Consider the following 114,238-nt stretch of genomic DNA (forward strand, 5'->3'; position numbering starts at 1 on the left):
GTGGGCATATCAATGTTTTGAGATAATAGGATATCCACCCAATTGGAAGAGCAATCAGCAAAGCCGTGTGTCACGTGCCCACCTCACAACCAGGCGAGGAAGGCTACCTATGCGCCGAAAACTGCCCAACGAATGCTCGTATGGACGGACACGACCGTGTTGGTTTCAACAATGCCCGTGTTGCCAACACGTCCATGAGCACGCCCGTGCTGGATGAACCGAATTGGGAAGGAGCTAGAAACTTCCCGGAGAACATCACGGCCAAGAACACCAGACCGTGTGCCCAACACACCCAGGAAGGCCAAACCGTGTTACCAACACGGCACGTAGCACAGCCATGTTCTAAACACGGCCTAGAACACGGTCATATTCCCAACACGGCCTAGAACACGGCCATGTTGACGGACAGGGTGAAAACTATAAATAGCTCCTCCATGATTCATTTGAAAAAGAGAGAAGAGGGCTGGAGAGTGAGAGTCCATATACGGGAACAAGGGCAGAAATAAAAGAAGAGTGTGTGGGCACAAGGTGTGCCAAAATGTAGCCATATAGAGGGAAAGAGTGTTGCTCTACATAGAGCAAAGAAAGATGCTCTATGTAGAGATTGTTGTAGGAGTAGTTATGTAGATTAATACATGTTATGAGAAGAGCTTATGATTGTGTAGAGAGAGAGTGTGCTCATTGTAAGTGTAAAGAGCTTTAGTGTGAATTAATCAATACAAGTATACACTTCCACAACTCTTGCGTCTCTTTGTGCTACTTTCGTGAATTTACTTCCGCTAGCGTATTTGCTATCATTCACGGGGTTTGGCAATCAGAGGAAGGTCGACTAGCTATCTTGACTTTCGGGGAAATCAAGCGAGCTAGGCCGCACGTGGGCAAAGTTTTGGAGATAAAATAAAACTCACGTGACAGTTGGTATCAAAGCAAGGTTCGAGACAAAGCCAAGTTCGAGACAGAGCAGGTTGGTATCACGCCACAGTTGGAAGTATAGCGCGGATAAGTTTTTTGGGAGAATTCTAGCACGAGATAATGGCCAAGGTTGGTGAGCAATCTACTTTTACCGCTCCTCCTACTCCAAGGGAAGGAGGAAAGGATAGCGGAAAGGGCCGGAGGGATAAGTCCCGCGACGTGATTGGCGCGATGGAGGAAAGGCTAGTCAGGGTGGAGACTACCATGTCTGATTGGGGAGATAGAATCGAAGACATGGACCTTTGCATCGAGAAGCTAGAGTCCAAGGGGGACGATGTAGAGCTTCGCGGGGAGATGCAAGGTGCCTGCAATGTGGCTCTTAACAAGTTACTTGGCCAATACTTGGAGAAGGTTGATAAGCTCGAGGGAGCTTAACTTGTGCAAGACCGCGTTGGCAAATAGTGGGGGAGCGCAAGTAGTGACGGTTCACAGAGTCGATGCTCCTAAACCAAAGGCCTACGGTGGGGCTAGGAGTGCTAGGGAGATCGACGAACTCTGGTGACAGTTGGAAGGATATTTTGTTACTTTGAGCATAGTGGACGACGCCATCAAGGTAAAGTCCGTATCTCTCTCTACTTAAGTAATATTGTTACCAAGATGGAAGTACGAAGGAAGTGACGAAGGTGGTGGAGATAGAGGGAAAATCTTCCGCCAAGGATAGTAAGGCTTCATGCAGGGATAAGGGCAAGTGGAAGAAGGAAGACAGGCGTAGTTCTTCCCCGAGAAAGCTTGCCTGCTTCATCTACGATGGACCTTATCGTACATATAAGTGTCCAAAGCGTGAGAAGCTTGGAGCATTAGTGATCACCGAAAAGGAGGAGCAAGAAGAAGAACGAAGACTTGCTTCCCTTCGACTCCTGAATGCTATCCAAGACAAAGTGGAGCAAAAGCCTCGTGGACGAATGTACGTGGAGACGAACATCGGAGACAAAAGCATTCAAGCCATGGTAGATACCGGAGCTGATACAGTATACATGGCGAAAGAGGTGGCTGACTCTATAAAGCTGCCTTATGAAAAGGAAAAGGGCTTCATTAAGGGCGTAAACGCGAAGAGGCTACCTATCATTGGCTTGGCGAGAGGGATTAACATCCGAATAGGCCAATGACAAGGTAAGGTCGATATCACCATTGCTCCTATTTGATGATTAACGATTTTATCTTGGTATGGACTTCCTCGACAAGGTGAAGGCTTTCTTGGTTCCTTACGCCAACACCATGTGCATAATGGAGAATGGCCAACCTTGTGTTGCGCCGATAAAGAGGGAGCTAAGCCAAGATATGAGGGTATCGGCCATACAGCTCTCTAAAAAGGGTAAAAAGGAAGGAGCCAACCTTCCTAGCAACCCTCAAGATAGAAGGAGGTCCTCTTGTTGAGGGTGCTATACTTTCAAGCCCTATCCAAGGTATGCTTGATGAGTTTGAAAATGTTATGCCTGAGCTGCCGAAGAAGCTTCCTCCGCGACGAGAGGTGAACCACGAGATCGAGCTGGAATTGGGAGCCAAACCACCCGCCTTTGCATCCTATCGTACGACGCCTCCGAAGTTAGGTGAATTAAGGAGGCAATTCAAGGAGCACATAGGGTTGAAAGCCTTGAGGGGTAACGAGCTCTATGTCAGGGAAAAATGCTCATTTGCCCAACGGGAAATGGTATTCCTAAGGCGTATTGTTGGCGATGGAAAGATGGATGGATCAAGGGTGAAGGCCATCCAAGAATTGGGAGCTGCCGACCAAGGTGACCGAGGTGAGTTCTTTCCTTGGTTTGGTGAACCATTATCGGGAGGTTCATCAAGGGCTATTCTTTCATTGCCACTCCGGGTGTATTAAGGAAGGGTCGAGCTTGGGAGTAGTCTACGAAGTGCCAACAAGCCTATGAGAGGCAAAAAGAAGGCCATTATGGAGGAGCATGTCTTAGCACTTCCGGACCCTACGAAGGCATGCGAGACCCAAACCGATTGGGTAAACCGAGAATATCAGTATTTGAGGCACTACGAGAGTGCCAACCAAGGAGATTGGGCGAAGTTGTTTGATGATGCCCAACTCTCTTACAATTTGCAAAAAAAGTGAGTTTGCAGGCAAGAGTCCACTCGAGAGAGTTATGGGCCGGCAACCCTACACACCAGGTACTCTTGCCTTGATCTGGACAAGCTGCAGTCTACCCGCCTTCAAGCTAAGGGAGGAATGAAAAGAGCAAGCGGTGTTGCTTGAACCTATTTTGGAGAAGGCATTCAAGCAAGTGAAGAAGCGGGCGGACAACAAGAGGAGACCAATGGAGTTCAAGGACGGGGATAAAGTGCTTGTCAAGTTATACTGGCATGGCAAAGACGACGGACTTCATTGGAGACTCCGAAAAAGGTATGATGGACCTTTCCTCATTAATAAAATTAGTGGGAAAGGTAGTGAACAAAGGTAGAGTAGCAAGGTAGATCTTCCACAAAGGCATCAAGATCCATCCCGTTTTTCCTGTGAGCATGTTAAGGAGGATCACGATGACCCAAGCCGAGGAAAGTCTACAAGAGCTCTTTGGAAGGTGCGGGCTCAGTATGACGAAGAGGTGGACTACATCATCTCCCATCGTAAGGCGCCACAATCCAAACAACCTCCCACGACGGAGTTTCTTGAGGAAGGGACTCTCCGAAAGTGAGACAAGTTTGGAGCTGATTCGTGACTTGTGGCAATTCGAGGAGGAAATCAAGAGCTTACGAGGAGAAGGCAACGAGGGCGTTGCCAGATTGAGTGGGGGAGAATGTCACGTGCCCATCTCACAACCAGGCAAGGAAGGCTACCTGTCTGCCGAATGCCCGTATGGACACACACGGCCGGTGTTGGTTTCCCATGAGCACGCCCGTCTTGGATGAACCGAATTGGGAAGGAGCTAGAAACTTCCCGGAGAACACGGCCATGATGGGTAACACGGCCAAGAACACCAGATCGTGTACCCAACACGCCTGTGAAGGCCAAACTGTTACCAACATGGCACGTAGCACGGCCATGTTCTAGAACACGGCCATGTTTCCAACACTGGAACACGGCCAGGGTGAAAATTATAAATAGCTCCTCCATGATTCATTTGAAAAGAGAGAAATTTGAGTGAGAGTCCATATCAGTGAAATAAAAAAGAAGAGTGTGTGTGCCAAAATGTAGCCATATAGAGGGAAGAGTGTTGCTCTACATAGAGCAAAGAAAGATGCTCTATGTAGAGATTGTTGTAGGAGTAGTTATGTAGATTAATACATGTTATGAGAAGAGCTTATGATTGTGTAGAGAGAGAGTGTGCTCATTGTAAGTGTAAAGAGCTTTAGTGTGAATTAATCAATACAAGTATACACTTCCACAACTCTTGCGTCTCTTTGTGCCACTTTCGTGAATTTACTTCCATTGGTTTGGCAATCAAGGGAAGGCTGACTAGCTATCTTGACTTTCGGGGAAATCAAGCGAGCTAGGCCGCACGTGGGCAAAGTTTTGGAGATAAAACAAAACTCACGTGACACGTGGAAGTAGCAATAAAGGTGTTTTTGGGCATAATAAAAGAAATTTTGGTTATCGATAGGGGTCTGGAAACATGGCCGTAGGTGACCATCAAGCACATGGTGAGCGACAACAACAAGTGCAGCAAGTTCTTGGGTTGACAACAGATCAATATTCTAAACGTATGTCCCTTCCTGGTCCAACTACAAGTCAAACCATGGTAATGATCATCAAGTAAATTTCGCAGGTAAATGCACTTCATTTGAGGATCCTTGGATCATAGACAGTGGGGCTTCTGATCATATGGTTGGAAGTGAAAAGAAACTTCATGATGCTGAGCATGTTTCTTTTTATCCTTCAGTTTAAATACCTGATGGTTCTGCCCTCAAAGTAACCCATGTTGGTACTACATATGCCATAAAGAATATTCATTTAAAAAATACAATATGCATTCCTGGTTTTAAATGTAATCTGCTTTCAGTTGCAAAGCCCACAAAGGACTTGAATTGCTTAATAACCTTTTTTTCAAATTCTTTTCTTTCAGGACCTGAATACGGGGACGCTGATTGGAACGGGTAAACTCCAAGATGGTGTCTATCAATTAGAGGAAAATCATGGCATAGCGAGTCAAAGTACATTGCAACTGGATCATGTTTTGTGGCACATGCGTCTAGGTCATCTCTCTTTTAGAAAACTAAAATTAATTCCAAATATTCCAATTCCAAATAATGTTCATGAAGTGTGTGATACTTGTCATAGAGCTAAACAGTCTCGTTTACCTTTTTCAATTAATAGTGAACGAAGCATTAAGTGTTTTGATTTCATTCATGTTGATATTTAGGGTCCCTATTCAGTTTCATCTTTGAGTGGTGCTCGTTTTTTCTTGACAATTGTGGATGATCATTCTAGGTGCACTTGGGTTATCTAATGAAATGCAAATCTGAAACTTATACTTATTTAACTATGTTTTGTCATCTGGTACAAAATCAATATGACTCACGGGTAAAGGTAGTGAGAAGTGACAATAGTAGTGAATTTATTTCAAAGGATATGAAACAGTTCTTTACCACTCATGGCAGTGAACATCAAACTTCCTGTGTCGCTATCCCAGAACAAAATGGGAGAGTAGAGCGTAAACACTGTCATATCCTTGATGTTGCACGATCTTTGCTTTTTCAAGCTCATTTGCCTACAAGTTTTTGAGGAGAATGTGTTTTAACTGCTGTCTATCTTATAAATTTGATGCCAGCTCCAGTAATAGAGAACAAAAGTCCATATGAGGTTCTTTTCCAAAGGAAACCCAGTTATGATCATTTGAGAGTTTTTGGTTCACTTTGTTATGCATACAATCATGAAAGATAAAATAATAAGTTTTCACATAGAGCCTGTAGATGCATATTCCTTAGGTATCCACAAGGAAAAAAAGGTTACAAAGTTTATGATCTAGAGAGAAAGAAATTATTCATATCCAGATATGTCATCTTTCATGAACATATCTTTCTGTTCCAAACCGATAACCAATCTTCATCTCCTTCATCTTCTTTCGATTTTATCAAGCAAAATTACCAGATCCATCTTGACAATGATTCACTCCATGAAACCTCACTGAAACCAAGAGAAAACCATAATCTTAAACCTGAAAATTCAACATCACAAAATGAATCCGCAACACCATGTTTTGCATATGAAAATATCAATAACCAAGAACAGATTTCATCTCATCCTTTCCAAGATAACCTTATTACAAGAACAATGACACCCACAATTAGCAACTCTCCATCACAACGTCCAAACACAGCCAGACGTGTGTCCACAAAACTCTCTAGTTTTGACTATGAACTATTACCATCGTTGGCACCATCTTTGGAGACTCTTCCGTCAGCTAACTCAAGTAAGTCCTATCCTATTTCTCAAAACCTATGTTATTCGAAATTGGCTCACTCCCACAAAGCTTTTTTGGCATCTATTACTTGTTTGGATGAACAAAATTTTTTTCATCAGGCAGTTAAAGATCCAAGATAGAGACAAGCCATGGCTCAAGAAATTAGCGCGTTGGAGGAAAATGAAACATGGAGCTTAGAACATCTACCTCCTGGAAAGCAAGCAATTGATTCGAAATGGGTGTATAAAATCAAGTATAATTCTGATGGAACCATTGAGCGCTTCAAGGCGAGACTCGTTGCTAGAGGTTTTACGCAGATTGAAGGATTAGACTATTATGATACCTTTGCTCCAGTTGCGAAGCTCACTACCCTGCGATGTTTGTTGTCAGTGGCAGCCATACGACATTGGGAAATTCATCAATTAGACGTTAATAACGCTTTCCTACATAGAGATCTTCAAGAGGAAGTGTACATGAAAGTGCCACAAGGTTTTGGTACGTCAAAAGATGATCGTGTTTGTAAATTAAAAAAATCTTTGTATGGGCTTAGACAAGCATCTAGATGTTGGTTTCAAAAGCTTGCGCATTCATTACAGGAACTTGATTTCAAGCAAAGTTCTGCAGATAACTCATTATTTACACTTACACGGGGTAACCAATTTACAGCTTTGTTGGTATATGTAGATGACATAGTCGTTGTTGGAAATGACTCGGCTACGATAGTTCATGTCAAAAATTATCTTGATACAGTCTTTCGAATTAAAGACCTCGGTAATCTCAAGTATTTCTTCGGCATAGAAGTGGCCCGAAGCAAAGAAGGCATAGTGCTTAGCCAGCGTAAGTATACACTTGATCTCCTCGAAGAGACATTGCTCTTAGATGCAAGGCCTGCAAATTTTCCAATGGAATCAAGACACAATTTGGCATTAGGAGTGGGTGATCTAGTTTCAGATGCAAGTCAATATCATTGACTTATTGGTAGGCTCCCTTACTTGACACCCACTAAACCGGATATTACATATCCAGTGCAAGTTTTGAGCCAGTTTATGCAAGATCCTCGTGTCCCTCATTTAAATGCAGCATACAGAGTTCTTAGATACTTGAAGGCAGCCCCTCGACAAGGTATTTTCCTTTCTTCTACTAGCAGACTACACTTGACTGCATATTCAAATTCGGATTGGGCAAATTGTCCCTCTACTAGACGATCTACTAATGGCCATATAGTGTTTTTAGGACATAGTCTAATTTCTTGGAAATCAAAGAAACAAAGTGTGGTGTCCCGTTCCTCAACCGAAGCAGAATATAGGGCGATGGCAAATGCTACTAGTGAATTGTTATGGCTATGTGCTCTGCTTCTTAATCTCAAAGTTAAATTACCAAATGCCATGACTCTCATTTGTGACAATGAAGCAGCCTTACACATAGCAGCAAATCTCATTTTCCACAAACGAACGAAGCACATCGAAATTGATTGTCACTTTATTCGGAATCGATTGCTGAGCAATGAACTCCATACTGCTCATGTTCGTTCAACTGATCAGATTGGTGATCTCTTCACAAAAGCACTCGGCAACAGTCAGTTTCATCATCTGCTTGGCAATTTGGGCATTCGTGATCTACATGCTCCAACTTGAGGAGGAGTGTTGAAGACCCTTACCTGTACAGCTGTATACTTCTAATTCGATCATGTATAATTTAAGAAGTTAGATTTTGTTTCTTATATTGAGGCTCTATTTCTTATATTGAGGTATAATATTTGTCTTCAATTTCATGGTTGATGTGCGTAGAATACACACATCTGAGGATTTTAAGGCAGAATTTATGTATATTTGGATGTGAATTGGTCCCAACACTTACCCTATACGTATGTTTGTGTGCATTAGGTCCAAAAGAGGTCAAAGGATGATAAAGGAAAGAATTGGAGCATAATTGGACGTCAAAGCTGCCGAAACGAGCTAAGTATGCCCATGCGGAAGGTTAACACGGCCGTGTTGGATTCAATACTGGCCGTGTTACCAACACGGCCGTGTTGGATGCGTCAAACATGAAAGAAAAAGAAGCTTTTAGGGAGCACGACCACAGAGAGTAACACGGCCAGGAACACCAGCCCGTGTCCCCAACACGGCCAGGAACATGGCTGTGTTGGCGGCGACAGGGGGTATTAATTAAAAGAACGAAGAGAGGAAAGGGAGGAGGCGGCTAGGGTTAGAACATCAAAGACTCATCTTGTTCTTTGTCTAAAGGTTTTTTGAGTTGAAACTAAGGGAAAATGAGACTTGGATCAAGGTTTCAATCGGATTCCCTTGAAGGATCGAAGATTGGGCGAGGTTCATTGATTGATTTTCAAATCGAGCAAGAGGAACAAGAATCGATTCAATTGGAGCAAAAGGATTTAAATACATTTACTCTCATCTAAGGGTGTAATCGGATTTTCTCTACCTTTGCTTATTGTTGTAATTGAATTCTTGTGTATTTTGAGAATGAACATGATTAGCTAGATTGATTAAATCCATTGGGATTTCTTTACTATGTTGGCTTGATATTATATTGTTGGAATGTTTGGGTTAGTTTTATATTCTTCTTGCTTTCAGTATTAATAAGATAATCATTATTCATGAGACGTTGTGAATTGTGTGTTTAGATTGCTTTGTATGATTGAGAAGTCCATTTGACATTTGGAATTTTGAATAGCAAGAACTGGTTAATAATCGCTTAGAGATAAGGATAATTAACTAGCCGGATTAATAATTAACAAAGCTTAATAGAGGCGGATTAAAGCTTAATGCTAATTTAAGAATCAATCGTTAGGAAGAGATTCCAACTTTAGGTTATTAGATTTAGGAATTCGGTTATCTCTTGAGAGAAACCGAATTCGGTTAAGAATTCGTCTACGGGTAGCATAATTAGATTCAACAATCCTTTATCTTTTGTTTGATTGCCAACTAGTTTAGGTTCCCTTTGGGTTTGCTCTCTTGCCTTAGTTATTTTAGTTATCAATTACTCTTGCATCTCCCTTAGAACTTAGATTGTAGCTATTAGTTAGTTTAGAAAGTATTCATCACTCATTTTAGGTTAATATAACAAAGAACAAATGAGTAACTCTGGGCTTTCACTTTCCCAAGGAATACGAGCCATTAGTGCTAGACTGCATCGATAGGTCCACTGTCTTAGATTGTAGCTAACACAGATAGCACACATCAGTGGTCCACTTTGTATATAAACTATGGCAGCAATCAATAATAAACAAGTCAGAAATTCATCCAAACTGAATTTTCTTGCTATTTGCTATTGTCCATCTCCATCACAACTGAATATAGTAACTATTATATTCAGTAGCCAGAGGAAATCATTTCTTTTATTAAATTCATAACAAATAAATATGAATTCTAATTTATTAACTGATACTTCACCCCAAATGTGACTAGTTTCTAACTAAAAAAAGGATTATTAATTCTTTACCTGTACTATAAAAATATGAGTTGGTTAGTTTGTGGCTATCAAAATGCCATAGACTTCTGGAAAGAAAGAAAAAAAAGACCGCAAGATAAAAAGTTATAATTCCCTGCAAATTGATGGGCTGCAGCTGAAATCGATAAACTTGTGTCTAAACCCAAGGCCCAACGATCGTAAAGAACCTTATTCTATATTCACTCTGGCATCTCCTACCTCGCAGAAATTACTGAACAAGGATGGCACTCAGAAGCATGCTATGAAAGATCACTGCATTTTACTCTGATAGCCTTGTTCTACTTCCAAAACTCTATTCTCTTTTCTTTTTCTCTCATTGCTAATCTAGCCATTGCCCTGTTCGTTAAGAACTTCAATACTTGTACGAATTCTTTTGACAGCTTTGTTACAGTCGACTAGTCCCGGTATTTCTCTCCCTTCAGTCCCAAACTGCCACATTGACATGAAATCAAACCCCACTTACTTAACCACATTTAGTTTCTTGTTCATTACCTCTCAAAGATTTATACTTTTGCGAAAAAGCCTTACCAAGGGATCTTCGCTTTTCTTCATAACCACCAAGCCTGCCACCTATTCGACATTATGCCACGCCCAAGTAGAAAATGATACTGAGGGAGGTTTGGAGCAACCAAAAGACTCTATTGGAGTTCTTAGGAAATGGGGCTGTAGTGATCGTGATTTGTTAAAGATTTTGTCACGCAGGCCTTCACTACGTAATGCTGATCTCACTCATCTTCAGTCTAAATTAAATTTACTTCAGGGCTTAGGTATTAAGCCAGCTGATCTTGTTAAGATCATCAATTGTCGCCCAAGATTCCTTAGTTCTCGTATCAATCATTGCTTTGACGAGCGTTTACAGTATTTTATGACATTGTTTGGATCAAAGGAAGTCCTGCTTAAGGCCATTGTCAGGAATCCTTCTCTCTTGACGTATGACTTCCACAACTGTATTAAACCTGCTATTGCCTTATATGAAAGAATGGGTGTTAGTAAAAACGACTTGATTCCTATGCTTTTGTCACGGCCAACTGTGATTCCAAGAACTTCTTTTGATGATCAGAAGATTGAGTACATTCGCAGAACTGGGGTTCCCAATACTTCCAAGATGTATAAATATGTGGTTACTATAATAGGCATTTCAAAGATTGAGACTATTCGAGAAAAAGTAGCCAACTTTGAGAAGTTTGGTTTCTCGGATGAGGAAGTCTGGAGGTTTTTTGGGCGTTCTCCACTTTTCTTAACACTATCAGTTGATAAAGTTCAAAGGAATATGACTTTCGTTGTTGGCACGATGAAGCTCCCTGCAAATGTGGTCCTTCAGTACCCATATTTGTTGTATAATAATTTAGACGGTGTGCTGAAACCGCGAATGCTTCTTGCAGGGAAGATTCAGGACATGAATCTCTGTCCTCAAATTAAAGGACCTCTGTTAATGAGGGCAATGAGGATGACAGAACAGCGATTCTTGAAGGCGTTTGTTTCTTGTCACCCCACAGATGTTGCCGAAGAGTTGATGGTGTTCTATGAAAAGGCAAAATGTTGCAAGAGATTGGCCGAATCCTCAAAGAAAATGATCACTAAAGGGTTTCCTTTCTGACATCGTACCAGTGCATGCTTAATCTGCAAAAGGTTACTGATTTATTGTGTCAATGTTGTACAAGGTTTTTGTATTCACATGGTTTTACATGCAGAAAATTTGTGATTTAATATATATTCTGTTTTTTCATTATGGCTCTTTTTTCTTTTTCTTCTTTTTTAAATGGCTAATTATTAGTTCAAATTGCAGTTGTTTATTTGCCTGTTTAAACTTGTAAGTTGAACTTGATTGCATCTATGAACTAAAGATTCCAACTACATCAAAGATAAAACTTGCTTTGTTAGATGTTAATCTGCGAATTATTTGTAATCTCCCTCCAATAAAACTGTTTAGTCTGGTCAGGAAGTGAAAAAAAAAAAAAAACACACACACACACACATGAAGCAAACTATAGTTGATGATCAGCGGCATGCCATTGCAGGTTTTGTCGGATCACTGGGGGCTTCTTTATATATTGGCAGAATGAAATAAAGAAGTGTGAGGCTGGCTGCTGGCTATGGTTCAATGGTGGATTGCCTCCTTGTGTTATATAGGTTGTCAGGGACATGAATCCTTGCTGTTCCTGGTTACCCGCCTCTCTTTTTCCTTTGACAGCAACTCTTTGTTGGAGTAGCGATAAGCTCGTCTTGGCAAGAGACCTGTATGTTTTTATCCATAAACAGCAAGGTTGTTAATAGCTTATCCATAAATGGCTGCTAATATTTCTCTATGGAAATAATATGTAGAAAATCAAAATAAAGGATCTCTACTCATGGTTACTATAGAGAATTATGGTTTGTAATTTAAGCTTGATACTTTATTGAATAAGAAATGTTATGTATATATACAAGAGCAGCTGTAAAATGTCTAAGAGATATTTAGCATATGGTTATAACAAAAAGATAAGAGTTAGCTGCCAGGATAAGCAATGAGCTGTTACAAAAGTATAAAACAGAATTAATAACAACAGTAAATCTAATCTTGTTAATTTGAATGATAATCTGTTATTCTTTAGCCTTATTCTTGACACGCCCCTGCAAGATGGAGGATCCATCAGAGACTCCAATCTTGGATCGAAATTGAAGAAACTGACTGCGTCCCAATGGCTTTGTTAGCATGTCAGCTAATTGATCTTTGGAGCTGATGTGAAGAACACGTAATGAGCCTGAAGAAACTCGCTCACGCACAAAATGATAATCAAGAGCCAAATGCTTCATGCGGGAATGATAAACTGGATTGGCACATAAATATGTCGCACCCGTATTGTCACAAAATAAAGTTGAAGGCTGTTGAAGACAAATACCTAATTCATGTAATAAATTCTGAACCCACATAACTTCTACTGCAGCATTGGCTAATGCTTTTGTACTCAGCTTCAGTGGAGGAGCGAGAGACAGATTTCTGACGAGCTGATCGCCAAGAGATAATGTTAGACCCAAATATAAAATATAGGCAGTAGTAGAATGCCCATTATCCTGAATACCACCCTAATCAGAATCAGAGAAGACTGTAAAGGAGATAGGACAATCTCGGTTTAGAAACAAACCATGATGAACAGAACCTTTTAAATATCTGAGTACTCTTTTAATGCTTGTAGATGTTTTTGCGTGGGAGCATGCATGAACTGCGATAATTTGTTAACAGCAAAAGAAATATCAGGCCTAGTAATTGCCAAATACTGTAGTGAACCAACAAGGCTACGATAAGATGCAGCATCAACTTTGGAAGATCCATCAACAAGAGAGTAAGACTCAGAGGAACTAAAAGGAGTAGCAACCTCTTTGGCACCATCCATGTTAAACCGACATAAAAGATCACTGATATGACGATGCTGAGAGAGAAACACACCAGATGGAGTAGAAATGACCTCAATTCCCAAAAAATGATGGAGAGAACCCAAATCCTTAATGGAAAACCGAGTGGCTAGCTTGTGAATAAATTGATCCAAAAATTGGGAATGGTTGCCAGTAAGAACAATATCATTGACATAAACCAAAAAATAAGCGGCGACACCATTTTCAGCATAAATGAACAAGGAGGCATCAGCCAATGACTTGCAAAAACCAGACGTGAGCAAGAAATTAGTTAATGCTCGTCTAGACCTCCATAATCAGAATAGGTTTAATGCTCCACTATCTTCTTTTCATTTAATTTTGCAGGAATTATGTATTTTATTTCTATCTCCTCTTCTTTTAACATATCATTTTTGTTACTCCTTTGTGTTAAAAATATATCTCACTTTTAATTTATAGCAATTTAAATCTTTTTCAGATCTCATTAATTTTTATCACTATTTTTCCAGAAATAAAAAATGTTGATTAATGAAAGATATTTTCAATAATTATTTACTAAACTAACAATTATATAAAATAAATTATAATTTAGAATGGATTAAAAAGCAAAAGAAAAAAAAAAGGCTATCTTTTCGGGACTAAAAGAGTGTTTATTTCATATACTAATTATTGTTTGCAATTGGTCCTTTGTTATAGTTAAGTGAGCTTTCATTTTCATTTTTGTTTAATGGGATAAGTATAAAATACCTATTCGCTTTATTCTTTTGAGAATTTTATTTATATGTTTCTATTTTAAATAGAAAAATTATGGTTATAAAATATATGATAAAAATAAATATTTTATCGTTAAAAAATTTTAAAATAAGAATTCAACCGTCTTTGTTTCTATTATTGTTATATTGCTTGTATCATAAATTTAGACTTTAGAGTTTAATAATGGCTAATTTTATTTTATTAGATTATTGACTTTTTTCGTTGTTATCTGAGAGTCAAATAATGAAATTAGAAGTTATTAAGTTCTACTGTCATATTATTATAAATGAGCAACGTACAACTGATTAATCAGAGTATAGACGATTAAACTTTTGTGATTCAAAACTGATGACTATAATCAAGTGCGTATAGTCTTGATCCTGTAAGGCAACAAAAGTACGAAATAATGTCAAATGGAAGACCAACAAGGCCACTCCAATGAGCAAGTCAAGTGAGAATTTTAGAAAAGGAAAGAAAACAAAAAAAGAACAAAGACTTCAAGTGTTAGGGTTTTACTATATGATTCCTTTCATTATATTATAGGGTTTTAGGGATCATTGCTTCTATTGGTCCATGCCCTTCCTCTTTTTTCATTGAATATTTATTTTAGCACTATAATCACTTCATTAGCAGCTGGTACTGTGAAGTTCAAAGGTGGACACTTGTCTCGTTGTTGTTGCTTCATCATTAAGTTGGATTGTCAGACGATCCGTCAAATCTTCTAGGTTAAGTTTTTTCCAATGGACATTCACGTGGTTCTCGCTGATGGTGAAACGTACAATAGGATAAGTTAACTCAATCTTTAATTTTTCTGGCTCGGTGTGTTTTGGAAACTAGGTGTGGTCTCTATTGAGACCCGTCAATCAATTTGATGAAGCCCTATTATTAGAAACTTTTAACAGTAAGATATTTATTTTTATCATTGTTTATAACCACAATTTTATTTTGATCTGGAATAAAAATATGTACGTAAGATTGTTAAAAATGAACCACATTAAATTATTGTTCATTAAGCATACAATAATCATAAATAAATTTAGTATTTAGACATAGTGTTAGAAATTAAATTGCAGAAGAATATTTATTTGGAAATAAATATATATGATAAAAAAGATAAATAAATAAAATAGTATAAATATAAAATTTACGTGGATTAATATAAATTTGAGAAAATAATAAAATTTAACTAATTATGATAAGAGTACGAATAATATCAAAAAATAAAAACCCCCGAGCCTTTTAACTCAAGTAGATTTTATAAGCTCACCTACTAATAAAATGATAACAAAATACAATTTGTTGGACATAAATGAGAGACTAAATTCAAAGAAGAACCCTACAAAATATTTGCCAAAAAGAACTCTAAAATATACACTCGCTTTATTCCATTTTCCGATTGTGCAATAAAATTGATGAAGTCACAGTTAATATAAAAACAGCCAATCGCAAAGCAATAATCATGTATCTAATCAAACAAAACAACTAAGCTATCGACAAAAGAATTGTACCATTTGACCCCTCTATCATTCAAAAATAATTGCTTCTGATGATGTTCAAAGCCACGCACGAGGCTCTATGCATACTCCAAAAAGAAGTGGACATAAGAGCTCCACGTTTTTATCTTTCATGTCCAGAAAAACACTTGGTTATAAATTCAGTCACGTGGAACATGTTACTTCAAAGGAGGTGATCGTGTAGGTTATGGTGTATGATAAAAAGATGAGCGAGTTTGAGGTATTAAAGGCTAGAATCAATATATTATTAATAAATTGATGAAATTTTACGGTGCATCGTATTCTTTTTTAAAAGAATTTACAGTTGAAGATTTTCCTTTATGTTTCTTTAAATTTTTTTTAATACGATTTTCTTTTAATTTTATAAAAAAATATTAAAAATATATTTATAAAACAGCCAAATGATATTTTTAAAAGTTTATATTATTTTGACTTTAATTTTTGTTTTATATCTTTTTTAGAATTTTATTAAAAAAAGACATTAAAAATTAATCTAAAAATATTCAAAAATGTAATATTAGAAATATACCTATCAAAAACACTAAAAAGATATTATTTTTTTGGATGGTGATTGAATATTGTTATGGAATTCCGCTCTTCACGTCATTAGAAATTAAACAGACCTCCGATAGGTATAATTGTCTATAATAGAAATTAAACATTTTAATAAAAAATTTATTAATGCGGATTAAAAATATAGACAGTCTAAGGTATAATATGATTTGTAGCCACTACTTATTGTCCCGCCTGATAAATTTTCCCTATATATACGAATGCTTTAATGTATTAGGCACAGGGAAGCATCCCGACTTGAAATAAAATTAAAAAGAATAAAAATTAGTGATCAATTCTTATTTCTTTTTTCTTTTTTTCCCCAAGATACCAAAATGGCAGAGAAAGATAAGTATCGTCCTTTGGCAAACTTTCCCTCTACAGCATGGGGTTGCAGCTTTGCATCATTTTCCTCCTCAAATTCAGTAAACTATTCTTCCATATTCTTAATGCTTTTCTTTTCTTCCTTTGTTCCATGCGGTTTTAGCAAGGACGTACTTACTTTATGTTTTATCTGAATTCATGCAGGATTTCGAATTATATACTAGAGAGGTAGAAACATTGAAAGAAAAAGTTAGACCCATGGTAACAGCTTCTACAAAAGACCCATTGGAGAATGTTCAGATTATCAATTTGTTATACCGTCTTGGGGTTTCATATCATTTTGAGAATGAGATCACTGATCAATTAAATCACATTTTCGAAATTATTCCTAACCACATTATTAGTGATGATAACGACTATGACCTCTACACTGTGGCTATTCTCTTTCAAATTTTAAGACAATATGGACACAAAGTGCCTTGCGGTAAGTATAATTACGTAGGCTATTAGTGGCGCCGTAAAATTAATTTCAATGTCCTAGCTAGTTTAGATTGAATGACAATTACATACATGTGTGTATATATATATATATTTATTATTTATTAGCATATAAAATGAAACTATTTCATAAAATATAATATGGTCGAGGATATAATGTAATTTTGAATGAACAGATGTGTTTAATAAATTCAAGAACAGTGATGGAAAGTTCAAGAAAAGCATTGCCAATGACCTGAAAGGCCTTCTTAGCTTATACGAAGCGAGTTTTCTAAGTGTGCATGGAGAAAATATTCTAGATGAAGCCATAGCCTTTACAAGGCCACTCCTGGAATCCTTTGCTGATCAATCAAGCCCCCATCTAGCAAAATATATAAGGAATTCTCTGCTGCGCCCTCATCATCAGGGCATACAAAGAGTGGAGGCTAGGCAATACATAAGTTTCTATGAAGAAGATGAGTCTCGCAATGAAACTCTTCTTAAGTTTGCAAAGTTGGATTTTAATCGGTTACAGTTATTGCACAAGCAAGAGCTGGCCTCTCTCTCAAGGTAAACTTAATTTGTTGTGAGTTTGTATTTGAGAGAAAAACAAGGGTTATTTCTTTTTTCTTTTTATTATTCAATTAGCTCAGATATAAAAAATACATCGCCCAAATTATTATTGTAAAGCTCATAATATAAAAATATGTAATATACTATTTATTAAACATATTTAATTATTTTATGAGTATTTGTTTTTACCGTATGACAATAATTCATGTGTTATTATATATTTTACAAAATTAACAAATAATTAAACTTCAAATATATTTATGTATCATAAGACATTCAAAATCTTTTTTTTTTTAATTTAACGACTTAGTATCAATGCTAAGCTTTATATGTTTATATTATCCAATCATATCTTTTATTATAATTAAATTGAATAATGTTTTATTTATTTTCTTAAAATAATTTAATTATATTATTTTAATAATTATTTAATATAAAATATAGAAATAGAATCTCCATTTTAATAAAGAAAGAAATAAAAAAAGATTAATGGTGAATTTACAAAGAAAAGCAGAAAAAGATTAAGAACCAAAATGTAGATTTATACAAGTACATGATTAACATGGAAATTTTCTCTTATGTCCTCGTCTAACATAACTTGTTGATTTTGAGAATAGTTGTACTTAATATTCTATGAATAAAATATTATAATATAATTATGATTGAATAAATTAATCACTAATTAGTTGTATTAAAATTAAAATTTTAAATCAATTAAAATAAAATTAGTAGTTATTGATTTATTCTAAGGATATTATAAATTTTTGTGCTTTGCAACTCGGCAAGAGATTTCTTTTCTCTCTTTTTTTCTTTTTAAAAGTTTTTGGACCAGGTTCATGCAACTTTAGAATTGGTATGTATTTGCACATTTTCAGGTAGTGGGAAGATTTAAATTTGGCTAAAGAGCTTCCTTACATAAGAGATAGACTCGTGGAGACCTATCTCTGGGCAATTGGAGCCCATTTTGAGCCTCAGTATGCCCTTTCTCGAGCGATCATCGCTAAGTATACAACAATAGTATCCGCAGTAGATGATACATACGATGCATATGGTACACTTGATGAACTCCAACGTTTTACAAATGCATTTCAAAGGTTTGATATTTATTTTCTATGTGTTGTTTTTGATATATAACCTATGATGGTCTTAATTATCTTTTAAACCGTATGGTCAAATAAAAAGTGCACAATAATTGATTAGTGTAAGATATGTAAAAAAACTGAAAAGTATAATATCATACTCAAATTAGCAATTGAACATGTAGAACATACTGTTCGAAAAGAACATGTAAATAATAATCACTTCTTCCCTAAATTTTCAGGTGCGACATTGATGCTATTGATGAACTACCAGATTACATGAAAGTTCTTTACAGGGCTTTGTTGAATTTTTTTGATCAAATAGAAGATGAAGTCGATGAGGGAAGGTCCTACAGTACTTCTGTTGCTAAGGAAGCGGTAAGATTTGTCTACACATATAGTCTCTTGCTAATCGTTTCAAGCCTCCTTGTAAACCAGGATCTTTTATTATTTTTTCTCCATAAGATAAAATATGACCAGGATTAATCATTTGATAGTTAAGTGCAACTTCTTCTTTTTATGTTCTCGTTCTTTTCTTTTAAATTCTTTTCAATGGTGATAAATAGTTCAAAGAACTGGTGAGATCCTACTATGTTGAGGCACAATGGTTTAGTGATGGCTATGTACCATCATTTGATGAATATATGCGCAATGGATTGATCACAAGCACTTATACCGTACTTCCAGCAGCATCCTTTATTGGAATGGAAAATACTGTAGGAGAGAAGGAATATAAGTGGGTACAAAGCAATCCAAAAATCGTCAAAGCTGCTAAGATAATTTGCCGTCTGATGGATGATATAACCACCCATGAGGTACATATATAATATATCATTAAATAGAATTATTGTATCTGATTCATCATACAGTGACAAAATATATAATTTGATATCAATATGAAATTGAAATTAGGATGAGCAAAAGAGGGGACATTGTGCTTCAAGTATAGAATGCTACATGAAAGAATATGGTGTGTCCGAAAAGAAAGCCATAGAAGAGATTCAAAAAATATGTGCAAATGCATGGAAAGACATGAACGAGGAGTGCATGAAGAAGCCACCTACTGTTTCGAGGACTCTTCTCAAGTATTATGTCAATCTTGCGCGGGTAATAGATTTTGTATACAAGAACCTCGATTCGTACACATATGCATCTAGTTTAAAGGGCGACATTACTACAGTGTTCCTGGAGCTGCTACCCGTTTAAGATTCTATGCATTCTTGTGTAGTGGTTATAAATTATGTAATTCTCTGTTGTTAACGTGCTTTGTGTACTGGTTTCTTTTTTTTTTTTTTTTTGCATAATTCCATGTAGTTTCAGCAAGGATGTATTAATTGTGCACTATATTTGAATAAGCAGATTTCTTATGCAGGAATTCCAAGTTCGAGTGTAAAAAATGTAAAGTCTTGGCTGTTATAAGATTTAAAGAACAAACTAAATTTTCAGGTGCGACTTCGATGCTATTGATGAACTACCAGAATACATGAGAGTTATTTACAGGATTTTATCATTAATTATATTAATACTCACTTAACTTTGTACTAAATTTCAGTTTAATTATATAATTTTTTTATTTTTATTACAATAATTTAATTTTAAATTAAATAGCATATTAGCTGCTTGTCTAAAATATAATTATTTAATTTATCAAATAATTGACATGTCTAAAACATCAAATATTAGATTAAAATATGTCTTAAAAAATTAACAAATCACTAACTTACTCATTAAACCATTTAAGCCAACTATTAACCTCATAACTTATACCCAACCTGACTCACTCTCCTGTCTCACTCTGATCCAACATTGTCGTTTTCACTACATATCCCTAAAAAAAGGTATCGAGTATGTTTTTATTTTGGTTGGATTGTTCTCCTTCTTATTTTCTTCCTCTTCTTTTTCTCTTCTATTCTTTAATTATTTATTCTTATAATAATCTTCTACTTTTATAGCTTAGTTAATCCAAAATTAATTATCATTTTCTTATTTATTTACCAAGATATTTTTCCAAAGTAAATAAACATTATAATAGTAACGATAAACCAAAAAAAAATAAAAAACAAAAAAAAGTAATATTTTTATATTTATTTGTATTTGAGCTATCATTCTTTTTATATTTTTTACATGTTTACATGTGTATGTGAGAATGTACAATCAGCTCCTATTTGATATAAGAATTTCAACATCAAATATGAGAATGTACAATTAGCTCCTGTTTAGCATAAGAATTTCAACATCGGAGAAGCGCTCAATCATCAAATTAATTGAATTCAAAAATTATTTACAAAAAATTTATAGTATATTTTCTCCTAAGTATCTACAGTGCAAGTATATTAAATCGACATTTGAGAATTGACATTTCTTTTTCTTTAGAAGTTTAAAGTTCATTGTTTTGATAATAAGATTGGTAGCAAAAATAACAATCTTTGGATTAGAGGGAGAGGAAGAAGTGAGTCGGGCTAGATATGAGGCAGCTTAATAGTTTAGTTAAATGGTTTGATAATTAGGATAACAATTTATCAATTTTTTTTAATATATATGTTTTTCTAATATAGGATATTTTAGACACATTATTATTTCGGCGAATTAATCCATCTTGCTACTGAATTTGAAGTAAAAGTCATTTTAAAAAAATAAAAAAATATTATATGAACAAAATAAAATTTAGTTTAAAATTAAATAGCTGTTATAATTATTCCATTCTTATTGAATTGTTTTATTCAAATAGAGGATTTATTCAATAAAGAAATATGTTATGACCTAATTTGTGGATCCGTGATCGGCGTTACAAAATGGGTAGGGTAAGGCCATCGAGATCCATAGCAAGCCTTACTAAATAATAATTTAATTAAAATATAATTTTATCTAATATATCAATATTTCATCCACACAATTACAATGAAATTTATATCGATTCATCAACAATAATAAAATTAATAATCATTAGGTTATTTATTATGTCGAATAGAAATAGTAAGTCTGAATGTAAATACTGTGGAGTATCTAGAACTTTACAAAATTAGAATTATAAGAAAAATAGTTATGTTAAGCCGAGAAAGGAAAGAGTCGTGCTGCCAAAATAAGAAGAACTACAGATTTTAGCTGTCATCTGAAAAATTTAACTTGAGACTGTTAGTCTCAAGAGTGAGTTAAAATCATATAATTCAAAACAAATATAACCATCACTATAAAATAATTATTCCAATTCTATCAGCCAATCGACTCTCTTATTTTCAATAAGACTTGCGCCAGAGAGCAAGACTCGACCAAGGTCCTTAACTCTAGTATGATCACTTAATTACTAATATAGCCGGCGTCAAGAGAACGATGCCCCACCAGGTTTCTTTTCTCCAGCAAATCATAATTTTCATAAGCTTAGAGAGTGATGCTCGATCAGGGCACATTACATAAATATTTTTATGTTATATGTCTCTGATTTATATAGGTACGCACGTGGTCCTGATACAACTCATCAGGTGGCATGTTCTACTGTCATCTTATCAAGAGTTATAATACAATTTTAATATAAATAAATATTAAAATAATATAAATCACAGACAATCATAGAATTACTTAATTCAATATTAAATGTTAAAATTGAATAACATCAGTTTAAATGAAATTATGATTATATACAATATTCATAGTAAATATAATAATAGTGATAAAAAATAGTGGCAATTAAGATAATAATAATAATAATAATGAGGATAAAAATAGAAAAAATAATAATAATAATAATTAAATAATATTATATTAAATAGTGACATGACACATGTGATGTTGATTATACGACTTTAACTCACAGTTTTGTTGAATTTTCTTTAGCTGCTCCTACGTCTCTGGCGGAGCTGGTTGAACCGTCGGATTATCTATTCACGGAAATAATTCAATTAATAAAAAAATATTTTATAAATAAACCTAGGCCTAGACTTCTAGAATTTGACTGTCTAAAAATCCCGACTTGGAAATTCTATCAAAAATTCAGTAGAACCTCCTCTAAAATATGAATGTTTACACCCCATATTATGAGTCTAAAACCTGCTAAAAACACTTCTAATATTCATCAAATATTTGATAGGGGTCGGGTCACCTATATTTGCATCATTTTTCTAACTCTGCAACACAGCACAGTTCACAACTAATAAATAACAGTTCGGCCATAATCCAAATCACAAATAATTTTTTAAAATTTTAATTTAATTATTCATAGCCCTTATTATTACATGAGGAGGAATTGTACTAAGGTTTTGAGTGGTGGGGAGTCCAAATCCAGCATCAGTTTGGCCAGAAAACATCGGCAATAGGCTGAAACAACAAGGTCAGCAGGTGGTGTCCTCCTTCTCCCTTGCTCCAACGATATTCCAGTAAGAAAATGAAGGGGAAAGGGTCGCTGGTGAGAAGAGAGGGATGGAGGGGCAGTTGGTTAGCGATATGGACACCAAAAGTGGAGGAAAATAGTGGTGTGGGAGTGTCATGCGGGTGGAAGAAGAAGAAAGAGAGGGGAGGGGCTGATTGGGTAAATTTTTAAAGAAAAAAATTACTCTTTTAACCCCTCAACTAAGCCTAACTAGAAAAAAGTCCTCCAATCTAAATAGTTGTACATTTTCTCTCTTAATTTGTTTGTATAAATACACCCGTACATGTACTTCTATACTTATTTATTCATATGATTGGAATAAAAATATAATACAGTTAATTAATTAAAATAAAATAAAATTTATTTTTAAATTACAAATAAAGTTATAAAATTACCAAATTTAAGCTAACATAATTTATGTGTAAAATTTAGAATTTAATAGCTATTAAAATAATTAGTTAGTAAAATAAATAAATAAATTATCCAAATTTAATACTGAAAATACTTATTTACTAAAATGCTTATAAAAGAATTAATAAAATTAAAATATAAAAATTCAGGATATTATAAAAGATGCTACAGTACTTTTGCTAAGGAAGCGGTAAGATTAATGGAGACATAATCTCATTGTTTCTGGAGCCGCTGTCCACTTAACATTGGGAGAAATATATTGATTTCTCTTATACATGCATATATACATATATATATGTATTAGTTAATTGTGTAATTCTTTATTACTTAATGCGCTTTGTATAATTGAGACGTATGTCTTCTGTTAGTATATGTTCAAAGCGAGAAGAATTGTTAGATTATCTTCACTGTTGATCTTATTCTATATCTTTTCGATAATCCACTTTCTTTCTACTACTTAAACTCACAATGGCTGATTTACCCCAACAATTTGTCATCCTAATTAGGAATTGAATTACTGATCATTTATGTTTTGTACAAAAGGTTTTTAAAGCAACAGATTTATCTAAATCTCGAAATCTTTGGGTAGCAGCCCAAAAGCGTCAATTTAGAGCTTCTGTTACACATGGATATGGGCCTAACAAATATCTCATAGTAGAATTTACGTATCAATAATTATTTTCTATTTCACTATTATAAAGTTCAATGGTCATAATAGTAATACAATATTATCATAAAATGTTACTTATATAATCTTTATATTGCACTGAGAAAAAAAATTAATAAAATTTCAGTACTTGATTGCACCAGAGAGATGAATGATTTACAGAAGGGAAGAATACTATTTAAAATAAAATAAAATCAGAAAAAGAAGATAGAGTATTATATAATTTAAGAAAAATTATAAATATCTCCTTAGGCTTTTTATTATAAATTTATTTTTTTAATTAATGTTTTTATCTCTCACGTTTATAGACATTTATCAAATTATTTGCATATTAGCCATCCGTCAAAATATGTAAAATTAGTAACATTATGAAATATAATCTTTATTAAGGATTAGAACATATTTTCAATTATAAATATTAAAAATTAATTTATTAAATAGATATTTTATTAAAGATCACATTGTAGAATATAATATTATATTAAAATTTAAGTTATTATTTTTAATACAGGACAAAAAATATGGCAAATGTTAGACGTAATTATAACTATTCTAATTTCAACTCTTTCACACACTCTGAGTAGCAGCAACTTTAAGCTAGATAGCACTCTCGATAATCGTGAGATAGCAACAAAACAATAAGCAGAGGCAGAGAGTGAATTACTTTTTTCTCTGGCTTCATTCGCTTTGGTGAATATCTAATTTATGTGATCTGTAAGTAAATGGCAGCAGCCGCTTTCACCAGGACTCTTTTGGGTCATCGCTTCATTCACTGCTCTCAATCCCTTTCACTCAAAATCCAAACCTTTCCTTCTCTTTTTAACGTAAGTTCACTGTATTAGTCGAATTCTTATCTGGGTTTGTCTTATATGCTTCAAAGTTTATCCTTTTTTTCCTAGTTTGGTTTGGCTTTGTGGGTATTGATTTTCTAGTTGATGGGTTCTTAAGTTCTAGTTCAAGTATGGAATTATCTTTCTCTTTTTTTCAAGTATCGATTATGCTGTTTGATGAATTTTTAAAACCAATGATTATGTTTGCTAAAGTTGTGACTCTTTTTGTTGCGACAAAGTTGGAATTTTTTTTTTAGTCGCGGCCAGTTTGAATTACATGTGCTGAATTTCTAGGTGCAGCAACTTTAATTGCTATCTACTATGTGTACTTTTCATTATGTTAGTAAGTTAACTCCAATTAGGTCATGAGTTTTGGACTTATATAATCGCAAGCTGCTTTCTGTGCAATGGACTGAATTAGATTGTGGGATAGCTGGATATGATCTGGCTTCCCTTATGTGCAAAGGATTATTCATTGACAATAGTTTTGCTGTTTGTTTGTTTAGGTTTTGTGCTGCCTCTTGATTTATGATAGACTGAGCTGAGCTGAAAAAGTATATGTTGTTCCGAAAATAGTTCAACATTCTTAGCCACATTGTTTTTATTTGCAGTCTGTTGTTGTAGTTGATAAAAGTAATTGGCTCGATAGTTATTCATTTTAAATTTCTAGTGATTATTAGCTATTTCAGGCTTTCCTTCTGATCCTCATTGTTTACATTTATAGTACTCTCAGAAAAGACCATTCTACATCCGAGCTGACCCTGTCCATACATCACATAGGACGTCTGGTTGGGTTCCTCGAGTTATTGCTTCCACAATGGTTGGAACAAAAGCTAGTTATTCTACACAATCTTTACCTGCCAATGAACCTGTTGTCTCTGTTGATTGGCTCCATGCAAATCTCAGGGAGCCTGATTTGAAGGTACTTGCTATTGCTTTTATAGACTATGCTCCTTTTGTTACTCCTTTTTTTAGATTAGCTGTTCAGGAATGATACAACTTCTTTTATAATCTCGTGGTTATACCATACTACGATTCTCTGAATTATGGAACTGTATTAAGCTTAAATCAGATGAAACTAGTTTTTGAAATTAAAAAACTAATGGAAATATTTTCCTGATAATTATTTCTACCTGTACAAAATTTTCAAGCTATCTTTATTTTATTCAGGTGTTGGATGCATCCTGGTACATGCCAGACGAACAGAGGAATCCAATTCAAGAGTATCAGGTGTAGACTGCAACTTAATTTTAAGTTCTCTTTGATTTGATTTGTTTGGGGACATTGTTAATAGACTTTAATTATTATTTTCCTACGGATTTTGTTAGCAGTACCAATTAAAATAAACTAACATGTGTTCCCTCTATTCTTCATATTTGTAAGATGTTCACATATGACTTCAAGTCTGCTTCAGAATGCAACCCTGATTTGTTCTCGTCATCTAATGTCTTCTATACTTATCAGGTTGCTCACATTCCTGGTGCCCTTTTCTTTGATGTAGATGGGATATCAGATCGATCTACAAATGTAAGATTTGCTTTCTTTGTCTTTATTATGAACTTGATTATTGCTTTGGCTTCTCTATGGGAGTAGTTATCTGGAATAAATATATATTATAACTCTTACTTGTATGTATTTGTTATCTCCTCCTCCTTCTTTTCTCTCCCTGTGTCATGGGGGCCTATATCCAATTATAATTTTCTTACACTATCCAGTAACTTTTGTGATTGGCCTTATCGGGCGCTATGCTAGGATTAGTCATTTTGTAGTATACTTGGCATTTTGAGCGTAGCTGGAGGAAGGGAGCACTCTATGGTTGAAGGTTAATTTTTTTTTTTTTTACTTAAAGGTTCCATGAAAGCGTTACTGCAAATATTGCCTTTGAAAATCCAAAAGAATATGAAGCAACAGTGAAATTTCCCAAGTCCAATCAAATTTTGTGCTATATACTTTCTTGGTTGTTTGCATTTCTTTTTCCGGTTATCCGAGAATAATGAGTTTGCATCAGTTGCCACACATGCTGCCATCAGAGGAAGCTTTTTCAGCTGCTGTTTCAGCTCTTGGGATTGAGAATAAAGATGGATTGGTTGTTTATGATGGGAAAGGGATTTTTAGTGCAGCTCGTGTCTGGTGGTGAGTGGGACAATCAATATGTCAACTTGTTTGGAATCCATATACAATGTGTATTATATGCAGTTAAAATAATTCTTTTGCTTTTGCTTTTCTTTTTCTTTTTAATTCAAATGAGAAGGATGTTTCGAGTCTTTGGACATGAAAAAGTTTGGGTGTTGGATGGAGGCCTGCCAAGATGGCGTGCATCAGGATATGATGTTGAATCTAGTGCTTCTGGTGATGCCATCTTGAAAGCTAGTGCTGCCAGTGAGGCAATAGAGAAAGTGTATCATGGCCAGGCAGTAAGTTCTTAACTTGCAAATTCTTTTTTTTTGGAGTAATATTAAAAAAAAAATTATGTGTTAAAATTTGAAAACATTCTTTTATATCTTAACTTTCCATTTGATCAGTTATTTTCATTATTTATGAAAATAGAATGGATCCTATATCTTTCTTTCATATATTGATTTTTCATCAATAAGTTCTTTTTCTTTTTAAGAAAATAGAATTATTAGTATTTTAGCTATCCGAAAATTGGAAGCAAACTAATCTCAATCTTCAAAATTTTGTAGTAATACAAAATTATATCTTATAGGTCTATTAGATTGTGTCCTGATTAGATTTGAATTTCATGTATATCTCCTCTGCAGGTTGGACCAATTACATTCCAAACGAAGTTCCAGCTACATCTTGTTTGGACTCTTGAGCAGGTTTGGTTCCATCAGTTTAATATTTTAATAGCATGTGTTCTAATTTCAATCTGATTCTATACGCCACATAGGTTGACTTGGACCATTTTCCAGGTTAAGAAAAACATTGAGGATAGGACTCACCAACACATAGATGCCCGCTCAAAGGCGAGGTATTCTTTATCATAACATGCTTAATTGTTGTGACAATGTTTGTTTCTCTTAATGAATGTGTTATCATCTTATTGCTCTATGCCTTCAGCACTTTGTAAAATCCTTGCTCTTTTTCAGGGATTCACTAATCATCATTATCACTGTCAATATCTTGGACCTATCATTCATAAGGAGTGAATCACATGTGTTTGGAGTTTTAGAATAGTAGGCTGGATGAATAATTTGCAGGGACCATTGAAGGCTGTATAATTGTTTTACACTTTTCAAGTTGAAGAGAACAACTTTATACAATCTAATATGGCTAACGAGTGGTAGAAAATGTTGGTTGATGAAGTACCGATGTCCCTACGATGCGCATGCATAAAGGAGAATATTAATATGCATGTCCGGTGAACTGTTAGTGGATTAAAGGATTGGAAAAGAATAAATACATCGTATAGAAGGCAGACCACAAAATAAATTTAAAAAAAAAAGGAAAAGAATTGAACGCATAAGAAAAGTATAGTTGGCAATGATCGAGGAAAAGTTGATGTCTGAGAGGAAATAACATGAGTAGCACCAAAAAACTTCAACTCATAAGGATATACTTATGTGAGGAAGCTTTTGGAACTGTGTTTTCATTTTCCTTGTAATCAGGTTGGGATAATGGAAGGTATTCTATTGTAAACTAGTCATATTTCCTGGTAGGCTAGATTAAAGAGTTGCTGGTTGGGAAAATTGTTTTTCACTAGAAATGGAATGTGCAAAAATAAATTCATGAACACATGTTTAAGAGGCTATTAGATCTTAAAGTCATTTATGGATGAGATGGAGAATTACATCTCTTGCAGGTTTGATGGAGCTGCACCTGAACCTCGAAAGGGAATAAGAAGCGGTCATGTACCTGGCAGCAAGTGTATACCTTTTCCCCAAGTAAAATATCGACTTTTTTTTATGATTATTACCTTGTCCTTGAAGTTGTAATGTTCTTATGGGTTCCTTCTTTTTCATTTTTCCCTTCTTCATCCATGTGGTTGCTATTTCTTTGCAGATGTTAGATGCTTCACAGACGCTCTTACCAGCAGATGAGCTTAAGAAACGGTTTGATCAAGAAGGTAAGGACCTTTATCTTCCTTTTCATTGTCTTCAAATTGTTTACTTCATTGCTTATTTTTGAACCAGTTATATCCTGGTAGAACCTTAAATTCTTAATCATTTACCTCATTATTTTCTAAGACCAGGCCAGTTAAGAAAACATTGATTGTTATTACCTGGTTCCCTCTTAATCATATCCTAGTTGGTCAACGTGTTTTATTTAATAATTATTTTCATCTGTTGATAGTTCATTGACCTGATCATATATTTTTGTACAGGCATCTCCTTGGAAAGCCCTGTGTTTACGTCATGTGGGACTGGTGTGACTGCGTGCATACTTGCTTTGGTATTTGTCATGTTCCTGCAATATACTCTGATTACATTTCAGATTTTGGATTTAATTTGACTCACTGAATTTAGTGACACAAATATGTGCATGCTCACTTGTATACACACCTGACAAAAGTACATGGAGGATTTGTGACGAATGGTTATATCTTTTACTTGATATGCTGGATGAATGTGCAAATTTCTACTAAATCAGAATGGTCTAACTGATGGTTTTGTTCGAACTCTTAAAGATGTTTCAAGTGGCAGGAGGAATGTGAATCTTAGAATAGTTGAATCTTATTCTGTTCTACTGCAGAGATTCATTATATTTGTGAAAGAGGAAGCTCTTATACACTGTCTCTTTCAGGGCATGCATCGACTAGGAAAGCAAGATGTTCCAGTTTATGATGGATCTTGGACTGAATGGGGAGCTCATCCTGATACACCTGTTGATACTTCATGAATCTGGAGGCTCGGCAGCAATGTGCACAGCATGAGTTTCCCTTGTTCAATTCTCTGATTGTGACGAAAGTTGTATTTAGAACAGTTGAATAACAAGAGTGCTATTGCTTTTATAATTTTTGAGTTGCACGTTGTATCAGAAAACATTGGCGTTAGAACATGAGAAAGGTGTCTGACGAAGGAAAGATAAAACAAATACTTGGTTTTGGAACGATTTGATGTCTTGAGTCTGTCAGTGTCATGCCAAGCCCAGATCAAAGAGCCATCATGAAAATGAAATAAGCACTAATTTCTTTATGCAGTGGAAAAAAAAAAAAAGAGCAAACAACTCTAGACAGACTGGAAAAGCAACTTTGCGCTTTCACCTACAACAGTTGTGAGCTGTGAGTGGGTAACTGCTGTTAGTAACGCGAGTGAGCTAATGCAGGTAGAGGCTGCAAGGGAGTTGCACTGCATTAATGATCTTTTAATCGATATACATAAGAGTGGTGAACTGATGATGTCTCATGAAGGAAACTACTTCCTAATGAAAACACAACGAATACTTGCAAGGACAGAACTTTTAAAAATTAGGCAACGCCACAGCACAATACAATCAGCAGGTGGACGGTTAAAAATGGGTCAGGTCCTGATGATTTGCTAAAATTCTAACAAGCTCTGATGGAACCAGGCACTTCTCCTCCAAGTATAGCTTCTCTTGAATTCCTGCAGATGCCAGGATTTCCAGTTCTTTTATGCGTCTTTCTTCTTTGTCCTCCTGCACATATGTTACTCCAGAAAACAACTCTCATTACTTGAGCCGTATATGATAAATATTCTTCGTACAAGATTATAAATATCTAAATAAATGAAACAACTCTAATACTGTGTTAACCAATCAATTAATTAAGTTCATAGACTAAAAAAGAAAAAAATGGAAAAAAACAAATCCCCATAGGCCAAACAAAGACAGGGTTGAACTGGACCATAATATGCATGTATGGCTAGTTTCAAATCAGAGATTTGCATGCACTATACTATATATAGATAAAGAAGCGCTGCTACTTAAAAAACTGAGAAGTTACCTGTGATGATCCCAAGTTTTCCAGAATGCCAACTTGGGCCTGCAAGTATTTGACATATTTAAAAGCAGCTTGAAGCATCTCAGCTGTATTCATCTTATTTCCACCCGGAATCAGCGTCCCTGACTCTCGGGTCTTCTAAGTTATCTTCTTCCTCCTCTCCCTAGCTGTCACGCTCTGCGCTGACAGACGCCTTTCTGTACTTCTCTTATCACTTTCGAGCGCACCCTTGCTTTCAATTACTTGGGGAACTCCAAACTCAGGCACGGAACAAGCATTTCGAACAAAAGCCTCAGAGGAAGTTGGCAGTGGTGAGGAGTAGTAATAGAACTGGTCTTCACTTCATTTTTGACGTTTTGAGTTGGGATTGAAATCTACAAATGAGAATGTTTCGGTTGAGATGGGAACTAGAGAGTCGTACGGAAGGAAATGATGATTGTAAGTTTCAGGGTGAAGGAAAGTATCATCAGAGTCGTAAGTAACTCTCCTGCTAATGGATGTTGGTAACTTTGCTGGAAAGCACAAGCATCAGTCACAGAGTTTAGGGTGATAAGTGAATCCCAGTTGCAGTTTGAACTCAAGGTCATGGTTAGTTAAAATCTGAAATCAAAATGCAAGAAGGTGAAGATTTTTACAAGGGAAGTGAAGCTTATAGTACTATGCTTAACACTTGTGCATATACCAGTAACTGAAAAGGCCAAAAAAGGAGACCTTTGGCAACAAGAAAACTAAATAAACCGACTTTATCCTTGCTGCATGTATTGGGTATACAGAGACAAAGAAGTGGGTTGAGATAAATGCGGGCAAATGGGGTTTAGAACGGTTAACGAATCCGTGGAAATCTAGGTTTTTTTTTTTTTTGTGCTTCCATTGCCACACAAAACTCTTTCTTTTTTGTATGGGCATTTCTTGGCTGCTGTTTCATTAGCCTGATATTGCTTTAGCTGCCAAAATATGAATATAATATGATCTATTTATTTATTAAATACCCATGTAATAGGAGGCCTACATATATTAATTAAGGTCTTCTGGTAACTATTTAAATTTCTTCTTTTTTGCACCTAGACTAATCTACCTCCTCAAGCAAACCGTCCACTTGATCCATATATTTTCTAATAGAAAGATTTAACATTTTATCTATTAGAAAGTGACCCTATAACCTTCATTGAATTAGAGACTAATGGTAAGGGGAAATTATACTGTTTTAGGCCTACAGTGAATATATACATACATATTCAAGAGCAATCATCAGTAAAGTAAATTATATATTGTCATCTTATAGTGAAAAAAGCAAAGAAAATAGCGTAATAAATTAAAAATAAGGCAGCAGTAGAATGCACCACTAATTACATTCTCCTCCATTCCGGAGGATTTTACACAGAAGCTAATTGAATAGGTGGTTTTACAGTTGTTATTACTATTTTTGGCTGGTCCGAAAGTTGTTTCAGTTACAAGTAGCTAATAGAATGTTGAAGTTTGAAGGCTTCCTCTTCTTACCTGCCCAAAATAGGAGAGAAAACAGAGGAGAAAAACAGGGGAGACAAAAGGCTATTAATCTTCCTCTGTTGTTTCTAATCGAGTTCAAAGCATATTCTGCCTGTGTTTTCTAATATTTTCGTTTTACATCATCTTGAGAAATCTCAATATTTCTTCATACGAAATACGAAACATTCTTGATCATATGGCCGCAGAAGGGAAAATGGAAGAGCCCAAGATGGAGATGGAACATAACACTGCTTCAATTCAAGAACAAGAACAGGAAATACCTAAGATTGTCAATAAAGACAAACTTATGGAATCAGAGAACGTGAAAGATGATGAAGAGAAGAAGAGTGAAGTGAAGGAAGAAGATGAACCAAAAACAAAGGATATTGCAGTGATTGAAGAGAAAAAGACTGAAGATAATAAAGAAGAGAACGCTGCTGCATCACCAAATGGAGTTCAAAAGAGTTCTTCTTTCAAGGAAGAGAATGATTTGAAAGAAAATGAAAAGAAAGCATTGTCTGAGTTGAGATCCAAGATTGAAGAATCAATCCTTCAAAACAAACTTTTTGAAGAGAAGAAAGAGAAAGAAAAGGACATTCCAACAACAAAAGATGGAGAAGATAAAGATGAGAATGAGAAAGCGGTCCAAGAAGACAAGAAAGAAGAAGATTCTGAAAAGAAGGAAACACTTGAGCAGGTACAAGTGGAAAAAGAAGTTGTTTCTGCACTGCAAGAAGAGAGAAAAGAAGAAGAAACTGTAGCCAAAACAGACTGGGAAGAAAAAGAAACACCTGCTCGAGAACCCAAGGGAGACATCACTAATCAAACAGGGAATAAGGAGGAGGAAAATCATGAAAAGGCAGAAGAGGCAAAAGAAGCTGAAGCAGTGCAAACTGTTGACAGAGATATTGCACTTTGGGGAGTCCCATTACTGCCAAGCAAAGGAGATAATAGAACTGATGCTGTACTATTGAAGGTATTAAGAGCTAGAGAGTTTAAGGTGAATGATGCTTTTAAGATGTTAAGAAACATCCTCAAATGGAGGAAGGAAAACAAGATTGATTCAATCTTGGATGAAGAAATTGAGGTTGATCTTAGCTCCTTGGCCTACATGGAAGGCAATGATCGCAATGGACACCCTGTATGTTACAATAACTTTGCAGTGCTTGGAAATGAGGATATGAATGGTAAGACATTTGAAGAGAGGCGCGACAAATTTTTGAGGGGAAGGATTCAGTTGATGGAGAAGGGAATTCACAAGCTAGATTTCAAACCTGGTGGTGTATGTGCATTTCTCCAAATCAATGATCTCAAGGACACTCCTTTACCCACCAGAAAGGAGCTCCGCACTGCCACAAAGAAAGCAGTTGAACTTCTTCAGGATAATTATCCTGAATTTGTTGCAAAAAATGTAAGCCATATTTCTTCTTTTGTTTTCTTACTCAATTCTTTTCCTACAGTCTGCATATCTGTTAATTTGATTGGTATTTGTTCATTGCAGATCTTTATTAATGTTCCCTTCTGGTATTATGCATATAGTGCTCTCTTTGCACCTTCGCTGTCTCAAAGAACCAAGAACAAGTTTGTCTATGCTCGTGCAACCAGGGTCACAGACACCTTGCTCAAGTAAGAACACTACACTTTAGCTCTAATATATTTCTGCCTGAAGATTGTTCTGGTTGAAAAGTTGCAAGTTGTGACTACTACACCTCAGGTACATTGCCCCGTCGCAAATTCCAATCCAGTATGGAGGGCTCAAACGTGAGAATGATTCAGAATTCTCAGTTGAAGATGAAGCAAAAGAAGCAATTATCAAGGCAGGAGCACAAGAAACTATAGAGATCCCTGCACCTGAGGTACATTCTTCTTTTTTAGGTTGGAATCTGAACCGAAACAATCTTATCAGTTCATTTATTCAATAATGTTGCGCATAAACAGGTTGGAAACACATTGATCTGGGACCTGACAGTGTCTGGTTGGGAAGTGAACTACAAGGAGGAATTCGTACCAGCTGATGAGGGTTCATATACGGTAATTGTTCAGAAGGGTAAGAGGATTACTTTGCAGGAGGGAACAATTCGCAATTCTTTCACTAGTAAAGAAGCTGGAAAGATTGTAATTACAATCGAGAATGGAGCATTCAAGAAGAAGCGGGTTCTATATCGATACAAGAACAAGACCTCGTCATCATCATCCTCTTGAAGCTCCAAGTAGTATTTGATATTTTATTATGTTTCCTAGTTAAAGGGCATATTTTATATTTTGTTGTGTGTTTTTCTTTCCTTTTTGTAATCTTCTTTTGGGGTTATGTTTTTGTTTGAGCCTCAATATAGGCAAATAAATGAGAGGTACGAGGGAACATTTTATGTTAAAGAAATATCTTTAATATTTCCTTTAGCAGGTTTAGATCCGTGTTAAATGCACTACTTATTTATAAATTTTATTTACACTGGTTGTTCCAAGCGATCGCGTGGCCTAATGGATAAGGCGCTCGCCTCCGGAGCGGGAGATTGTGGGTTCGAGTCCCATCGCGATCGACGGACCTAAAACATCAATGTCTTTTTTGGCTCTCGCACTATTTTTATTGATGTGATTAGAAAGAAAGCAGAATAAATAAGCAAACTCTAATTGGTATATTATACATTTGGAATTACTTAATGAAAGGAAAATAACAAGAATAACATGTTTTCTTCTTCATTTTCTTTTTTCTAATCAAAGATAAACATAAAACGAGTTCCATCTCTCATGAATCTTTCTTCATGGTTCCAACTGAGTTTAATGCCCCTCTACTGAACGATATAATTCTTTCCTGATTTTCGTAATACAAGGCTTTTTCATCAAAAAATAAAAAATACAGGAAATCTAAAGTATAAAAAGAGAGAAATACATCCAAGGTATCATAACACACCAGTCCCATGTGACAGAAATTGTTTATCATCAGTAACATAATTCTTCTTCCATCTCTTGAATAAGAATGCTACTACTGGTGCTACTGGTCGGTTGAGCATCTGGAACTTGCAACAGATCCAATCATCAACTGGTAACCCAGAAGCAAAAGTTTCAACCGTCTCCAATTCCTCCCTGGACAATACATTTTATCGCACCAGTTAAATTTCTGATGATAAAACTGCTGAAAATAACAAGAATACAAATGTAAGAGTTCTCATAAAAGAGCCATAAAGCCATCAACTGCTACAAGAATGGTGTCTTGGATTTAATCCTTGTTATTGATCCAGAAAAGGCAACAAGTGATATTTTGGAGCAAGGTAACAATTTGCAGATTTATAACCAATAGGCCATATCAAACTCTAGAATATAAACTGTAACCACAGCTAGGAGGTTATATTCTAAAATTATGGACTTCATTTTGAACAAAAATAACCAATTCTACTAACACACTAATAATATGATGTAAATGTAGCAAAAATGTAAATCCATAATGAAGATCACATAAGTCTTTTAAGGTTCATGCGAAGCACAGCATCATTCAGAAACAAAAACTAGATTGACAAACAATTATATCTCGGACATCACTAATCTTTATATAAATTTGTGCTGAGCAGGCGAGTCAAATGATGGTGGTTGTTTATGAGCAAACAATGTAATAATAATACAGTGATGGCATAGAAAGAATCCAGCAGAGCAATAACATTTACCTTCCACCAGGATGCCCCACATATACAACTAAACTGATGAGCCCTCCCGGCATTAAGACCCTCTTTGCAGCCTCTAATGCCAACAACGTTTTTTCTGGAACTGTTGTTATAGCTTTGTCACCTCCTGGAAGGTATCCCAAGTTGAAAGCAACTAGCCTATAGAAACCACATATTAAATTTCTTCAGTCAAACAAGCAGTAAAGGTGAAGTAATACTATATTGTTAGTAGAGGAGTATTCTAAGCTAACGGGATAAGAAAGAGATGTATCAGAAAGGTTTGATATCAAAGCTCAAAGCAACAAAAAGAATAACTTAAGAGGCACAAATTTATCAGATTTTCTTCTGGAATCAATAGTCTCAATAATGCACATAGTTTCACCTCTGACTACTGCAGGAAAATGCAAGAGAAACACAAATTTTAGTAACGCAAGTACCTTACAGGGGTATTTTCAGGAACAATTTCTTCCATTCTACTGTGACAGATTGAGAAGAGCTTCACAAGTTCTTTCTGCATGCAAATTTAGTTCCACGGAGCAGTAAACAATTTCAGCTAATAAAAGAAGGCACTTATTGGACTGTAGGAAAAATATAGTTCTTTGCTGTTTCAATAAGCCAAATCACATGCTAAATTAACAACTAATTTGGATCATTCAACTAAAATGCCTGTATAAAGTATCACATATGGCAAACGTCAGCTACTACCATTTGTTTAATAAAACATAAAGCGAAGTAACAAGTATTGCAATAATTCAGCAAAATTACCTCCTCAGAAGTGACAGTTTCATCCAACAAAGAAGAGGTGTTATCTAAAGCATCACTTTGGATATCCATTCCATAAACATGACCATTGCCTGATTCATCAGCCACCATTTTAAGCAGAGCTAAAGTGTCATGCCCATTGCCACAAGTTGCATCTACAACTGTGTCCCCTTTTTGTAAAACATGCTTCCATACCCTGATTCACTCAAACAAACATAACAGAGAAAACAGAAACAGAATTAAACATAAAAAAATTGGTATTAGAGGGAAAAGAAAGAGTAAAAGTGAAGTACCTACAAATGGGCTACTTCAGTTGCCTTCTTCTTGCCCAACACATAGCCCACCAAATCATCCTCCAATCCTGTAATATTTATGTAAATTAAATCATTTAACTGAGAATAGTTGTACCCAGTTATAGTAAAATAGAATATAAATAAGAAGAGAGTGTGATAACCTGAAAAGGGAGAGTCAACTGAGGATGTAATAACATCAGAAGGAGTAGCAGTTGCATAGAATTTTATATTAGAAATGGGCTTTAGGAAAGTAGGGGAGCAAAGGGCGAGATTTGGACAGTTGGTAGTTATTAGGGTTTTGTAGATTCTGGTAAATGAATCTGGTTTTGGAAAACTTCTCAGCCCCAACATTTTTCTTCTATCTGGAGTTAGCCTTTGTTTTACTTTTTTTTTTTTCTTTCTCCGACTAATTATTTTCCCAGATCGTCGCGATATTATAAGTATACCCGACAACAGACCGAAACCGGATCTTATAAATTAGAATACTATCCATTTCGATTTCAATTTTTTAAGTTTCATTTCGGAAAGTTTTTAGCTTTTAAAATTAGTTTCCGTCCCGAAACTAGCCCTTAGAACATTTAATTGGTTTTGATTTCGGTTTCAATTCTGAGAATTTCAACTTTCAGATTTGAATTCTGTTTCAAAACCAGTTTTTTATGGACTGATTTTAATTTGAATTTATAAAAGTTTCAGCTTTTAAATTTAAAATTTTAGTCAAGTTAAAATCAAGCTAAATCTATAAATGTGAAAAATAGAATTCAGTTTGGTTTTAGTTCACTAAAATCAAAAAAACAAAAAAATCTATTTTTATGTCATATTAAATAAAGCCTAAATTTGATTCCATTCAATTTATTTAAAATAAAAAATTTAAATTAATTTTTATTTAACAACAACTCAAATAACTGACAAAACATAAAAATAGATAAACTCGACCGGTTAAAATTTTATATTTTCCTAATTAAATAGTTATGTTGTTTATTACATGATACAGTTTTTAATCATGTTCAAATGAAACAAAAATTATGCTGCATATGAACCTATACAAATTTATTTATGTTTTTGCTAAATTTAATGATAGATGTTTAGTTTTAGTAATAAGTTTTCAGTGGCATTACAATAATTCAATTGTCATAGACTCTCTATCACCTACAGTAGAAATGTTACTAATTCCTCTTGCGACCTGATTTCACCATTAGCATCCAAATTGAGCCCCGAAAAATATAAAAATATTATTTGTTGGGTAATTTATATATGATGTAGACCTAAATCTATTTAAGGGAAGGGAAAAATCATATTGCAAGTGTTTTTAACTTTTTTTCTTTTCTTTTTTATATCCTAATAATTACAAATATTTTTGAAAAGAGCAATTATTAATTCTAATGTAGCAATTAGTCGTTTATAATATATATTGTACGGCCGTTATTATTATTTTGATTATAAAATTAAGTTTATAGAAATAATTTAATAAATTTTTAATTTTTAATATTATTTTATAATACTTTAAAAATAATAGTAAATTAATTATTTTTAAATTTTTTTAATTTTTTTAAGATTTTATTAGTGGAATAATATAAAAATTAGTCTAAAATATTTATTTATTAATTCTAATGTTATATAAATTATTATTATAATTGATATTACTATTTTTTTAGAATTATAAATTATTATATAATTAAAAATTAGTTTATTAGTAAATATAATATCTAAAAATATTATTTTATATAATTAGAATTATTATCTAATTAAAAACTAATTTATTAATTAATATAGTATTAAAATATAATTAATATAAATTTTTTAAAATAATTTATAATTAATATGTTATTTTTAGAATTAGAATGAATGTTCAATTAGGAATGTAGCTTATTAATCAATAAGTTAATAAAAAAAACTATAAAATTATACATAAATTATAAAATTTATGTGTCAAAAATAGTACACATAGCAAAATAAAAATTTATATATTAAAAATTAAACACACGATGTCAAAAAAGTACTAGATTTTAGAAATTAATATATATATATGGGTGTATATTAGATTAAAAGACTAATTATGTTTAGTGGTTCTTTTCTCTTTTTCTTTACAAATTAATAGCCAGAGAGATGTATACAAAATAATATACACATTTTTTAAAATTGTACTGTGCAATTGCGTAATTGACTTTTTCTTATTGTGTGTGTTTTCAATTTATAATCGAATCTAGAGCAATTCACTTAAGGCTCCCAATATTTAAGAAGTATTTGAACTTTGAAATTAATGTGTTATAACCTTTAAAAGAAAAACATGTCAAATTTGAAAGGGGGCATATTAAATGGAGCCCCACATAATGATCAAACTCCTAAAATAAGTGGCTGAAATTGTACATATGATTAACCAAAGAAAAATAAAGGATTTAATATAGAAAATAGAATTTTTGGTGCAATAGAAAAAGCCAAATGAGAAAGCAGACTAATACAAGACAACAAATATAGTGAGCCAAAGGGCAAAATTACCCTTGAAATTTAGGGCTAATGTCAAATTTGCTCATAATTTTTGTATATATTAAATCTCTCAAGTTTTTAATTTATGGTTAATTTAACTCGTTATTTTCAATTACAGTCAATTAACTCTTAAATTTGAGTTTTTGAAGACCTTTAATCATATAAATCTACTGAGATACAACATTTAACATTACCATAAATTAATAAAAACAAAATTAAATTTAGTTAAAATCTTGTTTTGTAGAAGTTAGATGAGTAATAAGAAAATAAAAGGGAACAATTTAAGCCCAGCTGAAAAGTTCAGGGGCCAATTTGTCCCTTATTAGAGGTCACTTTGGCCGGTCACATTTTTTTATGCATTGATCCACCGGACAAAATGCCCGAAGAAGACACGTTTCCTTATGTTATTTACTTAGTTTTTAATACATTATTGTTTTCGTTTCTTTTAGGATATATTTTAATACATTATTAGCAACTCCACATGCCACATGGGGATGTTCAAATATTTTGCTTCAATTGAGATTTTGATAACTACAATTTCAAATCAATCAAATGCGTAACCAGCAAAGATTATTGACAAAATCAAGGGATTCTTTTATTGGCATCACTGAAAATCAATTCAACGTTACAAATATTGAGAGCAAGAGCATGCTATTAATTAAACTTTAGATTAATCAATGGAATATTACATTTATAATATGGAGATAATGCATAGGTGGAAAGTATAAACACTTCCTTGTAAGTACAATTTTACCTATAGCATTCAAAAGAAAACCACATACAAAAGAAGAAATTATATAAACTAAATAGAATTCTGACATAATATAAACCAAAATTTTGCATGTCTCAATCAAATTGGCAGCAAAGGGAGCGGTTTGCAACCGACTTTATTAATTAAAGTCTTTGGCACATTGTAAATTGCTAATGAAAAGATAAACCCAAGAAAATAAAATATTTATATATAAAAAAACCCTTAGCCATCCATCTCTTCCTAGGTTGTGATCGCACTAAAGCATATAATAAAAGAATTTACGAAATGAAGGATAAGATTGATCATATATTCCTCCAATGGATAAGCATAAGAACTTTCTAATGTGGGGGTCAAAGCAATATTTATATCCATAGGAACTCTATGCATATTCATTTTTCCTTCCCTTTGAGGGTTATCAAAAGGTTCCCTTTGGCCTATATGTGCCCAAGTGTCCAGTTCAGTGTATTGCCCAGTTTCAAGAAAATGTGATTTTAGGGCTGGGTTCATATAGGAAATTAAACAGATAAAATTCAAGTGAAAAAAAAAAAAAAAGAGAAAGATCTTCTGTTTGAGATGTATGTTTTAAAGGGTTCATATCATGTGGCATTAATGTGTAAGATTGTGGGAAATTAAAGCACTAGTGGAAGAAGTTAGGACTATAATCTATTAGATACCAAAGAAAAAACAGATTGTGGGGAGCCATACCATGGACATGAAGCTATTTATGATGTTAGCCAACTGCCCATCAAACAAAAATTAAAAAAATGTATTATTTCCGGATACATTTTATCATAAATGCAACCTCATACATTTGGTAATAAAACTATGCATCTCGTTATATATTAAGCAGTCATCGGTGATAAAAGCACCATGGAATGGAATGGATGAAATCCCTTGGGAACAAAAAGAAATCAAATGGTAAATGTTGTGCGAGAGTAAAGCGGACCGGTTTTTGTGACAAACACCAGATCCTGTCACTTGGTATCACATGAAAATAAATTATATATAATAAATCATAGTCAAAGAGAAGTGGCACTTAACGTAAATACAGTATCGTGCAAGGACAATCTAGTAACTCTGACACTTTCCTTTTCGCTTGACTATGAGCGGAAGAATTTATTATTAGCAGAGAGTGTCCAAAATATTTATTCGAATCTAAAACCAAAAAAAATTCAAGGAGCTAGAAATTGAGAGCAAGTCGAGAAGTAGATTTGTTTTTGACTCTACACAGTGATTCTCATTTTTATACAGTAATTACTGTCGGCGATTCAGGCGACTTCAATATATAGATACAATTTCTCTTTCATTTCAGGTGTATTTTTATCTCATGTTTGCTACTGAATTGATTTTTAATTTCTGTTATTTGTATTGTGGATTATTTTTGTTGATTAGCAATTGATCTGTAAATTAAAGCTGGAGTCTTTTTTTTTTTTTGGTTGTTTGAAGGTGTCTAATTAAGGGTTTTGATTCAGGAGTTATATATGGTTTAGTTTGGTTACAGAAAGTCAACCAAGTATCTACACATTATTATGCAGCTCTATTCGAATTGGTACAATGGCTTGATTTTGCAAAAGAAATGCGGGAACTTTTTAGGATTTAGCAGTATATTCTAAGTGTGGGATCTACTTGGACAGCAAACATAAGTTTTGCATACAAATTGTTTAAGTAATCAAATTAATCTGTCTGCAAAATTTAGTTGTCCAATTTAATTAGCTTCAGCTCAAGATACCCGTGATTTCTATTGTATCCCTATTTACTTGTATACTAGTGATGAATAAAAATGATCTTTATTTTTCCAAATATCATATCGCTGTCCAGTTATAAAATCGTGCAGCTCTTGGGCCAGCTTTGTGCTTTTTTTCTTTTTTTTTTTTTTTTTTTTGAAAAGAAAAGAAAGGAAACAGAAACTGGGAACTATAGAAGAAGGATAACAAATGTAGATTTGCAGAACTTCAGATTTCCAGTAGTTAATAATGTATTTTTGCTTCTACGATCTAGATATATGTTCAGTAAAAGAAAAAAATGATATGTAATCATTGCTTAACTTGCTGGCATCAAAACTTTACTAGGTGGTAGTTGTGATGGGAACCCATTGATCTTTTTGGTCTTTATGACTTGTTTTCAACCATCTGTTTTTTTCTTTTAATATTCTAAATAGATTTTGAAGTTAATATCTAGGATATTTTAGAACCATCTATTATTAAGTTGAATCATCTGAAGTTTCTCAACATTTGACAACTCCAAGGCAACTGCATTGTAGCTCACTTTAAATTGATTAACTTCTTTGTTTTACTTGCTATTAATAGTTCTTTATTCTTATCCAAAAATTCTTCCTGAGTTCTGTATAGGCTTTACAAATTCTTGACTCGTTTTGAGTTTTGATGGCAGTTACATATTACCATATTTGGCACTGGTGATGAAGCTGTTCAAAATCTCTTGAAGGGTAGCTGGACTTGGAAAGTGTCAGAAGTTTCTTTACTGTTTTGATTTTTTTTTGTCAGGTTCATCTTTTCTGCATCTCATTGTGGCCACCGACCTTGCCTGCGGGCAAAGTTTGTACTTGATGGGCTGTTGGCATGCATGTTTCATCTGATCTTTGTGGCATTGGGGTTATTCCCAATCCAGTCAACTTAAATGGAGAGGAACCTGAACAATATTGCAATGGAAAATTCAGAAGTAAACAAACCATTTCAATATGGTTCCAGGGAACCTGGACACGAGGGAACCTCTCCTGCACCCCAAGCATTCATGTTAGACCCTGCAAGCATCAGAAATGCTAATATGAGAATTCCTGACCTAAATGTCTCAGAGGTAAAACCTGTAAACTTCTCTATACAGACTGGTGAGGAGTTTGCTCTTGAATTTATGCGTGACCGAGTTAATCATAAGAAGCCTATCATCCCAAACACAGTGGGTGATCCCAATTATGCAACAGGTTATTTGGAACTAAAGGGCATTCTAGGCATTAGCCATACAGGGTCTGAGAGTGGGTCAGATATATCAATGCTAACCATAGTAGAGAAAGGTCAAAAAGACTTTGAAAGAACAAACTCCTCCTTTCATGAGGAGAGAGGCAACTATGAGTCCATTCAGTCAGTACCACAAAGTTCAGCAGGTTATGGAAGTCGAGGACCTCCAGTTGGTTATACCTCATCTGGAACTTCTGACAGCTTGTCACAGAAGATGAAAGTTCTCTGCAGTTTTGGTGGTAAAATTCTACCCCGCCCTAGTGATGGAAAGCTAAGGTATGTTGGAGGTGATACACGCATTATACGTATAACAAGGGACATTTCGTGGATGGAGCTTAAGCAGAAAACTTTGGCAATTTATGACCAAGCTCATGCAATCAAATATCAGCTTCCTGGAGAGGATCTTGATTCTCTGGTTTCTGTTTCGTGTGATGAGGATTTGCTGAATATGATGGAGGAATGGAATGAGGTCGAAGATAGGGGAGGATCACAAAAACTTAGAATGTTCATATTCTCTATGAGTGATTTAGATGATGCTCAATTTGGCCTGAGCAGTGTGGAGGCTGATTCTGAAATTCAGTATGTTGTTGCTGTCAATGGCATGGACATAGGATCCAGGAGAAACTCGATGCTGCATGGTTTGGCAAGCTCATCAGGAAATAATTTAGACGAGTTAGATAGACTAAACCTTGACAAGGAGACAAGTAGAGTGGCTACTGTTTCTGTTGGAGTCAGTACTTTGCCGTCGACTGCTCAACCAGTTATTCGAAGTTCCTCCAATGCATATGAAACCCACACACCATATTATCAAGGCCATTTGATGGATCATAGGGAAACTCAGCAGTTCCTGTTACGAAATCACCACGATTCTTTTCACCACTCCCCTTTTGAAGAAACTCCCCATTCAATTCTAATGAATCAACAAGGAGGTTTGAATGAAGGACAACCAAGTACTAGCTTTCAGGTGCATAATTCACAGATATTGAAAAAGGAGGAGAAGCCAAAATTTGATGCTTCCATGCAGCAAGAGATTGACCCTGAAAGAAGTCGTCCGTTGGAAAAAGTTTATCCTGTGCCAGTTGATGAAGCATCACTTGCAGTTGGACTGCAAGGAGATCTTCATTCTCTGCCCTCAAAAAATGAAGGGTGGGATCAGGAAACTGAAAAGGTCTCTTCTTCTGCTGATGCTGTTAACTCGTCTCAGGTTCCTAATTCTAGTGAAGATGGTCCATGTTCTGCATCTGATGGCACATATGGTACAGGCAACGCTGATCCTGTTTCCAATTTGATTGACTTGAGCTACCTTGAACCATCAGTGCCTCCTCAGAGAGTTTATTATTCAGAAAGAATACCTCGGGAGCAAGCCGAATTACTGAATAGGTTATCGAAGTCTGATGATTCACTTGGTCCTCAGTTGCTTAATTCAATTGCAGAATCTACTGAAAAGTTGAGTTCAAGTAATCTCGCTTCCCATGCAAAAGACTCCACATCAACTTCAAAACAATCAGCAGACACTCGTACCATCAATGATGGACTTGCCCAACTTCAGAAGTTCAAGGAGTTTGCTGATGCAGTTTCTCTGATGAATAAAAAGCCTTCTGATTCTGAAGATGTATTGGAAAGTGGGTTTAAGCATCCAGTTTCTGGTAATTTGGCTGATAAAGATTCTGTTCACAGGAATGGTATTCTTAGGGGTGACTCTGATACAGATTATACCACAGGTATTAAAGCTGAATCTGAACATCCTGCCGGGGGCAAAGTAACTTCTGTGATGCATCAGATGGATCCTGCATCTATTCATTCAGAGTCAACAAGGGCTGAGATGACAGGCAAGGATTTCACTGGTAATAACAATCTGGGTCATTCTTTGCCTTTTTCAGGGATAGAGAGCTCGGCTAAAGATATTTCTCAAGGAATACCCTCTGTTGGTGTTCCGGCCACAAAGCAGGCAGACATCACTGTAGATATTAATGACAGATTTCCTCGTGATTTTCTTTCCGAAATATTCAGTAGTGGGGTATTTGCTGAGGACCCTGGTGTTAGCACAATGCATAAAGATGGAGTTGGCGTGAGTGTGCACATGAAAAATCATGAGCCCAAGCACTGGTCATATTTTCAGAAGTTGGCACAGGAAGGATTTGTTCAAAGAGATGTTTCTCTTATTGATCAGGATAGTGTTGGCACTCCATCTGCACCTGCAAATGCTGAAGGAGATCAGAAGTCTTATCATTTTGAACCTCTAACTGATGTAATGTCAATAAGCCATGAGTATTCCCAACTCAATTTTGGTGAAGACAATAAGAAAGATTTACCAGGAGTGATAGGAGCTGATTCTGCCGTTCTTCCAGATTTTGGCCATTCACAAGTGAAGGACAGTGAAAGTATGCAGTTTGGCGCTATGATCGAAAACCTAAAATCACCAGACTCTGTATATGAGGTATCTTCTCTATATGATATTTCAACTTAAAACGCATCTCCTAGACTGTTAACTAGAGTTTGTCTCATGTTGATGCTTGTAGGGTGCAAAGTTAGAAAATAGAAATGTTGGCCTACCTCCTCTTGATCCATCTCTGGTAGATTTTGACATCAATACTTTGCAGGTATGCTCTTCTTTGATGTTAATCTGAAACCACTCTATGTTATTCTGAAACCACTTTATGTTCACTTCCCATTCTTTATGGAATTTTCAACTTTTACTGAACTATTTAAGGAAACTGATGATTCTTTTCATTGAAAATATGTATTACTCAGTTTCTTCTTTTTGGCCCACTATGATATAAATGGATGCGGTAATCCTTTTGCTGGCTTACTTTTCTCGAATCTGGTAGTTTCCGCTTAGTTCAAATTGCTTTCAACCAAAGTAACACTTCTGCTTTATTTAAATATACCTAGCAGGTAATAAAGAATGATGATCTTGAAGAGCTGAGAGAACTGGGTTCTGGTACTTTTGGGACTGTATATCATGGAAAATGGAGGGGATCTGATGTTGCCATCAAGAGGCTAAAGAAGATCTGTTTCTCTGGTCGCTCATCAGAGCAAGAGAGATTGGTATTCATTCCTGAAACCTCGACATATTCTCAATTTCTTTAATAAACTGAGTTATTTGTTACTTGCTACATATTGATTGTTTTATCATTTAATCCATCAGTATAAAAAAGCCAATTAAGGTTACAGCATTGTCATGGTTCTTTGGCTTCAGTTGAGTTTTAATGGTTCAGAGTTCAGATTAGTTCTATTTCACCTCTTCCACTTTCTCATCCTAATGATAACAAGTAATATACATTGATTTTCCGTCCTCAGACATCAGAGTTCTGGCGGGAAGCTGAAATCCTTTCAAAGCTTCACCATCCTAATGTGGTGGCATTTTATGGTGTGGTGCAAGATGGACCTGGAGGGACATTAGCGACTGTGGCAGAGTACATGGTTGATGGTTCTCTTAGGCATGTTTTGCTTAAGAAAGATAGGTAATCTTTCATTTCTTTAGTTCTTGAATCCTCAGTTTGGCATCTATTGGCTCATGCTAATGATTTCTGTATGTAGGATCTCTTAGTTCTATTCAGATAATTGTTGCAATATTAGTCATTTTGTTACAGAAACGTGACTAAGAATTTGATGTGAAAAAAAAAGGACAAGATTGTGGATTATTCCATTTCCTTCTACAGTGTGCTAGTTTGCAATTTAGTCTTGAGGTGGCTGGTTCTCTCATATCCCTCTGCTTATCTGTTCCAAACTTCCAATCTTAACTTGCAGGTATCTAGATCGTCGCAAGCGGCTTCTAATAGCTATGGATGCAGCATTTGGGATGGAGTATTTGCACTCAAAGAATATCGTGCATTTTGATTTGAAATGTGATAACTTGCTTGTAAATTTGAAAGATCCCCAGCGGCCTATTTGCAAGGTAATTTCTAGTTTAATCAAGAGAAAACTGATCCCGCTAAAATATCTGATAGTTTAAATATCTTTTTAATTCAATTGATGTCACAGGTTGGCGATTTTGGCCTGTCAAAAATTAAACGAAATACCTTGGTTTCTGGAGGTGTGCGGGGAACTCTCCCATGGATGGCACCAGAACTGCTAAATGGTAGCAGCAATAAGGTGTCAGAGAAGGTAAAGGTGTCACTTTTGCTATTAAATTTTCACATCAGACAAAGAGAAAGCTTATTTGTAGAGTTCGCAGAGATGATTCTCCTGTATATATTAATGGAGGAGTTTGCGACAACTATGATAGTAGTATCTTACATTGCTTGGTGAAATTTTCATCTCAACCTCTTGGGTTTTCTACGTTATCAATAGACTCCAGTAAAGAAAAGTTGCTAACTGTTGAAACCTTTGAGCTCTTCTGGTTACTAAATTTTAGTTACTTTACTGGTATCACTAATTGATTCTCAGGTTGACGTTTTCTCCTTTGGAATCGTCTTGTGGGAGATCCTCACGGGTGAGGAGCCATATGCCAACATGCACTACGGTGCCATCATAGGTGCGCTACCAATACTCTTATGTCTTTATCCACTCCGGTTTTCAGTCTGTCTTGGTGGTTCCAAAATGATTCTGAAACAGTTATGTGCTGGAACAAATCCTGGCACCACTTTGGGACAGCTTGTTTGATAGTTTATGTTCTCAAATTTTAAGGTGTCACTTGCATCGTCTGACAGTCACATAAACCTAACACAATCTAGTGTAGGTGCTTATTAGTTGTCCTTTCTAATGAAATAAACCTCTCCATATCAAACATAAGTTTGAACCATGTCAAGGATCAAGAGTGCTATTATAGAATGTTAGTTATTCATTCACATTTTAGCCTGAAGATTATTTACTGAGATATCCTATCGGACAACACATTGGAAAATTATCTAAAAGCCTTAATTTTCAGTGTCCAGTTAGCCTCTAGTCGTGTTGTGTGGTTGTTAATAACTTAACTAACTGGAACATGTGAAATACAGATTACTGCAGGAAAATTGACCAAGCATGAACACCTGCTGTTTATGTAATCTGGAATGGTTGTACATGCAAGTGTCTAGCTGCATAATAAGTGTGTTTATGTTTCCCTGACGTGCAGGAGGAATTGTAAATAACACATTGAGGCCAACCATTCCAAGCAATTGTGATGCTGAATGGAAAATGTTGATGGAGCAGTGCTGGGCGCCAAATCCTGCAGCCAGGCCATCCTTCACTGAAATTGCTGGTCGATTACGAGTAATGTCGATAGCTGCCGGCCAAACCAAAGGTCACCATAACAAAACATCAAAGTAATTTCAGAAAGATATCAAGAACTTAATTATTTCGGATCCTTTTTTTTCCCCTCAATATATTATATTTAGGTTTATAGTTTTCTGATTTTGTAATGGGTTCATGTTATTAAGGAAAGAATTAAAAACTTCATTATTTGGGTCTCACTATTTAAAGTTTATAATTATTCTTTTTAAAATTTATTTTTGTAATGGATTTTGATGCCTACAAAATAGCGTTTAGGTCACCATCGTTGTTTGATCAAATAAATTGAAGTCTTTTTGCTTGGTTTTTTAGTATTAAAAATATATGTAAAACGAGTACAAGATTAAGAAAGAAAAAGGAAATCTTTTATGCAAATAATGATGCAATACGTTGCCGTTGTATTTGAATGTGAAGAAAAATCAGTATGCAATGTTTGGAAAATGATGGGCCAGCAAATAGCACTAATTTGATGCAATAATTACTTTTGACAATTTGTCAATAAATAAAAGAAAAAGATAATAATTTGTACAAAAAGCAGCTGCAAGATGAGATTGAGGGATGAAAATAATATTCTTTCTTCCTGAACATAATTAAAATGTTGAAATCAAAAACCAAAATCAGTGGCATTTAAGTAAATAAGTTTCTTGCATGGAGACAATCTCGTAATTCAGCTAGCTTTCCTATAAGCTCGACTGTTGCTGCTGCTAGCAAGCACAGTTGCAAAAGATTTTTTAAAAAGGGCGAAAAAGAAAGCCATTTTTCTTTTATCATGTTTTATTCTTAAAAGAAAAATCACAATAGAAAAAGAGAGCGTGGCGATAGGTAGAACGAACGCACAAAAGCATAAATAAAGAATCAAAATTATTAAGGACGGGAGAGAGGGAAATGAAAGAAAATAAGCGCAACAAGAAAAAATGAAATCATCTAATTATTGTTTGCGTATGCACACAATTTCTCCTTTAGATACAGTAGTTTCTGCTGGTGGCTCACGCAATCCTTCTTGAATAAATACAATTTCTGCTACTTGCTTCAGGTATATATATATGTATATGTATATATAGTTGCTGATTTTCTTTTCTCTGCTTGATCTTGTAGATCATATGATGATCGAGTAATTAGGGCTATAAATTTAAAATCTGGTTTCATTGGTGCAAAAGAATTTCAAATGGTAAAGTTTTTTTCTTGACTTGCAATAGAATTTGGGAACTTGAAGATTTAGTAACTGATAAGTCAAGTTATCTATTAGGCAAAATATCACAAACAAAAGTTTCTTTCTACTGTTTTATACTGGGAGGATTTCTTATGCGTTGCATGCACTTGTCTCTTTCATTCAAAGTCCTTGCTCTGGTTTGGTACAAGACAAGATTTCTCATCTTAAATTACTTATTTTCTGTGCTCTTTCTCAGAAAGTCTTCCTCAAATTTTAACATGCTTGCATCATATTATGCTTTCAAGATTATGTACTTCTTTGTTTTGTGACTCTTGTCATGCCTTATCAAATTTAGGATTGCTGAGCTGTTGGAGATCTCTTTAAGGGCAACTAGACCTGGGAAAACGACCAATGGTCCTTTCCTGTTTTAGTACTTTGCATGTAATTTTATCTTTTCCGCATCTCATTTTAGTTGTGTCTATGATGGGTTATCTGTACTCATGATTCATGTAATCTTCATGGTGTTGGGATTAATCCCAATCAGTCTGAGTTAAATGGAGAAGAATCCAAAAAATAGTCCAATGGAGCAATCAGATGTACATAAAAAAGTTCAGTACAATGCTAGGGAACCTGGAAGAGAGAGATTCCAGCCTGCATCTCACCCAATTTTGCTGGAACCTGCAAGCAGCAGAAATACTAATATGAGACTCCCTGATCTAAATGCGCCAGAAGTTAAACCTGTACTTAATTACTCCATACAGACAGGTGAAGAGTTTGCTCTTGAATTTATGCGAGATCGAGTTAATCATAAGAAACCTCTCATCCCAAATTCTCTAGGCAATCCCAATCATGGAACAAGTTTTATGGAACTTAAAGGCGTTTTAGGAACTAGTCATATAGAGTCTGAAAATGGTTCAGATATTTCAATGCTCCATTCAGTAGAGAATGGTCCAAGAAAAGGCGAGAGAACTAATTTATCTTTGTACGAAGAAAAGAGCAACTATGAATTAGTTCATTCAGTACCACAAACTTCAGCAGAGTATGAAAGCCGAGAACTTTTACCCGGATATAGCTCCTCAATAGCCTCTGGTAGCTCGTCTACAAAGATCAAGGTTTTATGCAGCTTTGGCGGTACAATACTACCCCGTCCTAGTGATGGAAAGCTCAGGTATGTTGGTGGGGATACACGTATTATACGTATATCGAGGGATATCTCTTGGCAGGAGCTTAAGCAGAAAACTTTCGCAATTTGTAATCAACCTCATGTAATAAAATATCAGCTTCCTGGAGAGGATCTTGATGCCTTGGTTTCTGTTTCATGTGATGAAGATTTACGGAATATGATGGAGGAATGGATTGAAGTTGATGATAGGGAAGGATCACAAAAACTTAGAATGTTTCTATTCTCCATGAGCGATTTGGAGGATGCTCAGTTTGGCCTGGGCAGCATGGAGGGTGATTCCGAGGTTCAATATGTAGTTGCTATTAATGGCATGGATATGAGATCCAGAAGAAACTCAATCCTACATGGTTTGGGAAGCTCTTCAGGAAATAATTTAAATGAGCTAGATGGATTAAACATTGACAGGGAGACAAGTCGGGCAGCAACAGCCTCTGTTGGGATCAATACTTCACCTTTGACTAGCACCTTTCAATCTGCTCAACCAATTCTTCAAAATTCCTCCACTTCACATGAATCCCATCCACATTTTTATCATGGCCAGATGATGGACAATAGGGAAACTCAGCAATTCCTTGCAGACTGTCGTAATGATTCTTCTAATTACTCCGCTCCCAAAGAAATTCCTCAGTCAACCTCCCTTCATAGTCTTACAAATCAGCAAGGAGGTATGAATGCAGGACAGTCACATAGTAACTTTCAGGTGCAGAATTCACAGATGTTAGAAAAGGAGGTTAGGCCAATACCTGATGGTTCAGTTCAGCATGGCATTGACATAGGGAAAAGCCATCCCATAGAAAGGGTTTCTGCTGTTCCAGTTGATGAAATATCAGTTGCAGTTGCTGCACAAGAAGGAGCTCTCCATTCTATGCCCTCAAAAAATGAGGGAAAGCAACGGGGATCTGAAAGCATCTCATTCTCTGTTGATGCCATTGATCCAGTGCATGTTCCTAATTCTTGTGAAGATGATCAATTTTCTACATCTAGTAGTATTTTTGGTTTCGACTGTGCAGATTCTGTTTCTAATTTGATAGACTTGAGCTATGTTGAACCATCTGCACCTCCACAAAGAGTTTATTATTCTGAGAGAATACCCCGAGAACAAGCAGAGCTGATGAATAGGTTATCGAAATCTGATGATTCACTTGGTTCTCAGTTTCTTATTCCTCATTCTCGTCCTGATATCGCCGAACAGAAGTCAACTACAGCATCTGCTGAAAAATTGATCCAAAGTAATCTGCTTCCCCAAACTGAAGATCCCAGTACAACTGCAGAACCATTGCTTATAGACCCTCAACCCATCAATGGACTTGCCCAACCCCAGAAGTACATAGAGCTTGCAGCTCCAGATGATGTGAATGATAATGATTCTGTGAACAGAAATGCTGTGCTTAAGGCTGATCATGATTGTGCTGCAGGTAACCACAAAAAACCCGTTGAAGAAACAGGTGAAGCTAGATTTGGAAATCCAGCTGCACCCCAAACAACCCCTGGTATGTACCATAGAGATCCTGTTTCTGATCACCCAGGGCATAAGTTGGGTGAGATAACAGGTAAGGTTTTTGCTAGTAATGAAAATGTTGGATATTCTCTCCCATATTCTTTGACAGAGAGCTCAACTAATGATGTTTCTCAAGAAGTACCCCCTATTTTTGTTTCAGCAACGAAGCCAGGAGACATCAGCATAGATATAAATGACAGATTCCCTCGTGATTTTCTTTCCGAAATATTCTCCAGAGGGATACTTACTGAGGATAGGGCTGGTGTTAATCCATTGCACAAAGATGGAGCTGGCATGAGTGTGATCATGGAAAATCATGAGCCTAAGCACTGGTCGTATTTTCAGAAATTGGCACAGGAAGAGTTTGTTCAAAAAGATTTTTCTCTTATGGACCAGGATCATCTTGGTACCCCACCTCTAATTGCAAAATTCAAAGAAGGAGATCAGAATTCTTATCATTTTGCTCGTTTGAAAACAGAGGGAGTTTCAATGGACCAAAAGTATTCCCGTCCCAATTTTGTTGAAGGTACCAATCAAAAAGTTTTAGCAGGATTAAGAGCAGCTGACTCCACAATTCTTTCAGGCTTTGATCATTCCCATGTGAAGGGCAGTGAAAGTATGCAGTTTGGTGTTGTGATGGATAACCTAAAAACTCCTGAGCCACGCGCTGAGGTATCTCTACTCAGTAATTTGATTAAAAGCTCATTTTCTTGCCTGCTAACTGAACTTGACTTTGATGCTTTAGGGTGGGAACTTAGATAACAGGAACAGTGGCCTACCTCCTGTTGGTCTATCTGTGGTAGATTTTGACATTGATACCTTGCAGGTATGACACTTACAGATATAAGCAGATCCTTATCTGGGTACTTATCTTTTTTCATCCTTCAGCTTGAGAGTAATTACACTTGCTTTCGACCACTATAAATCAGCCTTCCTTGCTTAATTCTTTTGTTCTTTTTCTTCTTTTCTCTGTTAATGTATATCAGATTATAAAAAATGAAGATCTTGAAGAGCTGAGAGAACTAGGTTCTGGTACTTTCGGAACTGTATATCATGGCAAATGGAGAGGTTCAGATGTTGCCATTAAGAGGCTAAAGAAGATTTGCTTCACTGGTCGATCATCTGAGCAAGAGAGATTGGTAACTGTTGATCCATGTTTATATATTCCTAAAAGAAAAATAATGCTAATTGGCTAATTAGCTATTTTCTAATTCTGATCCAGGAAGTGAGTTTATTAGTCTACTTGGGCTTAAACTCAAAGTATATGAGTTATCATTAAGTCCCATCTTCCCTTTTTTCATATATTATGTTGATAGTAAATAATATATATTCTTACCATCTTCAGACCATAGAGTTTTGGCACGAAGCTGAAATCCTTTCAAAGCTTCACCATCCCAATGTGGTAGCATTTTATGGTGTGGTGCAAGATGGACCTGGGGGAACATTAGCTACTGTGACAGAGTACATGGTTGATGGTTCTCTTAGGCATGTCTTACTCAAGAAGGATAGGTAAACCATGCAATTAGATAGTCTTGAATATCTTTGGTATTCTCTTAATGTCTATTGCATTTGGAAACTTAAAAATTTATTCAAAACTACCACTACAATTTTTAATATTTTGGAAATTTAAACTTTTATTTAGATAAATGTACCGCTATTAGTTTTTCAACTTTCCAATTATTTTGGCATTTCAGATATGCTGAAGTTGTTGATCTCTCTTATTCCCTGGCTTATTTTTCTTGTGCTTAACTTGCAGGTATCTAGATCGTCGAAAGAGGCTTCTGATAGCTATGGATGCTGCATTTGGTATGGAATATTTGCACTCAAAGAATATCGTGCATTTTGATTTGAAATGTGACAACTTGCTTGTGAACTTGAAAGATCCCCAAAGACCAATCTGCAAGGTAAGTTCTAATAGTATAAGAAAAGGTAGCTTTCTCATTCAACATCTGGTAATTCTGGTCAACTAATCTAAACAAGAAGGATGTTTCAGGTTGGTGATTTTGGCCTATCAAAAATTAAGCGGAACACTTTGGTTTCTGGAGGTGTACGGGGAACTCTTCCATGGATGGCACCAGAACTGCTAAATGGTGGCAGCAACAAAGTCTCAGAAAAGGTAATGCTTTGGTTCTTTGAATTAACTTTCTACAGTGGCACAGGAACAAGATTAGTGTTTCAATTAAATTTTGCAATTTTTGCACTGAGTGGATGGAAGTATCTAATGTGTTCCATGTAATCGAGCCAATGGAGATTTCAATTTAATATCTAATTTCTTGCTTCTTCTGTTTATTTAGAAGTTCTGCTAAAGGCAGGCTAACAGAGCAGGTCTTTTAGAAAGTCCTTCATGGATCATCTATAATAAGAAAGAGAGAGATGGGAACCTGTTTTTATAGAGCTCTAGCTTTTGATAACTTGTGTTTAATTATTTAATTGATCCTCAGGTTGACGTTTTCTCCTTTGGAATTGTGTTATGGGAGATTCTCACTGGTGAGGAGCCATATGCCAACATGCACTATGGTGCAATCATAGGTGTGATTGTACTATCTTTTTTCCTTCTTCTTCTTCATGTCCATGCCTGTATCTCAAGATTCTAGTAACAATTAAAGCCAAAGATGCCAAATTGATATTCTTCTGCAGAGATCATCAGTGGGAATAATCAAAACATTTTAGAGCAAAGTAGATATCCTCTTTTACACACATGCATATATGCTCTCGTCAATGGTACTGTTTCGCAGGGGCTGATCCCAGTCACCTGTTCCATTCACATTTAATCGCCCTATTTTTTTTAAAAAAGAAGTTTGAACTCATTTCATCACTTTAATTATTCCCTGACAAATAGATGATCACCTTGATTTTATGCATATATAAAATAGAGATCCCACAATGCATCACCCAGAAGGCTGGAACAAATATGTTTGAGATCTTAATAGTGACAATTGGCTTTGATCCAACAATAAATTACAAATTTTGTGAAATCCTTAAGATGTTTAAACCATGCATATAAGTGATTCAGGGGCATGTTTGTCTGTTATGCAAAATAATGCAAATTGGAAAATTAGGCGCATTTCTCATGTGGCTAAAAACTAGTCCTCTATCAGAAATTTGATTGAATAATAAATCTATGGTGGTTATAGTATTTATAGATTACCAATGTGAAACTTAAATGCATAGGCATATTGTATAGGTGATGATGCTGGGATATTTGGAAAGAAGAAGAGATAAAATCTTAAATTTGCTGAATATTCAATTATCAGGTTGCGTAGCATATTAAAATGGAAATTAATTTTCTTTCAAGTAGGCTTTAATGTTTTGAGCCAAGAAATTGTCTACTATCTACGGACCTTAAGGGGAATCAAGTCATGACATTAGGAGTGCCATCCTTTTTCCAGTAACCTGAAATAGCTGTGTGCATAATCTAGAGCTTGTATTTCAGGTGTGAATCTCTATATGTGGGCATGCTGTAAATCTAAAGTTGTTCTCCTCATGTGCAGGTGGAATTGTAAACAACACCCTGAGACCAGCCATTCCAAATTTCTGCGATCCTGAATGGAAAAGGTTAATGGAGCAATGTTGGGCCCCTAATCCTGCGGCCAGGCCAGCCTTCACGGAAATTGCTGGTCGTTTGCGTATAATGTCAACAGCAGCTAGCCAAAACAAAGGACAGGGTCACAAGGCATCAAAGTAAAAGTTTAAGAGCTCCTTTTCCCCTTTCTCCATGATAACGAATTGCTGCATGATAAGTGGCTTGATTTAATTGCGCACTCCAAATATGGAACTGTATAATATTATCAGTAAACTGTCTCAGATTCAAACTAGTTGAGGTTGGTTGCGTATTATAGCTGAACAGCTATTTATTGTGATAATATGTCATTTTAGTATACTTGTATCATATTATATTAGCTGGAGGGGAAAATCAGCTTCCGCGAGCATTTTTAAAATGGAAGTTGTTCTCGCTGATTTATATGTAAATTATTTTTCGTGTAGAATGTCGACTTATCACTGGCTATGACAGTTTAAAATAGCCTTTGGTGGTTGCTGGTATTGAGATACATTTTCCAACTTAGCATGTCGGCATGACTGGCAGATTTTATTTGAATTTCGACTGTAAGACCTTATGAAGTTCATGGTTATAAAGTACATAAGGAAAGTCTAATAGACGAGTAGATTATTAATATCTGTGTTAGTGGTGCTATGCTAAAACCAAACCTGTTTTGAGTTCGTTACCCGATGAAGAAGAAGGTTCACAAAATGTAGTAGTAGTGTAATTTGCAATTGCTACGTAGAATAAAAGAATATGAAGCCCTAAGAAGAGAAATTCTGAAAAGATTCCTAGAGAACAAAGATGTATTTTCTATGACTAGGGACATTGGTGGGATTATATAATTATTTGCAAGATAATAATCCATCTTATTACTTTCTCCTCTCTAGTACTTCTCCGTTTGGCGGTACTATGGAGGTGGATTAGGAAGAAGGAACATTATGCGCTTTCCATGCAGATGCTAACATGATGGGCCTTCCTTTCCATCCAAGGAGAAGACTACCCTTATCACTTGCAAGAGTATAACCATCACAGCCATAGACAGACAGCATCATTCTAGCTTGGCTCATGCACTTCAACCCCATTACTTGAAATCCAGCTCTTCCTAATTGCCTTCTCCATTGGTCTGCCCTTTCATGCCTCTCAATCCTATCACAACCTTCATAAGCTACAATATTCCGAATCTCCTCTGCAAAGTGAAGCTTCTCTATCTTCATCCTTTGCCGGCTATTTCGTGGAAGAAGACTGGCCTCAAGGGAATCGAAAATGGCTGAATAGTAATGTAGAGATTCAAGAAATCTCCCAAGAAAAAAGGGACCATTATGGTTTGCATCTTGTTCCACCACAGTGAGCAATGTTGGACTCAGTCTCTTGATTGCTTGGAGGATTGCCTTGAGGGAGCCTCTACTCTCTTTCACAAATTTGTGCAGATGCATGATGCTATTGAAAAATAATGCTTCCCCGTCTCTCAGGTTAAGATTCTCTCTTGTTAGAAGTGATGGAGTCACTGACTCTAATATCATGTTGAACTCCAATGAGACGCCTAGCGAGCTAGCATCCTCTGCTAGTACTTTCATGCTAGCTTCAAGCTCTAACAAATTTTGATGATCATTGATTAATCCTGTAATTCTGACTTTCGGTGGTCCCTCAGGTCTAGAAGCTAGAGTTCTGATAAAAGAAGGCCACTGAAGGGTGTGATCCATTCCTAGATCAATCACATGCAATGCGTCCTTCCCTCTTGCTGCTTCACATATAGCTTCATTTGCAGCCATGAAACCAAAAGCAACGTAAGGAGTTGTTTGGTAAAGGAGTTGAAAAGCTTCCATTTTCTCTTCCCTAGTGATCAACGACACTTCTATGGCAGCATTAGCGAATGTGCCATTTGAGGTCGCATTCTGAAGGAGTGACAATCTTGATCTCAAACCCAACGCGAAGCAATAGGAAACTCTTTGCAAAGAATCACCAAAAGGGTTAACTGAAGCCCAAATTTGGGCGAGCACTGAGTTTGCCAATTGTGTGTCTCTACAGCCCACAGCTTCAGCACAAGCCAACAATAAGTGCACTAAGTGAAGGCCTCGATCTACACCATAACTAACCTCTTCCATACTAGGCACCATACCAGGACCAACAGCAGCAGAGTTTTCAATTGAGCCAGTGCTCATCTCTAAGTCACCCCCTCCTATCATCATTGGAACATCTACAAAAATATCGTTCAACATCGAAAATGTCTCCACCATCTCATCGTGTTGGAAGTGATCGAAATGATCTTGGTATTCGAGATCATCAGGTGATTGGTGGTGATCATCATGTCCGTTGTCTTGGTGATCCACATTAATGAAACTATCCACCAATTCATCCACCTCAGAAGCAGCTAAGTCATGAGGAGTGCTGGTGGCATCATCAGAAGGAGAAAGAAGTTCAAACTCATTCATTACTGTTTCTTCCCACTCTCCACTTCCTTGTTCTTGCTCCATTCGAGCTGGGCAAAACCTTCGAATGGCAAGATCATGATTGAAACTTTCGTACATGGGGAAGGAGAGCCAGCCATTCATGGCTTCCATTGATTCTTGGAGGAGGAGGTAGAGAAAGAAGAGTGAGGCAGGAGAACCTTTTTGTTTTGTGTACCTTCTGATTAAATGGGACAGTGTTTAATTAGAGCCTTTGGTGCGAGTCATATAATATAATATAATAAAATGGTGCTTCTCTTCTCTCCTTTCTAACTATGTTGAATAAGAATATTCTGACTTTTGTGTAGTTGTATTATTCAATTAAGAATATGCTGAAAATCTGTGAAGAATAATTAGCAGGCATATTTCAAGTTTCAAGTTTCATGTTTCAAATATAATGAATATATATCATAATATGAGCAGACACATGCATGCATGCAGGACAAGTCCACCAGTTCTATTTTTAATGAAGAGTTGCATAACACATTGCATGTGAGAGAGAGTGACTGCAATTTTCATTCAGCTTCTGACTAAAAATCCTATCTGGATAATAATTGGGTGTTTTTGTCTAATCATGTAATTTGCATTTGAAAAGAAATGAAGATGAGGTGAATTATTCGTTATCAGAAATGAAAACGAGCCAAAAAGGTTGAAAGAAAGGAGGAATCGTATATAAAAGAAAAAGAAAAACAAAAATGGTTTGCTAAACATAATAAAAGATAATAAAAATGAATGCGAAAGAAGAGTGAGGTTGCAACTACAACTGCAACAGCCGGTCTTAAAAAGACAAAAAAAACACCAAAGAAATGGCCGGTTAACCCAACCAAAAATGGGACCCAATCAATGACCTTCATTGTTTGTCACTTGTCACAACACTCTTTGGACGGCCAACAAACGATGAGACATATGTAATTGAAATTATTATTCATTTGTTTTAATGTGTATTTACCAATTACCTTTTGATTTATGAATAATATTTAACCCTAAGTCTTTAGCACAAATTCTATGAGTAAAAGCATAAACATTGCATTAGATTTAGTGCAAATTATAAGGTAGATTCCGGTCCTCTGTGGATTTAGGGATTCATTTAGTACCATTTTATTCGTGAAAAGATTTATGTCGGTGCGACAAACAATGACGCGCATCAGACGCAATAACTTTTTCTTTCTAAAAAAGTAATTTATGTTCATTTATTTTATAATAAATATTTATTAACTTATATTCATTAAACATAATATTGAATGTTCATTGTTTAAATATAAAATATTCATTATTTGTTAATTTAATTTTATTAAAAATATATGTACTATAATATAATTATATATATAGCTGTAGCTTGATGAATATCTATTGACTAACTAATGAATATATGTCTATAAATGATGAATGTTTATATCAATCATAAAATTCTTTCAATATGCATCACAAAAAATAAAAGCTTTCATAAATAATCAATATTTTTATTTGAAAATATTAATGAACATTATATACATAGACAATGGATATTGATAAATAATACATCAAACAAAATAAACATGAACATTAATCATAATGAATATTAAGTTCACTGATAATAAATATTTCAATACAAAGAAAATTAATTATTATAGAACATTAAATCCAATGGACATTATACATATAAAAAATGAACATTTTACTACATGTAAATGAACAAAAAATATTGATATGTATATGGTCTAATAAAATCTTTTTGACATGTGTTATTATATTCTGATACATATAATTTTAATGTGTATACTAATCATTGACATGTAAAATTCAAATTTATGTATAATTTTTAATATAATATTAATTTTTATAAATTAATTTTATTATAATTTAAAGAATTTTAAAAATAATGAAGAAGCGGAACAAAAATTCATGTATTATATACTTTAAAAGTAGAATACACCATATATCTTAGAAAGAAAATGCACCATACATGTGTTATAGACTTCATAGACCAGGATCATATATTATAACAATTGAAATTTATATGCAAATTATAAGATGGACCATTGTCTATGTAGTATTATGGATCTATGAGTCCATCCGACATTGTTTTACTTATACAAAATTTTTTGTTTTAAATTTTACACGTACGTCAAACACTAGCGTGCATCAGACATTGACGCTCGTTAGATGCTGACGCAATTTTTTTTTTTTAAAAAATTTATATTCATTATTTATTAATTTAATTTGTTGAAAGCATTAAATGTCCATTATTTGTTAACTTAATTTTGTTGAAAAGATATGTATATCATAATATAAATATTTGTAGTATAACTTTAGTCTATTTTTTTTTTATTTACTAATTGTGTAAGGACGATTTATATTATATCTATATTATATATGTTCATTTGAACGAATTAGTATGTATGATTTTCATCAATGACGAATATCCATTGACAAACTAATGAATATTATATCTATAAATGATGAATGTTTATATCAATCATAAAATATTTTCAATATGCATCATAAAAATAATAAAAACTTTCATAAATAGTCAATATTTTTATTTGAGAATCTTGATCAACATTACATATACAGAAAATGAATGTTGCAGTACTAGATAATGAACATTTATATTAACACTGATGAATAAAACATTAAATGAAATGAACATGAATATTAACCATAGATAATGAATATTTAAATATAAAAATAAATAATTAATATAAAATATTATATCTAATGGATCTTATACATATAGAAAATGAACACTTTAGTACCTGTAAATAAATAAAAAAAATATTAATATGTATCTAGTCTAATAAAAATATTTTACCATGTGTTACTATACTTTAATACATATGATTTTTAATTTTAACACGTGTACAACAGTGAGTACACGACTAACTTTCATGAATATATAAAAGATATATTTAAAATATTATTTTTAATATATATATATATATATAATATTAATTTTAAATTTATTTATTACAATTAAAATATAAAAATCTTATGTGTCAAAAGTAAATACATATGTCAAAATAAATTTTTCAAATAGTGACAATAAAATAACTATAACAGTTATATAACATGTAAATAAACGACTAGTTTTTATAAATATAAAAATAATTTAGTTAATATAGAATTTTTAATAATATTAGTTTTTAGAAATTTATTTTATTATAATTTAAAAAAATTAAAACGGTATAATTTAAAAAACAGTGAAAAAGTGGAGACAAAAATTCCAATATTATACAATTTTAAAAGAAATAAAAAGCTGTTATATTCTCTCATTTTTTACACACACGTCCTGCTTATAGAATCGGAGTGCAATGTTATAAGCATTGTAGATTTAGTGGACCATACAAATACAACTGGGCCGGACCATTAATGGGTCTATGCATTGCAGACCAAAAAAGTGATGATGGAATTAAATGGTGTGTCCGAGAAGTGGGACCGCTGCCAGCAACACCATCATCAATGAGCCTAAAAACCCATCATCCGCTCCTATTCATTGCTAACTGGGCCTAAAAACCCATCATCCACTCTTATTCATTGCACTCTCAAAAACAAGAAATTAATTGCCTTTATTTATTTTTAACAAAATTACACTACAAAATTTTAAAAAGGACATTTAGCCTCATTTTGTTTTTTTTTTTTTTCTTTTTTACCCACAAACAACTCAAAGCCATATAATATATGCTAAATGGTTAATATAATTATTTTTTTTACCTCCCTCTTTTTTCTTTTCTTTCATAAAATTCACCATCTTAATTTGATCCAAACATAATTCAAATCATTCCACACGTTTCTCACCTGAGCTGTCCGTGGGACCCCACAACAGGTAGTACACGTAATAGAGCCTTTTTGTCACGTGACATCATCCACCCCAGGCCATCCATTCCTTCTGACAGCGCACGCGCTCTTCCCTTTTATTGCCCCCCGCTCCCGCTCCCACTCCCACTCCCACTAACTCTACTTCCAGGCTGTCGTTTTCTACCAAACGTCAGAGCGGTTTACCTGAGCATCTTTCCCTAATGCTACATCCATTCCTATTATTCCACGTGTTAGCATAATTAACTCCATTTAAGAGTCAGAACTCCTTCCTGCTGGACACGTGTCGAGAAACAGACACCTCGAGGAAAAAAAAGAGAGAAGTCGACTCTCTCTCTCTCTCTCTCTCTAAATTTTCAAAGACTCGTTACATTCAAAAGCTTCTGTATCCCTCCCTTTTAACCCTCACCTTTCTCTGTATAAAATTTCTCTATTCTCTCTCTCTCTCTCTCTTAGGGTTTCTACTACTCGACATCTCTTTGTGTTAGATTCAGCTGCAGATTTATGGGTAACTTCTTTATCATCTGTGTTTTCTTTTTCTTCTTCTTTTTTTTTTTTTTTTAATTAATTCTCTGTTTGGTTGGCAAGAAATGTCAGGAAAGAAAGGAAATTTGGTTTTGAAATTAGACAAAGTTCCTTTCTTTTTCCTTATTCTTGCTTTGCCGCGGCTGCCAAACAAGGGATAGGGTTTTATTTTCGATTAAGTAAGTCAATTCAACTATCGGTTCTGATCACATGCATGATTGTCTTCGTTTAGTTTCAAGTAAGTAGCTATGATGTTTGGTTGTTAACAAATCCGTTAGCAAATTCTAATTAGCAGTTGCTGGTTACCGTTCCATGGTAGATTTTCTTTCTTGTTTTGAATTTGGGAGTCCTCTTATGCAATCTCTTTACTTGGACTTAGCCGGCTACATTTTGCGCCCGGCTATTTCCGTGTATGTTTGCATGTTTCGAATTTCTGGTGTAGAAATGTCAGAATTCCTTGATTGGTTTGCGTTGTTATAGAGAGACATAGATAATCCTTCAGTTAATCTAAGCTACAAGAAAATGTTCTCTAGTGTCTCGGATTACAATTTCTTTGCTCCGTTCTCTTAACACTGTGATCCTTTATTTTGAATCAAAACTAATTTTTTTTTTCGCCAACTTGAATTAAGTAGCAAATGATACTCTTTGATAGCCTTAGCATTTATACTCCTTACTGCTATGTTCATGTCTAGGAAAATCGTTTGATTTCTCAGAATTTACAAACTTCTCAACTCGTTTGTATAGAGACTTCTCAACAGATTAATGTAGTTTTAGAATTAGATGGCATGCGTTTTCCTCTTCTTTTCTTTTGTTTTTTATCTTTTCCTCCTCAGCTAACTTCTTGGTGCTATGAATTTAGTCAGATTCAGTCAATTAGTTCAGACATTCTTAAGCCATGTATTAAACAACTAGGATGTTTATTATCTAGCAGTTTATGTTTGGTTTTCATTAGTTATATTTCCTTTAAAGTATAGCCAATTGCTAGAGGTGATGTTCAGTTACCTTATTGTGTTGGGTAGTTATTGAGTTTGTGGGGGTACTTATTGTGTTACTGGGTAGCTGTTAGTTAATATCCTATCTAAGTTGCATTTAATTGATTATATTTAATCAAGAAGGTAAGCAGAAATTCTCTCTCTAATGTGCCCTTACTAAGAGATTGAAGGGTTCTCTCTTAATGAGCATTTATTTATCCTTTATTTTGAATTAATAATTCCAAAACTAGTTCACAGACCTTAGACAATGGCATTTAGGCAGTTAACTGTGGAGGTGGCTGCCAAGACAATTTCTTCTGTGAACCAAAGAAAGTTAAAGTACCGTTTTCATAAGTGTCATCACCTAAGATACATATCCAGTCCATACTTGTTGTAAGTGTTGTTTGAAGAATGTGGTCAATTGATTTAAAATGCTAGGAAGTATTTGGAGAAGCTTCATGTGTTTTACGTTCATTAACGGTACTACTTGTTAAATGTATCAACGTCAACATTGTCAGTATTGCTCTTGTCTAGAAATGGCTAGTCTTGCTTCTAACTTTTGACTACAAGTTAATCTATGCTTTGGCTTTACATTGACTAACATTTTTTTTAAGAGCTGATAGAGTATGTTTAAACATGTTGCTGCATTTAGTTCACTACCACTTGAACTTAGAAATAGAAACTATAATTGGAGATCTAAATTTGGGTTTTGGTTGAGTAGTTATTTGAGTGAAATGTTGCTAACAACAGAAGCAGTCATGCTTAGTATGATTTCCACGTATTACCTTAAATAAAGCGCCACTTCTTACCAATACAAAGTTATAGGGAAAATCCATGTTTTGTCATGAGCGAAGACATGGGGTTGGTATCAAGACCACCTTTTAAGATCTAATCCCTAGTTTAATCTTTGTATCATGCAACAGCCCACTTTCTTATCAAGTTGGTGCATAAGCTTGTAAAAGTGACATTGAGGTATTTGGAATGTCATTTCAGGTCGTTCTTGGTACTTCAGCTGGTATTAGCTTACCTTTTTTTTTTTTTCCTCTCCTCATTGATGTTGTTTGATTTCAACATTAACTCTGAGCTCTTATTTTTCAGTGTTATACTTTACAGGTTGATGAGAAAAATAGGTAGGACGTAGGCACAAGAAACTCGTATAATTAATCATGGATCAATCAGAACAAGGTCAACAGCAACAGCAACAGTCCCAGCAACCTGTAATGGGAGTTGTAGCTGGTGCAGGTCAGATGGCCTATAGTACTGCTCCCTACCAAACTACTGCAATGATGGCTTCTGGAGCACCTGCCATAGCAGTGCCTTCCCCAACTCAGCCCCCGTCCAGTTTCTCTAATTCCCCTCACCAGCTCACCTACCAACAGGCCCAGCACTTCCATCATCAACAGCAGCAGCAGCAGCAGCAGCAGCTTCAGATGTTCTGGGCCAACCAGATGCAAGAAATTGAGCAAACAATGGACTTCAAGAATCACAGCCTTCCACTTGCTCGAATTAAAAAAATAATGAAAGCTGATGAAGATGTGAGAATGATTTCAGCTGAGGCTCCTGTTATATTTGCAAAAGCATGTGAAATGTTCATCTTGGAGCTGACTTTGCGGTCATGGATTCACACAGAGGAGAACAAGAGGAGAACCTTACAAAAGAATGATATTGCAGCTGCCATTTCAAGGACCGATGTTTTTGATTTCTTGGTTGATATTATTCCTAGAGATGAGTTGAAAGAGGAGGGATTAGGGGTCACCAAGGCTACTATTCCCATGGTTGGTTCTCCAGCTGATATGCCATATTATTATGTTCCACCCCAGCATCCTGTGGGACCTCCAGGGATGATCATGGGAAAGCCAGTTGATCAAGCTGCAGGGTATGGAGGGCAGCAGCAGCCACGGCCGCCCATGGCATTCATGCCATGGCCACAGACTCAACCACAACAGCAACAGCAACAACCGCAACAGCAGCAAAGTGATACCTAATCAAAGGCCACTTTAAAGTGGCAGGTGTTTTATTAGGGTATAGAACTGGACATCAGCAATGAATTTTATTAGTATCCTATGTCTGTAGTGAAGGGTTAACTTAGAAGTAGTGCGTACTTGAAATGCCAAAACTGCGCCGCTTGCTTATTCTAGTTAAATTTGTAAGCGGAGGCTTGTGTTTGCTCTTATTTGGTAAGATCTTTATGATTTAGTGACGGTGGTTTGTGATGGAACAGAAGAATGATATCATCGTGCTTGAACAATTGCTAGAAATTGTTGTTAGACAGAAACGATCCTTGCACAAAACATTAAGAATATTACTGATAACTCTAAAATTTAAAAAACAATTCTGCTAGTTCTGAGACAAAGACAATAATAAAACTAAAACCTTTAAAAAAATATCATTAGAGCGTAATATATATATATATATATATATATATATATATATATATATAAATAAATAAATAAATCTAATCATCTGGATCGACGTTTTCAAAAGCCCAAGCATGTTCCTGGTGAAGTTGAGCTTCCTCCTCAGGTGTAAAATCAGACTCCACTGCGAAGAACTTTCTAACATACTCGACGCTCTTATTTTCGATCCTTTTAGCAACAGCATTAGTGAGCACGTCAAGTAAATACTTCACTTCTAAATAATTCACCGCTAATATCAACTCTTTTATCTCCTCATTATTTATCTCATTTAAAAAGCTTTTATCGTATTCGTTCTTTGCATCCTCACTACCGGACATTGCCCGAAATTTTAACTGTTTCCCGCAGTACTCCATTATCTGAGTCAGGCACTTCGCCGATACGTTTGGCAGCGGAACCACCATCTCCTTTGCTGTTTCGGCAGTGCTGTCGTCGAAGAAGTTCTTTACGGCCGCGAATTCCATGGCCACCGATTCTTCCACATCGAAATACTTTCCATCGGCTGTCTTCAGAGTTATTTTCTTGGTGGGAAGAGGAAGAGCTTCATCAGAGGCGGACGACATTTTAATTTTTAAGAATCAAGAGAATATAATCAAATTGTTGAAACTGAAGAGAGAGAGAGATAGAGGTTTAGGGTTTTAGAGGTATTTATAGGCTTTCAGTTTTGTGATTTCGAATTGGGTTTCCGAGTTTTAATTGGATTGGAATAATAATAATAATAATAATGATAATAATAATACTTCTCCAGAGTTCTGTATGTCTTTTAATTAGGCTAAAACTCAACAACCGAAAACACTGTAGGAGAAGGAGGTGTACAGTTGGTGTAATGTAAAATCAAATTGATTTCGCCTTTCGTTTTTACCGTCTTGCCCTTCCCAACTAGTTTTGTATCCACCTTTTCTTTTGACAAAGCGACTAGTTTTATTTGTTGTAGTTATTAGTTGTATGCAAATTACTATTAATTTTTTTTGATATAATTATTTATATTAGTCATTTATGCGCATTTACAATACTGTTATTATTATTTTTGATAATAAAATCAAATTCATAGATACAATCTAATGAAATTTTAATATTTAATATTACTTTATAAAATCTTAAAAAATAATAATAAATTAACTATTTTTAAATATCTTTAATTTTTTAAAATTTATTAATACAATAATATAAAAATTATTTATTAATTAATTTTAATATTATAAATTAACATATCAATATAATTAATATTTCTATTTTCTAGAATTAAAAATTTATTATATAATTATAAATTTAATTTATTATTAAATATAATATTAAAATATAATTTAAAATGTTATATCCTATATTATAATTATTATCTAATTACAAAATTAATTTATTAATTAATATAATTAATATACTATTTTTTTAGAATAGATTTCATATTATTATTTGATTAGAATAGTTAATATAATATTAGAATATAGTTAATGTGTTACTATTTTTTAGGATAGAATTAGTATTATTATCTGATTAGAAAATTATTTATTAGTTAATATAATATTAAAATATAATTAATATTCTATTTCTTAGGATTAGAATCGGTATTTAATTAAGAATGTAATTTATTAATTAATAAATTAATAGAAAAAATTATAAAATTACTCATAAATTTAAATTTCATATGTCAAAAAGTAGTATACAAGTCAAAATGAAAGTGCTATGTCAAAAATTAAGCACATATCAAAAAAATCTTAAAATATAAATATATATATATATATATATTCTCTACGGTAATTGATTTTTTAGTATTATAATAATTTAAATTCTATTTATTCATGTAAAATTTTAAAAGGATATCTTTTTTAGGTGCCAAGATATTGTGACACTCCTAAAAATAATATTACTACTTTTCTAGAGTTTGAAATTAAAATAATATTAAAAGTATTTTTTCTTAAATAACAAATTTTTTAAATAAAAAAATAACATAAATATATATTTTACACTTTAAAATTAAATGATTAACATATATTCTATTATAAAAAATTAATAAATAAATATTAATTTATTATTTAAACTTAATAAATATATATTAAGTAAAAACATCTCAAGAATTTTCCAATAAATTAAGAGCCATTTCATGTGGAGGAAAGGAGAAGATTGACATAAATATAATAATATATAACCAAAACTTTACTGTCTAGGTTTTGTATTACGCCAAAAAAGGTTCTTAATGTAACAAAATTGAATAAGTCATAAAACAAAGAATTAACCTAATTAAAAAGAAAAACAAAAGACTTGTCATATATTTTTCAAGAGCGAATGAACAAAAAACAAAATTGTCTCAATTCATTTTCACTCCACAGAAACCTACTGGAGAGGAAGAGACAGACGGAAAGAGAGCAAATAATGATATGATTGAATAAACAGTCAAAGTCAACTATTCTGCAGACTTTTGTCTCTTTCTCTTTCTGTTATTGAACATCTTCTTCTTCTTCAACAATCCTTTCTCTGCCATTGTTTTCAGTTTTTGTTTTTTCCTTTCTTTCTCTTTCTCCTCAAAGCCATCATCCAACATCTTCATTGTTGCCACATGTCTAGCTTTGAAAATCTGCAGTTAGCATTTTAGGATACATTAACATATAGGAACATGATCCAATTGGACTTTGTAGAACCAACAATTTATTATAAATTCATTTTATTCTTTAACTACCTTCTTGTTTTCATATATTTTTGAAATTAAAATTTTATGAATGTTACCTTGGTAATATCTGAAAGGACCTCATTCTCTTTACATTCAAATTCCCCCAATTGTTTTCCGAGAACAGCTTCTATCTCACGAATGAGAACAAAATCATTCTGCAAATTTTGCTTGCACATATTATTCCAAAATCAACCACAACAAGACTGGAAATTGTTGTATCTACAACACATGCAGGATATGCATGTGCACATGCGCACATAGCCAGTGAACAACCATTCTTAATCTTTTATGTTGAGAAACAACCTACTCCATGTGCCCCAAAAATTTCTCTCGACAAAATCCAATTCTATCCAGGTCACAAGAAAAATAAAAAAGCATCGTAACCGTACATAATAAGCATCTTCAAGATACTACGATAACCTATCCATAAACAGGCACCAAACAAGAAGCGAAATATCAAATGGCTACTTACAAGCACCCCTATACAGGTTAACAACAGCACTTCGGAAAGCATAAAACATTTACAGTTTACAAAACAAAAATCTTGTGAGCCTCTAATATATATACCTGGGAAATAAAACTCATAGCCAGCCCACCTCGGCCTGCTCTGGCAGTACGCCCCACACGATGAACATAATCTCTAGGATACCTGCAATACCAGCAGTTGAAGTCTATCTCAAACATGTTCAGAGAAAGAATAAGAAATTACTCTGAGAAGTACAACCTTGGAAGATCATAATTGACAACAAGATCAACAGTAGGAATGTCTAAACCCCGACTGGCAACATCAGTTGCAATAAGTATAGAAGCTTGTCCAGATTTGAATCGACGCAGCGCAGAAAGTCTCAGAGACTGGGACTTGAATGAATGTAATGCTGCTGGTTCCTTTTCAAGCTCTTCCAGTAATAAACTCAAAAGATAACAAGTTCTGCTTCCATAATACAGAGATAAATAAACAATGAGCAGATGAAAGCAGATCTACCAGTATAAATCAGTGAGTCAAAAATAGATACACTACTATTGTACTACATGCTTAGGTAGAGATGATACATATTTTTACTGCTGTAGTAGGGATGGCATTGATCGATTGCAACAAGAAATACAAACATAAGAGAAAATCTAGAAACATTTAGAATAAATTAAGTTCCAAGGAATCTATACCTGCAGGTGGAAACAAAAATAATGGCAGATCGAATACCCATGTCTTCCATTTTTGACAAAATATATACAAGATAAACATCCTTCACATTCTTAGGGACTAAAGCATACTGCTGTTTAAGAGTATCGACTGTCTTGAAGCCTTCATAGGCCTCATAGAAGTATGCCTTATTTGCAGAAACCTCAAGTAGCGATTCCAAATTACTGGTCATTGTTGCAGAGAACAATAGAGTCTGACGGTTTTTTGGTAAGCACTGAAACACCACTCGCAGTTCGTCTTCGAACCCAACATCCAGAACTCTATCAGCTTCATCCAAAACTAGGAACTGATCAAAAGAAACAAATCAATAATATAGATTTCATTAAGACAAAGTTCTCCTTTAGCTCTTTCTTTCGAAATTAAGGCTCCAAGTCATTATTATTATAATCACTTAAGCTTCCTTTGTTGCGGATTTTGATAATGCAAGTGAGATTCATCCATCCCATAATCACATTCAACAATTATCACATGGAAAATGCCTTGTATCACAAAATTAGAACCGGGACTAACTTAAGGGGGAAAAGGAGAAGAAAACAAAATTTACCTTAGTTTTAGAAAAAACAGAAGGAATATCAGGATTGTCCTCCAATAAAACCTTAACTCTCCCAGGAGTAGCAATAACAACATGAGGTCTAGCCATCAAAGTTTTGGCTTGAGTCAACTTATCCATACCCCCAACAACCACAGCACACCTCAAATTCAAGCAAGAACCCAAAGCACGGAACTGTTCAGCCAATTGATAAGCTAATTCTCTAGTTGGCGTAATCACCAGCGCGAAAATCCCATATGGGTCCTCTGCCAGGCGGTGCAGTATTGGCAAAGCAAACGTCGCCGTTTTACCACTACCAGTCTGTGCAAGCCCTAACACATCCTTACCCTCTAGAATTTTGGGGATGCAGTGAGCTTGGACTGGTGTTGGCCGCTTCATACCGAGTTCTTTGCAGGTTCGAACTGCCCATTCGGCGAGACCCAGATTAGAAAATAAACTTGTCTCGTCCATGGTGATGGAGTTTGTGGATTTTTCCTTTTCGATTTTTGGGGTTTCTAAGTCATTCTTACGGTTTTGGGTTTTAGGAGCTTTTGGTGGTTTAATGGTTTGAAGGGGTTTATGGGTTTTTGATGGTTTAAAGAAGAGAGGGAAATTTTTCTCTACCTGAATTTCTTCTTGCTCCATTTGGGGTCCGTTTGGATTGATTGAAAGTGAACAACTTTTTTGTTGTTTTGAGAAGAAAGCTGTGAACTTTTCAGCGGAGGAAAGAAACGTTCAATTAGGGGTTTCTTTTTTCTGTTTTTCCTGGAAAATCTTTTACTTGGGGAACATAATTCTTACGGAAAGCGAGGGTTAAGCTTCCTTTAATTTTCTCTGTTATTCCAATTTTGATACAAGGAATTAAAGGCACGTGGTTGTCACGTGACTTTATTTCAGTTGTTAAACGTTGGCCCCTTTATTGAACGAGAGAGAGAGAGAATTGAGAATTCAGACAGATGGAGTCGCCATTTAAGAGAGATATATTGAAAGGAAAGGTAGCTTTGATAACAGGAGGTGGGTCTGGAATTGGGTTTGAGATATCAACACAGTTTGGGAAACATGGTGCCTCTGTTGCCATCATGGGTAGACGCAAGCAGGTTCTTGACTCTGCCGTCTCCCATCTTAACTCCCTTCAAATTCCCGTAAGATTCGTTCTCTTCTTTTTTCATTAATTTCAATCAAACTTTGCTCGGACAAGGGTTTGCTCATGTGGGTTTATTATTTCCATTTCACTTGTTTCCTTTGACTGGATCAACTGATTTCAATTTTTTTTTTTCAAATCTTTTGGTGTGATTAATATTTGCTTCTTATTTTGACTGGTTTAACCGTTTTATCATCAAGCCACGCGTATAAATGATTGTATCTACTTCCATCAACTTGTACTTTTATCTCGTGCAATTTATTGCATTCCCTTTGCTGCTATATTTGCAGTCTGTCGGCTTTGTGGGGGATGTTCGCAAGCAGGAAGATGCTAAAAGAGTTCTGGAATCAACTTTCAAACATTTTGGCAGGATTGACATTCTTGTAAATGCAGCAGCTGGCAATTTTCTTGTATCACCCGAGGATTTGTCCCCTAACGGATTTCGAACAGGTTTTAGAGCTTCTTTTTACGGTCTTCTCTAGTCTGGAATGAAACAATTAAAGACCCTGGCAAAAGAACTTTAGAGATAACAATAGGATTCTCTCTTGTTCTTGAGCATTTATTTATGTTTGAAGCATTAATCCTTAAAAGATAGAGATCAAAGAACAGATAATTATACGACAAACCATGAAATGCAATCAATTAATAACAAATTAGTCAAAATCTTGAAACACGGTTGACTAATAATTTTTAAGTGAATCTAGATAAAATTCTTAATTCTTTCGAAAAAAACATCAGTTTCATTATTCGATTGTCTTGTATAAATACTTTTTACCTATTTATCACCAACAGGCTGTGCCAGGTTTTGATCTGAATGCTATTATTTTAATTATCCCCTTGCAGTTATGGATATTGATGCTGTTGGCACATTCACTATGTGCCATGAATCCCTGAAGTATCTCAAGATAGGAGGGCTGGGACGAAGCTCTTCTGGCGGTGGAACAATTTTAAACATTAGTGCTACTTTGCACTATACAGCAGCGTGGTATCAGATACATGTATCTGCAGCAAAGGTTTGTCACATAGGCTTATCAATTGCATGATAATAATTGGCATATAAGTTTGACATCCTTATACTATCATCTTTCAAGTAGGCAGCTGTTGATGCTATTGCTCGAAACCTGGCATTGGAGTGGGGCACTGACTATGATATTAGAGTTAATGGGATTGCTCCTGGCCCCATTGGTGATACCCCTGGCATGAGTAAACTTGCACCTGACGATATTAATAGCAAAGCAAGGGATTACATGCCTCTGTATAAACTAGGGGAAAAGTGGGACATTGCTATGGCTGCTCTCTACCTTGCTTCTGATGCTGGTTAGCCACCTTATTCACTTTCCTTTTTGTCTAATTTCAACTTTTCTCCTTTACTTAATTATATCACTAATTCGGACTAATATCTGGATAATGGGTAGTGAAATTCACACACTATAAGTAGCCTAACATTAATTTTTTTTTTTAAAGAAGAAAGAAAGAAAGAAAGAAAGAAAAGAGAAGAGAAAAAGAAAATGGTTGATGCATCTTAGTGCACATGTGCTATCCACTAGAGTAATTTATTTTTCATATGCTGTGTTCAACTGTTAACTCATGCACTCTGTATTCATAGTATGGTGGTATTGGACAAGTTTGAGTAGATACGGACTTTTAACCTTATTTATCAGAAAATTATAGCTGGATATATTGTAGTAATAAATTCTATATGGGGAGCTTTGACAGGATGGAACTTAGTAATCATATTTGAAGATTGCATCATGCTGTTAAATATATGTGGAACTCCATACTTTCTTTAGTTATTATCCTTGTACAACTTATAAGTATCATGCCAAGTACTCCGTTGGTGTAAGGATGTCATTTTTCTAAGTTCTTAACTTCATCCTACTGCCAGTTTGGCACAGCTTCTTAGAGGATGCTCGCTTTTAAATTTTGAATTTCTTTGAGCTTTTCAAAAACCATGGTTTTGGAGAAGCTAGATATTCTACCTTTTCCAAATTATGTTTTTTGAAAAAACAGTGTCTGATTCTTTTTTTAAAAAAAAAAAAAAAAAAAGAAGTTAAAAGCTGATTTAGAAAAGAACTTGTATCAGACGCCTTGGTGAAAGTTCCCAGTCAAGGAAGTATTATTTTAGTGCTTTGTCAAAGAAAACTCATATACTGAGTGTACGAATTTTGAAGGTAAATTTGTCAATGGAACCACCATAGTTGTTGATGGAGGACTTTGGCTGAGCCGCCCTCGTCATCTACCAAAGGATGCTGTCAAGCAGCTTTCTCGAACTGTGGAGAAGAGATCCCGAGATGCACCAGTTGGGGTTCCGTCCAGCAAGCTTTAAGTGAGCATGACAATATATATATTATAAAAGATAGCATAATAATCACATCCAACGAATTGGAAAAATGTATTGTAATTGTTACATTAATCATTTCATGGGTTTGATTTCCCGCCATCTTAACTATGTTTTTCATTCATAGTCAGACCAACATTCTTGCAGATTATTAAATGATTCTGAAGGAATTCTTTTCGGAAGGAAAAGAAGAGGTATTAATAATAGGGCTAGAAGGAGCGAAACAGTATATATATGTGTATATATATATATATCAAAGTATGCCTAGCTACCAATGAGTCTGCTATCTAGAAGCTAATTGCCCCTAATAGGTAAATGGGTGTGTAAAATTCCTGCATCGAAGCAAGCTTGTAGCCCCATAAAAAAACGATCCATTGGCTTACACATGAAAAGAAACCGCCACCGCTGCTGCTCATTTGGTGAGGGGAAAAAATCTAGACCTGTAGAAAGGAGATTGTACTGACAGAGTCACTAACAAGTACCCTTTCTTCATAAATTTCCTTCTTGGAGCTCGATTGATGGAAAGATTTCTCGTTGGTGAGCTTGCAAATCCCCGTCACAGGATGCAATATTTATATAGCAAATATGTTTCAAGATCCATCACCTCATTCTCTGCCTTTTATGCAACTTCCGCGGTTCGCCTCTAACAGGTCCACAGATAATGCCCCATTAAGCCGTAGCTAGTGAAAGTGCCAGACAACATCGGAACAGACCGAGACTAACGAACGGCAACCACCAAAGGATATGCACTATAATTCCAGAGAGCTTAAACCCGAAAAGGATCCATAGAATAAAACTATAACACTGTAAGAGACTAAACATGTTAAAACAATTATAAACATTAAGATTTAACTAATTTAATAGTTATTTCTAATTATTTTAGTATTGATCGATTGCAAACCCAATTCTATTAATGAATTTTACACTTTATCCATTCAGTTAACTCATAAGCACAAATATATATGCAAAAAAAACACAACTTGCCAAAACACAAAGAAAAGATACATCAACAAATTTGGGGTAGAGAAACTTCAGAGAGTTGAGAGATTTTGAATATGAGATCACAACTCCCACTGCACGTTAATCTGAGTGTGAGCATCTGCTAAACATGAATCATGAGGTTTATTTTCCCTTTTTATTTTTTTTTGGCATATTTAGCACTAGACCATGAATCATGACAACTAAAAATTTTATCAAGATGCTGTTTGGTCCATACATCAAGATTTAAGTAACGTAATTGAGTTATAAATAAATTGAGACATCTCATCTTTTTGCAACACTTGGAGAATCTTTTCCCTAATAGTTCAGCACATGAAACCGTTGTACAGATATAGCCGCAGATATGACTATCTATCAATGCATCTATAGATCAACTATTTGAGAACCAACATTATCTTCCTTTCAGGTTAGCACTCGAACCAATTAGTGCATTGACACTGTTCATGCATATCTAATATATAACATGCTGATGAAACCCATTTCAGGATTCTTTCTAAGGCTAAATGGTACTTGAGGCAACCCTGCAGCAATACACCAGTCTTCACAGTGGCCTACAAAATGGTGTAGCCTGGCTATGAAGTTCTTTACTTGAAAATATACTCATGGCGGGGCAAATTCATGCCTACACATGGGCTCTGGTAGCCCAAGATCATCGATATGTAGCTTTTCAAGTGGATAAGCATAATTTCTGAACTCTTGATACAAAATTTGCTTGCCAAGAAGTAACATTGTGGCATCCAGGTCCGGGTGTAGAATAAATGTTCAAGTGTTGATACCATAGTTTGTCAACTTCGGTGGAGTGGGGCAGGGTATATATCCAATGGTTGATATCGCAATTTGTCATTGTGAGGCAATGGTCCCTCCTAAAGAATTGAAACCACAAGAAGAGATTGATGATCAGTCATTACACCTGAATACAAGAATAGGGTATGCAAAAGTGTAGATACACTGGTTAGAAGAAAAGGAGAAAATCTAGGCCTGGAAAGACGGTTTTTAGTGAGCATATCATTTTAAGTGTTGCTTCGACTCTCTAGTGTTGCATATGAGCATGTTGACCTTAGTGAAAATAAGTTAAAGTTGGTAGAACACATGCATAAATTTGTTTGTTGTTTATCTCTTTGAAATCATTACGAATCATTAGAAAGGTGAATTGTTGTTTCACCTTCATATCACTAAAAGATAATTGCTACTAGAATAAAAAGTGAAATACCTCATCTATGTTTATTTGGAATGGCTTTACAAAATCTTCAAACATTGTTGGAGAAAGTCCCTTCATTATCTCCTCAACTTCCTGGAAATATTTCAAGAGGCAGTGTGTGAATGCCAGTTACTGTGTGATACACATCTACCACTATAATAGTGAGTCAGTGAATTAAAGAGCAAATCTTTTAACACCTAAATTGGCAGATTAATGGTAAAAAGAGTCATCTGAAGACTGGCCCAAGATTTATACAAGCAACTTAATGGAAAAGGAGTCAACTGCATGAGGCACTTAAAAGGAATTGCGGGATGTTTAATGGGATGCAGACCCAAAACCAGTCATGACAGACGCATCAAATAAACATGAGCTAGTTAAAGACTATTTTGTTAAAACAGACAATAGTTGTAAAATCCATGAGCTAATAATAAAATTATAGGGTATCATCCAGCATACCAGTCCAGTTATCCTCGACTTATCCAACAGTTCCTTGGCAAGGACATCCAGTATATGCATGTTGTCCCTCAGTCCAATCATTGCAAGTTCTTCGGTCTCTTCAATGTACTGCCATCAATAATGCAAGTGAACAAAGAATAAGTATTCATCACTGACAAGGTGGATAGAGTGTTCAGGCCAATTCCTTCTAAATATTTAGAACTTTCACTGCCTAAAAGAGTTCATATAATATTAGGTAACAACTCTAACATGAAGATTTGTGTGGGTGGCGAGCCACAGCATCGTCTAAAATAAGTTGTAAATGTAAGTGATCTTAATAATCACGTTATCAGAAATTAATTAGATCTGCATGACTGAAAGCTTGAAATACCTCATCAAAATGATATTGGTTCTTTCTGATTCATGTAAGGGATGAATTTGGGCACATAAGAGTACTGCCTTAATTATACATGATATGCCAGCTTTCCATAGGCCATAGAGGAAACAACTCATAATTACAAATAAGAACACTCAAATTCTGCTCCTTAATTCTCAAACTCACCTTCTACTGCACTGGCTATATATACAAGTCAACTATGTCATACACAAGGAAGTAAAGCTTACCCTTGTCAATTCTCGAGTAAAGAGCTCAGATACTTCAAGCGTCATGTTGGAAGGAATTACATGAGGGTCATCCCACTTAGATCATAAAGAAGAATACAAATAAAAACCAATTCAGAAACTGGATCAAATCTAAAAAGGAAAACACAGCAGAATTTTGCTTGGAATTCAGTAACAGATAACGAGCATACCCTATATTTTATCAACCCGCCATCTGAGCTATCTGGTCGATCCATGAGTCCAACTCTTTTTGTTAGTGAAGTAAGGCCCAACCTTGCATTTTGAGGGCTGATTACCATCTCCCTAGCAATCTGAAAAGACAAGTTGAGACAAGGAACACAACTTTGAATCAGAATGCCATCAATGGCAACAAATGATAATCTTTCTAGAGAATCCAAGACATGCAAAACCTATATATCTGATACCAATTTAATCTTCTGGTTTCTTCTTTTCATTTTTGGGTAATGCTTATATCTGATACATTTTAGCTAATCATCTTTGGTGAGATGCATGTAAATTGGTTGGCAGGTTAGCAGGCCCATAAACAGACCAAAATCATCTTACAAAAACACAAAAATACAGCACTGGGATTACTTTTGTTATCTTTTCGAGATCATCGCTGCCCCCATCAGTAATGTCATCGCCAAACACAAGACGTTCGGCACAACGTCCACCATGAGTAACCACCGTTTGCATCTTCATGTATCCAAAGGTTGTATAGCCTTGGTCTATCATATCTTCTCTGGGATAGAACACAGATATTGCAGTTTCCTACACATGAAAAAGGGAACGTGACGAAAGGGAAAGCTATTAATAATGCAACAACATCCATTGTGAGCTGCAAATTTAGTTCAATTAACAGAATATCCACCTTGCCACCAGGTAAGAGCTGAGAAAATGCATGCCAATCGAAGTGTGGAAACAAGTGAGCTAACAATATATGACCAGCTTCGTGTACAGCAAGAAGTCTCTTCTTTTCAAATGACACCTGACATGAAAGTAAGCCAGCCATATGATTAGCTTTTAAGGCAGAATACCTCATAAGTACTGCAAAGAATGCAGATATACTTACACTTTCTTCACATTTCTGCTGTTCTTCTTCTGTAAGAAGTACACCCATGCCCTCAAGCAATTGCTTATCTAAAACATCAACGATGTCTTCCTGGTTGATCTTGGAACGCCCTTTTCTCACCTGAAACATGAATTAAACTATGTCTTCCAAATTGCGACGGAATTCTGGGAAAACTTCACCATGTCAAATAGCTTAAATGCACTAGAGACATCATATGTACTTGCAGTTCAACATCAAATTAATAGCAGAATCCCAACCTGCCTTAACTATAAGTACTAGTAATGACCCACACTAAACGTGGGAGACTCAATTTCTCTCATGTAGGATTCATGTATATTGCCTCTCCCTTCTTTTCTTATTTAAAGAAGAGGCCAGGGGAAAGTGCAGCCCAGAGAGAGCTATTGTACAAACCATGCTTGTCACCAGTGCAATACAACGCCAAATAGTTCCTTTGGTAAAATAGCAAGTTTCAACACAGAATATTTTGAACTGGTGCTGGAGTCAGGTTGCTCTTATATGCATATGTTGATGCAACAATAAGAGGAACCTAGAATTAGGGACTTCAGAAGTAGAATATAAAAAGCGGAAGAGCTAGAAACTAGATAAAAGACAAATAAAATAAAAAGGATGTTGATCCAAATATTAGCTTTAAGAAAAGAGAAGATTAAAGAAAATAAAATGATAAGAAAAAAGCTCTTCCACAATTTCATTCTACATCAAGACAGATTTAGATAACTTATGGGCAATAAGTGCCAAATTACAGACATTCCTTTTAACTGAAATTTAGAGATTATTGTAACTTTATTGACAAAATTAAACTTACAGACATAATTGCAGCTTCATTGACAAGATTCCGGATATCTGCCCCAGAGAAGCCAACAGTACGGAAGACAAGCTGCAGCAAGAAAGGAGAAGAGAGGATGGTACTCTGAATTTGAACATTATCCGTGTGAAAAGAAATTAAAATGAGAAGAGTCAGCTGTAGATGCAGAGAAACAAGTAGATCTAACAGCAAAATTTGGTTCATCACAAATTTCACAATAAGCCACATGAGAGCAATGATTACAAAAAATTGCGGACAGAGTCCACCAACATCTTATTATTCAGTGAAATTTGCAAGTACAAGAAGTCTATTTATAATGTCAAGTAAGATAGCAGTCCCCCAATTCGCACCACCACAAACAAACCAAATTCTTGGAGATGATATCTACAGATTTGTCCAGTTCAGAACAAAAGAGATTTCCCAAGATTGCAATTCCTTTCATTTCCTACATAATGTTAGCTATACCAGTGCTAACTTTCATGCATGATACACTACTCAGACTAGATAGGGCTACAAAAAGCAGTAAGCACAACCACTTACCTTTCTAAAATCTACATCTTCAGCAAGTTGCTTTCCTGCACTATGCACATCAAAAATTTGCACTCTCTGGTTTGCATCAGGCAAGCCAATGTACAAACGGCGATCAATACGTCCTGGACGAACAAATTCCAGGTCCAATTCATCTGGCCTATTGGTGGCACAAATGAATATCACAGCTTGCCTAAGTGAAAACCGATCTACACCAGTTTTATCCTTCCTACATGAGATAAATCTCCATATAAATATTCATTCACAAGCACATGAAGTAAACAAAAAGCAAAAGAGCAAGAGAGAACAAAAAGGAAGATTTCAAATTTTATATCATTCAATTAATGCATGATGATGAGTACAAGAATTTACAATTTACACCCTGGAAAACCAGCCTTATCCAGGTCAAAGTTATACACCAATAAACTATAAACAAACTTGACGCAATTGCAGTGTTTATTCCAGGATGTTAATATATGTAAGCTTCAGTTGAAAAACAATATAGATCTTCGAGCAAACTTAGTGTCCATAGTACTAAGTGAAAATGAACTCATGTGCAGGAAGCTAAAGCAAATATACTCACTCCCCATCAAGTTGTGCAATCAGAGCCTCAAACGTTGCCCTTCTTCGTGGGTCCTTCCTTGCATGCCTTCCAGCAATGGCATCAATTTCATCCACAAACACAAAACAAGGAGCCTGCACAGAGAGTATGTATAACTAATATCTGCACCTTTCTAGAGTACAATAGATCATTTGGCAGCATTTGTAGAATAAAATTGTAAAGAACAGAAAACAGAAGGCAGATATAAGCACTCAGAAAAATCAAAACTTTCACCAAAAATACAAGTATCCAATATCTTGCAACTAGGGCAGGTAAATTATTCATTTTTTTTGTCATGGTCATTGTCAGCACGAGCTTTTCAAAATTATGAGATGCACCATAAGTATTCCTATTGCTCTAGCAATTTAAAAAGAGGTGTATGCTCACATTTCTTCTAGCAATGGAAAACATTTCATTAATCCTCGCTGCACCACTTTTTTCACTATCCGTAAACTCTGCCCCAGAAGCAAAAACAAAAGGTAATCCACTTTCCTTTGCAAGTGTCCGCGCAAAAAGTGTCTTCCCTGTCCCAGGAGGTCCCGAGAGAAGAACACCCTGTCATGCACATAGCAATTATGCACATCATGTTTTGTTACATCTCCAGACTCAAAGGATAGATACAAGATTATGCCCAAAGAAAAACAGCTATAAGAAGCTTGGTTGCACTTAGTAAAGTCGTAAACAATTACCCGAACAAACTTCACCCCTCTTTCGTAGTATTGCATAGGATTACCCATATAAATCATTATTTCATCAAGGAGATCCCAGACATCACCACCAAGTACCACTTCCTTATACATTGATTTTGTTTCACCCACATCTCCAACTGGCTGATATGTAATGATAGTCAGAAATGGTATATACAGAAAGTCAACTGAGATGCACCTAGAGGAATTAAAGCAATACCAGGATAAAATTTTCTGCATATGCCATATCAAAAAGTTGATTATACTTCTTGTAAAGAAAACGATTAGAAGTGATGTGTAGTAGCATCACGGACTCCCTTATAAGCCACAGGATCAACAACCCAGGCAACAATGCAATCACAACTTTCAGAAAGTAATGAATTTGCCGCTTCTGAAGGAGATCTACTTCTACTGCAGCACTTGATATTGCCTCAAACAAGTATGGATCAAGGGGAATATCAACCTATCAAATCCAAACAAGCAGTAAGCAAGAAAACATGTAGTTCAGTCTACTAACAATAATGAAGCGCTAGACTTACAACATATTCTAGTGGAAAACCTTCTTTCATAGTAACATAGAGCCTTTTCAGGTCTTCTGTGAAGACAACAGCAGCAACCTGGAGAAAATAACCCACACCATCAAAACCAGCCAGTCTATTAATTTATGAACATGGAAGTTTTGGTTACACAAGATGCAACTTGCTACTTGCTAGCATCATTCAGTAAAAGAAGTCATAATTCTGTTGCAATCGGTTATGCCTAGACTCGAAAGAGTAAATTTTAATTTATACATTAAGGGGAGAAAGGCATACTTCGGAGCAATCAAGCTTTTGTAGAAAATAAGTGTACGGAAACTTGGGACGATAATGCCACCATCTCTTAGATATCCATAAAGCCCTCGTTCCCTGTGTGTCTGTGACCTTTTCCACCACATCCTTACGAAGACTATTTTCAACCTCTTTCATGTCAAATTCAACTGCATACTTTGAATTTGAGGCATCTAACTGTTCAGCTAACTTATCTTCTCTTAGGATCTCCTTCCATGTCTGAAGCCTTTCACGCCAAGTTCCTTGACTTTTTTGAACTTCACCTGACAAGCAACCATGGCAAAAAAATTAGGAGACAGTATCAGAACATTAGAACAGTTATAGTGCAAGGTAAAGCCCTCTCCTATGCCCAATCCACAGTAACAACCAACTCAAAAGTAATGAAGGAAAGAAGCAAAAACAAGGAACTAGACAGCAAAGCATAGTACATAGACCAAAGTTTGCATCATATTTAATCATCTGCACATTATAGCAGACTAACCAGAAATGCCCAAATCTTCCTTCAATTCTTTCTTTTGATTTTTATTTAGTCTCATATCGTTTTCAATAATTTGTTTCACATTCTCAAGAGGAGCTACTGGATCATCATCCCATGCATCTTCTCCAACATAAGAAGTATCTCGAATCAGTGTTCCATTAGGTCCTTCTACAAACTTCTTCATCTTTAAGCCTTTGGGCATTACCTTCCTCCACATATTCTTCTTAAACCTGCGGTTATAAAGAAAACTTGAATGGCAATTCTAAGGAAAGCAAGTCAAATTCCATATTGGAAGAGGTATTATTCAAACTAGTCCAATAAATGACACGTTCAATACAAATTAAAGTATTTGTGTCTTTATGTTATCAGAAAAAGTAGCCAAACAACGCCTCTGTAAGAGAGATAAATGAATTGACATCCCTCCAGCTCGATACTCATAGACATCATGCAATATTTGTCAACTAAAAATTCATTTGCAACAAAATGAGAAAGTCACATACTTTCTAACATTAATAGGAGATGGCTCAGGAATCAATGCCTCCATATAAGCCTCAGTTAACTGTCTTCTTTCCCGATCTAGGAATGGAGCTCGAATAGCAACATACATTCTTTGGCAAGAAAACATCATAACGAAAACATAGAGAACCAATACACCAACTCGTTTAGGCTGCCAATTCTTGAAGTCCTGAGAACAATAAAAAACTGTATCATAGTTTAGTTTTCGAAATGAAAGTTTTTAATCCAATTACGACACACAGTTGGAAAAGGTTGAACCAGATTATTAAACCACGTATTGATTCTTAAATTACCTTCCAACGGTCTAACCTATTCCAGTCAATAAAATCAGTCTTTAACCGAGTCAGCTCAGCCTCACCCATTTTCGCTTGACCCTTAATCCGCTCTACAAACTCGCCTAATTTCACATTAGCTCCTTCTAAATCAAACCCAGTTTCCTTCTTGACTGACTGACGGAGTTTGAGCAAAAACCGCTCCGACCCGAGCCGAAATGCTCGAGTCAGACTAGGCCAAGAAAACCCATCAGACCCATTTGGATTTGCAGAAGAACATACTCTAAAACTGCGTTTCTTACGGAAAATTCTGGGTTTTAATAGAATTGGATTGGGAGTGGTTTGAAGTAGAAATGGCGAAGGACTGAGAAGTGGATTCTGTCTGTGTGGAACTGATAGGTTCATTTTCTGGGTTTTGATTTGTTTTGGTTATGACAGCATTAGAGAGCTTAATTTATGCAGTCTAACAGACAGTTTTAACACTTGCTGAGGTTTTTGAGGTTTTATCTAACTGGACTGAGCAATTGCTCTTTTTTTGTTCTTTTCCTTTCAAAGTAAAAAAAGCTTTTGAAAATTGCAAAAATAAAAAAGTGATAGTTCGATTAGGGCCAACCCACCGGGCCATATTGGATTGCAACGGCACCAGCCCGTTATCCTTCCACCGCCGTGAGAGGGAGGTTGTCGCTGCTCTGTGAAGCCAGCCTGACGCGGTACCCTCCAGCTTTAGGAACAGAGCGGCCCAGGCCTCCGCCTAAACCGCACCACTCACTCACGGCTTGGAACGGACAGGCCAGGCAATAGCCATTAACAATCCGACTGCGTGGGCTAGCCCAATTGTTCCATCACCTTAATACCCCCACTTGGGTTACAAGCTCGAGTTACTGAGCCCGGCGAGTAGGCTTTGTGCTTTGGAAGAATAAGAAGTCCTTGATTTAGTTGTTTCTAGTCGATGTGAGTTGAGAACACTTTTCTATGCTCCCGTGCCTTTTTTGAAGGCTCAGGAATTGATACTGGAGACATTGATTTTTGTTTATGAAAAATGAATTATTAAGTCCTTAATCAATACTGAAGAATCAATGTCTTTACAGTACAGTCATGTTAACTCTAGATTTGTCAAATCATTGTCTAAATTGGGCAGTTCCCAGCATCACCAGAGCCTATGATTTAGCTTTGAGTTTGGCATGTGGCATAGTCTCATCAACGTGCAGAGAGCTGGAAATGAAACCTATAAGCCAGGTTGAAACAATCATCAATGTTGAGAAATTAGATTCCTTGTGTCGTAGGAATCACCAAACCTCTCCATAAGTTATGGTCACTACAAGAACTTTGGTGTGAAAGGCGTATAATTTGGTGTCATTTTGCTTGCTGCGAAGTATGAGAAATATTAGCAGTTTTCAAGTGCAAAGAACAAACACCATATAGCTTGTGACATTTGTTTCAAAAGAAATAATTTCTTGCAGTGGTAGCTTAAGAAATCGAAGTTAGATATACTCCTGTAGAGTAAAAAAATTATGCTCCACAGAAAGCATTCATTCATTTAGAGGTACGAATACAATCCCAGTTAATGAGCAAGGTGAGAGAGACAGATTCATGAAGTACCGTACCGTTCTTTGCTAACAAAATTAGTGCCCACCTGTTACAAACAATCGTCAATGGCCTCATCTGGCATCTATGCCTTATGATATATAACCACTACCCCCATAAATTAAACTTGTATGTTGCAAGATGAGACACACTTGGATAAAGAACATACCGAGAAAAAGAATTATAGTTATCATTTCCTTGCAACATTTTATTCGACAATCATGGTATGTTATCAGACTTGTATTTTCAATCTTGTACAAAAATCCTCAACAAGATAAAATATTGTGAACCATGGACAATATATAGCTACCAAATGGTAACGTGATGAGTACTATAACGAGAATTTCTTATTTGGTGCTAAGAATTGGTCAAATTTTCAAATGAAGCTCGAAGCTCAGGACTCCATCGATTGGAAAGCTTGACATGAGATTCTGCCTTCATTCCTTGTAGTGCCAACCTATTGCTTATGCTTTCTTGGATAAATCCATAGGGGGCGAAAAGTATCATCCGACAATATAGAAAATTGATTGACATCAAGTATATAAATCAGGATTGCCAAGTGACGAGGCCGCGCAGCAATAGATGCCTATTGAATATCAGTTTTGACTTCAAACCTTCAGCAGCCAATTTCCTCTTGCCCTGGCAATAGGCATAATCAAGTCACTCACTACCAATGAAACAAACATATATGAAAAAGAAAAAGATAAAAGTAGTTTACCTTCTAGGCAACAGATAAAAATAAAATTACCACTTCCCCAACTTCTAAATCTCACACACCAGAAGACATGGCTTCCTCAATTCTCCTAATTACAACACTTAAACTACTACCACTTTCAAGAGCTTTGACAGCTGCCCGATGAGCATGCCTCTGCCATTTTAGCAAATTGTAAGACTGCAGAACCGACCACCTTGCTTGATTTGACATCTAAACCAGGCAGCAACAAACGTGAGCATCTCTCCCCGAAAGAGAAAACATCAAATCAAGTACGACGTTGGGAGCTACCTGGTTTACAGATAATGGGGGTTGCAAAAGAACACTAATGCTCCTAAATAGATTTTCATCATTTTCTCCACCCTCTGCCTCACCATAAACAAGAGTTTCAGCTGCAATGCCAGCAAAAAGAACCATGCAGTACCTGGACATCAAGACAATTATCACGATACACATCACTTAAGTTAATATAAGAATTTACCTTGCTTAACCAACATACTAGGACATAAAAAAATGTAATGCAGGGAAACAATTAACCAGTTATATAAATGTTGTTAATCATCCTTCGGACCATTTACATTAAGAAAAAGCCCAAGGAAATTTTTTTACAGCAACTACATGGTTTACCATATTGTACAACATTTACTATAAGCCTAGCATGCTACTTTCACTATCTTATGCAAACAGCCACTTTAGTCTTCTGTTTTCTGTTTCTTTTTCCTTTTTTTCTTTTTTACCTTAATCCAGATAAATACCACTCGTCATTAAAAATAGTAGAAAAGAGTTGGTTATAACTCTAACTGCAATAGATACTTCCCTTTGAGCTGTGGCCGAAGAACTATAGATCAAGTAACTGGAAACAGGACTGCACATCAAACCCACCTGTCAAAGGTAGTGCCACTCAGTCGTCCATCAGCAAGCTCATTACTCAACTTTTCATCCCAAAACTGAGTTCCTGCCTAGAGAAATGTGATAATTATGATTTTATGATGAAATCAGAATCAAATAGAATTTCTCAAATGGCATCACTGAAAATGAATTGCAACAGATGTAGATAGGAGAAATCAAATTTTAGAAATTTTCATATTATTAAGGCGTCATATAAAGTTAGCACCAGATTATTAAGTAAAGTATCATACTATCAACAGGATAAATAGAAGGCTTTTACTAGTATTTATCACAAAGAGATGACGTAATAGCATGTTTGCTCAGTAATACTAGAAATCAGCCAAGCAAAGAGTGAAAATCTTAAAAAAGAATGCACAGATTAAGCAGGAGTACCTGGCCTTGAATGCCCATTTGCATCATAACAATTGGGTCTAAAATCACACCACGAATTGGGCAACCCATAAGGTATGCTGCAAATGTATTGGACAATTAATCACATGGGCTGGCACCAGACTAGAAATTCACAAGGGTAATTATTTAAGAACCTCATGCAAGTTAAAAGAAAAAAGTGGTCAGCACTGACTGTGCAGACATAACTTTTGAACAAAAGAGGTCAGAACTTAATATGCTAGAACAACTTTCCACATTTAATATTGATCTTTTCCCCAAGTTGCAGAAAAAGCACTAAGGTTGCTGAAGAAAAATACCATCTCATTGCAGCATCTAAACAAGCAATAAATTACATACCTACCAGAAGATGACCTGCTTCATGAACTAAAATACGCCGCTTGAATGGAGGCCAGTAACTTGAGATTTGAGCTAAGCAGGTACCACCAAGGAAAATAGAGTCCATAAAGGCTAGTCCTAGTATGACTGCAAGGTTAGGTCTAATTTCAATCCCTTGTGAAACAAGAAAAGATGCTCCACCCAGAAAAGCAATCATTGCAAATCTTGAACCTCCAGAAAGACCCCATTTCTTTGGAGCAAATTTAGACACTGGATAACCGAATGAGAAAATGCTTAAATTAAGTGATATATCACAAAAATTCGAGCCACAATAACAGAACAATTGAAAGATAATGAAGCATAAATTCTGAAACACCAAGTAGAAGTATTAAATAAAGCACCTTCTAAGCCCGTTGAAGACTTGAAGACAGCCGGCGTAACATCTCTAGGGCCCTCTAAAACTGTAAATTGGTTAATATAAGCTGTAGATAATGAATAAGAAAAAGCATGTAAAAGACTGCAGTTTGCATAATAGCAGATACCGCAACTCGTATCATCACATGCAAATTGAGCAAAATAACAGCTTTATAATAATAAGGAACTAAAAAGCCATAAATAATGTAAGTGAAATTACCAATGTTGGTAAATTTTCCAAAATTGGGCAAGAGACCTCTGTTCTTAAGGAAACCATAAGCACTGCCAACAAGCCTCATATCATCAGCATTTAAACAAGTATCCAAAACCTCCCAGTCCCTTTGTGACCCCTCAAACAGCCCCAAATCACTGATTCCGAACCCAGTTGATGAACACCCATTCATCGTCTCAGCTGAATTATCCTTATTATCACTGTTCGTCTCTGTTTCTCTGGATTTCAAGAACCGAAGAGCTCCAGCGAGGTCCTTTCGCTTCACAGCATCCTCGTACTCCCACCATTCTTTTAGAGCTCTTGTAATGATTTTGATTTTCTTATTACGGAAAATGGAAATTTTTCCGGAAAACAGATTAGGGGAACAGAGAAAGTGCGGGAAATTTTGAAGGTGCAAAGTAGCAGAAGCCAGATCCATAAAAAAGAAATCAATGTGGAAAAACCTGTGAGAGATTCCAGATATTTTGATTTTCAGTAAGATTTCAAGACATATCGTTTACAATTTACAAATTCCATTCCAGCGAAATGAGTTGTGATAGTGGACTTGGATACATGTAACATATGTATACATGGGCTTGGCTTCGTACATAATTATATTTGGTTTGGGTTGGTAAAGGACCACAGCGATAAAAATGCGACCCAGCACTGAACGGAGAGAGATAATAAAGTACAAGTAGTAGTAGCAGTAAAAACCCAATTATAAAAAGTATCGAAGATCTTGAACCTCACCTCAGCGATAAGAGAAAATCCGAAATCCACACACATTGCCCATTCATTCCTTTCTTCGTTCTTCCCGTCCACATCCTTAATTTCTCTCTCTAATAAGTTTCCCTTTTTTTCACTTCCATATAACTGTTGCCTTCTTCTTCTTCTTTTAGTCCACACACAATTCAGCTTCACTCTCTTTCTCCCAATACACCAGCAGTAATGGCCTCTGCTACAGCACCCACTACCCTTTCTCTTCTCAAGACTACTGCTTCTTCTTCCTCCACCACCCGGGCCCGCGCTTCCCTTCTCCCTGTTTCTGGCCTCCGCCCCACCACTCTTCGCCGTCTCGGCTTCGCTGCTGCTGACCCTGCTTTTTCTCACCACGTTGCATCAAAAATCCGTTCTTTTGGTTCTGGCAAGGCGTCCAGGGCTGTTGTCTCCATGGCTAAGAAGAGCGTTGGTGATCTGACTGCTGCTGATTTAAAAGGGAAGAAGGTTTTTGTAAGGGCTGATTTGAATGTTCCTTTGGATGATAACCAGAAAATTACTGATGATACTAGAATTAGAGCTGCTATCCCTACTGTTAAGCATTTGATTCAGAATGGGGCTAAAGTCATTCTTTCCAGTCATTTGGTATGTTCACTTCTATTCTATTTTATCTTTTTCTCTTTTCATTTTATTTCTGAGTTCTTTTGAATAATTTTAGTTGGTACCTTGGTTTCTTGCAAAACTTGATTATTTTTGTCTTTGCTAGTTTTTCTGCTTTAGTTTACTTGTAGATTGGGCCTTTTCGAATCACCTATGCTTCTGTTAATTGAATTGATTATTGGTCGCATTAAATCTGTGTTGCTCTTAAAATGTAGCTCCATGATTCACGAAATTCCATCTTTTTTCATTTGCTTTGCTTCTTCTAGATTGAATTTGTTGCAGTTTTCTTATTACTTGTGAATATGAGTTATTTAATAGTTGGATAAAGTGTGAATAGCAGGTACAAAGAACTTGGTACTGTGTCAAATATTTCCGAAGGGTATTAATCTGTAGGTTGCAGCATCATTGTATATCTGAAGTGTCCAAGTTTGTTGTCCATGCAACATACTCAGCTGCCATGTTATCTTCCGAATGCTTGTGGGTTTCAACCGCAATCTGAAATGTATTTTAATGAATGTTCAGGGAAGGCCAAAAGGTGTTACTCCAAAATTCAGCTTGGCACCACTTGTTCCCCGATTATCAGAACTCCTTGGCATTCAGGTATATATACTTTAGGATATTTTAAGTTAAGAAGAAAGAAATATAGGAAGCCCTCGCTTACTATTGGGAGAACACAACTAACCTATTCTGTTGAGCAGGTTGTGAAGGCTGATGATTGTATTGGTCCAGAAGTAGAAAAATTGGTGGCTTCACTTCCTGAAGGAGGTGTTCTTCTCCTGGAGAATGTGAGGTTTTACAAGGAGGAGGAAAAGAATGAGCCTGAATTTGCGAAGAAGCTGGCTTCCTTAGCAGATCTCTATGTGAATGATGCATTTGGAACTGCACATAGAGCACATGCCTCAACCGAGGGAGTTACAAAATTCTTAAAGCCTTCTGTTGCTGGCTTCCTCTTGCAGAAGGTGGGTTTTTTGGAGAAATCATTCGAAACTTTTATGTGATCTCCTATGAGTTTGATTATTATTTTTTCTTTTAACCCTCGAGTGAATTTGCTGAATTCATTCATTGTTTTGGTCCTTAATGTTATGTGTAGTGGAATATTTAAGTTTGGCATGTAATTGGAAAGAAATTATCTGTCCTGTAAATGTTGTATGCGTCCTAGTTCAACCGGAAAAGAAGACAAAGATGTGTGATTCTTAGAAACTAGCCTTAGTTTGTTTGCCATGTTGCCTTGTAAATTTCTGATTATATTGTAATCATTCTCCTTGTCTTATTTTAGGAGCTGGACTACCTGGTAGGTGCAGTTTCAAGCCCAAAGAGGCCATTTGCTGCCATTGTTGGTGGTTCAAAGGTCTCATCAAAAATTGGAGTTATTGAGTCACTCCTTGAGAAGTGTGATATTCTGCTTTTGGGTGGAGGAATGATTTTCACATTTTACAAGGCACAAGGCCTGTCAGTGGGTTCATCCCTGGTTGAGGAAGATAAGCTTGATTTGGCAACATCTCTCCTTGCGAAGGCCAAATTGAAAGGAGTGTCTCTTTTGTTACCCACTGATGTGGTAATTGCAGACAAGTTTGCTCCCGATGCAAACAGTAAGGTTTGTAGTCTAAACTCCTATGTAAAAGCTCCTCAGAGATTGTTATGCTTTATCTTAGAATGGACCTGATTATATAAAATTTTCAAGTGAAAAGTGACACTGTTTTCTTCAACTGCAGGTTGTGGCTGCCTCAGCCATCCCTGATGGCTGGATGGGATTGGATGTCGGCCCAGAATCTGTTAAGACATTCAATGAAGCTTTGGAAACCACTAAAACTGTCATCTGGAATGGACCAATGGGAGTGTTCGAGTTTGACAAGTTTGCAGTTGGAACAGAGGTATGCCAAAATTGCTTGCCCTGATCTTGTATCTCCGCATAGCTGTATATGGTTACCTCTAAAGGCTTTACCTTTATAGAATTACCTACAACAGCAGCTGTTTCCCAAATCTCTGGCTATCGATGCTTAACTACATGTCAAAAAGATGCGCCCATTAAATAAGTAATTTATTACTACCTGACATTTTCTGAAGAATATATGGTGAGCTAGATTTTCCTTGTGTTGGCAGGCTATTGCAAAGAAGCTAGCAGAGCTCAGTGACAAGGGAGTCACCACAATTATTGGAGGTGGAGATTCTGTTGCAGCTGTAGAGAAAGTAGGAGTTGCTGAGGTTATGAGCCACATATCAACTGGTGGTGGTGCGAGCTTGGAATTGTTGGAAGGCAAAGAGCTTCCAGGTGTTCTTGCTCTTGATGAAGCTACACCAGTTGCTGTGTAAGGTCAAACTGATATATATATATATATATTTTTTTGTCCCACATCCCTGTCTGATCATCATCATCTGACTGTGGTTTAAAAAAATGAGAAAGGGTTCTTGTAGAAAATGTGAGTTGATGTTGTAAATTTTTTTTTCATTATCATAAATGCGAGAGGTCCCAATTCCCGCTGTTTCTTCATGCCTAAATAGACAGCGAGGATAGAGCCATCCAAGTTCTTAAATAAATTATGAAATTATTCTTCATTTTTTTGTTTTTCAAGTTGCATAACTTATTTGAATGAATTGATATATATATATTTATATATATATATATATATATATATATATATATATATATATATATATATATATAACAAGTTAAGAATTATGATGGAAAAGAGTGATTTAAGACAGCAGCTCAGCAGATATTGAAATTGGATAACAAAAAAAGAAAAGAAAAAATGAAATGAAATTAATGGTGGAGGATGAATAACTAACACTCCTCCTGTAGGTGGTTGTTATAAACCCATGGTCCACTCCTCCACCATAATTTAAGCAAGAAAATCCTGGTGTTACATTACAGTTTTGGTGGCTTTGTAAAGCTGATAATGAATGAATTCCATACCATACCATAACAGAGGCGTGGAAACTGACATAAGCCACACAAAATGAGAGGCTTTCTTGAACACTGCTTTTTCAATGGTAGTTTTGGTCACAGCTCCAATGACTCCCCCCATCAATACAAAAAGTCATTTTTGTCTCTTTAACAAATCCAATTTTTTTCTTCAGGCTACAAATAAGTCACGAATTTTTAATACTTCAATCAATCTTGCCACTTTTGTTTACTGTTTTTCTTGAATATTCTTGTAGAATCAATCGTGCAGTTGAGTTCAGAAGAAAAATAATAGGAAAAACAACAATTTAATATCAATCACAGGATGATAGTCAGCGATCTGGACGGTTAAGATTTATAAATAAAAAATAAAATAAAAGGAACACCACGAGATCGTAAGCCCCGTTCTGTTAGTCTCACTGTTAAGAGTGGGACCGAGTGAATAACTGTGAGTCAACGGCCAAATAACTTCGGCGGAGAGTCCAAAGTAGGCTCCACACGCGTCTCAGCCCCTCGCACTATGCAAGCGGACCTCCGACTCGAAGTTCTCCCGTTTCCGGGGCTGCATCTCTGCAGAAGTGGGCCCGGGGACTTTCCTGAGTGACGATGTCCCACCCAGTCACTCCGTCTCGTGACGATTTAGCAACCCACCTGCTGACACCAATTATAAATACATTCTTGATACTCAATTTTAACGATGTGGGTTGGAGAGTAAAAAAAGAGAGACTACACCAGCCTTCTTAAACACCAATAAAGCTCGTCCAGCTTTTGTCGTTTGTTTAGGAAAATGGACAGCCTTTGAGCTCGTTTATGACATAAATCTTCACGACATTTATGTAAATAAACAAACAATGGTAATGTCCTGAGCTTTTTATCACCGACCGAAGTTCATAAACCAAAACTTGGACAAAAGTTTTAAGGTTGTATGTAAAGACAACAAATTGCAAGGACTATAAGTCTGTGTTTGGGAGAACCCTTTTCTTCTTAAAAGAAAAATATTAATAAATCTTACCCTTTTGTTTTGAAAAACAAGTGATTTTCTTTTTCTATAGCAAAATTTTACAAATTCATTCTCGTTGGTTCTAGAATTCCTTGTTTCTAAAACAAATTTGATTTTTCTGTTTGTTCCTTTGTATACCTTTTCATATTCTATGATTATGAATCTAAAGTTTGGAATCTAATTGGCATATGCCTAAAAGATTTATTGTTTTTTTTTTCTTAAAAAAAAGAAAGGGTAAAACCGTGGACAATTAGCCCAAGGTTTTTTTACCTTGAGAACACACAGACTAGGCCGAGAGCCACACACACACACGCAACGCAGCCAACTCTAGCCCAGTGTGCACCCCGAGAAAGACCACACCTTTCTTCCTTCAGAAACCCCCCAACAATACAAAACCCACCTAATCTTCCTCTCTCTATAAATCTTTCTAAAACCTTCTCTACTTTCTCTCACTTTCATTTTCTTGATCTTCACTCCTGTAAAGCTCACTCCTTTGATCTTCTTTTCAATCCCCTCGTATGCTCCATCTTCATTCTTTTTCCTTTGTTTTTTTACAAGTTTTAGTGATCTGGGATTGCTTGTTTAATCTGATTGTTTTATTGCTTTTTTGGTAGGAGTCTTTTAATTTGCTAGAATATGGCTACAAAGAAGAGTGTTAGCTCTCTAAAGGAAGCTGACTTGAAGGGAAAACGGGTGTTTGTGAGAGTGGATCTAAACGTTCCTTTGGATGATTACCTCAATATCACTGATGATACTAGGATCCGTGCTGCTGTCCCCACCATCAAGTACTTGATGGATCATGGTGCTAGAGTTATTCTTTGCACCCACTTGGTATTTATACTTCGCAGTCCCCTGATTTACGGCTTTTTACTAGTTTTGTGTATTTTTTTGTCTAGTTGGAAATGTTTTTGTGTTGATCTCTTTCTTTAAAATCACCTGTGATGTATTACCTTGAAGTATTCGTTGGCCTGATCCTTCACTTTTTGTGCTTTTCTTAATTGAACTTGTATAGCATGTATCTCCGAAGATTTGTATGCACATCGCTTGATTATTGTATTTCCTAAACTGGGTACTCAGATATTTGTGATTTTGTTTCTGTATTCATCTTAGTTTCTAAGATTTGGCAATGCGCACGCAAGCAGATTTCTTAATTATTCCTATAAACTTTGTAGCTTACAAGGTTCTAGTTCTTATTTTGTTGTTTCATTTTTCTGTTTGCTCGATGGGTTATGCATAAAGGTTTATTTGATTTAAATGAAATTCAATTCAATGTTAAAATTTGCAGCCTCTTACAATATTCACCTATCAGCTTCCCTTTCCCTGATTCTGAATTGGTTTTTGGAGTTTTTAGATTTTTCTTTCAGTATGTAGTAAGCTTTTTTATTGTGTATGCACTATGCTCTGTAAACGTACACTGTTTTGTACTTTTCTCGGTGTCATTGCTCTATGAATTACAGTAACATGGTTTTGATGGTGGTTTCTGGGAAATTTCTCAAATTTGGTTCCTGGGAGAGGGAAGCTATGTAGAGAAACATGCATAAGTATTATAATACTGTAACTCTCATTTTTATTTGAATGGCATCAAATTCACTTGTTAAGTTAAAAAAAGTAGGCAGTAGGCACATAACTCTACCTAATTGTTTTCAAGATTGAGGATTATGTGGGTATTGCCAAATTTTCTTACTAAGCAATTTAGGATTGTTTGTTACTGTTACTTCTTTCTATGGCTTCATTTTTCTGTAATATTTTTCTCAATGTGGGTATGGTTGTACCTTTAACTATTTTGGGATTCCTGATATAAGCTTTCCAGGAATTCAGAAAAGAACGGTTATCGCTCTCTCGGTCTTTTTCATTTTGTTGTAACTTGCAAGGCTTTGTCTTTTTCCGCCATGAGTACATTTATTTGCATTATAGGTTATGCCATCGCTGTTTTACTGCTATATTAGACATTGCTTGTCCAGTTGTACTTTCCTTTTCTTTTTCTTGCATTGTCCTGATTTGACTGTGGAGCCTTTGTTCTTGTCACGCATTGTACAGTTCAATGTTGATTAATGTGATTTTATCTGATTTTGGTTTACAGGGTCGCCCTAAGGGTGTTACACCTAAGTACAGTTTGAAGCCACTTGTACCTAGGCTATCTGAACTTCTTGGAGTTGAGGTGTGTCTTTATTCCCTGTCCCCACTCACTCTCCTTCTATTATTCTCTTTAGTTTTGATCATTTGTTTGAGATGCTTAAGTCTTAATATTCCTATGTAATAGGTTAAGATGGCAAGTGACTGTATTGGTGAGGAAGTTGAGAAATTGGTGGCTGAGATCCCAGAAGGGGGTGTTTTGCTTCTCGAGAATGTAAGATTCCACAAGGAGGAAGAGAAGAATGAGCCTGAATTTGCAAAGAAGCTTGCTGGTCTTGCAGATGTCTATGTCAATGATGCATTTGGCACTGCTCATCGAGCCCATGCTTCCACTGAGGGAGTGGCTAAATACTTGAAGCCTTCTGTTGCTGGTTTTCTTATGCAGAAGGTGTGTTGGATGCCTTTTAATCTTCTTTAAGGTGTTCTTTCACAAAAGAATTGATTCTAGTATACTTTTTGCTAATAGGAACTTGACTATCTTGTTGGAGCTGTGGCAAACCCTAAGAAGCCATTTGCTGCAATTGTTGGGGGCTCAAAGGTATCAACCAAGATTGGAGTAATAGAATCTCTCTTGGAGAAGGTTGACATCCTCATCTTGGGTGGAGGAATGATATTTACCTTTTACAAGGCACAAGGACACTCAGTCGGGTCATCCCTTGTGGAGGGAGACAAACTTGATCTTGCAAGTTCACTTATTGAAAAGGCCAAAGCTAAGGGAGTGGACCTATTGCTGCCCACTGATGTGGTCATTGCTGATAAGTTTGCTGCTGATGCCAACAGCAAGGTTTGCCTTTCAATGGCTGTTTGAATTTTGTTGGACTTGTACATCCACATGCGTTTGCACATAGAAAAAAATGTAAAATTAAGTGTTGTCAATTAGTTCAGACTTCAGAGAGTTCAATGCTATGTTCTTTCAGGTGGTGCCAGCATCCTCTATTCCAGATGGCTGGATGGGTTTGGATGTTGGACCTGATGCGATCAAGACATTCTGTGAAGCATTAGATACTACCCAAACGATTATCTGGAATGGACCAATGGGCGTCTTTGAGTTTGACAAGTTTGCAGTGGGAACTGAGGTATAGGAGTTTATTTGAATGAGGTTTAAATTATTGTATATTTTTGGTCATGTGGTAAAAGTCATTTTCTTTTCTGTTGCAGGCAATTGCCAAGAAGCTTGCGGAGCTCAGTGGAAAGGGTGTGACAACAATCATTGGAGGTGGTGACTCAGTTGCTGCTGTGGAGAAAGTTGGTCTTGCTGACAAGATGAGCCACATCTCAACTGGAGGTGGTGCCAGCTTAGAGCTTCTTGAGGGGAAGCCACTTCCTGGAGTCCTTGCTCTTGATGATGCATGAACTGAGTTTTTTTTGCCATTTTTTGTGCAACTCTAGTTCTGGTACACATGGTTGGAATCACAACCAGAGCGGACTTAGAATGAGAGTAGAGCTGATAGGCTGTAGATTGAGTAAATAAATGTGGTCTCTTGAGCATCTCAAGGAAGGATTGCTTTGGGTTGGATGGATTCATTTTGGAATATTTGACATCCAATTATATGAGTTTGTTTGCTTCTTCGATAAAGTGCACTTTAAGCGCTTTGACAGATAAATGCATTAAAGAAGTTTTTTCACTTCTCTTTAAAGGCTTCACTTATTTTCTCTATGGTGATTTGTTTCTTGCGAACGTGGCAAGTAAAGCAGCTAGGAATTGGATTGGAAAAATGCTTATTGCTGAATTACTTCCTGCTATGGTTTTGTTGATATTCTCGAGGGAGGCTGATAAGAAGCTTGTTATGCGCCTGTCTATTTACATAAGCAGTTAACGTCACAGTCAGGCCTCATTTTTTTATGCTCCTGCAATGCTTTCCTTAATTGTAAATTAAATTCCTGAACTTGAGAGCCTTTCAGATTATTCCAAGGTAATATATTATTCCTTGGAAGAAGCTTCCAATTTGCTGGACTTGAGAGCAATTAACAGCATGATCCGCGGCTACTCCTACTGGGCTGTTCCTTGCTTGATTATAATAAAGTTCATCGAATAAGTTATTTTGCTATTTTTACAGTCTCTAGGAGAGCAAATATATAAATACAAAAATTGTAGTTGGGGTCGCCGGCCTACTGAAGTTTACAGCAGAAGCGAGTATTCTCAAGCGAGTATATATATAAACATGTACGTTCGCTGTGATGTAACCAAAGAACCCGGCCTCAAAAATGCAGTGGATACAGCAGTTTCAGAGCATGGAAAGCTTGACATAATGTTCAACAATGCAGGCATCTCAGGCAGCACACAGACCCAAGAATATCATCGATTGATGTTGAAGACGTAAAAGGAAGTGTTTGATGTAAATGTATAGGGTGGAATCTTGGGTGCTAAACATGCAGCTAGGGTCATGATCCCGCAAAAGAAAGGTTGCATTTTGTTGAGTTCAAGTCTTGTTTCAGTTAGATATGGTGGTGTTCCATATGCATATTCGCTATCAAAACATGCGGTTGTTGGGTTGACTAAGAATTTAGCTGCAGAATTGGGGCAGTATGGGATTAGAGTGAGTAGCATCTCACTTGCTGCAGTACCCACCCCTATGGCTATTAAGGCATTTGGTATGGAAGCTGAGAAAGTACAAAAATGGGCCTCTTCAATAGCCAGTTTGAAAGGGGTGATGTTGGATTCTGTTACAGGATTAATGATGTGGCATTAATGACGTGGCAAATTGTTAGACTTGTCACAAACGCTTGTTTTATCTTTAGAGAGTAGTTACAATATATTTCTTTTGTAATAAGACTAGTTGCTGATTTGTAAGGGAATATAAGGGGAAAATGGAGTTGAAATAAAATTATCAATGGAATTACATTCTTCTCAAAATACTCTCTCTATGTAAATTATTCTTCCGATGTCCGGATCTTATTCTTCTTCATTAAGATCCCGCGCTCGAAGGTTTGGATTTGTTGTTTGATTAAGAACATCAGATTCTCTTCTCTCTATCTTTTCTTTCATTGAACTACGTTATCATTGCTATCAGAGCTGTGTTCCTGGCACCTCTCCACCATGGCAGAAACTCGAGCTCAAGCTTTGTTGAAGGAATCCACTTGACGCGAAATGGAGGAAGCGTTGACTGTCAAATTGGTGAAATTAATGGATGACAAGTTTGCGAAGATGGATGAAAAGTGGGATGGCAGGTTCGCGAAGATGGGTGAAAAGTCGGATGAAAGACTTACAGAGATGTTTGAGGCAATTCGGATGTTGTCCACTGGCATAGCCAGCTCTTCGCTTGATCACGATCGAAATTCACCACCGATCCTACAGAGTCAAGATGCTGTTACAATTAGAGGAAGTATAGAGAGGGAAGTAATGGCAACGCGTACAGGAACTCAACCTCATTATTCAGGTTTGACTCGTTTGGCTAAGCTTGATTTTCTTAGGTTTGATGGCGACAAGGTAAAAGAATGGCTATTCAAAAGTGAGCAATTTTTTTTACTGGATCGTACTCCTGAGGAGCTCAAGATTCTGTTAGCTTCTATGCATTTTGATGGTTCAGCTGCCAATTGGCACCAATCTATTATGCTATCTAGTAATGGAGTGATTGGTGATTGGAAGCATTATAGAGATCTGATCTTGGAAAGGTTTGGTGAGATTTTAGATGATCTTATAGCAGAGTTGAAAAATCTGCAAGAAACAGAGGGAATCAGGGATTATCATGACAAGTTTGAATTGATTCAAACTCGAGTTCAACTCCCTGAGGATTATCTTGTTAGTGCCTACTTAGCAGGTCTACGTATAGACACTCAGATGCATGTACGTATGTTTCAGCTAAAGACTGTAAGGCATTGCCTAATGCTAGGCAAACTGTATGAATCAGCTCATCTTAAGAAATTTTCAAGTGGTTTTGAGGCTGTTAAGAGCAGTGTAGGGGGATACAAACCTAACACTTTTGCAAGAAGGGAGGGAATTGCAGAGAACAAACTTGTGGTACAACCTAAAGGAACTGAGGGTGTTGGAAGAAAGTTCTTAACTCAGGAGAAAATGAGTGACAGACGAGCAAAAGGGCTTTGTTATTTCTGTGATGAGAAATATTCTCCTGGTCACTATTTGAAGCACAAGAAAACACAACTGTACATGATGGACATAGAGGATGTTCCTGTGGAGGAATCTATTACAGAAGAAGTAAGCAGTGATGAGGAAAAGGTTGAAATCTCAATGAATGCTGTAGCTGGTATTTCTAGATACAAAACTATGAGAGTCAAGGGAATGAGTGGAAGGATGAGTCTTTTCATATTGATTGATTCGAGAAGTACACACAATTTCATTGACAAGAGGATGGCTAACAGGTTAGGGTGTCAACTGAGCTCTATCGGGGTGACCAAAGTGACTGTGGCTGATGGAAGTTCACTAGATGTGGTGGCTAAGGTTGAGAATTTTAAGTGGCAGTTTCATGATATGGCTTTCCAAGCTGATGTTATGGTTATCCCTCTTGGTTGTTGTGATATGGTCCTAGGGATACAATGGCTTGAAACCCTTGGTCCAGTTGTGTGGGATTTCAAGAAATTGTCAATGGAATTTAAAATTGGTCACAGAAGAGTAGTTCTGAATGGACTAAATTCTGGATCGGTAAAGGAGATCAAAGCCAAGCAAGTTAATAAGCATTGGGATCAGAATGCTCAGTTGGCTATGATATGTGTAGAGCAGTGTAATACAACTGGTGATAAGCTGGAACTGAACATGCTGGAAGCTACAAAGAGCTTGCAAGTTCCTTCTGCAGAAATCAGGCAATTAATGTTGGAATTTGATGACATCTTCAAAGAACCTTCTGAACTGCCTCCTTTAAGAGAAAACCATGACCATAGAATTCCTTTGTTGGTAGGTGCTAATCCAATCAATCAAAGACCCCATAGGTATGCTCTTTATCAAAAGGATGAGATTAATAAAATGATCCAGGAAATGCTTCTCTCTGGTGTCATAAAGAATAGCTCTACTCCTTATGCTTCACCAATGATGTTGGTGAAAAAGAAGGATGGAGCTTGGCGCCTATGTGTGGATTACAAGAAACTCAATGCTGTCACTGTGAAAGACAAGTTTCCTATACCATTGATTGAGGATTTAATGGATGAACTTGGGGGATCCAAAGTGTATTCTAAGATTGACTTGAGAGCTGGCTATCATCAAGTCAGGATGAACAAGGAGGATATGGGCAAGACAGCTTTCAAACTCATAGTGATCACTATGAATATGTGGTGGTGCCCTTTGGTTTAACAAATGCACCTGCAACTTTCTAGCATTTGATGAATTCTGTATTCAGAGAATTTCTCAAGAAATTTATGTTGATCTTCTTTGATGATATTTTGATCTACAGTTCTTCTATGGAAGAGCATATGAGTCATCTCAGGTCACTATTCGAGCTAATGCGCCAGAATCATTTGTTTACTAAAGCCAGTAAATGTGCATTTGCTGTGGATAAGGTTGAATACGTAAGTCACTTCATTTCTGCTGAGGGAGTGTCCACTGATCCTTAGAAGTTAGCTGTTGTCAAAAACTGGCCTACACCACAGAATTTGAAATAGTTGAGAGGTTTTCTGGGCCTTGCAGGTTATTACAGGAGGTTTGTTAGGAATTTTAGGATAATTGCCAGGCCTTTAAATCAGTTGCTTAAGAAGGATGGGTTCTAGTAGTCCGATGATGCTCTGATTGCCTTTGAAGCTCTGAGAACTGCTTTGTGTGAAGCACCTGTCTTGGCCTTACTAGATTTTAACAAGAGCTTTGTGGTGGAGACAGATGCTTGTGGCCAGGGTATTGGAGCTGTCCTTATGCAGGAAGGATACCCTTTAGCATACATTAGCAGACACTTGAAAGGGAAGCAATTGCACTTGTCCATTTATGAGAAGGAGCTTTTGGCAGTTGTATTTGCTGTGCAAAAGTGGAGACACTATTTGTTGCAAGGACATTTTATTATCAAAACTGACTAGAAAAGTTTGAAATATTTACTAGAACAAAGGCTTAACACACCGGTGCAACAACAGTGGCTTCCTAAACTGTTAGAGTTTGATTATGAAATACAATATAAATAGGGAAAAGAAAACCTTGTGGGTGATGCTTTGTCCAGGATGGAGAATTTGGAGGTTTTTGCTTTAACTCTATCTACTTTCCACTCTGATTTACTCAAGGAGATACATAAGAAATATACGGAAGATGTGGTGGTATCTCAAATCATTGAGGATTTGAAGAGCAATCCTATGGCTAGGAGGCACTACACTTGGAGCAATGACATATTGAGAAGGAAAAGTAAATTGGTGATTGCTGATTTTGTGCAGCTCAAAGACAAGTTATTACAGTGGCTTCATTGTTCTGGTGTGGGAGGACACTCTGGTCGAGATGCAACTATGCACAAGGTCAAATCATTATTCTATTAGAAAGGGATGACAAAAGACATCCAAACCTTTATTTGCACTTGTTTGGTATGTCAGCAGAGCAAATATGACACTTCTGCATACCCTGGGTTGCTTCAACCACTGCAAATTCCTGAAGTTGTATGGTCTGAAGTGTCAATGGATTTCATTGATGGTCTTCCCTTGTCATTTGGCAAGTCAGTTATTTTGGTTGTTGTTGATCGAATGAGCAAGGTAGCTCATTTTATGGCCCTTACTCACCTTTATACAGCATCTTCTGTAGCACAATGTTACTTAGATAATGTCTACAAGCTTCATGGTCTTCCTCAGTCTATTACAAGTGATATAGATGTTATTTTTTCAAGTGACTTTTGGAAAGAATTCTTCACTCTTCAAGGGGTTGATTTGAATTTTTCTATAGCTTACCATCCTCAGACTGATGGTCAGACTGAGGTGGTCAATCGTTGCCTGGAAACATACTTAAGGTGTATGTGCAGTGACCGCCCTCATTTGTGGAGTAAATGGTTGCCCTTAGCTGAATATTGGTACAACACTTCCTTCCATTCTACTACTCAACTGACACCTTTTGAGCTGGTCTATAGTCGACCTCCTCCTACTTATCTACCCTACTTGCCTAGTGAATCCAAAGTGGATGTGGTGGCCAGAAGTCTTCAAGACAGGGAGCATATGATTCGGTTGTTGAAGTTTCATCTCTTGAGAGCTCAGCACAGGATGACCCACTCTGCTAATCAGCACAAGTCTGATAGAGTGTTTGACATTGGCGACATTGATATATGTTAAACTCTAGCCTTATAGACAGCAGAGTTTGGCTCAACGAAGTAACAACAAGCTTGCTCCAAAGTACTTTGGTCCTTTCAAGGTGCTGGATCGTTGTGGGAAGGTGGCCTATAAGTTAGAACTACCTCCTGAATCTAGAATCCATCCTACCTTTCGTGTTTCTCAACTCAAGAAACATGTGGGCTCTTCTGTGCTTGCTAACACATTACCTTCTGTTTTGCCTGACGTTTTCTCCAAGGAGCCTGAGTTGATTCTGGAGCGGAAGATGGTGAATCGCAAGGGCAAGGCTGCTATACAGGTGTTGGTCAAATGGCTCAATCAGCCTCTGGAAGAGGCCACTTGGCAGTTCCATTATGACCTTTTGCGGCAGTTTCCCAGTTTTAAACCTTGAGGTCAAGGTTTCTGTGCAAGGAGGATTTGTTACAGGATTAATGATGTGGCATTAATGCCGTGGCAAAGTTGTTAGACTTGTAACAACGCGTGCTTTATTTTTAGATAGTAGTTAGAATATGTTTCTTTTGTAACAAGACTAGTTGCTGATTTGTAAGGGGATATAAAGGGAAAATGAAGCTAAAATAAAATTATCAATGGAATTACATTCTTCTCAAAATACTCTCTCTATGTAAATTGTTCCTCCAGTGTTCGGACCTTATCCTTTTTCATTAAGATCCAGCGCTCGAAAGTTTAAATTTGTTGTTTGATTAAAAACATCAAATTATCTTCTCTCTATTTTTTCTTTCATTGAACTATGTTATCAGATTCAAATGATGTTGCAGAGGCAGCTTTATACCTCGCTAGTGATGACTCTAAATTTGTGACTGGATTGACTCTTCTGGTTGATGGGGTTCTAGCTTGATGTCAAATTAAAGCTGCTGGCTGCAACAACTGAGGAACGCTCTTTTCATGTTCGATCAAAGTCCTCAACCACAATTTGTTATTTCCAATTTTGAGGTCAATTAACCTCTGATTTTATAAATTTCTCCGCATAGATTTGTCAAATTTACTACCATGTATTGAAATGGAAAAGAAAATAAAAATTTGTCCTTTTCCGTATTTTCCTACTTTGACAGACGAATTGAGCATCGAACTGCTATGGAATTTTTTTATTCTCTTAACAAGCGGTCTAATCTTAATATCCCAATTCATTTGAGACCTATGGATCAAACAGCAAAGTTGCTCAATCAGTTCGCCTCTTCATTTTGTCTTCTTCTTCTTCTTCTTCTACCTCTCATCTTCATCATCCTCAAGCACATTGTTACCTCTCTGTCTTCGAAGAGGCCGCGCCTTCCTCCAGGTCCCAGGCCATGGCCTATCATAGGCAACCTTCACCAAATAGGGAAAAAGCTTCATATCTCCGTAACCCAATTTGCCAAAGTTCATGGCCCTCTCATTTCACTAAGGCTCGGCTCTCGCGTCGTTGTTGTTGGGTCTTCTCCGTTGGCTGCAACTGAGATTCTCAAAACTCATGATCGTTTGCTTTCTGCTAGAACCATACCAAAAGTACTGCCCTACAAGATCCATTTCGTTGACCGTTTAGCTATTGTTTGGGCATCTTCATGTAATGAACGATGGAAGTTTTTACGAGCCTTGTGCAGGACTGAGCTATTCTCTGCCAACGCGATCGAATCACAGGCTGCTTTGAGGGAGAAGAAAATGATAGAGATGGTGGAATATTTAAGTAGCGAGCAAGGACAAGTAGTCAATATTGGAGAAGTTGTTTTTACTAGTGTTTTTAACACAATTTCTAATCTTATATTCTCCAAGGACTTGCTTAGTTTTGAAGATCAAGAAAGGGGCAGTGGATTGAAAAATGCAACATGGAGATTGATGGAGCTGACAGTTGCTCCAAACATAGCTGATTTTTATCCAGTATTTGCTGGGTTAGATCCTCAAGGTTTGCAAAAGAAGATGCTCAAGTACATGAAAGAAATGTTTTCAGCTTGGGAAATTCACATCAAAGAAAGAAGAGAAACCCATGTCCATGGCGCACCCACAAATGATTTCTTGGATGTCTTTCTTGCCAATGATTTTGATGATGATCAAATCAATTGGTTGACATTTGTATGCATACTCAATTATTATATTTTTCCTTTTTATTTTGTTGTTGATTAATAGATCAAGTCTAAAAGACAAACATATTTGTTTCAGGAACTGTTTGCTGCAGGCTCAGACACTACTACCACAACAGTAGAATGGGCAATGGCTGAGCTGCTCAAGAACAAACAATTTATGAAGAAAGCTTGCGAAGAGCTAGATAGAGAAATCAAAAGAAATTCAATAAAGGAATCTGATATTCCTCAACTTCATTTTCTAAATGCATGCGTAAAGGAAACTATGAGATTCCACCCTCCTGTTCCATTCCTGGTTCATCGTGCTCTAGAGACTTGTGAGGTTATGAATTATACAATTCCCAAAGATGCTCAAGTTTTAGTCAATATTTGGGCGATTGGGCGTGATCCCTCAGCTTGGGAGGATCCACTGTCGTTCGATCCCAACAGGTTTCTTGGCTCAAATATAGACTTCAAAGGACATGATTTTGAGCTTATACCTTTTGGATCAGGAAGAAGAAATTGTGTTGGACAATCAATGGCTACAAGGCAGCTTCACTTGATTTTGGGGTCTTTGATGCATTTCTTTGATTGGTCTCTTCCAAATGGGGAGGATTCTGTGAATTTAGACTTGTCTGAAAAGTTTGGCTTGACATTGCAGAAAGAGCAACCTCTGCTACTTGTTCCAAAAAGAAAACTATAAACTCAAGAATCAACATCGCATCGTCGCTTGCTACTACAGCCGTTTTCTCTTCCTTTTGTTGGTGTAATAATTAAATATCCGCTTAGTCAGTTTTCCTTTTTCTTTTCTTTCTTTTTTGTTTTTTTTTTTTCTTCTTGGAGAATTTAATTTTATGAGAAAGCAGCAAATGGAACATTATGGAAAATATAAAATGCTAAACGAGAAAAGAAAATGATAATAGAAGTTTATTAATGTTACCTTTTAAATTCTTTTGGTCATATGCGGAACTAAATTTCGATTTCTGGTTTCCGTAATAGCAAGAAGACAAGGTGTTTTGCATATGTGTCTAGCTAGCTTGTGAATCATGATCGTTTATGGTAAAAGAATAGCTCCTAAATTTCAATTAATTAAATCTATGGCTGTTTAGAAACACTTTATCTAAGCAAAGACAGCAAATAAATAAATAAATAAAAGATCTCTACAAAGAAAATAGAATAAACAATAATAAGTAAACTATTTGAAACCAAGTTGAATGAATATGTATGGCCTAAGGTACCAAAGATAAGACTTATGAGGACAGCTTTAGAAGGAGAAAAAATAAATCAAGAAATAGTTTGGGGATCACCTATCAGGACAAAATAAGTTAAGTTAAAAAAATGCTACAGGCAAAGGCTTCTATTGACTTCAATTCAGGATTAACAAATATGGAAAACACGGCTTTTTCAGGAGCGCTCAGTATCTTTTCTCTCCCTTTTTTTCTTCTTCTACCTCTCATCTTCATCATCCTTAACCACGTCATTTCTCCATCTTCAGAAAGAAGGCTTCTTCCTCCAGGTCCCAGGCAATGGCCTATCATAGACAACATTCTTCAAGTGGGGAAAAAGCCTCATGTCTCCCTTGCACACTTTGCCAACTTCACGGCCCTCTTATTTCTTTAAGGCTCGGCACTCGAGTCGTTGTTGTTGCCTCTTCTCCAATTGCAGCAGCTGAAATTCTCAAAATCCATAATCGTTTATTGTCTGCTAGATCTGTGCCCGCAGCTTTTCCCTATGGAAATCATGTCCTCGACCGCGTAGCAATTGTTTGGAACCCACTATGCAATGACCAGTGGAAGTTCTTACGAGCTTTGTGCAGGACTGAGCTTTCCTCAGCTAAAGCAATTGAATCACAAGCCACTTTGAGAGAGAGGAAACTGGCGGGGATGTTGGATTTTTTGACGATCAAGCAAGGGCAAGTAGTCAATATTGGAGAAGTTATGTTTACTACTGTTTTCAACACAATTTCCAATCTTATATTCTCCAAGGACATGCTTAGTTTTGAAGATCAAGAGAGGGCAGGTGGATTGAAAACCTTGATCACAACATTGATGGAGAGTTGTCTACTGCTCCAAATATTGCCGACTTTTATCCTGTATTGACAAGGTTGGATCCTCAAGGTATGAGATGAGAAGAAAGATAAAAATTGGCTTGGAGAAAATGTTTAATGTATGGGAAATTTACATCAAAGAAAAAAGAGAAAATTGTGTCAATGATGCTCCGGAAACATATTTCTTGGACCTTTTTCTTTCTAATGGATTTGACGATGACCAAATCAATTGGTTGGTTCTTGTATGCAATCAATCCCTTCACCTCTTTTTTTTTTAACCTAGCTAAGGTAAATAACTAATTCGATTATGAATTTTTATGTTGTAGGAATTGTTTGCTGCAGGGATGTCTACTACGACAACAGTAGAATGGGCAATCGCTGAGCTGCTTAAGAACAGAGCAACCCTGGTGAAAGCTGAGGAAGAGCTTGATAGAGAAATCGACAGCAAGTCTATAGAAGAATCCCATCTTCTTCAACTTCAATATCTAAACGAATGCACAAAAGAAACATTCGGATTACATCCTTCTGGTCCATTCCTGATTCTACGCCGAGCTCTTAACACCTGCGAGGTAATGAATTACACAATTCCGAAAAATTCTCAAGTACTAGTGAATGTTTGGGCGATTGGACGCGATCCCTTACCTTGGGAAGATCCATTATCATTTAAACCTGAAAGATTTCTCAACTAAAATATAGACTTCAAGGGTCAGGATTTTCAGCTTTTACCTTTTGGTTCTGGAAGGAGGACTTGCCCATGACAACCAATGGCTACAAGACAACTTCCGATGATTTTAGCTTATGTAATACGTTGCTTTGAGTGGTCTCTTCCAAATGGTAAGGATCCTGCAATGCTTGACATGAATGACAAATTTGGGATAATATCGGTGAAGGATTCACCTCTTCTTGTTGTTCCCAAAAGAAAACTATAAATGCAATTGGTAATATATTATTCATAGTACAAAGAGAGTGAGATACAGATGAAAAAGATGTGGGTTTAGCTAACCCAGAAAGAGTTGGTGGTTAAATTAAGAATCTTCTCTGTTTGAAGATGCCATTAGATTGATATGATTTTGCCCTAATTACTCATCCAATTGGTCTTTAATTTATCTTCTGAACTATTTTAAATTATGCACTCATTATTTTCTTTCTCTGTTTTATTGGTTAGTTTAGGCATAAAGTTTAGTATTCTACTAACTTCTGTAATCGCTTGGACCTGTTCTCACTCGTATATACAAACTTAATACAATTTAGCTCTTTATGCAATGTTTGTTTGTTTGAGGGATTTTCCAAAGGTTCTGATTTAATTATATGAGTGTAAAGAAAATGGACAAAATTCATAGATTATTTAAAATTTATCATTTATCAAAATGATAAATTCTAAAAACCTATCTAGAAGGTAGCATTATGCTAAATCTCTCATTTTAATTAATGAGTGATTCTATCTTTTTTTTTAAAAAAAAAAATTCAACTATAATTTTATACCATTATGGATTTTAAGTCCAAATTAAAACAAAATCCTATCTTTAAAAAAAATTCAAATGAGTTATTTAGTAATTTAATGATGGCCTAACAGCCATAAAAATTCAATCCTTTATGTGATTTTACTATTTTAGTCAATACTTTTAAAATTATCAATTTAGCTATAAATTAGCTAATTTAATATAAATTTAGCCATATTATAATGTTGGTAAAAATTAAATGATACATATAAGCCACATGAAAAATGAGATATCTAAAGTAATGGTCCCATTACCCACGTCACTATCCCACTAACTCACTTTAGTTAATCAAATTTTACCTAAATTTTTTTTGTTTAACTTCTAAAAGTGATGAACCCTAATTATATTTAGAGGATATACTTTTCTCGCAGTTTGTATCATAATTTCGATGCTCAGAATTACTGGTTATTTTTAACTAAGTAGGAATCAGCTTAGATGAAATTTCTCAAAATATTGATAATATAAAAAATTTCAATTTATCAGATTCTAGGCAAGCTGCCTCTACAGGTTGGATGGTTGCCAGCTGTAGTCCCAAACCTAAGATTGGGAACATCAAATTCCTACAGAATTTTGATTTTCTTATAATAAAGTTTTTACAATAATTTCTCTAGCTCTTTTCCTGCAATTTTTAATGACTTTAGTTATCCAAATAAGTTCAATATCTCATACAATCCATTGATTTCTGGCATCATTCCGTCAATTGGGCAATTGGCTATGCTTGAGAAAGATTCTTACTTGGGTAATCTGCATTTGGTTCTTCCAAAACTTATCAGAAATTCCACTGATTGGGTCCAACAAAAATAGGAGGATTGGTAGCAAGAAGAGAGTGCATATAAAGTGGGCTGGGTTATTAATGGTCTTAACACTTACTCTAGCTTTCTTAGTCCCTAAATACTGGCACAACATTACATCAAGTTTAGGCAGCTCATCGATTTAGACAAAATAGCATTTACTAAAAAATGGGTAAAGATAGATAAAATGGGTTAGGTTAATCATATGTCTTTTTTAGTACTCGCAAGTGCACTAACTATTTTTATTCTAAGGGTAAATGCACTATGAAATCGATATCTCAAGAAATTATGAGGCCACTTATTATAAAAACTAATTATGAACATAAAATAATAAAAGTAAATCTAAACACTCTAAATCAATATTTTTGATAGAGTAATATTTATAAAATAAAATAACTAAACAATAAATAAATATACAATACAAATGCTAATGCTTATGATTTAAAATTATATGCCAAAGATAGTATTTAGTCTAGCTAATTACTCAGTAATCTCCTTGTTTATTTTAAGTTTAGATCTAATGAATGAGATAGTGATGTGTCTTTTCCCTAAATCACTCAAACTAATGGTGCAACCTAGGTTTATTATACCAACATATATTAAAGTAAAGATGATGTTTCTAATACTTTTAACCTAAAGATTTTCATAACAATTACTATTGCTAAATTAATATGATGGTAAACTAACAATAACAACTGAAACTAATAAAGATATGAAGATAAAGAAATTATTTATTAAATAAATAAATAACAAGATTCACATAAAAGTAAAAAAGCTAAACTAAATACTTATGAAAACTAGCCTAACATATTTAATCTAATGGTCATGGTATTAAATAGAAAGACATAAAATAATAAAGTAAAAACTTCTTCTAGATCAAGAATTTCTCCAAGTAGGAAAAAGATTGGTTATCACTCTCCACTTTTTAAAAAGCACCTTAGATCTTAAAAAGAATAATGAAAATTAACTAAAATGTTTATGGAAGAATTATAGAGAATTATGGAGAGAATAATGGTGGGCATGTGTAAAGAACAGATAGGAGAAAATTTCCCTCTCTTAGACTTAGGTTTTGCAGATATATATATAGAAGAGTCATCCTTTATATTAGTCTCCCTAGAGATAAATATATTAATATAAGTCTATCTAATAGATAAGACTTTAAGTATTTTTATCTCCACCAAATATTATCCCATAAATAACTCTTAATATAGATCATAATAATTATATAAAATGACTAAAATATCTCTTGGGTCTTGTAATTAGCAGTCTATACGTCTTAAACTTTGGCCTTAACACGAACATGTCCAACTAAACTCCTTTTTACGTATTTAGCTCCATATTTTTCTCTTTTTGTTAATATTACCTAAAAATATATAGTTAAGTTTAAGTGAGATAAAAGCACATATTTTTACCATTTTATATATAAAAATATATCATTAAAACTCTAAAATACCCTTAAATATCTATATATAATTTGGACCGATTAGTTAACTAAGATAGGTTAGTGTGTAGATGAAGGGTTAATTAGTAACTATTAGTTTAGATATCTCATTATTTATGTGGCTTACACATCATTATACATATTATTCCATTTTGATCAATATTATAATTTGATCAAAATTGCATTCAATTATTCAATTTACGGTAAAATTAATAATTTTAAAAATATTGACTAAAAATGTAAAAGATTAGATTTTTATAGCTATTAGGGATTTAATGATTAATTTGCACTCTTGGTGTTTAGAGTTAGAGTCAAAGCTTTTATAGAATAGCAAGTCCAATATGTTAAAATTCAGTCGTATTTTTATGAATGTAGTGCTTGATAAAGAAGTTTCATTCATCTTTTTGATTTTGACTCAAAAGAATTGGAGTTCATTGGACGGTAAGCAGAAGGAAACTAAAAATAAGAAAGAAATCAAGAATTAGTTAGGCCATCATCTCATATAGTCGCTTTCATCTATCATTTACTTCTTCACACGTCTATACAAAAGTAGATACTCATTGAATGTGGATCAGAATTCTGGTCCCCTTCCATTAAAACTTTGCCAGATTTTAGTTGTAGCCAACTTCTGGTTTGTCTTTCTGTATGTCTATCTTATAGCATCAAAATATTAAAAGAGAAAGAAAGATAGATTTATTAAATGGAATTTATGATGATTGATTGATTGATTGATTTAATTTTTTTATTAATTTAATATAATTTAGTTCGAAAAGATATTAAATACTAACAGTATAGACATAAAATTAAGATTTTAAAAGATTGTTGATAAAAAACAACAATAATTAAATAAATAAAATAAGAAAAGAAAACTCATACGGAAAACAACCTCATTAGCTGACAAACTTCAGATTTTCTAGCATTTTTCATATTTCTGGTATGTAGACATCATTGGCTGAAAGGGTAGTATTAGGTTGCCCACCATAAAAATATAGTATTAGATTATTTATATTTTTCTGATTGATAATGAGTTGGGGTAAATTTAAATTAGATAATTAGACTTCTTAATAAACTCTTTAAGGTATTAATTAATAATAATTAAAATTGGGAATGATTATTATAATAACATGTAATAAAAATTGTAATTTAAAATAATAATAATAATAATAAAGTAATTATATTTAAATATGATGCTATTTTTTAAGACTAAACGTCCATACGATTCTAATACATTTTCTTAATTATTTGGTTAATTGAATTAATTTAGTTGTTTATAATTTAATTTTTTAATAAATAATATTAATAAATTATTAGGTGGAAGTCTAATTCTAAAAATCTAACTGGATTAGAATTTTTTAGGGTTAATTGCAAAAGAATTCTCGACCTTTAGCGGTTTTCTCAATTTAATCATGTGTTTTTAATTGTAACAATGTCATGCGTGACATTATCAATTTTGTCAAATCGATACATAAATGAAATTTCCGGTGAAGTTTATTCCACGTGGATGCCGGCGCTCTGGTAATCTAAACACGTAGATACGGTGCATTTGCGTAGATACAGTGCGTTTTAAAGCAAAAGCAGAAATGTTGCGTTTTGCCCTATAGAAACGGTGCGTTTTTCACATATTAAATTGAAGATCCTTGTTCCCAAATGCATCGTGCTTCATATGCCCCAAATCTCTAATTCCCAAATAGAGCAAATATAATTATTAAGCAAATACAAATATAAAGTAAACAATAAATAAAACAGTAAAGAAAAATCACCTTTTGTTGGTATAATATAAAGGTCCACCCTAAACCATCTGTAATTTGCAGCTTCTCTAAAATAATGGTTAAAAACCAAGTCCAAAAGTACTCATTCTCACATTCAACTACAGCCCAAAAGATGGGGAACATTTGATTGTTCCCATCTTTAGCAACTGCACATAATAGTGCCCCACCTAAAAAAGTTTTCAAAAAACACCCATCAAATCTAATAATGGGTCTGCAACCCTTCAAAAACCCTTTCCTCAAGGAACTAAAGCCTATGAAGAACCCTTTAAAAGTGCAGTCTTCATCAAAGAGGAAATCAAATCTGCCTTCCTTATCCACCCTAGCATATTATAGCCTCTTAACTTAGCATAATGTTCCTATACAAACCCTCTTAGCATATTAAGTGCTTTCCATTTTGCCCTATAGCACTTTGTTCTTGACACTTGAACACAAAACTTCTCAAGTAAGTCTTCCTCCAAGTCCTTCACACTCCAATTGCCATTTCTTATGAATCTATGTATATATTCCTTAGCTATCCATTCAGAGGTAGCTTGCCTATTTTTCATCTCCCTAGGACACCTATGCTCACCAACATATGTCTTAATAGCAAATGTATGCTCTCTTTTAATCATGCTTCCATACTCCATGGGCATTCCTTGTCACATCTCATTTGAAGTTGGTACTTGCTGCTTCTCATCACCTGCATATTGTGACCATTAATAATTGCCCATTTACAAACTGCAGCTTTGCATTGATGTGCATTTTCAAATTGCATTCCAAGAACCAGCTGTAAATACTTATGATCACATATAGGATCATATACAACCCTCTTAATCCTCTTTCTTGAAGCCTCTTCAATGTTATCCTCATCAGTACTGTCTGAATTCACATCCCCATTAGAGTCCTCGTATTCACTTACAAAGCCAGATGCTTCATGTCCAGCATTTTCTGCCCCAGTAATGCCATCAGTAGATGATCTTTTGAACTGCAAACCAATGTTGCCATGTAATTTGTCAGCAAGCTCATCAACAGGCACATAATTCTTATACTTTACTGTCCTTTTCCTTGTTTCCACATACTCATCATCATCTGACAGTTCATTATCATTTAGTCCATCATCTGTGTCACTCTCATCAACTGGTAAGTACTCAGGATCCTCTTCTGATTCTATTTGCTACTGCAATTGCTCACTGTATTCAACACTGACATCAAACACAGTTTCATCTAAAGGTGCTAAATTGTCACTCTCATCCTCAGTTTCATCTAAATCATCAGTCTCACTCTCACTGTCATCAACTGGTAAGTAGTCAGGATCCTCTTCTGATTCTACTTCCTGCTGCAATTGCTCATTATGCTCCTCAGTTTCATGTACACCTTCTGGATTCTCACTAATACAGCTAACACCACCAGGCAATGGTACTTGTCCTTTCTGTCCTTCGACATAAACTTGTAATACTCTATTGCCTTCATCTATATACTTAATCATTTCCATTAACCATCTATCATCCACCATTTCCCTTAACCCATCATTCAGACTCATTCCTGGAATCTTATAAGAAATCTTTGGCCCATAATACCCTAGTTTTTCTGCTTCATCAAGTATGTCCAAATATCCTATCCTATCTGGGTCTAATCCATATTTAGGAAAAATATCTCCACCTGCATAAACCACATTCCCATCAACAGATGCAAAACGCCCACCATAGTTTATATATAGAGAAAAGCTATCAGACATTATGTTGAAAGAGTGCATGAGTTAATATTTCAACAAGACATACATGAATAAGACCCTACAAACCATGACAAAGTCAAATAAATAAATACGAAAATCACAGTAAACTCAAATACATTTTGAGAAACTCGAAAGTGCAGTAATAAAAAATTGATTGATGCCCTACCCCATACATATCGCACTCATCTCGTTAATGTAAAAGTTTCTTAGAAAAGCAATTAATAATGTAATAACTTACTTGTCTTTTCGGTGGTACTTGAGGACCACAATGTTCGATGGCTGCTGCTGTCTTTGCTGGTTGAAGGGACCACAACGTGTTTGATTCTTCAAAGCGGCTTCACTTTCACTCTCTTTTACTTTCACTCTATTCTTCAAATGGTTTTAGTAATCATAAACGGTAAGAAGTAACGGCTAATTCAATTTTGGGGATTTAGGGTTTTCTTACACCATATAGGCCATCGTTTCGATCTCTTTTTTTTGTTCTATTTAATATGTCAAAAACGCATCGTTTCTATAGGGCAAAACGCAGCATTTCTACTTTTACTTTAAAACGCACCGTATCTACGTGTTTAGGTTATCAGAGCGACGGCATCCACGTAGAATAAACTTCACCGGAAATTTCATTTATGTATCGATTTGACAAATTTGATAATGTCACGCATGACATTGTTACAATTAAAAACACATGATTAAATTGAGAAAACCGCCAAAGGTCGAGAATTCTTTGCAATTAACCTAATTTTTTAACACTAAGTATAATTAAGTTTGTTGTCCTCTAAAACCAAGAATGACGAGTTGAATTAGTGACTTCAAATTACAGAATTAAGTAAAGTTATCACCATTACTCAATTTAGATTAAGATTAAAATAAAAATCAATCAATTGACTTTTGGATCAATAAAATTTAATTATAAAACTAAATTTAATATTGCCATTGAGAAACCAATAGAAAAATTAACTTACTAATATGATCTCGAAGGTAATATCAAGCATAGAAGTTTAAAAATATATGGTCATCTATCTCCTTAAGATTTGAATCCGTTAATTAATCAATTGAACACATACTTATAAAATGAAAATCTAAAATAAATCGCTAACTTTACATATTAAAAGTTCTCTTTGAGAAATTAAATATAAAAAAGAATTAACTGAAAAATGAAATTTAAAATAAAT

At 35.5% G+C, this 114,238-nt stretch overlaps 17 protein-coding genes, 2 long non-coding RNA genes, 1 other non-coding gene and 3 pseudogenes across 29 annotated transcripts; 14 read left to right on the top strand and 9 right to left on the bottom strand.

Annotated features, from left to right (window-relative positions):
- The first annotated feature begins 9,832 nt into the window (after positions 1 to 9,832).
- Positions 9,833 to 12,219, top strand: LOC8272589. Its single transcript, XM_002513324.4, has 2 exons — positions 9,833 to 11,417; positions 11,807 to 12,219. The coding sequence occupies exon 1, from the start codon at positions 10,231 to 10,233 to the stop codon at positions 11,383 to 11,385; it is 1,155 nt and encodes a 384-aa protein (XP_002513370.1). The 5' UTR covers positions 9,833 to 10,230; the 3' UTR covers positions 11,386 to 11,417; positions 11,807 to 12,219.
- Positions 11,590 to 13,604, bottom strand: LOC125369938. The gene is made up of 2 exons (XR_007215650.1): positions 12,668 to 13,604; positions 11,590 to 12,023 (listed from the first exon to the last, which is right to left on the bottom strand). It is a non-coding gene; the product is annotated as an uncharacterized LOC125369938 (long non-coding RNA).
- Positions 13,605 to 16,210: 2,606 nt separating this feature from the next.
- Positions 16,211 to 20,041, top strand: LOC8272588 (probable terpene synthase 6). The gene is given in 7 exon segments (XM_015715639.3): positions 16,211 to 16,401; positions 16,505 to 16,784; positions 16,975 to 17,347; positions 18,226 to 18,444; positions 18,672 to 18,807; positions 18,996 to 19,244; positions 19,342 to 20,041. Coding segments are annotated over 7 exon segments (1,641 nt in total). The 5' UTR covers positions 16,211 to 16,311; the 3' UTR covers positions 19,636 to 20,041.
- A 4,391-nt stretch (positions 20,042 to 24,432) lies between these two features.
- LOC8272587 (thiosulfate/3-mercaptopyruvate sulfurtransferase 1, mitochondrial) lies at positions 24,433 to 29,752 on the top strand. Of its 2 annotated transcripts, none has more exons than XM_015715859.3 (12): positions 24,433 to 24,691; positions 25,422 to 25,619; positions 25,868 to 25,927; positions 26,162 to 26,224; positions 26,706 to 26,830; positions 26,949 to 27,111; positions 27,460 to 27,519; positions 27,613 to 27,671; positions 28,503 to 28,584; positions 28,703 to 28,766; positions 29,025 to 29,092; positions 29,444 to 29,752. In XM_015715859.3, exons 1-12 carry the CDS (start codon positions 24,590 to 24,592, stop codon positions 29,537 to 29,539), a joined length of 1,140 nt encoding a protein of 379 aa, XP_015571345.1. In that variant the 5' UTR covers positions 24,433 to 24,589; the 3' UTR covers positions 29,540 to 29,752. The 2 variants fall into 2 exon arrangements, with proteins under 2 accessions (XP_015571345.1, XP_015571346.1); XM_015715860.3 differs by lacking the exon at positions 24,433 to 24,691 and adding an exon at positions 24,703 to 24,826.
- A 173-nt stretch (positions 29,753 to 29,925) lies between these two features.
- LOC125369879 lies at positions 29,926 to 31,186 on the bottom strand (annotated as a pseudogene).
- An 887-nt stretch (positions 31,187 to 32,073) lies between these two features.
- On the top strand, positions 32,074 to 34,499 carry LOC8272585 (patellin-4). Its single transcript, XM_002513319.4, has 4 exons — positions 32,074 to 33,495; positions 33,586 to 33,710; positions 33,799 to 33,940; positions 34,023 to 34,499. Exons 1-4 carry the CDS (start codon positions 32,281 to 32,283, stop codon positions 34,284 to 34,286), a joined length of 1,746 nt encoding a protein of 581 aa, XP_002513365.1. The 5' UTR covers positions 32,074 to 32,280; the 3' UTR covers positions 34,287 to 34,499.
- Positions 34,500 to 34,548: 49 nt separating this feature from the next.
- On the top strand, positions 34,549 to 34,621 carry TRNAR-CCG. The gene has a single exon. It is a non-coding gene; the product is annotated as a tRNA-Arg (tRNA).
- Positions 34,622 to 34,753: 132 nt separating this feature from the next.
- LOC8272583 (putative rRNA methylase YtqB) lies at positions 34,754 to 37,432 on the bottom strand. 3 transcript variants are annotated; one of them, XM_002513318.4, is made up of 6 exons: positions 36,954 to 37,421; positions 36,797 to 36,860; positions 36,503 to 36,695; positions 36,175 to 36,248; positions 35,741 to 35,896; positions 34,754 to 35,165 (listed from the first exon to the last, which is right to left on the bottom strand). In XM_002513318.4, the coding sequence occupies exons 1-6, from the start codon at positions 37,141 to 37,143 to the stop codon at positions 34,982 to 34,984; spliced, it is 861 nt and encodes a 286-aa protein (XP_002513364.1). In that variant the 5' UTR covers positions 37,144 to 37,421; the 3' UTR covers positions 34,754 to 34,981. The 3 variants fall into 3 exon arrangements, with proteins under 3 accessions (XP_002513364.1, XP_048228848.1, XP_025012128.1); XM_048372891.1 differs by having other exon boundaries at positions 35,006 to 35,211; positions 36,954 to 37,432; XM_025156360.2 differs by having other exon boundaries at positions 35,006 to 35,214; positions 36,954 to 37,432.
- A 3,720-nt stretch (positions 37,433 to 41,152) lies between these two features.
- LOC8272582 lies at positions 41,153 to 48,375 on the top strand. 2 transcript variants are annotated; one of them, XM_002513317.4, is made up of 9 exons: positions 41,158 to 41,336; positions 42,413 to 45,430; positions 45,513 to 45,593; positions 45,889 to 46,041; positions 46,294 to 46,457; positions 46,744 to 46,891; positions 46,978 to 47,100; positions 47,383 to 47,470; positions 48,050 to 48,375. In XM_002513317.4, exons 2-9 carry the CDS (start codon positions 42,659 to 42,661, stop codon positions 48,241 to 48,243), a joined length of 3,723 nt encoding a protein of 1,240 aa, XP_002513363.2. In that variant the 5' UTR covers positions 41,158 to 41,336; positions 42,413 to 42,658; the 3' UTR covers positions 48,244 to 48,375. The 2 variants fall into 2 exon arrangements, with proteins under 2 accessions (XP_048228695.1, XP_002513363.2); XM_048372738.1 differs by lacking the exons at positions 46,294 to 46,457; positions 46,744 to 46,891; positions 46,978 to 47,100; positions 47,383 to 47,470; positions 48,050 to 48,375 and adding an exon at positions 46,142 to 46,250 and having other exon boundaries at positions 41,153 to 41,336.
- Positions 48,376 to 48,902: 527 nt separating this feature from the next.
- On the top strand, positions 48,903 to 56,207 carry LOC8272581. Of its 2 annotated transcripts, none has more exons than XM_025156376.2 (9): positions 48,903 to 49,237; positions 49,710 to 52,707; positions 52,781 to 52,861; positions 53,022 to 53,174; positions 53,381 to 53,544; positions 53,792 to 53,939; positions 54,029 to 54,151; positions 54,477 to 54,564; positions 55,527 to 56,207. In XM_025156376.2, exons 2-9 carry the CDS (start codon positions 49,909 to 49,911, stop codon positions 55,718 to 55,720), a joined length of 3,750 nt encoding a protein of 1,249 aa, XP_025012144.1. In that variant the 5' UTR covers positions 48,903 to 49,237; positions 49,710 to 49,908; the 3' UTR covers positions 55,721 to 56,207. The 2 variants fall into 2 exon arrangements, with proteins under 2 accessions (XP_025012144.1, XP_048228694.1); XM_048372737.1 differs by having other exon boundaries at positions 49,899 to 52,707.
- Positions 56,208 to 56,283: 76 nt separating this feature from the next.
- On the bottom strand, positions 56,284 to 58,174 carry LOC8268849 (GRAS family protein RAD1). Its single transcript, XM_002513315.3, has one exon. It carries the CDS (start codon positions 58,132 to 58,134, stop codon positions 56,497 to 56,499), a length of 1,638 nt encoding a protein of 545 aa, XP_002513361.2. The 5' UTR covers positions 58,135 to 58,174; the 3' UTR covers positions 56,284 to 56,496.
- Positions 58,175 to 62,110: 3,936 nt separating this feature from the next.
- Positions 62,111 to 65,508, top strand: LOC8260315 (nuclear transcription factor Y subunit C-2). Of its 3 annotated transcripts, none has more exons than XM_015715672.3 (2): positions 62,111 to 62,320; positions 64,422 to 65,508. In XM_015715672.3, the coding sequence occupies exon 2, from the start codon at positions 64,475 to 64,477 to the stop codon at positions 65,291 to 65,293; it is 819 nt and encodes a 272-aa protein (XP_015571158.1). In that variant the 5' UTR covers positions 62,111 to 62,320; positions 64,422 to 64,474; the 3' UTR covers positions 65,294 to 65,508. The 3 variants fall into 3 exon arrangements, with proteins under 3 accessions (XP_015571158.1, XP_002513360.1, XP_048228813.1); XM_002513314.4 differs by having other exon boundaries at positions 62,124 to 62,320; positions 64,407 to 65,508; XM_048372856.1 differs by lacking the exon at positions 62,111 to 62,320 and adding an exon at positions 64,232 to 64,323.
- Positions 65,509 to 65,589: 81 nt separating this feature from the next.
- LOC8260314 (SKP1-like protein 14) lies at positions 65,590 to 66,508 on the bottom strand. The gene has a single exon (XM_002513313.4). The coding sequence runs from the start codon at positions 66,283 to 66,285 to the stop codon at positions 65,764 to 65,766; it is 522 nt and encodes a 173-aa protein (XP_002513359.1). The 5' UTR covers positions 66,286 to 66,508; the 3' UTR covers positions 65,590 to 65,763.
- Positions 66,509 to 67,862: 1,354 nt separating this feature from the next.
- On the bottom strand, positions 67,863 to 70,756 carry LOC8260313 (DEAD-box ATP-dependent RNA helicase 36). The gene is made up of 6 exons (XM_002513312.4): positions 70,127 to 70,756; positions 69,546 to 69,868; positions 69,109 to 69,312; positions 68,952 to 69,033; positions 68,441 to 68,539; positions 67,863 to 68,291 (listed from the first exon to the last, which is right to left on the bottom strand). Exons 1-6 carry the CDS (start codon positions 70,754 to 70,756, stop codon positions 68,121 to 68,123), a joined length of 1,509 nt encoding a protein of 502 aa, XP_002513358.2. The 3' UTR covers positions 67,863 to 68,120.
- Positions 70,757 to 71,029: 273 nt separating this feature from the next.
- Positions 71,030 to 73,698, top strand: LOC8260156 (peroxisomal 2,4-dienoyl-CoA reductase [(3E)-enoyl-CoA-producing]). The gene is made up of 5 exons (XM_002513311.4): positions 71,030 to 71,253; positions 71,543 to 71,702; positions 72,096 to 72,265; positions 72,347 to 72,569; positions 73,424 to 73,698. The coding sequence occupies exons 1-5, from the start codon at positions 71,068 to 71,070 to the stop codon at positions 73,576 to 73,578; spliced, it is 894 nt and encodes a 297-aa protein (XP_002513357.1). The 5' UTR covers positions 71,030 to 71,067; the 3' UTR covers positions 73,579 to 73,698.
- Positions 73,699 to 74,762: 1,064 nt separating this feature from the next.
- LOC8259997 (ATP-dependent zinc metalloprotease FTSH 12, chloroplastic) lies at positions 74,763 to 83,296 on the bottom strand. 2 transcript variants are annotated; one of them, XM_002513310.4, is made up of 19 exons: positions 82,668 to 83,296; positions 82,359 to 82,543; positions 81,862 to 82,088; positions 81,366 to 81,643; positions 81,093 to 81,170; positions 80,774 to 81,016; positions 80,557 to 80,697; positions 80,255 to 80,422; positions 79,850 to 79,962; positions 79,279 to 79,495; positions 78,739 to 78,810; positions 77,916 to 78,035; positions 77,715 to 77,831; positions 77,438 to 77,614; positions 77,035 to 77,154; positions 76,847 to 76,921; positions 76,244 to 76,351; positions 75,800 to 75,880; positions 74,763 to 75,452 (listed from the first exon to the last, which is right to left on the bottom strand). In XM_002513310.4, exons 1-19 carry the CDS (start codon positions 83,049 to 83,051, stop codon positions 75,375 to 75,377), a joined length of 2,982 nt encoding a protein of 993 aa, XP_002513356.2. In that variant the 5' UTR covers positions 83,052 to 83,296; the 3' UTR covers positions 74,763 to 75,374. The 2 variants fall into 2 exon arrangements, with proteins under 2 accessions (XP_002513356.2, XP_015571153.2); XM_015715667.3 differs by having other exon boundaries at positions 82,359 to 82,560; positions 82,668 to 82,801.
- Positions 83,297 to 84,396: 1,100 nt separating this feature from the next.
- LOC8259995 lies at positions 84,397 to 87,784 on the bottom strand. Of its 2 annotated transcripts, none has more exons than XM_015715670.3 (8): positions 87,191 to 87,784; positions 86,958 to 87,017; positions 86,578 to 86,826; positions 86,224 to 86,300; positions 85,825 to 85,901; positions 85,234 to 85,366; positions 84,949 to 85,155; positions 84,397 to 84,869 (listed from the first exon to the last, which is right to left on the bottom strand). In XM_015715670.3, the coding sequence occupies exons 1-7, from the start codon at positions 87,618 to 87,620 to the stop codon at positions 85,000 to 85,002; spliced, it is 1,182 nt and encodes a 393-aa protein (XP_015571156.1). In that variant the 5' UTR covers positions 87,621 to 87,784; the 3' UTR covers positions 84,397 to 84,869; positions 84,949 to 84,999. The 2 variants fall into 2 exon arrangements, with proteins under 2 accessions (XP_015571156.1, XP_048228812.1); XM_048372855.1 differs by having other exon boundaries at positions 86,958 to 87,038.
- A 165-nt stretch (positions 87,785 to 87,949) lies between these two features.
- LOC8259994 (phosphoglycerate kinase, chloroplastic) lies at positions 87,950 to 91,111 on the top strand. The gene is made up of 6 exons (XM_002513307.4): positions 87,950 to 88,543; positions 89,081 to 89,158; positions 89,257 to 89,517; positions 89,835 to 90,152; positions 90,271 to 90,429; positions 90,659 to 91,111. The coding sequence occupies exons 1-6, from the start codon at positions 88,130 to 88,132 to the stop codon at positions 90,866 to 90,868; spliced, it is 1,440 nt and encodes a 479-aa protein (XP_002513353.2). The 5' UTR covers positions 87,950 to 88,129; the 3' UTR covers positions 90,869 to 91,111.
- Positions 91,112 to 92,731: 1,620 nt separating this feature from the next.
- On the top strand, positions 92,732 to 96,237 carry LOC8259993 (phosphoglycerate kinase, cytosolic). The gene is made up of 7 exons (XM_002513306.4): positions 92,732 to 92,976; positions 93,075 to 93,291; positions 94,541 to 94,618; positions 94,721 to 94,981; positions 95,060 to 95,377; positions 95,511 to 95,669; positions 95,752 to 96,237. Exons 2-7 carry the CDS (start codon positions 93,097 to 93,099, stop codon positions 95,944 to 95,946), a joined length of 1,206 nt encoding a protein of 401 aa, XP_002513352.2. The 5' UTR covers positions 92,732 to 92,976; positions 93,075 to 93,096; the 3' UTR covers positions 95,947 to 96,237.
- Positions 96,238 to 96,395: 158 nt separating this feature from the next.
- Positions 96,396 to 97,447, top strand: LOC107260836 (annotated as a pseudogene).
- A 5,250-nt stretch (positions 97,448 to 102,697) lies between these two features.
- Positions 102,698 to 104,768, top strand: LOC8259992 ((S)-N-methylcoclaurine 3'-hydroxylase isozyme 1). Its single transcript, XM_015715668.3, has 2 exons — positions 102,698 to 103,821; positions 103,909 to 104,768. Exons 1-2 carry the CDS (start codon positions 102,853 to 102,855, stop codon positions 104,509 to 104,511), a joined length of 1,572 nt encoding a protein of 523 aa, XP_015571154.2. The 5' UTR covers positions 102,698 to 102,852; the 3' UTR covers positions 104,512 to 104,768.
- On the bottom strand, positions 104,602 to 106,718 carry LOC125369774. Its single transcript, XR_007215472.1, has 2 exons — positions 106,582 to 106,718; positions 104,602 to 106,417 (listed from the first exon to the last, which is right to left on the bottom strand). It is a non-coding gene; the product is annotated as an uncharacterized LOC125369774 (long non-coding RNA).
- On the top strand, positions 105,147 to 107,118 carry LOC8259990 (annotated as a pseudogene).
- Positions 107,119 to 114,238: the final 7,120 nt, after the last annotated feature.

This window comes from Ricinus communis, chromosome 4 (genome assembly GCF_019578655.1).
Source record: "Ricinus communis isolate WT05 ecotype wild-type chromosome 4, ASM1957865v1, whole genome shotgun sequence".
Lineage (NCBI taxonomy): Eukaryota > Viridiplantae > Streptophyta > Magnoliopsida > Malpighiales > Euphorbiaceae > Ricinus > Ricinus communis.

Bases quoted from the DNA above. Each gene is read 5' to 3' on its own strand.
- LOC8259992 (XM_015715668.3), top strand. From the start codon at position 102,853: ATGGAATTTTTTTATTCTCTTAACAAGCGGTCTAATCTTAATATCCCA. The intron at 103,822-103,908 runs GTATGCATACTC...TATTTGTTTCAG, and splicing joins AAATCAATTGGTTGACATTT to GAACTGTTTGCTGCAGGCTC.
- LOC8272589 (XM_002513324.4), top strand. From the start codon at position 10,231: ATGAAATCAAACCCCACTTACTTAACCACATTTAGTTTCTTGTTCATT.
- LOC8259993 (XM_002513306.4), top strand. From the start codon at position 93,097: ATGGCTACAAAGAAGAGTGTTAGCTCTCTAAAGGAAGCTGACTTGAAG. The intron at 94,982-95,059 runs GTGTGTTGGATG...TTTTGCTAATAG, and splicing joins CTGGTTTTCTTATGCAGAAG to GAACTTGACTATCTTGTTGG. The intron at 95,378-95,510 runs GTTTGCCTTTCA...ATGTTCTTTCAG, and splicing joins CTGCTGATGCCAACAGCAAG to GTGGTGCCAGCATCCTCTAT.
- LOC8260315 (XM_015715672.3), top strand. From the start codon at position 64,475: ATGGATCAATCAGAACAAGGTCAACAGCAACAGCAACAGTCCCAGCAA.
- LOC8259995 (XM_048372855.1), bottom strand. From the start codon at position 87,620: ATGGATCTGGCTTCTGCTACTTTGCACCTTCAAAATTTCCCGCACTTT. The intron at 85,902-86,223 runs GTACTCCTGCTT...ACATTTCTCTAG, and splicing joins AAATGGGCATTCAAGGCCAG to GCAGGAACTCAGTTTTGGGA. The intron at 85,156-85,233 runs GTAGCTCCCAAC...TGCCTGGTTTAG, and splicing joins CCCCATTATCTGTAAACCAG to ATGTCAAATCAAGCAAGGTG.
- LOC8272581 (XM_025156376.2), top strand. From the start codon at position 49,909: ATGGAGAAGAATCCAAAAAATAGTCCAATGGAGCAATCAGATGTACAT. The intron at 54,152-54,476 runs GTAATGCTTTGG...ATTGATCCTCAG, and splicing joins GCAACAAAGTCTCAGAAAAG to GTTGACGTTTTCTCCTTTGG. The intron at 54,565-55,526 runs GTGTGATTGTAC...CCTCATGTGCAG, and splicing joins GCACTATGGTGCAATCATAG to GTGGAATTGTAAACAACACC.
- LOC8272582 (XM_002513317.4), top strand. From the start codon at position 42,659: ATGGAGAGGAACCTGAACAATATTGCAATGGAAAATTCAGAAGTAAAC. The intron at 45,431-45,512 runs GTATCTTCTCTA...TGATGCTTGTAG, and splicing joins CACCAGACTCTGTATATGAG to GGTGCAAAGTTAGAAAATAG. The intron at 47,101-47,382 runs GTAAAGGTGTCA...ATTGATTCTCAG, and splicing joins GCAATAAGGTGTCAGAGAAG to GTTGACGTTTTCTCCTTTGG.
- LOC8268849 (XM_002513315.3), bottom strand. From the start codon at position 58,134: ATGGAAGCCATGAATGGCTGGCTCTCCTTCCCCATGTACGAAAGTTTC.
- LOC8272587 (XM_015715859.3), top strand. From the start codon at position 24,590: ATGGCAGCAGCCGCTTTCACCAGGACTCTTTTGGGTCATCGCTTCATT. The intron at 27,520-27,612 runs GTTTGGTTCCAT...ACCATTTTCCAG, and splicing joins TTGTTTGGACTCTTGAGCAG to GTTAAGAAAAACATTGAGGA. The intron at 29,093-29,443 runs GTATTTGTCATG...TGTCTCTTTCAG, and splicing joins CTGCGTGCATACTTGCTTTG to GGCATGCATCGACTAGGAAA.
- LOC8259994 (XM_002513307.4), top strand. From the start codon at position 88,130: ATGGCCTCTGCTACAGCACCCACTACCCTTTCTCTTCTCAAGACTACT. The intron at 88,544-89,080 runs GTATGTTCACTT...ATGAATGTTCAG, and splicing joins TCATTCTTTCCAGTCATTTG to GGAAGGCCAAAAGGTGTTAC. The intron at 89,159-89,256 runs GTATATATACTT...TCTGTTGAGCAG, and splicing joins CAGAACTCCTTGGCATTCAG to GTTGTGAAGGCTGATGATTG.
- LOC8260314 (XM_002513313.4), bottom strand. From the start codon at position 66,285: ATGTCGTCCGCCTCTGATGAAGCTCTTCCTCTTCCCACCAAGAAAATA.
- LOC8259997 (XM_002513310.4), bottom strand. From the start codon at position 83,051: ATGAACCTATCAGTTCCACACAGACAGAATCCACTTCTCAGTCCTTCG. The intron at 81,171-81,365 runs GTATGCCTTTCT...TATTTTCTCCAG, and splicing joins AAAAGCTTGATTGCTCCGAA to GTTGCTGCTGTTGTCTTCAC. The intron at 76,352-76,846 runs GTAAGCTTTACT...TATTGATGGCAG, and splicing joins TTACTCGAGAATTGACAAGG to TACATTGAAGAGACCGAAGA.
- LOC8272583 (XM_002513318.4), bottom strand. From the start codon at position 37,143: ATGTTGGGGCTGAGAAGTTTTCCAAAACCAGATTCATTTACCAGAATC. The intron at 36,696-36,796 runs GTAGGTACTTCA...TGAGTGAATCAG, and splicing joins GCAACTGAAGTAGCCCATTT to GGTATGGAAGCATGTTTTAC. The intron at 35,166-35,740 runs GTAAATGTTATT...TGTATTGTCCAG, and splicing joins GTGGGGCATCCTGGTGGAAG to GGAGGAATTGGAGACGGTTG.
- LOC8260313 (XM_002513312.4), bottom strand. From the start codon at position 70,756: ATGGAGCAAGAAGAAATTCAGGTAGAGAAAAATTTCCCTCTCTTCTTT. The intron at 69,034-69,108 runs GTTGTACTTCTC...CTGGTATTGCAG, and splicing joins GTCAATTATGATCTTCCAAG to GTATCCTAGAGATTATGTTC. The intron at 68,292-68,440 runs GTAACATTCATA...TGCTAACTGCAG, and splicing joins TCCTTTCAGATATTACCAAG to ATTTTCAAAGCTAGACATGT.
- LOC8260156 (XM_002513311.4), top strand. From the start codon at position 71,068: ATGGAGTCGCCATTTAAGAGAGATATATTGAAAGGAAAGGTAGCTTTG. The intron at 71,703-72,095 runs GTTTTAGAGCTT...ATCCCCTTGCAG, and splicing joins CCCTAACGGATTTCGAACAG to TTATGGATATTGATGCTGTT. The intron at 72,570-73,423 runs GTTAGCCACCTT...CGAATTTTGAAG, and splicing joins CTACCTTGCTTCTGATGCTG to GTAAATTTGTCAATGGAACC.
- LOC8272585 (XM_002513319.4), top strand. From the start codon at position 32,281: ATGGCCGCAGAAGGGAAAATGGAAGAGCCCAAGATGGAGATGGAACAT. The intron at 33,711-33,798 runs GTAAGAACACTA...ACTACACCTCAG, and splicing joins GTCACAGACACCTTGCTCAA to GTACATTGCCCCGTCGCAAA. The intron at 33,941-34,022 runs GTACATTCTTCT...GCGCATAAACAG, and splicing joins TAGAGATCCCTGCACCTGAG to GTTGGAAACACATTGATCTG.